The 105,135-nt window shown below is 37.8% G+C and overlaps 9 protein-coding genes and 1 long non-coding RNA gene across 12 annotated transcripts; 6 read left to right on the top strand and 4 right to left on the bottom strand.

Annotated features, from left to right (window-relative positions):
• Positions 1–33,263: 33,263 nt before the first annotated feature.
• On the bottom strand, positions 33,264–40,534 carry psat1 (phosphoserine aminotransferase 1). Its single transcript, XM_055039427.1, has 10 exons — positions 40,452–40,534; positions 38,394–38,605; positions 36,833–36,893; positions 36,662–36,731; positions 36,356–36,561; positions 35,019–35,191; positions 34,722–34,891; positions 34,346–34,474; positions 33,888–34,025; positions 33,264–33,766 (listed from the first exon to the last, which is right to left on the bottom strand). The coding sequence occupies exons 2-10, from the start codon at positions 38,448–38,450 to the stop codon at positions 33,664–33,666; spliced, it is 1,107 nt and encodes a 368-aa protein (XP_054895402.1). The 5' UTR covers positions 38,451–38,605; positions 40,452–40,534; the 3' UTR covers positions 33,264–33,663.
• Positions 40,535–43,029: 2,495 nt separating this feature from the next.
• On the bottom strand, positions 43,030–48,390 carry isca1 (iron-sulfur cluster assembly 1). Its single transcript, XM_055039434.1, has 4 exons — positions 48,259–48,390; positions 45,272–45,325; positions 44,663–44,768; positions 43,030–44,022 (listed from the first exon to the last, which is right to left on the bottom strand). Exons 1-4 carry the CDS (start codon positions 48,358–48,360, stop codon positions 43,874–43,876), a joined length of 411 nt encoding a protein of 136 aa, XP_054895409.1. The 5' UTR covers positions 48,361–48,390; the 3' UTR covers positions 43,030–43,873.
• Positions 48,391–49,906: 1,516 nt separating this feature from the next.
• tut7 (terminal uridylyl transferase 7) lies at positions 49,907–65,020 on the bottom strand. Of its 2 annotated transcripts, none has more exons than XM_055039420.1 (29): positions 64,936–65,020; positions 63,474–63,897; positions 62,757–62,911; positions 62,554–62,670; positions 62,245–62,422; positions 62,029–62,117; positions 61,773–61,824; positions 61,556–61,625; positions 60,016–60,142; positions 59,793–59,909; positions 59,529–59,666; positions 59,088–59,265; positions 57,746–58,419; positions 57,516–57,666; positions 56,823–56,909; positions 55,907–56,007; positions 55,698–55,755; positions 55,102–55,205; positions 54,934–55,023; positions 54,737–54,850; positions 54,575–54,652; positions 53,840–54,017; positions 53,724–53,771; positions 53,520–53,611; positions 53,330–53,445; positions 53,045–53,235; positions 52,386–52,459; positions 52,242–52,305; positions 49,907–51,284 (listed from the first exon to the last, which is right to left on the bottom strand). In XM_055039420.1, the coding sequence occupies exons 2-29, from the start codon at positions 63,877–63,879 to the stop codon at positions 51,226–51,228; spliced, it is 3,906 nt and encodes a 1,301-aa protein (XP_054895395.1). In that variant the 5' UTR covers positions 63,880–63,897; positions 64,936–65,020; the 3' UTR covers positions 49,907–51,225. The 2 variants fall into 2 exon arrangements, with proteins under 2 accessions (XP_054895395.1, XP_054895394.1); XM_055039419.1 differs by lacking the exon at positions 64,936–65,020 and adding an exon at positions 64,729–64,903.
• Positions 65,021–65,910: 890 nt separating this feature from the next.
• Positions 65,911–67,958, top strand: LOC129365876 (cyclin-O protein B). Of its 2 annotated transcripts, XM_055039426.1 has the most exons (4): positions 65,911–65,971; positions 66,062–66,329; positions 66,960–67,145; positions 67,227–67,958. In XM_055039426.1, the coding sequence occupies exons 1-4, from the start codon at positions 65,955–65,957 to the stop codon at positions 67,827–67,829; spliced, it is 1,074 nt and encodes a 357-aa protein (XP_054895401.1). In that variant the 5' UTR covers positions 65,911–65,954; the 3' UTR covers positions 67,830–67,958. The 2 variants fall into 2 exon arrangements, with proteins under 2 accessions (XP_054895401.1, XP_054895400.1); XM_055039425.1 differs by lacking the exon at positions 65,911–65,971 and having other exon boundaries at positions 65,975–66,329.
• Positions 67,959–69,631: 1,673 nt separating this feature from the next.
• Positions 69,632–71,894, top strand: LOC129366022 (multicilin). Its single transcript, XM_055039613.1, is given in 8 exon segments — positions 69,632–69,769; positions 69,771–69,861; positions 69,936–70,015; positions 70,233–70,343; positions 70,421–70,481; positions 70,578–70,786; positions 71,005–71,115; positions 71,457–71,894. Coding segments are annotated over 8 exon segments (1,239 nt in total).
• A 2,556-nt stretch (positions 71,895–74,450) lies between these two features.
• On the top strand, positions 74,451–78,763 carry LOC129365885 (uncharacterized). Its single transcript, XR_008606564.1, has 3 exons — positions 74,451–74,530; positions 74,792–74,830; positions 78,481–78,763. It is a non-coding gene; the product is annotated as an uncharacterized LOC129365885 (long non-coding RNA).
• Positions 75,804–78,097, bottom strand: gpx8 (glutathione peroxidase 8 (putative)). The gene is made up of 3 exons (XM_055039431.1): positions 77,863–78,097; positions 77,434–77,695; positions 75,804–76,349 (listed from the first exon to the last, which is right to left on the bottom strand). Exons 1-3 carry the CDS (start codon positions 78,067–78,069, stop codon positions 76,186–76,188), a joined length of 633 nt encoding a protein of 210 aa, XP_054895406.1. The 5' UTR covers positions 78,070–78,097; the 3' UTR covers positions 75,804–76,185.
• A 6,621-nt stretch (positions 78,764–85,384) lies between the features above and the next one.
• On the top strand, positions 85,385–89,296 carry LOC129365879 (uncharacterized). Its single transcript, XM_055039428.1, has 5 exons — positions 85,385–85,548; positions 86,771–87,133; positions 87,714–88,022; positions 88,402–88,505; positions 88,588–89,296. The coding sequence occupies exons 1-5, from the start codon at positions 85,473–85,475 to the stop codon at positions 88,690–88,692; spliced, it is 957 nt and encodes a 318-aa protein (XP_054895403.1). The 5' UTR covers positions 85,385–85,472; the 3' UTR covers positions 88,693–89,296.
• Positions 89,297–92,134: 2,838 nt separating this feature from the next.
• LOC129366021 (uncharacterized) lies at positions 92,135–97,803 on the top strand. Its single transcript, XM_055039612.1, has 10 exons — positions 92,135–92,261; positions 92,373–92,514; positions 93,563–93,707; positions 93,787–94,062; positions 94,147–94,294; positions 96,154–96,207; positions 96,297–96,438; positions 96,788–96,932; positions 97,017–97,292; positions 97,376–97,803. The coding sequence occupies exons 1-10, from the start codon at positions 92,201–92,203 to the stop codon at positions 97,535–97,537; spliced, it is 1,551 nt and encodes a 516-aa protein (XP_054895587.1). The 5' UTR covers positions 92,135–92,200; the 3' UTR covers positions 97,538–97,803.
• A 1,519-nt stretch (positions 97,804–99,322) lies between these two features.
• LOC129366020 (coagulation factor IX-like) lies at positions 99,323–104,522 on the top strand. Its single transcript, XM_055039611.1, has 10 exons — positions 99,323–99,403; positions 99,484–99,625; positions 100,242–100,386; positions 100,719–100,994; positions 101,074–101,239; positions 102,274–102,342; positions 102,461–102,602; positions 103,602–103,746; positions 103,970–104,242; positions 104,330–104,522. The coding sequence occupies exons 1-10, from the start codon at positions 99,355–99,357 to the stop codon at positions 104,489–104,491; spliced, it is 1,569 nt and encodes a 522-aa protein (XP_054895586.1). The 5' UTR covers positions 99,323–99,354; the 3' UTR covers positions 104,492–104,522.
• The last annotated feature ends 613 nt before the right edge of the window (positions 104,523–105,135 follow it).

Below are 105,135 nucleotides of genomic sequence, written 5' to 3'. Positions count from 1 at the left end.
CTTGATTGGTATAAATCACGTAGAGCGCAGGTGGAAAAGAGGCTGTATTTACTGACATTCGAAGAATTATTGTTGCTGAAAGATGGCTTAAGGTTCCACGGAAATTATTTACAATACAGAAATGAAATCCAAGTGGTTGAAAGATATTAACATAAAATGTTATAGTTTGCTTTTAAAGATCATAATCTCTCTCTGCCATGCTCTAGAAGAAGATATGATCAATGAAGCAGCATATAGCTTGTAATAACATTTTAAACTCATGTGACATTGTGCAACAATAATTCAATTCTTTAAAAAAATAGTCACATTACAGCTACAAATGTCAATGTGTTTTGTTGAGATTTTATGCTTTATAAACCCAAACTGGTCAATACATAATGTGGGAGAATTTAAGTCTTAAAATCAAGGAATTGACAATCAAAGAAAAGTGTGGCTTTTTTTTTTAAGCCAGTCAAGCAGAACAACATTTTAAATCACAATACTCAGACTTCTCGGTTACCCCCTCCTAGCTTTCAAAGAGTGATGTGCCTCAGTGTTTAGACATCAGGTAGATATGAAGCCTTGAAGTCTCTAGTTGGATTCCCAACCATTAACTCTTTATGTTCTGTTTCACTCTCTCTCTTCTTCCAGTCAAGCTACTGATGAGTCAAAGCCAATAAATTTTAAGATATCTTTAAAATTGGAAGAAGCATAGCTATTCCCGCATGTGTTTTGTCACCGTTTGTGCAATGACATCCAAACAGCTCGACTTTACCCCCATCTAGCCATATAATAGTCCTCCAACATTTCACTACACAAATCATTTGCAGTAAACTGTAAACAAGCTTCAACATGCTTTTACTTCAGTAGTGGAGTTTTGTGCAGTGAGTGTGCATGGAGATCATTGAGATTGAGTTGGACTTCACCGGTGAAATGCTTACTCAATACAGCTTTTAGCAGGTTTCATAAATTCACAAACTAATTTCTTTTGAATTTGTATGCATTCATTATTCAGGTTTTTACTTATATCTGGTGTGAATTTTATGCACTTAGAAATAAAACTGAAATAAACTGACATGTTCGATATTTATTGAAAGAATATTTGTTTCAAAGTCCTTAGTTTTTGTACATCAAGATTTGTACATTTGTACTTGTGAATTGAAATGGTCTTTTAAAAATATATTCTATAAATACATTTGAGTCAACATTTGGATGCTACTGGTTAGACACATAAAACCACTTTCTAGTGAAGGGATTCAGCCATGATAATGTGTTTTCCTGATGCAGAAGAGTGGCCAAACATTGCAAGAGTGGTAAAATAAAATGATTTTTACTGTAGTGAGATTTAAAGAAAATGAGTTTCATGAGAATGTATAAGGATTTTTTGGCCAGAATAGCCTTTATTTGAGTTGACAGTAAAGTGGGTTATGAGAGAGAGGGAAGACATGTGACAAATGTCAACAGACTAAAACTTGTGATGGCCACAGAGAACTCAGATCTTCGCACACAAGTCACGGACTACCACTACGCCATCACTGTACTCAAATTGCCTCTGTGTTTTATTAAACTTAAAAGAATTATTAAATTCATGCTGCAATTTTGTAACAATTAGCTAAATGATGCTTTAATCGGGGCTTTGTCAAACCATCCAAGTGTTACTGTGCTGCATTAAATGGGTTTTTGTCAAAAGTCTGTGCAAGCTTAAAACATAATGAAATACGAGTTGGAGAAGGAATAAAAACACTTTACTGCACATTTTGCTGTGTTTTGCCTTCCGAGTGCTACAATCCAATTAGGGTTGCTGAGTGAGGTGAAATATTACAACCAGGACACTTACAGCTTCCTCATTCACTCACAGGAAGTGAGTGTATCTAGTAAGTCCGCTTGCATTTGTGGCTTTTACTTTATGCTCAGTGTGTAGAGATGAAGGACAGGACTGCTGGGTCAGCAACTTTGATAAATGCTGCAGTCAGTCATTTAGAAGAACTAAATAAGTGCAAACTTCAAATCTAAATCTTTTTTTGCATCGAACTTTAATTTCTTTCTCTGTATTAATTTCTTATGAAACAAGACCCCTGAAAATACTGCATGCTATATGTCTCTATTTTTTTCCTTGCATCCACACAAGCATACAAATGATAATCCACAATATGACTCCACATCAATCTTGCCTCTATCTCTCTGTCCTCTCTGTTGTCTCTGCCTTTCCCTCATACATACACAGCGTTGTACACACATCGCTGCAGCCATTCAAATACACATCTCTATCTACCACTCATACAAACTAATATCTCAGGTAAGCACAGGGCCTAAAGTGACCTGCTGTCGCGGTGCGTGAATCCACTAAGGCTGCGAAAAGGTAATATTGCGCCCTCCCTCATTCCCCTTCAAGGGCTGAGGCTTGATGTGGACGAGCAGAGGAGGTGCAGAGGTGAGGGAGGGGGCAGGTGAGGAGGAATAAACAGATTTATTTGCCTGCGCCCCACTCTGATTATTTTGCCCCTGCCTTTTGTTCCAGACCTTATGAAACCCAAATGTCAAGTGAGGCGAGGGCCTCATATCGAGTCCTGTCAATCACGGCCCTCTGTGCACCTGAAGCTCTGATGCTGGATTATTGGCTTCAACACGAGAGCTGCCGGAGCTGCCTGGCACGCAGACGATTCGACAGAGCCGAGTATTTTTTGTTTTGTTTTGGTTTTTTTTTCTAAAGAGGAACTTCATTTGGCAGCTGATGCGCAGGTGATTGCAAGGGAGCGGATTCTGCGGATAGATGGGAAGCGAGCTGGATGTGCGCGTGTGTTTGTAAGAGAAGTGCACAGTGCCTTATCAAGGGAGAAGGGGATTAAGAGGGAGGAACCACGCTTGACGTGGGTTTGGTGGAGAGCTGGTGATGAGGATTCAGAACCTGGACTTCTTGTTTAATGTCGGCTTCTGTATTTTTACTTGAATATTCACTTCAGTAACCTTCACAGAGGTCATTGTTAGCGGTATTGTCTATACGGTATATATTACTATATTGCCATTTATCATATTTATTTTATTTTAGCTACATAAATGTGCAAGTGTTGAGTTATTTATTTTCTGCCAAGTATCTGGTCTTTTGGGGGATTTCTTTTGGAGGTCTTGATTAAACATTTTCAAGACTTTCTAAAGGTGTTTCATGGTTTTCTTTGATCATTAGGACTCTTTTCCCACTAATTTTCAGAGCGATGTTAAATTGTTCATGAAAACCCCCACAGCACTGAATTTTTTCTTTCCCCATCTTCTGGTTTTTCTTTTCATGTCACAGAGAAATTATCGTCAAAATCAGTCTGTTGGCTGTTATTGTTGTCCACGATGGTAGCAGTTTCCAGAAATTGTTTTGTCATTAACAATGATATTTTAGCATCACTGTTTAGAAATTTTTGACCCCTCACTCAACTCTTTTTTGCAGAATTGTTTTAACTAAATCATATTGAAGGTTTAGGATTAACAGACTTTTGGGTCATGCCACATCATCTCGGGTGAACAAGACGGCCAGTCCAAACTTTGAGTAGGCCAATCTAATCTAGCCATCCAAAAGAGGGTTTTGCTAACTGAGTCAGGTCGTTGTCCTGCTGAATGACCCATTGGTTTGACCTACTTCATGTTATCAGACTCATGAAGTGATTTATTTGTATTCAAGTCAGGACTGGATGTAGCTGGGAACAGCTGTAAAATAAATCATATCAATTGATAGAATAACAGGAAAGTGAGATGTTTGCATGCATTTCCTGATTAATTTAAGATTGTTACTGCATTTTGGAAAACTTAAAATGTGTGGGACTTTGGTCCTGTCTAGTGCTTTTAAAAAAAAGCTGGATATTGTCTTTTCAAAAAGGGCCAGGACAAGTTTCCTGAAGCAAGAGTTTTCTTTCTCTGATGAAGTAAGTATGAGCAAGACTCATATCTCAGATCATGACCTAGAAAAGGTAAAAGATGTTTAGCAAATTTATCATGCAGGACGATAAACTCTCTAAAGCAGAAACCTTGGATTAAGAAACAGAAAGTAAACAATCATCAGTTGGTTTCCAGAGCAAAGTATTGCACCAAGAAATAGATCACAGCAAACCTAGATCTGTTGTGCTTCAACTGTAAAGTAGTATTAAACAGTTTACCCATTTACTCAGGTTTTGTTTCAACACTGACCTTTTGTGAAGGTAACTGTATACACAGGAAACCGGAGTCAATGACGTTACCGGGCACAGATCCTTCTGTGGAGGGGCAAGTAGCTTGGCATGATTCTTTTTGACCAACACACAACACAGGCAGGCAAAACAAAAAAAAAAAAAACAAGATCTGTAGTCCAGGTACATGAGGCAAGGTAAGATGAGTCACTCTAAACAGGCAAGGAGCAAGCAGAGGTCAAGCAGGAGCATAAATGACAGGACTATTCAATGCTGTGACAGGAATTACAACAGACAGTCTCATCCTGTGGCGAGGAACAGGTGCTTGAACAGGTAGAAGCACAGGTGAGCGCAATGAACCAATCAGCAGGAGCTTGGCAGAAAGCAGGTGAACAACATGAATATTTGCAAGGAACAGGAAATAGAAAACAAATGAATTGTGACAGACGTTAATATTTGTTTGATGCAACATGCTGTGTGACAGAACAAATTGGGCAAGGCAAATATTTCTGTAAAACTACTTCCATACTTTCATTTTGTAAGTCATGTGGTTCCATAAACACTCCTAAACTCAAGGGAAGAACCAGTGAGTCACACGGAACAAAATACTTCTCATCTTTATTTTGTTCAGTCTATAACACGTACTGGGCAACATCACAATTTAATAGAAAAAAATATCATATTTTACGATCAGAAAAATCTGTTTTATCAGTATTTTAGTTTATGTATGAATTAAAGATGTGAATTTATGACACTGTTCATCTGCGTCATGCATTTACTCACAAAACACTCTTTAATGTGTCATATTATTGGTCAGACATAATGGTTGTGTTGAAAATTAATCTGAATGTCCCAAGAAAAAAAAATGTTCAAAGATTTCACAAAACTAAAACCTACTGAGAAGACTGAGAACATCCAGTTCCTTCAACAAAAGTGGCTAACAACTTTTTCACATCACTAAATAAATACAAAAGATGCTTTTGAATCCTAATGTGCATCTGATGACAGTGTTACTACACATACATTAAGTAAATTCATAGCATTTGATTCATTTGTTATCCAAACACATCTCCAAAAACAAAATTCACACTGTCAGATCAGATTTTAAGTTTATTATGAATTTTCTGTTGTAGTTCACCACAAAGCATAATTCATCAGTTCTTATAAATTAAGTGTAATGAATTTAACAGTAAGCAAAAACAACAATATTGTTATTGTCATAATTATATTTCTACAATTAAAAATATGCATCTGTTATTTTTGTGTTGGGGTTTCAGTGTCGAGCTAATCTCACTTCAGTGAGCATTAACCATTGGATCGTGATGTTAAATCTCTCATCTTTACAGCAAGCTGCGTCTAAATCCCTCATGGTTGCCCCTTTAACACGTCATTAATCCCCAGTGGCCAGCTCTTTGAACGGTGGAGCTTGTGTGAGGGGATAACCAGGCCTCCTCAGACACAGAGACAGAAAGGAGGAGGTAGAGCCGAGCTGGATTTACACCGCAACCAGCAGGTTAATCCTGCCTCCACACTGAGACAGACCGTGAGGAAGCAGTGTGTGTGTGTGTGTGTGGGTGTGTGTTGGGAGGGTGTCTGTGTAGATGTGTGTGTGTGTTTTTATTGGAGACAGTTAAAGATTGCCTCTGTCTCACTAACGACTTGGGGGGGAACATCAGCATCTGGTGCTCAAAGTCATCCAGTCCCCCCTAAAGGAACGTACAAACTGCTGCCATTTCTTTATTATGGCATAAATGGAAAGATGCAAGAGCAGGGATGATTAAAAAAAAAAAAAAAGAAATTGCATGGAGCAAAAAGATGACAAACCAAGATGCTGAAAATAGAAAAAAACAAATTGATGGACTTTGATGAGGAGCAATTACTAGCGAAGCAGTGACAATGAAAGTCGAAATCTTGGCTAAACAATGAAAACAGCTTCTCAAAGCTGCACCAACCTGAAACATGTGTTTTACTGCAGGAGGAGAGACAGGGTTTCTGTATGTAATTTACTTAAAATGTTTAATTGTTGTTAAAATCAAACCATGTAACAATGAACGCCACTTTCTCTATTTGAAAGGTAAATGCATACATTTTTCCCCGCTTAGAAAAGCACTTCTCTTAAGAATGGTTCTCCAAAAAAAAGTTGAAACTTAACATTTACATGTAAAATAAAACAACTTTTCTCACTGTCGGGGTTTTGTGATGACCACTCCAAAACATCTTTGTTGTACTTCAGCTATGTTGTAACTAATTTGCTGCTATGTTGAGGACACCGTTCATTTGGAAGTTTAACTTCCTGTCTGACATCTTGTGTCATTTTGTCTGCAGAGAAGTATCTGTCTCCCCTTCTTGACACCTTGCCTAAGTCAAACTATTTCAACAGAGCTATGCTCCAGGTATGATTGGTCAGAAGTTGGTTGCCGTACTCTTTGCAGAAATGCAACTGGAGACCAGTGTTGATACTTTGCTTCCGCTATCAAGTTGTCGTTTATGCAGAAGACACGGATACTTTTGAGCAACATTTATCTGAACAGTGAGGAATTATGTACATTTATAGGATTCTTCACTAAATAACTAATAAGACAGAAATGGATGAAAACCCTTGGATGGAAATTGCAATATCCTTGTCCACTGAGAGTTTTTTTTTATATATAATGAGAATGAAATCATGATCATAATTATGTGATTCAAAATTGGATGAAACAATACCAGAAATTGAATCAAGAGGTGTAGCTTTGACTTGACACTAATATTTTGTAAAACTCAAATTTTCTGCTGAATTTGCTCCTTTCATTCAAATCACATTAATGGGTTTTTTTGGTGAAGAAACAGGGAGATTTCCAAAGTGGAGATTTTTAAAAGCAATGTGTAAGACGCAGGCATATTCAGAGATTATCAGAAACAATAACGTGGAGTCACATTTTGCACATGCCCATTATGAATTTCTTAGCAGGTTACTACAACAACAGTGGAACAATATTATTTTCCACATCTCTTTCTTCCTCCCTCTGTTTCCATTAAACCTCAGAACTAAGTACAAGAAGTTAATGACTAAGGACAAAGGAGAAAAACAGTGTTAAAAAAAGCCCACATGCTGCATCTGTTCTGAATGAATTTTTAGCTGATCCACTGCTTCAGCCATGGATGTATTTTATTATTTTTTTATTTCCATACTGGCACCATAAATGTTACTCCCTGCAACTAAAGCAGGGAGTAGTGTTTTGACTGGAGGCACAGAGATACATAATATCAGTTTATAAAATATCTGGAGAGGTGTAGTCTGGAACTTAGAACCTATTGCGAGGGATTGGCAGGACCAGAATCAATACTGCAAAAGAGACTCAAATACTGGAGAATTAAGCAGCAACCTGAAAGAACATAAAACACAGTAATTAACTAAATCCAAATAAAATAGCAACAGTATCACAATGGTCTTCCTAGTTAAAATTCAACTTGAATCCCTAAGACCACATGGAATTAAGATCAAGAAATGATTGTGCAGTTTAAAGTATCACATTCATACGGCTGCAGGGAGGCTGATAACTTTTCTTCCACATATAAAAGTCCTTGCTTTTGTCTGCTGCACCAAAGAGCCTCAGACAGGCGGATGGACTTTTAACATTCTGTCTCCTCTTCAGTCTAAAAGACTAATCAGGCACTCTGCAGGGCTCTGGATGCTAACCAGGACTAATTCTGCCTCCTGCTGGCTGGTGACACACACTGGGACAGCCATGATTGGCTGTTACACACTGGGGGGTACACCTCTGATTGTCTGCTTAGCATATTTTCTCCCCTTATTCTGATGGCACATACGTGCTCTTATCCTCATTGCAAATTGCAGTACAAAAGAAAGCACCCACGTTACGGGTGGTGTGCTTGTGTGGACACTGCACTGCACGCTGCGAGAATGAGTTGGAAAACAAAATCCAAGCTAAATGTCCTCCCTCCATTTTCTTTATTTCTTTCATTGTGGCTCCTCTCCTTTTTTCCCCGCATTTTTTCTCCCTCTTCCACAGCAGCACAGATTAGACAAAATGTCACCTCTACAAACTGCCGCGAGCTAATTAGCTGTTAGCCATGTTTGTGTTCTTGACTGATGACAGGATCATTTACTCTGGTCTCCAGCTGGCTCTGTTTGTCGGAGCCATCTCATTAACATGGCAAATTAGTCCCGCTCAGTCAGGGGCCCCTGCCTGCACCCAATGAGAAAGGACTGGAATTCAAATCAATCAGGAGGGCGGAGAAATGGAAACCACAAAGTGATGTTTGAGGAGAAGAATGAGAGATGATGTGCTAACTGAAAAAGGAAAACAAAACAAAAACCAAACAAAACAACAACAAAAAAATTTAAAGTCGACTTGTTTACTAAAATTGGAGGAAAGAGAAGCAAGTTGGAGCCACTTTGAAGAAGATGATGTGTTGCTCCAAACGTGATGTGGTAAGTGCCAGAAAATCAAATGTAAGTGGTTGAATCTTTGCTCTAAATTTGGGAGTTTGATTCCTCTAAAAGCTGAGCTTCATTTCCCATTTTGAAATCAGCTTTAATCAACAGCAGCTTTTAATCAAATCAGTGCAAGGTCAACCAAGTGCTGTACATCTCTGAATCAGAATACAAAAACAGCAATGATTAAACAAGATCTGACATGACAACAAGCAAGACTGCCCAGCTTATCATTCTGTTAATACAGTCACAATTCCAAACTTATACTTTACCATCAGTTTTTTTTTCTTTTTTTTCATTTCTAAAACAGCCACATTACTCTGGGAAAGTATTAATTCCCCTTAGACTCCTCTACATTATAACCACAAACATCAATGTATTACATCTGGGTTTACTAATGCATTTCTTGTTTCTAATTAAAAACATAGAGTTGCACTAATTTGAATTCAGCCCACTTTATTCTGACACCTCTAAATGAAATTCAAAACAACCAATTGCCTTCAAAGTCATGAGAGAATAAAGTTTATCTCTAAGTAATTCGGTATTGGTTTTTTATACAGTCTACAAAGGTTTCATAGTTTTGCTAGAGAAGATTATTGAACAAACAGTATCATGAAGAACAACAGTTCAGGGAGAAGTTGTTTAAGACAGGATTAGGTTATCAAACAAAGAAGATCTGTTCAATCCATTATTGTAAAAACGAAAAAGTTTCAAACAACCACAAAGCTGCCTGAAGCGACAGGCGGGGAAAAGGGAGCATTTATTGGAGAAAGAGATAAGAGTCCCATTGTAACTCTGGAGGAGTTGCAGAGCTCCACAGCTCAGGTGCAACACTGAGAACACAGGAGAACCATTAGTTTTGCAGCCCTAGTTTAGATCAAAGAATATGTAACAGTGGCCAGTCAAAATACAAAAACCTAATTTAGGATCCATATAAACTTAAAAATCAATATTCACAAATTCTATTCACCCAAATTTTGGTCTCTAGACATTCAAAAGTAGCAAAGAAAAAACCCACAACTTTTATACTGTGCTTGGGAAAAATTGCATTCACAAGTATTGATAAAAATGGATGCTATGCTACACTTTTCAGATTTTTATTTACCAATGCATCTTTGTCCTTCCACTTCACAATAGCATGCAGCTGTCTGTTGGCCAATAACATAAAATCACAACAAAAGACATCAGCGTTTGTGTTTGTAAAATGACAATACATGGAAAATTCAAAGGGTATGGCTGTATTAAAGCTCTGTACATTTTGGTAAAGCCTAGCTGTGCTTTTTGTCCAGCACAAAGCAGTAAAGGACTGAGCCACGGGAGTTTACATTGATGTTGTTTGAGGTGCAGAAGGTCTCTGTCTCACGCTGTCTTTTTTCTGTGTGTTTTACTCCTTCAAGTCAATCTCTGAACCTGCTGCTGTCTCTGGTTTCATTTGTCGACAGGCCTGGCAGCAAGGAGGGAGGGAGGCAAGGAGGAGGGAGCAGTAATGTAAGAAAATTGGAGGATTAGACGGCGAGCCCTCTTCCTGTCTGGTACAACCCACCCACCCCCTCAGCTCCACCACTGCCACTACCACCTCCTCCGCCTCCTTACAGTGCCTCCATCCAACCCTCAGACTATAATAACATAGCCTGCCAGACTGACAAGCAGCCCTCCTCCCGTCTCCTCTCTCCTTTATCCCTAACAGATCTGTCATACCTCTTCATTCTCCCAGACTTCATTTTCTACCCTTTTTCTCAGGTCTGAAACCAGGACTTCTTCTCTCTTAACTAAATCTTTTTTATTTAAAAGCAGGCGAACAGTCTTTTTCTGTTTCATTCCCCCTCACTCTATCAATTATTTTGCCTTCTTGCCATTATCTTCATCTTCTCTAATCTTGCTTTAAAGGCGTCTGAGACATATAGCGCTGACTACATTTGTAAGCAACCCTGGTAAAAATGTGTAAAAAGCATTGAAATGAGTTATTATTAACAGCAGCAGCACATTCTCATTCTGAATATTTGAAACATCTATTAATTTGAATACATGCATTTAAAATAATATTTTATTTCTAACAATATTATCTGTAGCAGAGATGTTAAGCCTTGTAAAATAAAAGTAACTGAACCATTTTCTTAAATTTATACTTTACTTTTAAAACATCTCATTTGTATTTTATGACTGGCAACAAGTAACATGTTGGGTTCTTTGTTGTTAGTTTATGTCTTTTATGTTTGTTGGTCTTTAACATTTTAGGGGTTTATTTTCCAGCATTTGTTTTCTTTATAAATAAAGTTGATTTATCTTCCCGCCATTCTGAGTGAGTAAATTGGTAAAGGAGGTGACAAAAAATCTCCAACACACACTGTTAGAGAGTAGCATCTTGGGGTCAACCATAAGATGCTTTCCACGAGCCAACCAGTGTGTGCAGGTACAAGTCTGTTCTGCCCAACCATAAGAAATTTAATCATGTGGAGTTTACTAAACTCTAGAGGAACCTTAAATGGTCCCATGTTCAAGGTTTTAGTACTCAATTCTGATTTTAAGTTCTAGGTTGTTGTTTTTTTTTTTGCAGAGTTGCTCAAATTATAACTTAATTGCAGCTGTCATCAGACTCCAGTGTCAACAAATCACAGCCACAGAGAACTGCAAGCCAAGAAGAAAACATCACATCACAGGCAGCAGGTTCAAAGCGTCAACACGGATGGTTGGAATGTTGTGAAATCGGAGCCAAAAGAATATGACTAACGCCATCTTTTCTGTCTGCCATGCTTATTTCCCTCATTTTTCACATTCAAACTTGCATTTGGTCATAAATTAAAGTCTGTCACAATTCATTGATGGAAATTCAGATGGAATTTAGACAGATGCTGATTTTGAAAAGTCAGATATTTTACATAGTATCACATATAAAAGAGCATTTGTGCTTTCTAGAATGTCATAAAAACCAGATACTGGTCAAAATTGGGTATGAGACAATCCATGAAATAAAATAGAAGAGAACTCATTATTCTGCATTTTGGAGGATCTGTAAAGTAGTGGGTTTGGCCTTGGAAATATTGTTTTGAGTCCATGACACCAAACTAGTTTTTGATTATTTATTATTTGATAGGATAAGATACAAAATAACATAGACAAACTGAGTGAAAAAGCACTGGCATGCCTGTTTCATGGTGCATAAGCTAATTTGCGCCACTTTTAATTGATTTAATAGGGCAATTTAAATATCAATCCTTTGACCTCAGCCAGAAATGCAACGATGATAAAATTACTAGTTTTTTCAGCTAAATAGCTGCCCAAGGAAATAACCCATTGGATTCACAAATACTTCACCAAAGACAATGACCGTGGCCATACCTGCTTCTAGTATGAACATATTTTGGTAAGCTGAGGAAGACAATCTCGGAAGCAGCAATGAATGGTCAAAAATCCCTTGGGTTGCGAGCACCAACTCCAAAATTAAAGATAGGATTTTTCACAATTTTACAGGAAGATTATGCCGATGTCATAAAACAATAATTTATTTTAATTGTTTTTATGCATATCTGCTCCGGCTGGCAACTAATCTGTCTGTGTGAGATTTTTGCTGCTGAGCAGCAGGTAAGGAGGTAGTGACGGCAGAAAGTGGAGGCTGAGCAATGAGAGAGAGAGTCGTAGAGTGTATGTACAGGGGTCTGAAAGGGCCTAAATGGATCTGCGATTGGACTCTCCGAGGTCGTCATCAGCCCAGATTGGAGGCCATTAGGGCCTATTTAAAAGAATTACTTCCAGGATGCAATCAAAAACCCTGATAGGTAATCAATGGCAACTAGATCAGGGCACAAAGGCAGTCCATGTGTCTCAATCAGCCACCATTCAGAGGGACAGGGAGATCAGTCCCCCGGCCGCATACAGCATTCAGCTGTAATGCATGCATGTGCAATCGAGTTGCCTGTAATATACAGCCAGGAGTAGCTCAAACACATGTATGCCTTCGTGCACATGGAAGCAGGAAACTAAGCAAGGTCTTTACGTAGAGCACCTACAAGCAGGCTGTAAGCTGATCTGCAGATGTTTCCCTGCTCTGCTCAGAGACAGTGATTTATCAGGAGGCATGTCATGCCTCCAACACCACCCCCCGAGCTTTAAAAGAAGAATTACAGGACATAAAGGAGAGAGGGATGAAGAGGGCGAGGGAGAAAGCGGGAGCAGAGGGATGAGTGGAGAGGAGGGAGGAGTAATGGGGGAATAAGTAAGAGCGAAGGAGGGGAGAAGGCTGTGGACAGACAGCTTGATTTATTAGACCTTCTAGTTAACAGGCCTTCTACACGGACACGTAGAGTACACACATGCATGCACACGCGCACACACGCAACCCTGAGAGAGTGATGAGATGGGAGAGGTCGGTAATGCTGCTCAATGATGCGTGCGCCGTTTAGTTCAGAATGAGCGCTCCCGTCTCTCCAACCATGCAGGCTCGCAATATGCCCCGGCAGGCGGAAAAAAAGGGAGATGAAGAGTGAAAAAAAAAAGAAAAAACAGAGAGAAAATGCACCAAGGCCACAAATTGGGTCAATATGCCTGCTTCATAAACAGAGCAGAACCCCCTTGAAGCAGGCCGGCATGCTGAGCGAGGGGAAATTAGCACCTGGATCCAAAAAACATGGAGGGACCTTTGGGTGCATGCAAACAAGCACACATACAGGTACAAACAGAGACAGATGCTGGAGAATGCGCAATAACTCGATTTATTAGTTTATATACACTGCCGCATATAAATGAAGAGACACATAAACCAATAGGAACAATAATAGTCCTGACATGATAAAACACCATCAAGAAGGGGATATGAAACACAGCGTGCTACCTTGCAATAAGATTACAGCCTATCAGTCCTCAGTAGATTTGCCAGCGGGAGTCCCCAAAATAATAAAATCAGATTAAAGGACAATCATATTTATTTCTAGTATATACAATATATCAAGGTTACTCAGTAGCTCTTATTATGATAGGCTGTGCGCAGGCAAGCCTCTGTGTACTCTCCTCCCTCTAAGTTGACATTAGGCTCTGTTTAATGAGCTTCAGGTGTCAAGGAGTTGGGAATGTAACAGGATGTGTTGGCAAGGCTTATTGATTTATTGTTTTTCAAAGAAGTTTTTCTACTTTTGTTATTGCCTTGCTGTCACCGGTAATGTCATTTCGAAATCATTTCAGGTGAATAAAAGTTGAGGGACGGAGCGTAAATGCGTCTGCAGCTGGAAAGGAAAAAAATATTGGAAAATAAGAAGACGGGGGAGAAGTTAATGACTTTAGACACAGAAGTCGCTGGCGTGTGAAGATATGGAAATATTCTATGTTGTGATAAAAATTGTTTTTTACCTCTTTCACTGCTACCACTCTTGCTAATAAAAATTCTCACATGTCTGAAGAATAACAAATCATAACTACTAAAGAAAAAAAACATCAGATTTCCGTAGTGTCATGAAGAATTAAGCAACCCTATTTACAGATTCCTCCTACATTTGCTTCCCATGTCCGGGGTAAATGTTTTGGATCATGACATACATTTTAATACCAGACTAAAACACCTTGAGTAATGTATTTATCAAATGATAAAACCAACAAATGGGAAAAAGTAAATTTCCTCTCTGCTGCATCCAGAATTAACTATGATTATCTCAATGTGTTCTGGTTTCAGTTTCAACATCGGCAACCAGTGTTGAATAGTACTAGATCTATAAAATCAAGAAACAGATTAAACTGAACCTGACTGTCAATATGAAGCAGGCTCTAAGGTAAAACCCCACACACTGCTTTCATTTCAGAAAAATCAAAACATGGAACAGTGAAGAATTTTTCCAGGTTTGGTGGGATGATCAAAATTACTCCAAGACCCCATCATCGACTCATCTAGGAAGTGCAGAGAAACCCTGAAAGATATCAATGGCAATGTAGAGTCGCTATGTTGAATTCAACAATTAGACAAAGATTAGAGAAATGGCCTCCATGGGAGAGTCACTACAAACCAAAATAATAATGAAAAAAACAATTAGCTCTTCCTAATTGCCAAAAAACATTTTTTTGATCACTAAAAAGTTTGGACTAACAGGACCAATGTGTAACAGGGTGGCAAGTGTGTGTTCTGTTACATCTGACTGAAAATTATCAAAGCATTTCAGGGGAATTGCATCATATCCAAAGTGGTGCTGTGAAGGTCTTGAACTGCTTTGGTTCTTCAGAATTGTAACAACCGGATGACTTATTGACAGCGGTGTAAGTTGTGCTCTTTAGCTTAGCATGTAGCCATCAGTTAGTTGTCATACTGATCCAGGCCACATGAGCTAGTCCTGGAAAAATAATCCGAAGAAGGAAGCAAATACTTTCTACAAAATAATGTATGCAGTTGGATACAGCTCATCAGTTTTTGTTGGTATACAATTTTAGCTGTGAAACAGGAATGGATTCATAAAATCACTGCAGGGTTTTTATGCTTTTCACAGTAAAATGAATTGTTAGGACGTTATGACATGTGAGAAATCTAAAACAGAAAAAGAACAGAATATTGAATGACTACACATACACTGAGTCTGTTTCCCACAATGACACGTGCTTCTGCACAAAAAAAAAAAAACAGTGTGAAACATCAACCAAGGATTTTTGGCTAAATTAGTAGAACAATATTTCTAAATATACTATAACTAAGAAGAGTTTGAACTGAATTGCACCCGGACACTTTGATACCTGATACCTGTCATCTGATTTCTGTCTCTTCATATACATTCTAGCTGAATGAAGCATTTCACCCATCTGCTCCCAGCTTGTTTTTTGTTTATGCAACCTGGTGTTTGTCTGCTTCTCCCATCCTGTCCAGGTAAAGCAACTGTCCAAACAATACTTGCATTACTGGATGAGGTATGCTGTTTTGATAGGTTGGTAATACAAAGAGATTTAAAAGCCCAATCGGATTAAACTCACTACTCCGGACAGACACTCAACTCCAGTGCAATGTTTAATGGCAGATTTAAAACGCAATGAGCTCCTTGAAGCTGAGGCTGTAAGGTTATCTTAAAGGAAAGAACACAGAGTTGCAAATGGATCGGTAATTTAAGTTTGATTCAAGTTGGTTTTGGAGGGTTTTTTTTTATCTGTTTATAATAAAATTTTAAACACTTAATCTTGGTTTATCTTTCAAATCCAAAAGGTTAATTTCACATTTGCAGAAATCTGCATCCTACAACTATTTGAGCGTTAGAAAATTGCAACAGCGCCTAATCATTATCAAACAACAGCGTCAGAGGTGTAAATGTGAAGCTCCAGCTTTTCGGTGGTCCTCTTGCCCACATGACTAGATGTCCCTTTTTCTCTGCTTAAATGCCAAACAATTATGAGAGGCTCCAGGTTTGGCAGGCCAAGATAGTTGGATGTTGTTGAGGAAGTGAGATTGCATGAGTGAGCACATAAGCATATATTGTGTGTGTCTGTGCATGCGTACGTTGTGTGAACAGAGAAGTCATCTTATTTACCCACCTTGGTGTAAGGGGTGGTGATTGCCCGCCCAGCTAAATGCCATGCAAATGCTGCCGCTGCCGTCAAGCTGCCAATCACGCCGGCCTTGGCATTCACGGCATGCCACCGGAGCATTTACAACGTCTGTGATCTTTACTAAATGAGAAATAACCCTACCCTGTCCAAGCCGGCCACGGCGTTTAAACAGCAAAATCCTCATATTCCCATTGGAAAAAAAAAAATTCTATGAAGTGAAGACATCGCATTGTGTCAGAGGAATGATAAAGAAAACAAAGCTGATGGAGGGGATGTGGTCGGATGCGTGGGTGGTAAAGGAGGTGTCACACTCCCATAGTACAGCCTCATTATGATGATGTGATTTGCAGGAATGGCAGCAGCGGCTCTCGTCACTAATACCAGCTCCCCTGAGCCACGAAACAGCGCTTTATTAAACTTTATGAAAGGCTTAGCTGGCCAATTTATGAGCCTGCCTGCTGTGGACATGAGCGTGAAGAGACAGAGGAAACACTGCGGCAGCACATCAGATGAGATTACACAGAACAAAAAGTTTTACCCCTGACAGTACTTTTCCCGTCACTTTAATCAGATATTCAAACACAAGCTGTTGTGTCAGGCAACTTTTTAACAAGGAAAGGCAAAAATGCTAAAAGCAAAAACAATCAAATCCAACACCACTAATAGGAAGCGTGTTTATGGATTAATTTATGGAAAACATGAATGTGATAACATTTTATTCTATTCTATTGTTGACAAAGTAACATTTAAAATTATTTTAGAAAACATGCAACTTGTGTTCTGGCAGTACTCGAAAAGAAAAGTTTTACATGTTCCAATTTTCAACTGTGTCAATATATATACATGTGTATATATATATATATATATATATATATATATATATATATATATATATATATATATATATATATATATATATAAATTTCTGGACATCTCAGTCCAGAAATGTGCAGTCCTTGGCACAGCCAAGATACTGCGCAGAACCCTCAAGCTCCCAGGCCTCTGGTAGAGGACCCGAGCTCAGAGGATAAGAACCACCCGCGGTGGGTGAGAAGGGAATTTTTTTTTATTTATTTTTTTATATATATATATATATATATATATATATATATATATTATATATATATATATATATATATATATATATATATATATATATAAAGCACGTATAAAACAAGAAAAACAGATTTAAGGTAAGTCATTCAAGAAGAAGAGCAGAGATATATTATATATATATATAATATATATATATTATATATATATGTTACTTTGTTACTTTGTTATATATATATATCTTTGCAACTATATACATATATATATATATCTTTGCAACTATATACATATATATATATATATATATTATATATTATTATTCCCTTCTCACCCACCGCGGGTGGTTCTTATCCTCTGAGCTCGGGTCCTCTACCAGAGGCCTGGGAGCTTGAGGGTTCTGCGCAGTATCTTGGCTGTGCCAAGGACTGCACATTTCTGGACTGAGATGTCTGATGTTGTTCCTGGGATCTGTTGTAGCCACTGCTCCAGTTTGGGGGTTACTGCCCCGAGGGCCCCGATGACCACAGGCACCACTGTGGTCTTCACCTTCCAGGCCCTCTCCAGTTCTTCCCTGAGGCCCTGGTATTTCTCTAGTTTCTCGTGCTCCTTTTTCCTGATGTTGCAATCACTTGGTATTGCTACATCTACCACAACGGCTTTCCTCTGATGTTTATCCACTACGACAATGTCTGGTTGGTTCGCCATTACCATTTTGTCTGTCTGGATCTGGAAGTCCCACAGGATCTTAGCTCTGGCGTTCCACCACCTTTGGGGGTGTTTCCCACTTTGATCTTGGGGTTTCCAGTCCATATTCTGCACAGATGTTTCTGTACACTATGCCTGCCACTTGATTATGTCTCTCCATGTACGCTTTCCCTGCCAGTATCTTGCACCCTGCTGTGATGTGCTGGACTGTCTCAGGGGCCTCCTTGCACAACCTACACCTTGGGTCTTGTCTGGTGTGGTAGATCTGGGCCTCTATTGCTCTGGTGTTTAGGGCCTGTTCCTGGGCTGCCAGGATGAGGGCCTCTGTGCTGTCCTTGAGTCCAGCTTTTTCCAGCCATTGGTAGGATTTACTGATATCAGCCACTTGGGTTATTTGCTGGTGGTACATCCCATGTAGGGGTTTGTCCTCCCATGATGGTATCTCTGGCACCTCAACCTCCGTTCCCTGTTGTCTGAGACATTCACTGAGCACATTGTCTGTTGAGGCTTTGTCCCTGATGTATTTATGGATCTTAGTTGTTTCGTCCTGGACAGTGGTTCTCACACTCACTAGTCCTCTGCCTCCGTCCTTGCGGCTCGTGTACAGTCTCAGCGTGCTGGATTTGGGATGGAACCCTCCATGCATGGTTAGTAGCTTTCTGGTCTTAATATCTGTGGCTTTTATCTCCTCCTTTGGCCAGCTAATTATTCCAGCAGGGTATCTGATTACTGGCAAGGCATAGCTGTTTATCGCACGGATTTTGTTCTTGCCATTGAGCTGGCTTCTCAGGACTTGCCTTATTCGTTGGAGGTATTTAGCTGTGGCTCCTTTCCTTGTGACCTCATCGAGGTTGCCATTTGCTTGTGGTATACCTAGGTACTTGTAACTGTCCTCTATGTCTGCTATTGTTCCTTCTGGGAGTGAGACCCCTTCTGTGTGGATGACCTTCCCCCTCTTTGTGACCAGCCGACCACATTTCTCTAGTCCGAATGACATCCCAATGTCCGTGCTGTAGATCCTGGTGGTGTGGATCAGTGAGTCGATGTCTCGCTCACTCTTGGCATACAGCTTGATGTCATCCATGTAGAGTAGGTGACTGATATTGGCCCCATTTTTGAGTCTGTATCCGTAGCCAGTCTTGTTGATAACTTGGCTGAGGGGGTTCAGGCCTATGCAGAACAGTAGCGGGGACAGAGCATCTCCTTGGTATATGCCACATTTGATGGACACTTGTGCAAGTGGTTTGCAGTTGGCTTCAAGGGTGGTTTTCCACAGCCTCATCGAGTTTGCAATGAAGGCTCTCAGAGTCCTGTTGATGTTATACATCTCTAAGCATTCAATGATCCAAGTATGCGGCATTGAGTCATAGGCTTTCTTGTAATCAATCCAAGCCATGCACAGGTTGGTGTGTCGGGTTTTGCAGTCTCGGGCAACTGTGCGGTCTACGAGGAGTTGGTGTTTGGCTCCTCTGGTATTTACACCGATACCCTTCTGTGCCGTGCTCATGTGTTTATCCATGTGTTTGCTTATCTTGGCCGCTATGATGCCTGACATGAGCTTCCAGGTTGTGGAGAGGCAGGTTATTGGTCGGTAGTTGGGTGGGACTGGACCCTTTGATGGATCCTTCTGGATTAGGATTGTCCGCCCTTCAGTTAACCATTCAGGGTGAGTCCCACTTTGTAGCAGCTGGTTCATTTGGGCTGCCATTCGCTCATGGAGAGCAGTGAGTTTCTTTAGCCAGTAGGCATGGATCATGTCAGGCCCTGGTGCTGTCCAGTTTTTCATACCTGAGACTCTTTCTTGGACATCTGTCACAGTGATGGTTACCGGGGCTTGCTCAGGGAGGTTGCTGTGGTCCTCTCGTAGAGAGATCAGCCACTGTGCATTGCTGTTGTGGGACGCCTCCCTTTCCCATATGCCTTTCCAGTATTGTTCCGTCTCCAGCCTTGGTGGGTCTGCTCTGTTATTGTTACCCTGCCATTGAGAGTACACCTTAGCTGGTTGAGTGGAGAAGAGGCGGTTAATCCTTCTGGATTCATTCTCCCTTGTGTATCTCTTTAGGCGGCTGGACAAGGCTTGGAGCCTCTGTTTGGCAGTCTCGAGTGCTTCAGGTATGGGCATCTGCCTGTACTTTCTGGGTACTGGTCTTTTCATTGCACCCTTGTGGAGCTCTGACAGTTGGCTCACTTCCCTCCTTGTTATCTTGATTTTAGCCTCTAACCGTCTTTTCCATGGTGGGTATTGGGTCTCATGGTTGCTCTTATAGCCAAGTATCTCAAGGATCACTGATGCTGAGTTGTAGATCAGCTCATTGGTTTCTGTTATGGTGTTGGTAGGGATCGTTCTCAATGCTGCATTCACATTCTCAATGAGACTTTCAGATGGTACTTCACTCAGCCGTTGTAATTGGCGCCGGGGAGGCCTGGTTGTCATTCGGGTCATGATTCTCTCTCTCAGGTCAGCAGCTGTCTCGTTCAGCTCTGTTTCGCTCATTGGGGCCGTGTATCCCCTCACTGGGTGGGGACTTGTAGTTAAGTCCCCACAGTTCTGACATCCGGGTTCCTCCCTTTTGCCGTAGCATTTGTGTTGTATCTCGTCAATCTCAAGTTGTGATAGCAGTTGCCGTTTGCGGATGTTGGAACACTGAGCTACTAGTTGTTTAGCGCTTAGTGTTGACTGGGGATGTCGAAGTAACCATTCCTTCCCCAGTCTTTGCATGTAACCTCTCTCACTAGGGTTACTTGAGTAGTAGCATTCCAACAGATCCACATTTTCATCTCTCGCCCATTTTCGTCTTGTTCCAGTAGCCCATTTGTCATCAAGGTGCTCTGGTTCCCCAACACCTGACGCAGACCTTGTTTGGCCGGGCGACGTCTGAGCCGGCATGTTATGCAACTTAGTATCTCTCATGGTATGAGGTAGGCAGTAGCTTGAAGGGTCTTGCCTAAGGACCCAGACTGGATTCGAACCCTGCCCTCTCGGGTGATATACTGATGCCTTATGTATTGAGCTATCCAGTCAGCTCAATGGCTGATATAATATATATATATATATATATATATATATATATATATATATATATATATATATATATATATATATATATATATATATATATATAAAATGTAGTTTGGGCTTTATGCATGGCATCTTTCATGGTTTCACTGAGTCTTTGCAACTGAATAATCCAACCTGAGTGTAAAATTCGTCAAAAGTGTTCATTACAATAGTACAAATAATCTATGCTTCTTATTGTGTATCCAACCCCAACAAATCATCAGGTGAGTTATTACTATAAGTAAATAAAAACCTGCTACAGCAGTATGTCTTTCCCAACAACCAAATCTTAACATGTCAACCCACCAAACTCTAAACGAACAGATTTATGTTTAGCGTTAGCACTTGTTCATGCTAACGCTGCAGAAGCAGTACATGTACGTAAACAAAATAAAAATACAAAAATCTGACTAACACTAAAAGCTTTCGATAGTGTTCCCTTTTCTTTGATATTTATTACTTACTGATCTCACATTGTTTCTTATCTGGCAAGAATGTTGTATCTTCAGATGAGTTGTTTTAAATTACTTTGAACTGAATGTTTAATGCTCTACATGCAGTCTATGACACCTCTCAATTGTCAAATAATCACTAGCTCAATTAATGACAAGGATTTACCAGAAGGAAGGTCTGAAAAGCCTATTCTGTCAATCAGTCCAATAATTCAGTCTGTTGATGTATGCTAAGCTTCACAGGAGAAAACAGAGCATCTGCATAGTGTAGCATGAGAATAAAAAGCAATACAGTCGTTGCAGAATGCATTAAATACAAGTGCTGTACAAAAGTATTTTTCCCATAAAAGCTTCTTCTGGTGATTTTTTTTTTTTTTGTCACACACAAATACTTCAGATTCTGAAACTAATTACAATATCAGACAACTTGACTAACTACAAAAAGCAGTATTTAAATTATGATTTAATTTGTAGTGAAAATGGAAAAATGCCAGCCAATACACATTATATTAACAATGAAATACAGTATGAAAATTTGACAAAAAAAACTCAAAAGAATTTAAAGTGACAGGACTTTTTCACAGCACCATATTTTGGAGCAGTGGCGTCTGTGCAGTATATAATGTAGTACATGCTTCAGTGATGAGGATCATGTAGCACAAAGTTTTGACGTCTCTAAAAACTCTAAGACAGTGCCAGAACCAGACGGCTTTAAAACACAAGCAAGAGGCAAGAAAATAGAAAAGTATGACAGGGATATTAAGCAAGTAGGAAACAGGTTTAAACAACATGACTCAGAGACTGGAAAATGTTTTAACTTTGAATCTTTTTCCTGCACACTGTTTTCTTCAGTGGCTAGATACATTTGTTTGGGTTTGATAAACATATGAAATTTAATTCAACTAACTTTGTTTTTGTTCAGCACTTAAATCTTATTATGTTATGATTTTCATTTATAAGATTAAAAAGATTCTTCTTTTGAATGGTCAATAACAAAATATTAATTTAATTAATGTTATTACAACCAAAATATTAAATGACTCTTAAGATATTCATAATTAAAGCAAGCTGAGTGCACAATTATCCTGAATAATTGCTAATTCCAGCAAGTAAATTGATTATTAGTTGATCTATCCGATAAGGTATTTTGGTATCTTTTTCAATACTGTGCACTGGTGCTGCACAAAATCCTCCTCACAGTCATAATTAAACACCAAAACACCAAACGTAGCAGTGTGCACCTTGTTCAATCCTCTCCTGGTGGCAAAAAAAAGCCTCATTAACTCCTCTGTCTTTGCTGACATTTTGTTATCGCACAGTGACAGCCACACACAGATAAACACATGCATTAAATATTCACAAAACTGTTTATATTGGCAGAGAGACAGCCAGGAAACACACTAAACACACACACTACACACACTTACCAGGACGCACACGTGAACACTGATCCCCAGGCAGCAATTAGTTGGGCCTCATAAGAGTTCCCTCCCTCATCTCACTGAGCTGTAGGTGCAAATTAAATTTGTCTTAGAGGCCTGTCACTGGTCTCTCAACATACATGAACATGTCAGGGTCACACGGAGACAAAGGCAGGTGCTCTCACACTCATATACAGACTCCACATCCAAATACAATTACAGATTTTTTTTTTCTTCTTGTTAGTTTAGCAGAGTGACTGAGTTCACTTCCAAATTTTGCTGTAACGAAAGGCTTATTATCCAAACAACATACACAAGTGACCAAGAAACTAAAGCTTATCTGGATCCACAGTAAAGTTTTATATTTTGTTCAAAAACGTGTCTTTGTCATGAGAAAATAAATTTCATATGAACAACAGTTTTAGTTTCAGTTTGTCCAGGGGAGGATAAGGACATGAATCATTAAAACTACAATCTAATCAATACTCAAATCTATAAAAACAACCTGATAGAGGATTAGTAATACATGTCAATGTTTGATTTACTCATAATCATCTATCCATCCATTTTTTATTTCTTCTTCATCTTTGCAAGTTTTATAGCTGGTAACATCCTCCATTAGTCAATAGGTGAGAGTCCAGGTGTATCTCAACAGGTAGCACCATCATCCCTCCATGTATCAAATATTTAGCTTAAGTTAATGAAGAGGAAACTTGTGTTAGTATACCAGACCCCTTGACCTTTCCTTCATAAAGTGCATCATTTGTTGTCAACCATTTATTCAAGAACAGGCTGAAGAATGAACTGGTTCAGACCAGAAACCCACACATTCCTAGAAGAACCCGAACTTTCTCCAGGTTCTTGTAGGGCCTGGACTGGGGGTTTCCAAGGAGTTCTTACCAGCTGATCAAAAGTTCAAACTCCCAGGCCTCCTCCCAGTTTTACATGACTGGAGCAACTCCAAGAAGTGTCGCCCAATCAAAAGTCCAAACTCCAAACTATCCCAAGTGACTCATCTTTTGCAGAAGACAAGAAGATCTCCTCCAAGTTTCCCCTGGTTAATAGATTTTTAGAAGCTACATCTGATACAAAACAACATTAGTAATTCTAAGATATCATTTCCTAAAATCTCACTCTGAAGCGTCTGTAATGCATTGGTGCATCAAAAAACATGTTTTATATCAGTCCAAATGTGAACCGAAGAACATTGTGAAATATCATCTCTTTCTGCATCTATAAAGAATATGCACCATCTAAGATACACAGCACATTTTGTAATAAGCATGTTGTAAAATTGGGTGTAAATTTTAGAATGTGGTGCTGGTCCTGGGTCAGGTTAAAGTTTTGGGAAGATTGACCTATCTTCTCTGCTTTGTGATCAATAGACCATTTTGGGCTGAGAGTTCAAAGCAGCATAGACAGCCTTGTTACATTTCTTGTTTACTGCTTTCTTTAGTTAGATTATTGTAGTATTTTTTTAATATATCTTCATTGGTAATTTATTGATAAGATAAGAAAAATAAAGTAGAAATAAACTACCACCCCAAACGTCCCATCATATTTAGGTTCAATTTTACCAGTCTAATTTCTGTGTGACCAGCAGAATCAAGAAATCATTCAAACCGATCGTAAACACAACATGAAGTAGTCTAAAAACACTGAAAAAAGCAGCCCATCATTCCCCAGTCCCAAAATATTTCAGTCTGGACTTAATTGTAGTTAATACGATGGGGTGACCTTCAATAGGCCGTTAAATTCTGCAGAGAGGAATGGCCCAAAATTTCTCCACACTGGCAGCAGTTACTGCAAACATTAGCTTGTAGTTTTTACTACAATTTTTTTGACAGAAAATCTGTTTGGTTCAGAGAACCTTTTTGCTTAGTAAATTAATTCAGCATTAGAAAACCACTTTTTACAGATAGATTTTTGTAAATTTATAACATTTGTTTGATCATTTGGAGAATGGAAGCTTAACCAAAAGGCTAAAACAGAAAACATCTCTAAAAGGTTAGATACCTTTTTCAATACGTTCTCATCTTCATTTTGCTTTGCTATCACTTAGTGTGTTGAGTAAATTTCTCTGCTGAATACAGAGTGCATAGTGAACATCCCTACTGCATGTAATTTCTTTAACTTTTTAAAGCAAATTAATCACCTTGTCCTGTCAGTGATTCAGCCAAATGCCCGGTGAGGCCATGCCATAACACCCTCATATGAATCAAAGCACAAGTGGTTCTGAGTGACTAAATGACAAAATGACAATGTACTCTGACACCTAAATGAATGGCACTTTGCTGCTAATGAATGACAAGGCTAATTGCAGGAACGGCTTGTTGCTCTTTGGTTTAGATAAATACTCCAACAAGAGGAGTGCTTTAATTATCTCCAGTGTGTTTGTGCCGGAGCACCGTCGCCGCTGCTTCACTGGAGATGCCTGCTGAACGAGACAAGCTAATTAAGAGCGATTTCCCTGCTCCCCACTCATTAATAACACAACAGCAATTAAGAGGAGCTAGCGGAACATGGTGCATTGGGTGCTAACAAGATTAGCCTCATGGAGCATTGAGTTTACGACGAATAGAGACACACACACTCACACACGCATGCACACGCCCGCCCTCGCACACTCACATACCCAAAGGAGGAGATGGGAAGCAGATTCATCTGGGAGAGAAATTTATTAAAAGGTGTTACAGGGAAGAAGAGACATGATGAGGATACAAGAAACTGAGAAGATAGTGAAGAGAAATGAGACTATAATTGGACAAGAGGAACAGAGGCTGAAGAATGACCGAAAGCAAACGAAGTTAAATGGGAAAAGAAGGATGTGGGAAGTGCAAACTAGAAAACAGAATATGATGGAAGACCAAATGTAAAAATGCAAAGAAAAAAAACTGTCCTTCTGCTTCAAGCTCTTTTTTCATTTTTCTGTATTTTTCTTCTCATCGCTGAGTGGCCTTTAAATGAACTCTTGCATAAAGGACACTCAGGTTTCCGAGGGCACAGAATAATAAAAGAGGCTGGGAAGACACTATTCAACTCTGATAGTAACATGGTTTAATGAGAATACTGACAGTAATTATAAATTCAGAAGCCAAAACAAAAAACACAAGAGTGTAAATATCACACTCAGCCACAAGTCTGGTGATATAACTAAGATGAAAGAATCAAGAAACCAATTAAACCAACCACAATGATTCACATGGCCAAGAAGAAAAGACTTAAAGGGATTTTTTTTTTACACAATTATATTGAAAAGTAAATTTGACCTTAGAGATTGAAGAAGAGGTTAAAACATCTTCCCAATTTCAAGGTTTGGATGTTGTTATATTACCTGACAAGAACTATATTCAGCCTTTTATTATGTTAGTATAAAATTACTTTTTTGGCATCTTAAGAAAAAATACAAGGTTCTTAATCTTCTGAATGCCGTAAAGATTTCATTGGATCATCAGATTTGAAAACGTCTATTAATCCTTTTTTCACCCTGTAATTTTAACTGTAGAAAATAATTTACTGGTTACATTCTGTACAGCACAGGAAGAAAGTTTTAATATCTCTTAGCCCGTTGTAATGTCTTCAAGGTCCTAATCAAGGCACTTCCAAAAAAAAGTTTTCCATCATTCTAAGCGTGAGGCACGCCTGCAGAGGGTGGTGAAACTTTTGATCCAGGGATGTGTTTTTGTAACCTTTCACTTGCATAAAGGTGCCAACATACCCCGGTGTATGCAATGTGTCTTTACTAAAGGCATAAATGTTTCACAATGAGCAGATTTTGCTTTAACACACTAAACAATCTGAGGAGTTGTAGCAGCACAGACGGATCACAAAGGTCCACCATTGTTTTGTTGTGCTGTGTACATTGTGAAAAGTGTGACTGACTGCACGAGCAAAAAATGACATGACCAACTTGATTCATATTGTGTTTCTTAAAAGTTTCGATATGGAGTTTATTGTCAAATCTTTACGCTTTACTGTCCTGGCATTTTCACGTAAAGAGGTCAAAGGTATTACAGGATCAAACATGGTATATAGTCCGCTTGTCTACAATAAATGGGTTTTCGCCAAAATTGCTTGTTGTTGACCTGCAAACTTTAGTGGCATTTTTAGAATTACACAGTACTGCGGTTCTATGAAGCACTGACATCTTCTTTCAGAGTAACAACTGATTATTTGGGTATGTCAGCCATCTTGGCTCAAGGTTAGTCCTTTGAAATGTTGGCTTTAGGTCAAGACAATATTTGTACTGTTGTCTTGTCCTGCTTTGTATCTGGCATTGCCAATTTTGCATTTATTGTGTTAAACTTTATAGCACCTGATTTAAATTTTACTAACATTTTTTTGTCCCACCACAAGTTTTTCTTGATTGGTTCAAAAGGAAAGGTATACAGTTAGGGCCAGAAATATTTGGACAGTGACACAAGTTTTGTTATTTTAGCTGTTGACAAAAATATGTTCAGAAATACAATTTATATATAGTATGGGCTGAAAGTGCACACTCCCAGCTGCAATATGAGAGTTTCCACATCCAAATCGGAGAAAGGGTTTAGGAATCATAGCTGTAATGCAGAGCCTCCTCTTTTTCAAGGGACCAAAAGTAATTGGACAATGGACTCTAAAGGCTGCAAGTAACTCAAAAGGCCTTTCCCTCGTTAACCTGTAATCAAGTAAGTAGTTAAAAGGTCTGGGGTTGTTTCCAGGTGTGTGGTTTTGCATTTGGAAGCTGTTGCTGTGACCAGACAACATGCGGTCAAAGGAGCTCTCAATTGAGGTGAAGCAGAACATCCTGAGGCTGAAAAAAAAGAAAAAATCCATCAGAGAGATAGCAGACATGCTTGGAGTAGCAAAATCAACAGTCGGGTACATTCTGAGGAAAAAGGAATTGACTGGTGAGCTTGGGAACTCAAAAAGGCCTGGGCGTCCACGGAAGACAACAGTGGTGGATGATCGTCGCACACTTTCTTGGTGAAGAAGGACCCGTTCACAACATCAACTGAGGTCCAGAACACTCTCAGAGAAGTAGGTGTATCTGTCTCTAAGTCAACAGTAAAGAGAAGACTCCATGAAAGCAAATACAAAGGGTTCACATGTAGATGCAAACCATTCATCAATTCCAAAAATAGACAGGCCAGAGTTAAATTTGCCCAAAAACACCTCAAGAAGCCAGCCCAGTTCTGGAAAAGTATTCTATGGACAGATGAGACAAAGATCAACCTGTACCAGAATGATGGGAAGAAAAAAGTTTGGAGAAGAAAGGGAACGGCACATGATCCAAGGCACACCACATCCTCTGTAAAACATGGTGGAGGCAACGTGATGGCATGGGCATGCATGGCTTTCAATGGCACTGGGTCACTTGTGTTTATTGATGACATAACAGCAGACAAGAGTAGCCGGATGAATTCTGAAGTGTACCGGGATATACTGTCAGCCCAGATTCAGCCAAATGCTGCAAAGTTGATCGGACGGCGCTTCACAGTACAGATGGATAATGACCCCAAGCATACAGCCAAAGCTACCCAGGAGTTCATGAGAGCAAAAAGGTGGAATATTCTGCAATGGCCAAGTCAATCACCAGATCTTAACCCAATTGAGCATGCATTTCACTTGCTCAAATCCAGACTTCAGACGGAAAGACCCACTAACAAGCAAGACCTGAAGGCTGCGGCTGTAAAGGCCTGGCAAAGCATTAAGAAGGAGGAAACCCAGCGTTTGGTGATGTCCATGGGTTCCAGACTTAAGGCAGTGATTGCCTCCAAAGGATTCGCAACAAAATATTGAGAAAAAACTTTTTTGTTTGGGTTATGTTTATATGTCCAATTACTTTTGAGCTCCTAAAATGTGGAGTGTTTGTAAACAAATGTGTACAATTCCTACATTTTCTATCAGATATTTTGTTCAACCCTTTAAATTAAACGTTACAATCTGCACTTGAATTCTGTTGTAGAGGTTTCATTTCAAATCCAATGCGGTGGCATGCAGAGCCCAACTCACAAAAATTGTGTTACTGTCCAAATATTTCTGGCCCTAACTGTACAAATATGTCACTTTGTTAATAAGACATGCAGCAATGTATTTCTATTCTGATAATTTTTTTGTCAGAATAGAAAATATCTAAACTAGTTAATACTTAATACAGAAGAGTGAATTTTGCTTTCATGTTCAGCATAAATCATGTCTGTTATCTGTCGTCACACGTAAGAAATTGTGACATTAAAAATAACTGACTATGTCCAAGATTACTCCTATCAGTGAAAAAAACGTTTATGTAAGTTGAAGGACAGAAAGACAGTCATTTCAAATTAAAAAGAAGTGCTGCACATTCATAAACTAGCAACCATATCTAATGGAAAGCCGTGACATCTTCTGAACACTTGAACAGAACAGGAAAACATCAGGACCAAGGGTACATTCAGAAATCTATGATGTTCCTTTCAAAAAGCTGCAGAATACTGTATCTATAGAAAACAGCTTCCAAGGTAGTGTGAGCTGAATCTGTGTGTGGGTCCCTGGCTGCATAAAGAATGTCAGTCACGGTAACTTTTGGTGCTGCATGCATGGAGCTCTTGACATGAGACTCAATCAGCAGCACTAAAGCCTGCCTCTGCCTCCGATGCCTCTGCCACCCTGCTTTGGAGTATACTAATCTCCACTGCAGGATGTAGAGGAGCCATTTGATATTGTCTTCCCCGGTGTTTTTCATTATCACAGTCTTACTGCTGCTCGCCGGTGGCATTACCTCGACATTAATGGGCTTGACGGGCCGAGAATCACCACACAATCCTGTCACAACCTCCCATCTCTGCTTTAACTCCCGCTCGCATTTCAAAGCCTCTCTGCTCCTTCTTATCTTTCATCTTCTTTTTTTCTTGCTTTGAGGTGGATCTGCAACAGCATCGTGAACAACATTCTGGGATTTTTCTTCCTTTTTTTTTTTTTTAGTAAGGTTCCTGGCAGAACTGAAAAGGCTGACATTAGAGTATGAAGAGAAGGTGACATAAACATAATAGCACATAGTTGCTTTGAAGGATTGGAAAGTATATTGCATGATATGCAAATGTTAAAGAGCTAGTGAAATTGCCTTTATGAAGGACTTTTTGAGTCAAAAACAGATATTTTTTCTGCAAATGACTGCCGAAAAAAGCATGGGTTCTTCTGCGTTTGCAGATATAACCGTTTTAATTACTGTTTGATTGCTATTGATCACTTTACTTCAAGCAGATCAATTTTTACTCTGCCTGTGATGTTACAGTTGTGAAAAAATAGGACACTCCATATTTAGTTATTATTAAATGTTCAAAACCCGATGCTTTTATTCACCTCAGGAAAAAAAACTGATTTATTTCACTTAAAGCAAAAATTTTATTATTTTACTCTCTAAGCAACAGATTTCACATAAATAGCCTTTTATTTGAAATGTTAGGAAATCTTCAGAGTACTGTAAGTGCTGAAATGTCCCCCACTTTTGCTGCAAGATATTTGTGGGGGTTCTTGTTCAAACATCCTGTTTTAAGTCACTCCAGAGCATTTCAGAGCGATGGAGATGACGGCTTGGACTTGGCCCAGGAATTTCCATTTGTTAATTCTCAGCCAGCCCTCGGTGGATTTATTGGTATCGTGTCATTATCGTGCTGCTTTGATTTCTTTTCTTTTTTTTTCTTTTTTCAGAACCAATATGTCACATTTTCTTTCCTCTGATACTGATTTTGGCCAGGTCCTGCTGTTCTGCTGTCCAAATAATTCGGTTTTCAGACTAATTTATCCAAAGAACATTATTCCAGCAGCATTCTCACAAACTTCATTCTGACCTCCAGGCAGGTTTTCTCTTTACAAATGTTTCCTGTTAAAAATTAAACTTGTACAGTTTGTTTCTGATTGCAGAGTCATCTGATATAGGTCATGTAAGGACAGCTTAGGAGATTTTCATTTTTAGCAATCCACTTTTAGGGTGTTGACAGTTTGCTTCACTTGTATTTCAAAACATCTAATAATCATATGCATGTCTTGTGGAATGCTATTTTGTGATTCTTTCCATTTCAAGTAGGATTAAAAGCGTTTGAGTCTTAATTCTTTATCAGAAAATACTTTTTTACTTCAGTGCAAGGTCTTTTCTACATCTTTCTAATTTTTTGTGCATGCTTTTTTGTATTGTTCAAGCTTGTATTAAATATATATGTTTCCAGGAACTAGAAAAGCAAACAACCCCTCATTGAGAGTTTATATTTTACACAATTACAGGTTAGTACGAATGATCTGTCTTTGCATCGAATTACATCTGGAAATTCTATGAATTTTCTCTTGTGCAGGTACCTGCACTCACATTACAATTGTTGATTTCATTTTAATTTAATTTTTTGTGTTTCAATTGAGTGTTCATTGCATGTTGTATCTTTTTTGATAAGCTTTCTGTGATTGTTAGGGGCATAACAGCATAAAAACCAGTTTTATTTCAAAAGAAAGATTGATTATTTTACAAAATTATTGTATTTTGCAGAACACCAACAAGCCAAAACTGTTCAGCCTGTAGTATTTTCTTTAATATTCAAAGAATTTTTATTATTATTATTATTATTTAGGGGCAAAGCCACTTTGAATTAAATGCTGTTTATAAAACGGAAATCTTTTTAGATGACATACTCAGTATGGTAACATCCTTAAAACCTACAAAGATCTGCCAGCAAATCATGAGTTCCCCGATGACCAAAACGAGCAAAATGAAAGAATGAGACTCACAAACACATTTCAGCATACAATCTGGGATAACTGTGACATAAGCTTCAGAATATTTTAGAAAACTAGGCTGCAGGATGTTTTTAACGCAAAGATTTCAGGCATTAAGCGATATGTGCCTGCAGTGGAACATGTCAGCCGTTCAGCACACAAAGCTTCACACAGCAGGACCAACATCTCTCTCCCTCATGATCCACAGTCAACAGCAGCAGCCAGCCTTTTCTCCCCTGCTTTTGGTATTGATATTTGCTAACAGCCAAAATTACTTTTTGGAAAGCATCATCTGGGATGTTATATAAAATAATAACTGCTGGATCAACTTTACCTTGTGTTTTATTACATCTTAAAATGAAAGTAAGAAAATGGAAACTTTTTTTCTTCTCACTTCTCCTCAGGTCACCAGCTGGAATCAGAGAGGAGACAATCTGCCTTCTTTTTTGTGCTTCATCATGGATTACAATCTCAATATTTTGTGCTGTGTTGTGTTATTTTATACAGTCCTTCCCAGTGTAAGAGCCTTTTAGTAAAAACAACAGATCCAACATATTTTACTGCCATTCATCAATTTGCACCAGCAGAAAAGCTGTAATTTACTGAGGAACTGTTTGCTTCTGAAAATGCACATCTCCTGGTATTGTCACAGAAACCTCTGTTAACAGCATGCTTCTGTGTGTGGAAAGTGGGTGTATTTGTGTACCAATAGATTGGGAGAAAGCTTTTAATTATTTTTTGATAAAACATTGTAAAGCAGGGAGCATATTTCCAGTGAAGGTAATAGTTTCCTTTTACAGTTTATTTTTTTGCCAGTGATTGTGAGATAAACTCTACAGTCTGTAAATCTGTCTTTTTGTTTGTTTTTGTTTTTTGCTGCATGTTGCCATGAAATAAAGAAATTCTACAAATAATTTTCAGAAAAATCTACATTCATATCAATATTCCAGGTAATATTTTTTTCCAATGAATCACCTGAACGTATAAATGGCTTTTTATACTAATACCTTGCTGCTGCTTTCATAGGTAATGTTTTTATATATAACATTATAAGATACAAAAGACAAAGTTTCTCATCTCGTCTGCAGTTTATGAAAATGTGTCTGGACTAATACTTCCACCTAGCGGTTGAGTAGTGCAAATACAACTGGTTTCAATCTGTCAGCAGCCAAAAATCCATGAGGTAAGAAATGTTTAATCTACTTGGTAGCCAGGTGATACGATTTAAATTGTTGAATGCACAAAAACACAATAAATACATTCTTTAAAAACTTGAGTAAAAATAAGAAGTATGTCAAGAGAAACATTAAAATGTAAATTTAACTAAAAAGCTAAGACATGATAGAAATGAAGTGACTAAAACAACATTTGACCTTTGTGGGTAAGTTGTTCTAACCAGTGGTAAATAACATCTAGGGCCTTCCATTAAGTCCATTTCCTACCCATAGGGGTAATGTATGTAAATGCTTGGTGGGTGGAAACCATTATAATGATCAATCCATGGTGTAAAATGGTCCTGCTGTTTCTTGGTGTTTATCAGAACAACCGGAGCAACATTTTGGATAAACTGTAGCTGTCTGCTTAATCCTCAGATACCTCTACAATAATCAAACACACAAAAAATGAAATTATTCTCGTTGTTTTGTTATGAGCGTGTGGATGTGTGTGTGAAAGGGTAAATGAATGAGTACAGGCCATTTAACATTTTTGTGTCTATTGATAAGAAAACCTTTTATGCTAACAATGTTTTAAGATAGCAGACTGGGTTAGTTAGGTATGAGCCAACGAGAATACCTAGGTTTTTGTGCATGCTTGATTTTTTTTCCAATGTCTTTATTATATTTCAAGAAGTATGGAAAAAACATTTTTATCAATCCTACCTAATGCAGCCTTAAGGATTTTGCAGCAATTACAATTAGAAAGTCAGCAAAGACAACTAATTTAGTCTTAAAGCCATGTAGTGAAGGGAATTCCCAAAACAAATTCATTAAAACATAAGTACAAGAATATTAGTCAACAAAAATAAAACAAACTGCTACCTAAAACATATACATTTAAGACTAATTTGGTACTAGTGGGCTTAATCCATTAGGAATAATTAATAACTGTTTTCAAAATATTTAATTTTCAATATGTACTTTGAAAATCTTCCGAAACCAAGTGACAGCTTGCGCTTTTAAACGCTGCTGGTTTACTGGTGTTCTTTGAGGAAACTTTTCATGTAGTCTGCAAGGGCTGCAGTGTCCTCCATAGTTACAGCGTTGTACAAGGACGCACGAATTCCACCCACTGACCTGCAGGGGGAGACAAACACTCCTGTTTATGTCAACAAAAAAGTCCCTTAGTCTTTCAGTTAGAGCACGATGGTAAAATGGAAACGTGGAACAATACAAGGTGCATGGTTGCGCAACGGACCTGTGTCCTTTCAGTGAAATCATTCCATGCTTGGCTGCACCCTCCAGAAACTTCTTCTCCAAAGACTCATCTCCTTCTTTTTTCCCAACACGAAAAGGCACGTTCATGCGGCTCCGACACGCAACGTCCACAGGACATCTGACCCAATGGATGACCACACAAATAGTGAGACTTCATTCTTTGTTAGAGAACTGTTGGTATAGTGTCACATATTTTGTGGCATGTGGCCGCTTTTTCCCGCTTAGATCACATGGAACCAAAGGAAAAGTACTTTGAAACCTGTCAGCAGAGTTATTGCACTGCAATGCGTTGTGTCTGAGGCCAGTGAAGTTAAACTTCTGTGCTAAATTTTACAACAGTTTAACAAATTCACTCTGAAAGTATTAGCCTGTCTCTTTCAGGGGTTTTTTTGCAACACGTAGTATTTTAAGTTACTTTCCTGAAGCTTTAGTACTCACACATAAAATCCATTTGAAGAGTTGATGATGTCATAAATCATGGAGGACTTCTGCTTGTTGAGCGATTCCATGGCAGCGCTACCTCCGTTATTCTTGATCCATTCCAGAACCAGACTCATGATGTAGATGCTGAAGCCAATAAACAGGATTTGAAACAAATAAAAAAAATCTACTCTTGCTCTACTGTTTATTGACAAAATGCTAAACATCTTAAAACATCTCTCACTCCATCTCCATTGTTCTCAATAAAGGTTTCTGACTGTGCGGCTAAAACATTTTGGCCCGTTCTCTTTTGTTTTAAGTTAGCTCCAGCTAAAATTGTGAGCAAATCTGTGTGAATGATACGTCCTCATGCCGTAAACAGAAAGGTATGTACCTGAAACATGGAGGAGTGTTGTAGAGGGAGTTCATTTCAGCCTGCATCTTGTAGTCCAGCACAATGGGGCACTCCTTCAGGGCATGGCCCAACAGATCTTCTCGCACAATGACCACTGTAACACCGGCACAACCTACGTTCTTCTGGGCGCCGGCATAAATGACCCCAAACTACACATTGGCAATATGAGGAGGATGTGTTAGATCACAACCATTTGAAACATGAGAAATATTTTCATCAATGTCTAAGAGGCGAGTGCGGAGAAGAAGAAACAAGTACAATTTATTTTGCTGTCACCTTTGATACATCTACGGGCCGCGACAGGAAGTTGGAGGACATGTCGCTGACGAGGACAACGCCGTTGGTTTCAGGCGTGAAGTTGAACTCGACACCGTGGACCGTCTCGTTGCAGCAGTAGTACACATACGATGCGGACGGGTTCAGGGTCCAGCTGCTGGGGTCGGGAATTTCTGGAAGAAGCATAAACAAAACATAATGAAAGCTAAAAGAATAATTATTCAAAGTAGAGGCTTATTCTTTAAATAGATGTGTCAGAAGAGAAACATTTTTAATAAATAAAAATAAACTAAAGCAAAAATGGTCCAAAACGGAAATGTGAAAATCTCAAACTCCAGGTGTATATATGATTTACTTCAATGAAATTTACCAAATAGAAAATTTTGTTCCATTAATCTTTTTCAATCTTATGAAACTTTTACCACCGTGTTGTACAAATGTGTAACCATTCTTATTCCAGACACTTGGCTTTTCTTTCACTTTCTATTCCAACTTTGTTAAAATGTTATATTAATCCATAAAGTGTCCACTATTTTCTAGAATTTGCACATATTTTTTAACTTATTGAGTTGAGCATCAATGTTTTATTTGGAGAACTCTGCTGACTCTTGTTATCTTGCTATATTTGTAAAATAAATTAATTTCACAATGCAAATGATTATACAGTTTTTTTTTTCTTAAACCTTGCAGAATAAACACATTTTAATTCATTAAAATAATTAGGTTTATTCATCTTCATTACTTTTTTAAATGATGTTTCATTTAATGTTTCTCAGTTTTTTTTTCCTTTCATACGTCTTGTGTTTCTGTGTCCTGATCAACTGAATCTGACAGTATCATGTTAGAAATTAGGTTAAATTACACTATGTGGAAGCAAATCGGATTAAAATCCTGGATCGTACCAGAATGAACAAGAAGAACTCAATTTGGACTGTATTGGACTCTGTATAACTTTGTAAACATGAATGTTTGATTTAAATAAATCAAACATTAATTTAATTCATTTGAAATGTATATTTCTGCTCACATAAGGATGCTTCAAAAGTACTTTTAAGGTTTTCAAGTACTACTGTACAAAAGGTCCCTGTGAGATCTCAAAAGAGGCACAAACATGCAGCTTCATTCCAGAGTCTTTCACTGGAATTTGGGTCTATTGTTGGTTACGCAATATGCTGGAAAAGCTGCCAGATTTTTCTGAGGCTCTTTCCTGATACAGCCTGAATGACAATGACTCACTTCTAAGATCAGGAGATTCTCTTTTTAAACTACTTTTTCTTGGGGAAAAAAAAAAAACATCAGCTTCTGTGCTCAGATGAAACATTGCCATGCACACGTACTCGTGTAACTGTCCAGTTTCGGGTGGATGATGTTGACTTTGCCATATTTCTCTGCTTCTTTTGCAGCTTTAGCTGACCACGTGCCGGTCACCAGGTAGTCGGCGCACCTGTCCTCCTTTAGACCTATCAGGTTGAGAGGAACGCCACTGAACTGTCCAGAGCCACCGCCCTGCAGAAACAACACCTTGTAGTTGATTGGGATATCTCTGTGGAGACAGAAGTCACCGTGTTTTACAAACTGAAAAATAGATGAATGGATGGACAGATGGACAGATCAATGGATGGAATACTAAAAATTTCACTTACAACAATTCTCGAAGCAGACTCTCTGTCTTGTTGATGATTTTGTTGAAATCTGCTGATCGATGGCTCATCTCTGATTTAAGAAATAAAACACAGCTCGTCAAATATTGTTTTCAATAATATTCACACCAGATTCCAGACCTACTTTGATCCCAAATCAGTTTTCCGACCCACCAAGAACGCTGATCCCAAGGCCACTGTAGCTAAGAAGCTCCTTCTGAGCTTGAAGCAGCACCTGCAACACATCACAAATAAAGCATCTCTTCATTACAAATGTTGATTAATGTTTTATTGATTTGAAAAATGTTTTGCAAGAATAATGTTTGAAGAGTTGGAAAAACAGTAGATGTAAATCTATACTCAGGAGGTTTGGTATTTATCAGAAAACAATCAGAATAGGTTGACTTCAATAAAAAATATTTGCCATGGGGGTTCAAATGAATCTTTACTGTGGGAAATAATTTTCATTAGGCTAAAAAATTGACAGGAATATAGCTAAAAGCAAATGTTGAAACTGATTTTATTTATCCAACATAAAACTCAACAAAATCAACTCTTGTTTCTTATTGGGTTTTTTCTGTTTCTTTTTTTTTAGCTAAAGGAAATATAATGTATTGGTTATTGGAGTGAAGTTTGAAACGATAGTTTTGACAGCATCATAGCTTTACAATCATTCGACATTTGTGTTAAAAATAATTAGCTTACTGTAAACTATACTTCCCGCTTTCCGTTAAACGAACATTTATAGATTTTAATGATACATGAATAAAAAAATTATCACCTTCAAATTTATGAGTGAGGGAAAATCTGAACCTGATGAAGATAAATGACAGACCGACTCCAACATGTTTCCCTTAATGCTGGATTTGAAACAGTGTTCACCTGTTTCCTGATGTTATTGTTTCACTCTACATTTAACACTACTCACCAAATGTTTAATTTAGCAGAAATAAATGTAATGATTTATTTAGCATCTATCTTACCAGCTCTAGCCCCATATACCTCTTTAAAGCTATCCCTCCAAATAGTTACATGTAGATCTTTGTCTATATGTGTATCTAATCATCCAGATTTATTTGTTTAGCTTTATCTATTAATCCATCTTGCGTGCATCAGGATGGATTGATTATGTAGTTCCAACAGACTGGGTGCATCAGCAAAACAAAACCATGGTCCACATCAATATACCCCTGTCTATGAATGTTTTTCTATATTGTAAACTGATTAGAAAACTGCAGCTGTTGGGAAAGCCTGTGCTGTGATTTCTTCTTCTTAAACGAACAAGCTGTGTTTTCTGCCACCTAGTGGTTGGATGTGGTAACTGCCAGGGAAGCACCATGGAAGAAGCAGATTTCCACATGAATGAATGAAGGCTGATGCAACTCAGCAAGCAGTTTTCAGGCTGATGAGCTGCCACCATCTGCTAGGCACCAAAGCCAACAGCCAGTTTTCACGCAAAACTGCTCAACGAAACGGGGGGGAGGGGGAAACGACGCGTTTCACATGGAAAAATAAAGTATCCAGAGTCAAGACGCGATTGAAAGACGAGGTTAAACGCTGCAACATGAAAAAAAAAAGTCTGCGAGGGTGCATCAGCAAAACAAAACCATGTTTCAGCACAGATAGTCAAAAAGATCTTTACGAACAAGGCAGATATCTATGCAAACTCGCTGGTGATTTTTGGCAGATTTTCGAGACGCGTTCACGCAAAGAAAACCAGCAGCTGCAAACTTACAGACTGAGGTAGTTTGGCAGGTCCAGCTCCAAAGTTGATGGTTTGTTTCCCCTCCATGATGTAGAGAAAGAAGCTTTTTCGTGCAGATGAGGGACGTTGCTTCAGTTGCTCTTCGCCGCGCTGTGAGTTGAGGAGCTTCTGACTGCCACCGCTTGAAGCTTGTGCAAAGTGAGGCGTTCAGGGGGATCCAGCAAAGTTCTAAACTGCATTTGCTACCCAGAGAAATCGTAAGACATTTAAAACCTGATGTTTTTACAAAGATACATCCGCTTTAAACTTATGATTATATATTTTCTTAATCTTCTACATGCCAGAACTAAATTTCACAGATGTTTTTGCAAGTTAAGCGCAAGAACAGTAAAAATCAAAACAGAACAAACAGAAGAAAAAAAAACACAACTACTTAAAGTACGGTTAGTAAGATGAAGTAGAGTTGGTAAAATAAAATCTGAACAAATTCTGATTTATATACTTGATTTGTGTTGGGTCTTTCTGAACTTTCAACATTCCCGAGCCAAATGAAGATCAGATGACACTTTTAATTAGTGGTGGGTTCAACCGCTGTTGTGAAATGAAACGAGTTCTTCTTGCAACATTTTACATAATCTTAACGATCAGTTATGTAACAGAAATCCAGTCTTGTGCAAAAACTATCACCTTGAAATTAACAAGTTGTATCAAAATAGTGATCAATGGCATGCAACACTTATCCAAATAAAGTAAGTCAAATATCAAAGAGAAGTTATTACACAAAAGTTATGTAAGGATGAGCCTTTTCCATCTTTTGATTCAGAGCTGCTTTTAGATTTTTTTTAATTATTCATAATACATTCATCTCTTGTTTGTGCTTGTTTCTATGTAAACCAAATAGTAAAAATACATTTAAGAGAAAAAGACGATTAATGGATGACGTTTGATTTGCGATTTTATAAAAGTCAAACAACAGTTTATATAGTTCTTCTCTCAGTTGTATGATCAGTTGAGAGGCCAAAACATTTTCCAAATTGGACATAAAATTACACTTTTGATGACTTTTTACAAATTTGACTACAACTGTTATTGGAGTTACTCATTGTAGTGCTATAGATCTTGGTATTCAGGCATGGAGCCTTTCAGAGTTTAGTATGTAACTTACTGTGGAAATTGAAATCTTAAGAAGCTTTAAAACCTTATTTTACCAAATACCACACGTTTAGACTTGAGTGACACAAAGTGTTAGAACGATGGAAACCATAACATTTTATACTTGATACAGAAAATGGGCCTCTGCCTTCCAATGACATGACACACACAACTAAACACAGCAGTTTGACCACATTTCATTTTCATACAGGTACTTCCAGTCTATACCAAAACCCTCTTAGAATCAGCAGAGTTCATGTGAGTTCATGTTTTACTCACCTGTCATAGTAAAAATGTTTTATTCTCCCTCACAATTGTCTTTAGACAGAAACCTATGGTTATTAAACTATTACATGTTCTATTTGGAAAAATTATTAGTCTGGTGGAACTACATAAATTGTTGTTTGACATTTTTGAAATTGCAAATCAAACATCATCCTTTAAACTAGCTGGAATTTTCTCCTTGCAAGAAAAACATGACAAACATTAGTGATTTCTCCAGCTCGTGAATCTCATGAGAGGCTATAAAGCAATTAACTCTTTCTGAACAGTCACATGACAAAGACGCTGAGCGCATTTGAGTTGAAACCTGCAACTGAAAATATAGTTCTCATCTCCAGAGTTAACTGGAGATGAGTTACCAGCTCAGATTATTTCTTTTTTTACTTTGTTGTCAAATTTGTTGTTTCAAATAAAGTAAGTCAAATATCAGACAAAAACAAAGTATAAAAAAAAAAATTTAAACATAAAATAAGCTATTCAAAGTTATTTAAACCAACCTCTCCCTATTATCCAGAAAATAATTACCAATGGTTGGTAAAAATGAGCTATGCTTACTGTGTTATGGCCACATGAGTAAATTAAAAACATTCTTATAATAGTGTCATAATTTTATTTGGCTAAAGTAATATTATTTTGAAGTGAAATAACACTTACCCTGGAACAGTTGTTGGCCTCTCATCCTGTCTCTGATCTCATAACTGAGAGAAGAACGACTGAAATTGAAACATGCAGCAGAAATACACACCTACAAGCTGCATTGTTCTAGTGTATGATTTTCTACCTGCTGAGTTTACCTTCCCTTTTAGAGTGCAAGTCAATATGCGGTACAGTACATCCTGTTTTCTCACTAGAAGCAGTTTGAACTGTTCAAACATACAGTACTTTACCATATGTAGGTATTTGTGTCAATAGTTTGATATTTTGAAAAGTGAGATGTGAAATTTGTGGTTCTAGTGCCTTAGTTTGTTGTTTTTGAAAAGATGATATCTATGTTGGTCAATTTTATTATTTTATCATTTGAAAATAACCGAATGTCCACAATTTTTTAATTGTCTGTCACTCATTAAAATACTTTTATGATATTTGTTCGTGGACATTTAAATATGAGTGTTCAATTTTTGCATGCAAGCACTCATTTAAAATTGGGTGATTTTAGTACTAACAAAGTGTTTAGTTTCCCATTGCGACCCTCCTCATGGAACAATGGCAGGAAAGGAATGTTTAAAGGCTTTTCTGCAACTATTCACCAAAAACATAAACCACTGGAGAAGTTCAAGTGAAATGACCCAGAATCGGATCTCTTTCAGGCGTCTGTATTTATTAAAGGGCATTTCAGAGGACGAATGTCCAAAGATTATTTAACACCTGTTTGATTCAGGTTTCAACACAAAAAGACGTAAAAACAAAAATAAAAAATCTAGTGTTTCACCGATTTGTATGGGGCTGATGGATGGAAGTAAAACATGTCAGATTAAACTGAATTCAGTGTCGCTCCTTCTTGGTGGGAGCATTTATTTCTCGCTCATGTTTTCTCAGTCAGCACTGCAGCAATATCCAGTCATACCGCAAATATTTCCCAGGTTTGCAGTTCAGTTTGTCTTTTGTCTGTCGTAATATTTGTTTAGATGTTAAGTGAAGCTATGCACCTTGGATTTCTCGAAACACCAGAATTACTCAAAGGCCTCAAAGAACTGCTGTCTCATCTCAGCAGTGGAGACTGATGTCGTTGGCAAACTGCCACTCCTGTGAGTGATGTTCAGTAATGAATCTCCTTCAGCTGTTATATAGATTTCCTTACTTTGACATTTCTGCAGGGGAGTTGTGCTGGAAGTTCACTAATTTGACTAATTTGATCTGGGTATACATTCAATGTTTTACTATTGAATGTGATTTGTTTTTTAGTTTGTTTGTTTTTATGCCACAATCATCGTTTGGCAATAAAATGTGTGGCAAATCTGTGTCCTTCATTCAAATACCCTAAAAAAAAAAAAGCATTTGCTCAAGCAGTGTCTTTTACTTCTCTTATACCACCGCAAAAAGGACAGGCTACAAGTTCCTCCTCCTGAGTAGATGCCTTGACAGTGAAGGGATTAGATATTGAATCTGGAAAAGTTTCTACCAGATAATTTTTCCTCTTAAAGTGATTGTTGGATAGGTTTATGATGTTCTCAGGCAGAATGGCTCTGGATCGTAGATCAGCGCTTCTCCCTGTTTGGTTCAGGATGGACATGGTGCTGCTGATGTTTCTGGTGTCAAACTGTGAGATGTCACAAAGTGGCGGTCTCCTCTGAGCCAAAGCAATCAATAGATCTGACACCTGAGAAGAGAAGTATAAGACAGAAACCAAATTTGACTATAAACTGGAAATCATGTTTTTCAGACTGTAGGAAATGGCAAATACTTTCATTCTCTGAAAGAAGTTACACTTTTTATCTTGAAAGTATTTCATAAATTTTCTGTCAATCTTAACTGAAAAAACAAAAGACCACCACAAAACCAGCACACAAAAATTAGCATTTTTTTTTGTGCTGGTTGCCTTGTAAAGCTAAAAACACCCAAATAGGATGTACCAAGAGCCTTTAGAAAGAAAACTTATCTGTCAGTGCATCATATGAATTTGAAATCTGCAAAATGTGACCATGACTCAAAAAATAGAAAAAAGTGACTTGATCATTTTTAAGATAACTGCTTTTGTTGTTTTCAAACGAACCTGGATGGAAACGTTAGCAGAGGTCACAAAGTGCTGGTCTCGAAAATCAACATTACAGATAACAGACGGCTCAATTTTTGTTTGGTCAAAAAACATTCATTTGAGCAAACTCAAAATTGCATCTTATTTTAAATAACTTTTTTACCTCAGTTACCTTAATCCCATTAAACTTTCTGCTTTCAGGATCGCCATGCTTGTGTAGATCATCCATGACTCAACAATCTCAAAAAATAAAAAATAAAAATCAGGCTGTCCTTCAGCAATTCAGACAGCTTATTGCTGAGGAATTTTCTGAATTCAGCAAGTTGAAATTTAAATGATCATAGCAACATGTGCTTTTTTGCTTTTCTTTTCCATAGAAAGTACACATGACTAAATATGTCTGGATTTCTTCCCAAACCTGTTCATGCAATAAAAACAGAAAGGAGTTATACAATTAAATTAAATTGAATAAAATTAAGCTAAATAAGCATTAAAATCTATTAAAAGTCATAAAAGCAAACTGTAGATGAAACAGAAGACTCCATTTTGCTTTTTTATTCTTCAGATGTACACAGACATATTGCACAGGTTAATGATTTTAAGAGCATACAGTCAACACAAATAATCTTGGCTCTGATTGAGCTAAAACAAAATACCAGAAACCTTGTGTACTCTTACATAAGGATACATGTTTTGTGCGTTTCCTTTGTGCGTATTTGTTGAATTTACATGTTTTTTTCTATTTACACGTAGATAAATACATACATAGCAATGTTACAAGCTGAAAAAACAGCTTCAAGACACTCAAGCTCCTCCAGTGATCTCATAGATTAGGCTGAAGAACAGGACACTGCGGTGCAGCGCTTTTATCAAACAGCTGATGTTGGTTTGCCTTAACATCTGGACTTCAGTGGAAACTGGATATTTATTACCATCCTAAACCCTAACAGTTTTAAGGACCAAAACCACTCCAGCTCTCTGATTTCATCAACACACCTTCTTGCACCATCTTCTGCTGCATTTACCAATGGATCTGACTGAAAAAAAAAAGATTGTAGACTAAAAACAACAACTAGCTTCTGAGGTTCAGATGTTTTCTCAAACACAGAACTGAGAACAGTGAAACACAGGAGGAACTTTAACCTAAATTAATTTCTGGCTTTGACTACAGATTGTTTTGGAGCCTTATCTAGGGGAAATTAAAATGCATAGTTGGACTGAAATGGTGTATGAATGGTTTGCAGGAAGAGCCGGGGCAGGAACTGAGTGGTGTCCACATTCTGTTGATTTCCTCACACCCAACTTCCTCGTCGGCCGTCTCTCGGTCTTGAGAGGAAAAGCTGGGGTTCTGAACCAGGGAGGGGTGGCAGCAGCTCAGCGATGCTCAGATGTTGAAGCTTTCCCCACAGCCACATGTGCCCTTGATGTTTGGGTTGTTGAAGATAAATTCACTGGACAGCTTTGACTCTATAAAGTCCATCTCAGTTCCTAAAAGGGTGAGCTGAGCCTTCTTCTCAATAAACACTCTCACACCTGAAGGAAAACACAACAAATCACTTTTCATTCAAACTAAATAAAAAGTTTAATATACTAAAAATATTCAAATGACATTTTTTTAAAGCTTTAACATGTAGAGAAACTTTATTCTAACTTTGTATTTTTGCTTTCTTATAGCTGTAAATATACTCAGTCATAAGAAAATTTGAAGTAACATTTTACATATAAGGCTGCACAATATATCACTATTATAATATCTATATGCACCACATGGACGCTACAATTTAATATATGTTAACTGTTATATTCCAGATATGATAAATGTGCTAAAACTGTTAAATGGAGTCTCGCTGCAGCTGATACAACCAACAGTTGGTTATGTTTGCTAAAGGTCACAGAGAGTTTCACATTTCATAATAATGACAGATCAGAACCAGAAATGAGGAAAACAGAGACCTAACGGGCAATAATGTAATACTATGCCATCAAAATTATTTATTATAAGTATGTTTGTGCATTATTCATAAGCAAATACATTTTTGGGAGTTGCTGTTTGACAGTCTTCTTGTTTCCAGGCCATCTTAAAATGTTGATTCCAGTGTGAAAAATTAAACCTTTCTGAGTTTCTCTCTGTAGCCTGAATTCTGACTGTTTTATGATTAATAAAAACACTTACCATCCTGGAGCACTTCCTCATCTGATTTCTCTTTCTCCTTTGTGTAATCCAGAGTGTAAGTCAGGCCATTACAGCCACGTGTTCTCACTCCCACTTTCAAACCAATCTGTTGATGATGCAGCAAACATATATCAACACACAGGAACTAATAACCAAACAAGAACAGGTGTATTTTCCAACAGACAGTTTAGTAAAACAGTCAACTCAAAACCTCTTGGTTTTAAGTTAATTATTATACTTAATGGGAAAAAAAATGCACATTTCAGAATCTCAGTTTATACACAGTGAGGCTAAGAATTGATGCTCTTCTTGTCTCAGTGCTTCTGTAAACACGAGACGTTGAGCAAAAATCCAATAATCAATCTGTAGAGCTACTATAGTCTCCTTCAGAAGACGTGTCTAAGGGTTTTTGTATTTTCAAAAAACAGAAATAACTTCAAGACAATTTTATGTCAATTAGAGAAACCTGTTTGTTTTAGCAGTATAAAAATAAGCTACTCATCAAACCAAAATCCGTTTATCAGACAACCTGACAGAGCACAGAAAAAATAAACTGTCTCTGGAAGGAAAAAATAAAAAACATTACAGTGAATCATTTTGTATACTCACATATTCTGGTTTGCCCTGCAACAACAATTTGATTTTGTTCACAGCTTCAGGAGTCTATAGAAAAGAAACGTAAAAAAACAGAACATAAAGCGTAAATCACAGAGCTAAAGAACACGTTGGAACTCTACAAAACATTCTTAGAAAAAAACAGCAATGGATACACAAAAAAATATGCATCATCATTTTTTTTCTGTTATTTGACACCTTTCATTTGACTTAGACATAACAAACATACAAGAGCTTGTCTGAAATTCCAGCCTGTACTTGCAGGGTAACAAAATAACCTGAGCCATCACATGAAGGGATTTGGGAGTCAGAATTGAAACACTTGGGCCACAAGGTGCTAATCCCTTAAAGCACTTAAAGTGTGACCATCAGTATGTGCTTCTGTTTTTAAATACACATAGGTACTAGAGCTGTGTGCTGATTTACAGTGATGATCGCAACATCATCAAGTGCAAGAAAGCAAAGGATTACATGGATGTAGTAACTGGTTAGCTATGCATTTCAGGTGTTCTTTGTTTATTACCTGTTTATTGATGCCAGCACCTAAAAAAATGCACAGACTGAGATCTTATATTTTGAAGCGGTAATAGAAACCAAAATGTGCCACAACTTGCAGTTGATTCATTACACTGAACAGTTTAAAAGGAATTTGATTGCCTGCTGTCAGAACAAGCCAAGACCATTATGTACAACTGTTAGCCTCACTAGATCTTCATCAAATATGTAACATATGATTATAAAGATCCTAGTTATTCCTTGTGGGTTAAGTAACATCGTCCTCCTGTAGAAGATCTGTTGTTGTTGTTGGCTGTGTCTCTTGTCATGACGTAGCATTTACTTAAGGCTTTATCTCCAGAGGACAAACACATTATCTTGCTACCGCACTGTGAGCAGAGACACTCAGCTGATCGGCTCCATCAGCAACGTTTTAACCCGCCCATTTCAAACAAACCGTGATCACACTGACTGCTTGCTTTTCGCTCCATTTCATTTACGACACCACCGGGGGTCTGTTTGGTCACACAACCAGATAATTTACATCAATAGAACACTTTAGATAAAACACTCTGATTTTTAAAATTATTTTGTGTTAGGATAATTATTTTGACATAAGATATAACAGAAGCCACAAATTATATGAACTTTATTGGGAATATTGTCAAACATTCACACAAGGATTTTTAAAAAATTGATCATTTGTGCCCAATTGAGTTCAAATACAGCTAGGAACGTCACACTTAATCATATGAGATTAAATATAAATAATGAACATGTTTTTTTTTGTCTGTAATGCATTAACAAGTTATGCTTTAAAGATGGTGGACTGTTGTTTAACAAATACTTATAGTAACACAAACGCTAATACTTAAAAATGTTTAATTGCAGCAATATGACTAATCACAATAGATCAGCTACTTTCATTCTGAACAGCTATTGCAATGACTGCCAAGTGTTCATGGGAAATGGATGCAAACTTTATTTTCTTCAAGTGGAATAGAGTGAAATGAGCTAACAACCAGTCAGTCACTTTATGCTTCTCAGGGTTTTGTTTGGAAGTGTGGCTAGAAATTGCGGGCTAATCGGTGTGTTTGGTGTAGCATTTGCAGCAATGAGGACACTGCACCTTGTTAGTTGTGCTGAACAGAGCTGAGTCAAAAGATGAAGCTTTTAATTTACCAGATGACCTGCATTCCTAACCTTCTGCCCATGCAGCCACTAATGACGAAAAGAATGAGTCCAAGCAGCTGGATAGAGCTGCTCCACTGGGTGGGATCAGGGATCAGGAGCTCAAAGGAAAACAGGGAGCTCATCTACATCAGAAAGAGTCAGTAGTGCCAGTTTGGGGATTTGATAGTAGATGTGTTACTGTGGGTCATATTTTTGCTCCATTTCCTGGATTCATAAAAATCAGAACCGATTTTATTTCATATTACAAGTTGAAGTTTTAGTGATTTCCATTTTAGAAATCATCACCAAATGTGTGAAATGGTGAGAAGAATACATGTATACATTATGTTGATATTATCTAAGAGAAATAAAAGAATGTCTCTGGGTAGAGACAGGATTTGACAGATTATACAGCAGGGCCAGGAAGGGAAATGCCTCAGACTGATGAGCTTCAGGGTGTAGCTTGAAAGAAGAAAGTCAGGGCTCTATGTCTGACCTGGTCTCAGATAAAGAGTAGAATAGGGTATCTGCAGTTTTGTTGCTACTTGTCAGAAATATGTGACCCAGTTGCCTTTAAGATCCTTTGAAATCTGTGGCCCACACTTTTTTTTTTAAAACATTAGGCTATTCTCTTGAGAAGGTTTTGTTTACTGTGGCATGTGCATGCTTTCAATTCCTTTTGCTATCTTGCTAGACATCCTGTCTCTGCAAGACTAAGTGAAATATAAACGAACAAAAACTAATGAAACGTATCAGTCTCAAAGATAAAAGCAAAATCGGACCTCCATACAATAGTTCCTGTTTTTCTTTAAAATAACCAGATTTGGCCATTGATATCAGCAGGTGGACAAAACTCTGTTAGGGTTTCAGCCAAACGTAATACAACATTTTTAGCGCTTAAATGGATAGCTCCACTCAGTATGTCACAATTATTTGGAAATTAATGTAAATTGAGGACCGTTGTCTAAGTCAAGGTTTGGTGGTGTAACATGCGTATCAACAGTCGGCTACGAAGTTGATTTTATTGTCGAGTTAAGTTTCACTTTAAAAACATAGAACATGGACGCGCATAAATGGATCAGCTATGATAAAGCGGTTTATCAATAACTGAAATAATGACAATTCGTTAACAGAGCCAACAGCAGGACATCGATTCACTGATAGCTAGCTACTGCTAAGTTAGCCAACTTACACAACTGACACCGCATTAACGGCCGCTGGGGTCGAACGCCGCACTTTTCGAGAACCGCACTTACCAAACGGACACAAGACGCGTTTCCGTTTCAATTTTACAAACTAAATGTTTGACTCACCAGCGTTAACGCGGCTCTTGTGGGTACAATTTTTCTTTTTTTGACCGCCCGGACGGTCGCTCGCATCAAGGAGGCAGACATGTTGATACTGTTAGAATTCATAACATTGGTTTGCGCAAGCGTGTAAACACATTAGAAAACGCCCCTGGCAAGAAATGCAGACAAATGATTGGCTAAGATTTTGACAGGCGGCCGAATAGCCAATGAGAAAAGGGGGTGAGGTCCAGTACTGTAGGCGTAATTTTCAGTTATGTAACCTCTTTCTAATACATCCCATACGCTCTGGAACATCCTATTTTTTATGTTTACTTGATCATGTGCTGCAATACTTTGTTGAGAATAAATTTATTTAATTCTTTGTGTTCATAGAGATTATCCTGGTTATTATCTCAAAGGTACACCACGGTGAACGCCATTTATTCAAGCTGTTGCTTTTGGATTCCATGTGGAAAACATAATAGATCGGAACGTTGTGTACCCGTCACGATCTAATTATGTCCCAGCACCGCCCACTTCCTAACAACAAGGGGAACATAAAGAAAGTGCGATGACTGTTCGACATATCCAGTTTCAAAACTTTATAAATTCTACAATAAAATGTTGATCGTAATAATTAATCTACATATTCACTGTAATATTTCATTTATGAAAGTTGCAGATGGTTTGTTAGTTTATGTTTTTATCTTGTTTTCAGTGTCCTGGAGTACTTTGAAACGCGCTTTAAATAAAACGTATTATTAATAGCAACAAGTATTTGTCCTAAAGGATGGAATCATTTGGAGATTCTGATTAACGAACCAAAGTCACTGAGAAAAGTTGCAGTTTTTCTGTTAAATGGGCTACTTGCCATTTGGAAATGCCTACAAATAAATCCACTATCACCAAATTTTAACAACTAATGAGGAACAGCATATCTCCATTGCCTTTGCACATTAAAGTTAAGAACTGAATCTGTAAATGTACTGCATCTTTTTTATTTTTATTATACCTGCATAAAATTCTTTACATAATTTACATATGTTAGGCTATCCTAGCAAATACTATTTATAGAACTGGACTGCACTGCAATACAATGAGCAGCAACTAGTGTTTAAGTCCAAACTTCCTTTCTGCAGTTTGCATTTTGTGTATTGACTTCTTGCCAAATGATTCCTGCAGATGAGCACCAGCCACCATGCAAGGATAAGTAGGTGTAGCTGATGATTGAACTGTTAGCCAAGTTAATAAAATAGAGCTTTATTACTTTCAAAATACAACTTGAAAGCAATTCATTTTTGCCTCGCAATTAAATGTTCAATTGAAGCTAGGAGCATAGGCATATTGGGGGAAACAAATGAGTGAATGACATGTGAATACCAACAATGAACAATAACTTTAGTATTTCACTATGTTGGAGGTGATGGTGCACAATAATAAAATGGAGATTCTTTTGAACATGAATTGTGCCAGAGTGTACTTTTTACCCTGCTAAAGTGGCAAAATGAATTACCACACAATTTTGAGCAGTAGGTTTTAGTCTCAATTTAAGATTTATTAGTTCAAATCTGAGCAATGATTGCAAGTTTTAGGTAGTGTATATATTTATATAAATGTTTCATAGAAGTGCACATCAGGCAGTATTTGACAACAAAAAGGAAAGACTCCCCACTGGATTGTAAATTACTGTATAATTGTTTTTTTCCCCAGACAAAATGGATTGAAAGCCAGCCTTTCATGCCTGGATCAGGATTCCTTAATTACATATGAAAGCTTTGATCATTTGAGTCCATAAAACAAATTTAAGAAGGCTGACAATAAAATCTATTGTGACATTAGAACTGACCACAAAACCAAAAACTTTTTTTTGTAGAAAATTTAACAATAAAGGCAGAATTTCCATAATTAACAATGAATTAAATCTTTTGAGACAAATTTAAGCAGCAAAAGAAAACTGAAGGCTGTGGACCTTCACAGTGCAGCTACCAATCTGTGGCACTAACAACAAAAGGAAACGATTTATAATTTCATGTGTGTCGAGTTTGCAGCAGGAAATACAGACAACTGGAACAGCTGGTGTTTTTTTCAATCCCAACCAGTGCAGGTATGAAACATCGTCTACAAACTGTGTTGCTGCACCGACATCATGTTTCCAGGCATGTGTGAAGAAACGGCAGAGAACGATCAACTTCTGTCCTTTGATGATCACATGCAGGCAGATGAGAAGCAGCACAGCAGCGAAATTGTGACAGGAAATTGCAGTTTTGCAACAAAATGCATTTTTACCTTGTCTTCAAACCAGACTTAATGGAGTATTCTGAGGGATTTGGACAGAAATTAGTAGGTCTCAGTGCAGAACAAAAAACAGAGAAGGTTTAAAATATATAGTTAGGAAACAAAAAGAAGAACGGTACAGGAGAAAAACCCACTGTCATTAAAATGTTCATTAAGTTCTTACATCCCAATAAAAATCTAATCTCTCAAAAACAAAAACCACGTAAACTGAGCAACTTTTTCAGGACATGGTGATTTTAGTTTGAAACAGTGTTTTTTGAATCCAACTGAGTAGATCATCAATATTCTTCATATTAATCTGAGCAGAAACAACGCTTCAGTATTTGTGTAACCCACCATCTTTGAGGGCATTTGGGAGAGGGATCTGAAATTACTATTATTGGACTGCAGTGTAAAGAAAAAAAAAAAAAAAAAAAAAAAAAAAAAAAAAAAAAAAACAACCTTGAATGCAAACAGAGACAATGGACATGCATAATGGCTTCTCTTGATAAACAAAAGCTTTAAAAGCTCCTCTGAGGAGGAAACAGGCATAAAAAGGCCCTATTTGGCTTCAAGTCTTGATGTCCAGGCTTTGGCTTTTTAATGGGCACCCAATGGCCCAGTACCATTCAGACTTAAGGATTTCCTCCGAATCTGGGATGCAGTCTCCGGCGATAACAGCAGAAATCCTGTGGTCTGAGTGTCCAGTGGCCCTTTTCACTCCTCTGGGTTTTTCCTTGGACCAGAACGACCTAAATTTCGACGAGCTAAGCTACCTAAGACAACACCAGAAAGCAGATGTTAAGGTTTGTGCAAGTATAATTTTATCCAGACAAGATTAAACGAAAAAAAAAAAAAAAATACAAGACTGATGCACACACACACACACCATTCAAATAGATTCACAAAGGGTTTATTTTTACTACTAAATCCAACAAAAATGAACTAGCAAAACATGTTCTTTAAACATGAAGAAAACAAATAGGAGGAGGACAAAGACGCAAAAATTTAGCCAAAGTAAAAGCAAGACTGTATCCCACAGTCTAGAGGAACATGGTGGAATCTGGGAATGGTACAAATATGCAATGTTCTTATTCTCTTCTCTCACCAACCCTAAAGACAATCACCCAGAATATAAAAAAAGCTATGTTAATTGCCTTTTTCAAAGAACATCTACTGGTGACAGAAGTGAATGGACCACAGAGCTGAAACATCATAAATGAGCATGCTACATTAATTTTTGCTGGTTTATTATGTCTGAAAAAAAGATGAGTCTCCTTTATGAGGTCAGCTAAAGGTCAAAGCAGCTAAGCATCTAATGGCAGTGCTAAGAATCCTCTGATTTAACTGGGATTTTACTGGGATAGTTCAGGTCATTTTAAGTAAAATCTGTAAAGCAGAAATATCTGTAATAGTTATATCAAATCCTAAGGATTTTTGTTGTTGTTGTCTGTCTGGCTCTGGTAGAGAGGAACTGGCAAATTCTTTCTTACGTTTTGTCCTAAGTTTACATCTTTATCAACATAAGAGAAATTAGCTGTTTGTGGATAAGATAACATACATTGGGCCGAGAACAGAATACCTTTACAACCAAATGGGAAAAACTACATTTCTACAGACAAATTTCTCTCAAACATAGTCAAAATAATAAATTAAGGTACATCTTATGTAAAATTAGCAATGCAGTCGGAATAAATGTGTGGCACACGTGAAGACACTGGAAACTCAAATACCTGCTTGTGGACTTAGAATTACATTCTGGTGCTTCCTTCTCCTCTCTTCTTGTGCAGCTAAGCCCTAAAAAACAACTACAATATTATACAGCAGATCATGAGAGAAAATCACTATGATTTTGGATTTAGTTCAAGAAAACAAACCTGTTTCTCCTTCTCTCTCATATTTTTAAGGTGGCTTGATGAGGAGGACATAACGTTCTCCATTTTCACATTACCTGCAAAATGACAAACTTAGATGAAGAATGCAAGATACATCTCCAATTTATTCATCAATATGTTGTGTAGATCTCTAATGGTTAAGAACTTTAACAAAACCAATATTTTAATAAACTGTTATGTTTGAAGAAAATAAAGAAGCTAATATATTCAATTTCATCTTGTCTAATGCATAAAAGCCTACAACTGATCCAACTTTTGGCTGCATTTACTTTCTGTTCTAACACAATGAGCAAGTTGATTTGTCTAACTATGAGGTTTGACATCTGGAACTGTCTTCATCCTAAAAGAAGATGCTTCTCTTTTTTCCCCTGTTCCATCACACTTTACATAGGACTCTTTACTTTCTTTCATTGTCATTCCCAAAGACACTGACGTCTCAATTCAACTCTTATCTGAGAACAATTTTCCAAAATACTTTGGAGTAAAACATCGAGTTAGAAACTCCAGGTGATATTCCAAAACTTCTACAGAAATTACCAAAATTAAATGTTTTCAGGTTATAGACTGAACTCATAATAGCAAGATTTTTTTTAAATTTAATAATAAATATCTTTGAGGAAAAAAAAAATCCATCCAAGAACCTGCAGGGCTTCTGTAAAGGTGGCAGTCCTTCTTTATGTGGGTGCTTGATCCACACAGGAAGCAGCAGCGCATGTCCAGTGCATCTCGTTTCTTCCAGTGTTCATTCCTATACCTGATTGGATCCATGAACTCCTCTGTTGAATCATGAAAGTGCTCTAGCCTGTTCTCCGATTCCCGCCTGTGTTTGGGCCTAGGACAAAACATGCAGTGCATCACATAACGTCCCAAACATTTGAGTTGGAAACACGAATCAATTTAAAGAAACGGGTTTTGATTATACCCACTTGTTGCGCATGGGGCAGTCTTTCAAAAAGTGCCCGATCTTTCCACAGACGCGGCAGCAGCGATCGTTTGGTGCAACTTCTCCCTCAGTCAGAACTTCAGGGTCAAAGAAATACTCCTGCACACAAGATTTAGAATAGCAGTGATAAAAAATAAATCTAAAACTATGGGGTCTAGATTTTCAAAACTCACCATTTCGCTGGGATACTCTGGTGGTAAACCTTTCATGGGTGTGCCAAACACTCTTCTTCCATTGATGAATGCCTTCATGATGAAGTTTGTCACTGTTTAGATGACAAAAAAAAAATCATGAAATGGGGTATCACATAAGAATACATATATAAAATACTGACACCATAAATATATGGATGTCAAATAAAGGAACAGAAATCATACTTCTCCTGGAGAGACCAGCACCCAAATTATGATTCAGGTCAAAAGGATCTGGAATGAGAAAAGAGAGAATTTGGGAAACCATCCGACAGAAAACTTTGATTGTCGGTAAAACTGACCTTCAATGACAATGTATTTGGATGTCCACTGTTTGTTGAACGTGGTGAGGCGGGTATGCTGTCGGATACAAACGACATGCTCTCTGAAGTCAAAGTCCTCGGTGTAGAAGCGGAGCAGACCGAGCCAGAGCTCCCCCACAGACTCAGTGTTCTGTCCATACAGTGGCCAGTGGCAAGGCTGCAGGTGGAAGATAATAACATTTGATCCACACAGGAACTTTACTGCTTTACATGAGCACAAATAGTGCCTTGCTTAAGTAGTTATGGTGACCAACAAATGATTGTGTGAAGCTGAAAGAGAAATTGATAGAAGTTTTTTAAGATGATTCAGAATAAAAATCTGTAAAGTGTTGTATAGATTTGAGGGCTTTTTCATTGTATCCTTAAAGACTTGCATAGTCATTTTAGAAACCAACATCTAAAAGCCTATGCACTGTTCAAGCTTTTATCCGTAAGAAGAAAAAATGTTTAAAATAACATTTGTTTCATTTTTTCTTCTTCACAATGATGCCCAACATTGCTGTAGTAAATCATCTAAGGCCTTGTACACACATAACCGGGTCCTTTAAAAAAACAAATATCTCCACCACATTATTTAATGAAATTATATTGTACACACGGGATCAATTTCACAAATGCTTTCGTCGACATGAACCCACACAAGCATTGTTTTAAAAATACAATATAAAATAGGTCCCGTATTCCTTTGCAAGGCACTTTAAGTAACATTCTCACCAGTGTTTTTAAATCGTCAAAGAAATAGACGTTCCAGCCATCAACAAGAACTTCCGGCTTCGTTTTTCCACCATAAATCTGAAAAACAACAACACGTGGATAAATGAAAGATTCTAGCTCAAAAAGGTCAGCTTGGACATTTTAACGGTATGTTGTTTGTACCTCTTGCAGCACAGGGATGACTGGTGGGTTTCTCTGCTGAAGGAAGAACAGCACCATGAGAGTGTAGGCGTAGGATGAGAGGCTGCCACGGGAAGCATCTCCAATATCGCACATCTTTAGAGGGAAAGCAGAAAATAAGATACTGCAGAAACAAACCAAAAAAAGATGCTTTAGTCAAGTACATTAAGCGCGTTCACCTTTGCAAAAACCTTCATAATATAACAGAGGATCTTCACTCTTCTGTCTATTGCAGCATATGATGCTAGCAGGCGTGTGTTATGCAGGGCCTGGGGGGGAAAAAACAGCATCTTTCAATGGCCTGCCAATAATAATAAATAAAGCAAAGGACAGGAGTTGATTCCTACCAGTGTGTTGTAGAGGCTGATGTCTCCCTCTAATCCAGTGCGAAGATGGTAAAACTTAACAATGGGTACTTTAGCTGTGGTGATGGGCAGAATATTCCTGAGACCTGGCAACAGAATACAAGAGAAGTATTATTTATTTTCCCACAGTGGGGAAATTCACATATTTTAATATAAACAGTGTTAATTAATGTTCCTTAAACAGCAGCTTCAACTTTACAAAATCAGACAAAAAAGTCAACCCTTGATTTAAACTGAAAAAAAAATTGATATTACTAGAATATTTTTACTGCAAGATTAATTAATCTAATCTAAAAAAATAAAAACAAAAATAAGTTGTACAACAACATAGATAGATCAATCTCTAATCCAGGGGTCCTCAAATCCAGGCCTCCAATCCTAGTGTAATGTAACTTTTTAGCTGTGTCTCTGGTTCAGCACATTTCAATCAAACATCTGAATGACCTCCTCAGTACGGCCGAGCTCTCCAAAGTGTGTTGACGCAGAAACACATCTAAAACCTGCAGGACGCCGGCCCTGGAGGCCTGGATTGGAGGATTTCTTATCTAGTCCATTTAATCACTGCTGCTCTGTCATACCTGGGTGTTTCTTCAGCTGTCTTGCCAGGCCTTTAATGATATTAATGCAGTCAACATCCTGTCAGAGAAAAGTGTATTCTTATGCTTCCTTCTTCAGAAAAAGAAGTTCATTTTGTGATCAAACTTTAATTAGTGTGACATAAAATGTTTACAATAATTGCCATCAAATAAACAAGTAAAGAAATCCGACAAACGGATAAATAACTTACATCCATGGATTCCTTTCCCTCCAAAACCATGCAGATATCAAGATCACTCTGCCTGAAGCCAAAACCATTTTTGGATGAGCCGAACAATTGTAGTCGAGCCCCTGCGCAGAAAAAATGGACCAAAAAGAACCAACAATATTATGCAATGCCAAGTTGAGCAACTCTATTGTCTTGCACCGGAAAAATTAAGGGAACACTTCTTGAAGCTGCATGGAGATGGGGAAAAGTAAAAAAGTATTTTGTGGATTCAAAACAACAAATAACCAAATTAAATTTCAAATTTAAAAAAAATTTAAGTTATTAAAAAATGTTAAATTATTTTTAAACTCCACATTTGTTTTTAATTAGTAAAATAGCAACAACAAAAAAAATTTGGGGGACGAGCGGGCTGAAATTCTTTTATGAGCCCAAAATATTTTTGGGGTGCCAGAAAAAAGTAATACCGTAATTTGTAGTGAGTTCATGCACTGTGTTGGTTTTGTTCTTTGAGCAAGGTGATGTTCATGCATGGCTCATTTTGTGCACCAGTAAAAAAACAAAGCATATTCCTATGTCTTGAATTTGGAAAAAAATATATATTTTATTTATCACTAAAGAAGGGTTCAGTGAATGCACATATGAAACTGGTGGGTTCTGTACCTCAAAAAAAGTTAAGAACCACTGCTTTAATTCTAGGACCAGTGTTAACACACCGTTAACACACACAAATATGTTCCAGATAAGCAAACTGACAAATATTCTGATTTCATCAAACTTGCTAAACTTCCTGATGATCAAATACTATAAGTAGAAGCACCAGGCAGCTGCTTCGCCTATTATGGAAAAATTTTTTCCCTTGACTGAAAGGTCAAAAAGCTAGTTTTGATATAAAAAAAACTAAACCAAATAATATGATGAAGAACATGATTCACTTTACCAGCAAACTGTCGTCTAACAAAGCTCTCCAAGTCTTGAAGGATGAGCTCTCTTACACCATTTTCCAGGTCATCAGGGGCAAAATCAGCTAAAAAAAACAAATAAAAATTAGAACACAAACCACTTTGTGGTAACTTGGACATAACAGTGAAGTCATCACATTTAAAAGCCACCAAGAGTCATCGTAAATGTATTTAACCACCACCTCCCTCAAGGTGTTCCTTCTTTGACTGAAACAAGCACTAAATTAATTCAATGGAAGTAGATGTAACATGAATATATTAAGAATATTCAATGTAGCCTGAAACAAATACGACAGATTTGTAGTGTGTCTGGATATTATTTATGCTTATCGTTAAATCTTCTAGCTCATAGGGCATGCATCAAACAACACAACTACTGAATAGAAAACTTCAATAATCCTTTTAAGATGTTGCACACACTGGACGATTTTTGAAAAACACATGGAGTGGTGCAAAACTGTATTTGCCCTCTTACATTTTTGTCTGTTTTCGGTTGTTTTGGTCAGATTTAAAATGTTTCAGATAATGAAATGACTTTCAATAAAGAAAGAGGTTTTTAATTTTAAGTCACATTTATTTATTAAAGAGATTAGTTCTCTCAACTTTTCGTTTGCTGCAAGAAAAGTACAGGACAGCTCCCCAAAGTGAATAAACTGAATGCCAGTACTTACTGTAGCATTGCTCGCAGACTCTGTTAAGGACACTGAGGAAGTCTGGCGTTAGCGGAGGCAGCGGATCCAGCTCCACCTTCTTAAAATCCTCCGGGCAGTCTTTCTTTAGATGCCCATCACGTTTGCACAAGCTGCACACCACCATGTGTGACTACAAAAGTATTATAGTGAGCTTAATTCGGATGATTAAGATTTTAGATGCTAAAAGTAAAAAATGGCGCCAAACTTACCTTTCCTTTGGTAAAAGCTTGCTTGGTGAACTCATAAGCACATTGGCTTTGCTGTTGGTTTTGATTTTTGGTGCTTTCATTTTTAGCTTTACTCACTGAAGGTGAAAGCCTGACATGTGCCAGCTCCTCTTCCTCTTCTTCATCCAGAGAACCAGGTGTGTCCAAATCCTGAGGCTCTTCGTCAGAGAGAAGTTCCTCTCCTGAGATCTCATCCACAGAGAAAATGTCCTCGTCCTCTGTTGTAAAGCTGTCCAAGTGCTGTCGATCATGCGGCTGATTATCAACATCAAGATCCTCATCCTGGTCTTCCTCATCCTCCTCATCCTCTGAGAAGCTACTCTTGCCCAGGTCGGCCTTTTCCTTCTCCTGTTCTTCGTCGGAGTCGCTACATTCCTCAACTTCTTCCTCTTCTTCAATAATGCAGTCAGAGTCATCAGGGCCATCATCTGCACCCTGAGTCTGACTGGGGGAATCAAGGGAGAGCTGACTGAAAACAGACAGACCACCGGCTCCTTCTTTCAGGCCCTGCTTGGCTTCATCTTTGTGGTTAGCAACAGACGTACTGAGCGGAAGAGCAAAGTACTTGTATGTAGTTTTGAGGCAGTGGAGGATGTAATCAAACATTTGCTGGCTGTTCACAGAGCGGGCCACGTTTCTCTTTACAGCAAACGGGTCTGAAAAACAGCACATTTTCTCAGTGTTAAGGCATGTTTTCACAAGTAATTACTCCAGTCCTTCCACTGCCTACCTGCAGCTCAGAGAATAGACTTTAAAATTATTTTGAGAGTTTAGAAATCACTGAACAGCTTATTATCATAAGACATTAAAGAACTGCTGTTGTTATATAAGCCTTCGAGACCACTTTGGTCTTCTGGTTCCTGTTTTTTATGATGCAGTTGTCATAGAAAATGGGGAAGAGCCAGGAATGGGCAAGCGGCATTGAAAACTGTCCATCTATGCAGGACAAGTAAACTGGAATTTAGAATGAATGAATAAAATTAATAAAAAGTGAGCCACCTGATCCCATGTCCTAACCCCTTGGTGCATCACTGTCCAAACAAAATGTAAATTAATTTAAAAACTTAACCGACTAAAGATATGTATTCAGCCTTCAGAGCTTTCAGGTGCCACCAAATATCAAGGTAGTCGAGTAAAAATCTAAATTAATGTGCAAAAGTAAAACAAATTTCTTGAAGCAAAAAATTTGAATGAGTTGTGTCCTGATATGTTGAAAATAAAGTTAATAAAGTTTATGGTTTTAAAGTGAAAAACTTTCAAAAGGTATGAACACTATATAGTGTATTTTACAAATGAGAACAGTTAACTACAAAGAGCTTCTGACCCTCGATAGCAATGCGTTTCTTCGGCCAGTCTTTCATCTCTCGAGAGAGGACCGTGTTGGTTCGCACACTGATCACGTTGTCGGCCATGCTGAACTCCAGTGAGTAGAAGCGAAGCATTTCTATCCAGAGGAGACCAACCTCCACTGGTAGACGGGGACTCTGGAACACCAGTGGTACCTGAAAGTCACACCCAACTTGCATGAGTTAAATTAATACCTCTGAAATGTTTGAAGCAAAACATGTTCAGTTTTTTCACAATAAACATAAACTCAATTTATATTTATTTAGATGTTTTGATTGTGTTTTACTGATTTTGTTTCCATGCTTCTTGTTAAGTTTTGCAGATCTGTTATAGACGAAACATCTTACTCTGATGATGGTAAACTTTACTCATCTTAAAAACTATTTAAAATTAGCTAATTGTTTTTTTTTATGATTACCTTCCCCTTCATGGTGGAGCTCTCTGCTGGCTGGGAGGATTCTTTGGAGGAAGGGACGTTGTAGGTCCAGTGAATATATACTTCATCAGTATGTGTGAGGTTGAAGGCTGAAAGCCTACTCATTGAAAACACCTTAATCTAAATACAATAAAATCCCAAGATTAGTTCCTACAGAAAGCAAATGGACAGAGCTAAACATCGGTTTCAGATTGTATTTATTTCTCAAATGTAAAAAAAACAAAACAAAACAAAAAAACACACCACCTGGTTCAGATAAGTTGGCAAGAGAGGCTCTTTACGCTTCTGTAAGAAGAAGATAACCATGAGGGCAAACACATATGGAGGCAGCCCTCCTTCCTCTGGACGGTCGATTTCACAGATCTACATAAAAGCAGAAAATCAAGGTAAGTTTTATCAACATGAAAATATGCATGGTGCATCAGCTTTACAAACAGCCTGGTTAGTCTGGGATAAATAGGAGACATACCTGTGCCCAATGTCTGAGGCCCAAGACCAGAGGAAGGAGAAGATGTTCCATGTTGGCAAGAGCAGACAAGTAGGAAGTGGTCTGGAAAGCATTTTCATTCCCAGCGCTCACTTTGCAGATGAAGCCACTGTTGATTTAAGTTATATTTTTCTGTCATGAAAACTTCACAAGTTTTGTACCCACAGATACATAAAATATATTGTAAACTTATCTATTCCCAGTTGGCTCTTTTTGTTTTGTTGAATGCATCTAGAATTTAGATGCAGCCAAAAAACAACCATAAAATTGCGCTAATTGCAATTACAAAAATAAATTTGCTTGTTGGAAAAACACCAGCTTAAAATAAAATTACGCTTTTCAATTAAAAGCAATGTTCACAAAATGGTGATTCCGTTGCAAAACTGCAATGGATTCACTTGCTTTGCATTATTCCAGTTTGTATACAACAATAAAGTGCTTATTTGAAGGCATTAGCCTCCTTTTACAATGGGCGGCCGTTTTCAGACGCCTCACAGCATAACACTGCTCATTAAATGTTGAGTTTGTCATGCTGAATCCATAGCTGTTCTGTAAAATTGCCAGCTACAACTACAATTTCCACAAAAAGCCATATGATATACGTAACCGCTCCCAAGTGTGAGAAGTTTGACCAAAATCTCAATAAGACATCGCAATTGCAAAACTGTGTTTTTTCGACATTCACAGAATATTGAAAAGGTTTTGCACATATTAAGAGAAACACAGTTTGTGATGCATAATTAAACATCAGTTGTTTCATCAACAAAGTTAAGAAAGAAGCCAATGACTATTTTAAAAGTTCAGTAGAATGTGATAAAGACTACAATCTTTGTCAAGAGGAAACATTCAGAAATTATCTGGTGTGATTGTCTTCCACCTCACGGTATTTTAACAAAGAAGTTGTGTTATAAATATAGCATTACTTTCATCTATTTCAATGTTTGTGTAAAGTTTTTCAATTGTTGCTATATTCAACTGCAGATGTGCCTGTAAAACTGAAACCTTTCTGCTCTTGCAGCATCAGTTTCACTGTGGGGCAACCTTTAAAAAAAAGACTGAAAGACAGACCGGCTTTCCAGTCTGTCTCCCAGTCTGGCAGCAACGCCAACGTCCTTGTTGAAGTTGCGCTCAACAAGGACTGCAAAGCTACTAGACACAGGAATTCAGCTTTGAACTGCGTAACAGTGATATTTATAAAAGTGGAAAAAATACATCAAAAAATAAACACTGAAAAGAAAAAGATCTAATGTAAAACCCGATATCTTGAAAGGAAAACCCTTTCAAGATTGGGAGAGCTATTCCTTGAGACAATTCTCAGTAAATGATCTCATAGTTTGGCTTTTAGTGTGAAGAAAATAAGGTGTTTCAACTTCTTTGCACATGAAGAAAATAGGGCAACTGACAAATATAAAGAAAACTTCAACAAGGTATCAACATGGGCTCCTGCTTTGCTTAATTAAGCCAAGCAATACTCCTAATTTTAAAATATATTTTCACCCAGAGTCTAATCATTGGCACTGACCTCTTTCTTTCTTTACAGATTACCACAGGCACCCTGGCATGAAAGTCTGCTTCCACATTAAGAAAAAAAGCTGAAAAGAATTAAATAAATAAATAAATAAAAAATAAATAAAACAGAAGACATGAAATCAGATAATGCACATTAGTAGCGTGACAGTTTTTATTGTTATGGTGTGATTTTTCCGTTAGGGGACGGTTTGAAGAATAAGGTGACTTACGACTCACAGAGACGGCCTCCTTAACCACCAACAAGACATCTGGCTGATGCATCTGTGAATAAATTCCAATAAAGGCCCTTACACATCAATAAGAAATGAGATGAATGTGGGAAAATCTACAACCCAAAATAAGAATACATTTTCATGTGGCAAGATTAAAAAACAATTTACAAGACTAATGTGAAAATTATTCCATGTGTCACACATAGTGATAAAAAATGCATTTAAACTGTCAAATTCACAAACTCTAACTTACGTGAGGTGGGTACTGAACGTCAATGTTGACATCAGAGTCTTTAAATCCAAACTTTGTGCAAGATGAGCCATAAAGCCTGAGCCGTATTTCTGCAAGACGAGAAGATTTAAAAAAAAGACTCCAATAGAACTGTCACAAATTAGTCAATAGATTTAAATAGTGTGACCCGACAATCTGTGACATACAGGTCATTAGATAAAAAAATTTAGATTTCACCTGGGAGGACGGACAGTAGAACATCTTGCATGACAGAAACAACACTCTCTCTCTTCAAAACATCCTCGTCATTCATCCCATGCTCCTGGACAACTGCCTTTAGAGCTGCAGTCACTGCACTGATGTGCTCTGGACCAGGAGGCATGATCTCTGTTAGCATCAGCTGCTCCTGTTTCTCCTGTGAACACAAATAAAAACATACACAATGGTTTTCCAAAGGATTCAAACTCCTTTAACTTTATCACATTTTGTCAAACTACAGCCCCAAATATTATTAAAATTGCAAAATAATTCAAAATAATTTCTTACCCGAGCCCTCTTCTTATGCCGTTTGTCTCTGACGTGCTTGAAAGCATGAGATATAGATTCCAACGGAATATCACACAAAGCGCAGGTGTAAACTGCACCAGGATTGCCATGGGAATTCTGAAAAAAACCCAAGAGTCACTAGTACAATATTTTTGAACTCAACATATAAATAGTTTAAATATTGTGTATTTAACAGTTGGTACCTTCCTTAGTAAGTATATCTCTTCTCTCTTTAGTCTTTTCTCTGCTTGGCGTGCGTTTTGGAGGTCTTGAACTGAGACTCTGGCTTCCTCCATTTCAAGGCCTTTACTCTCTTCAGCAAAGCCTTTCTTCTTGTTTCTGTTTCTCCGTCTTCTTCCTTCAGAATAAGAAATTAAAGTCATTAATCCTTGATGTGTAAACATATCAGGAATGGTATGCAGGGAACTCTAACAGATTTAATATATAACCCCAATCCCAACAAAGTTGGCATGTTGTGTAAAACACAAATAAAAACAGAGCCTTTATTCCCTATTATGACACTCCCATGTTTTGAATGAACCTGTTCACTTCTGGAATGTTCCAAACAAATGTTTGCGTATTCCTTAACTTTTCAAATGTTTTGTTGCTTCTGTTCTGACTTTTTGGGAACATATTGCAGGGATCAAATTCCAAATGAGTTACTATTTTAAAAACCACAAAGTTTTCCGCTTGAATGTTTTAGGAACATTAAACAATGTTCCTAAAACATTTTAGGAAAATCTTGTGTTTGCAGGAATTGAATATAAGTAAAAAGATTTGCATATCACTGTATTTTGTTTTTATTATGCTTCACCAAACATCACAACTTCATTGGAACAATGTGATTACCACGTTTGAACAAATTTTAGTTTTAGTTTGTATTCTTCTTTTGTCACACATAATTTTTCAAAAGATCTCACCAGGTTTATGAGCGATGTCATCTGTGTACTCTCTCATTCCGCACTCATTTGAACTTTCTCCCTCGTTTCTCCTCCTCCAGTCGTGCTGCTGTGACTGTCCTCTCCAAATTTCCTCTTGACTGAAATCATTGTTCACTGAACTCCATCGGAGGTCGTCTCTCTGAGAGGGGCTCTGACCACCTCTGAATCCACCAGGCGAGTAGCCCAGGGGTCCCAGGCCTCCCTTCTTGGGACTTGCATTGTAGGGACCACCCTGGCTCTTCTTGCCGTGCTGACCTTCCTCCGATCGTGAGCTATGTCCACGAATCTGGTCCTGCATTTTCCAATTTTCTCCCTTGTCTGATGCTGTAGTTCCCTTCTCCCTGTTTTTTTGTTTAGACCTATAGGGTTTGCTTGAGTTTTCCATGATTTACTTTTGCTGTAACTGCAGGATGACATGTAATTGTAATTTAGAATTGTTTTTTTGAATTGTCCAAGGTGTAAAGAATGTAAGAATAAACAACAGCATTCAAATAAAAGCTGTACTATACAATTCTGGAACTCTTTTCAAATAAAACAGTGCAAAAAACACAACAGAACAAAAATAACACAGACAATTCAAATGACCCACATGAATTGTGTTAGTAGTCCAGCAGTAGCTATGGAAACTTGTAACTATTTTGTTTTTAGCAATTTTAGTCATTTTGAGAGATTGTTTTGCAACAGTATTTCTGTAATAAAAAAAGTTAAATAAAAGCTTTTCAACCATATTCAAACCCTCCGACTTTTAATGCAAATTCTTTCTGAGGAAAACAAATAATTTAAAACGAAACAACCAGCATTAATAGTTCTTCAGTCAGAATCCACACGACTAAAACTATATATATCCGCTTCAAATCGGTGTTTGTACTCTTATCAGCTTGTTTTCTGACTTTTAACCTCTACCTTTTATTGTTAGATATTGACAAGAGTAGACATTTTATTCGACGGGAAGAATGTCGAAAACAAAATTAACGGAGACATAAAACTATAAGAGTAAAACATAGAACCAACAAACATTAAGGCTGCTATTTTCGGATGGACTTCTATTAGGCAACACGGCTCAATGTACGTGGCTAACTGAGTCATTTACCAATGACTGCCAGGTTTTTTTTTTAGCTAAAGTTAGCAGCATCTGTAGCATGAATTCCCGCTCCCACGTCCACGAGTTAAACCACACCAATTACGAACGTCACCAACAAATAACATAAATGCTGGATAATCTGAGAGAGCTCACCGCCGCGTCGTAGCATAGCTAATGCTAGCTGCTAATATTTAGCTTGCCACTTAGGATAGCTGCACAGTTAGCCCAGATGCTAATGTTACGTTTTGTGGTTGCGTTTTCTTTCCGTCGGTAGCTGTGGTCTATGAAGCCTTTTGTTACGAGACAGATACAAGAGAACACGTTGTTAAAATGCGTTATATTCGTGGACATGATACATACTTGTCGGGTTGTTCATGTTGTCTTACTGTTGAGTTTGAAAGATGACGTAAAGGACGAGGACAGGCTTTTTTTATGAGCATTAAAGTCACACAGTTCCAAATAAAATATTCATGTCTTGAAAGATAAATGGCCCCCAATATACTATAAAATAAAACAAAAGATGAACGCTGCAATAAAAATGGGAAATAAATATGACGACATTGATTAAAACACATTAAATTAGGTAAATCATGACATAAAAAGAAGAGCAACAAAAGAACTTATTGCACATGTAAGATCATGAGCCGCAAGTTAAAACAGGTTTTCGTCAAAGAAATACATTTATTGTAACTTGAATTACATTGCAATAAAGAAGGAAGTCACTAGAGAAACAGTACAATGATAGTGCAAGTAAAATAAAGCAGAACCTGGAAGTACTAAAGAAGGATATATTTTTGCAGGAAATAAAACTATAAAATGAAAATTGAATGACTGTAATATTGAAACAAAATATCATACACAGTAAGAATAATGCTGATAAATAAAATATAACAGAAAAATTATGGAAGACAACAATAACAGCAGTGCAATATCGAAAATTTAGAACCAGCAATTAGTCAAGCCATTAATTAAATTAAATACAATTAAAATTCTTAAAACTGGACACTATTATATTCTGCTTGGCCTTTACTCAGTTGTTCAGTCCTCAAAAGTTGATTATTTCACATTTTCAAATGAGTAACCAACGTGCGATGGCAGTTTTAGGTGAAACTCCTGTTAAATATACACATTTACACTTTATGAAATGAACTTTGTTCTTCATGTGACCTGTGAATAAGTATATTTTTATTGTCTATTTGTTTTGTCTTGCAGAATAAGTCTAAAAGCAACAGCTGCTCTAGAATTGCCACATGGTAAAGGTTTGTTAATTATGGGATGGTGAGACTGAGCTCCCGTTGCCTTAGCAACGGAAGAAAGCCCAGACCCAAGAGCGGGGACTACCCCGGGAAAAGTGACGTCACTACGCGGCACCACTCTCCATGGAGCATCGAGCTCGGTGAGAAGTTTATACGCAAAAGCATACACAGGTAGACATGGTGTCATTTAGAAAGGACGATTCAGTTTGCGACATGTTTTGTGAAAGAAGACTCACGCCGCCCCAGCAGACTGCTCGGCACAGAAAGCAGAGACTTTTGTCCAAACTGGGAGACTCTGGATTCGAGGACGATCTGGTTTCCTCTCCCATTCCGCCCCGTTGTCGGACGGATGCATCCCAACTGGAGTCAGAAGAACCAGAGTCCGGCGATGGACAGCTGTCCCACTGGTACCTTCAGTACGGAGACGTCGGTTTCAGGATCCAGAGGGAGAAAGAGGCGCAGTTTCATCCCTGCCAAAGCCTGGCACGTCAACCACAAGTAGGCCAACAGAAATTCAGCCTATTTACAGTAGATCACTCAGGATCAAAAATACATAACTGACTAGTTTGAACACATGCAGGAATATGCATTAGCTTTATAATGTCAAACCCGCTCACAGAATATGTAGCATCTATGTTTCAAGGTAAACATGGATTTCTGATGGTTTGTCTTTAGATTTTAATTTCACTTTGACACCCAAACAGAAATATAAATGTTCCAAATAGAACGTATAGCTAAAACATCTCATAAACAAATACAGCTTTTCAAAGTCAGACATTTTGCTGGATGATAACTTTTTCCAGAAGATATTGCAATAAATGATAATATTGTTGTTTTGAGACAATTTTCAAGTAAAATTGTGGTACTGGAAAAATGATAATTCATTAGCACATTTCTATTTATTGCAAACTCTAAATGGCATTTAACACTGGTGAGCGTGGTACAATCAGTTTTTAGATTTAAAAGGCATTTAGTGCTTTGGAATCTACAGAATCAGATTGACTTAGATTATTTTTTCCCTGAAACGTGTGAAAAATGAACAACAACAAAAAATTCATAAGGGGAAAATATTTTTTCATACAGTATGACTTGGGTCAGCTTTCTGATGATTCTTTACTCTGCCTGCAGCTGACTGCAGATGCACGCTGTAAGCTGGTGAGCTGGCTCATCCCCGTCCATAAACTCTTCCGTCTGTCCTTTGAGTGCTGCTGCCTGACAGTGAACATCATGGACAGGTTCCTGGCGTCCACTCCAGTGGCCACAGACTGCTTCCAGCTCCTGGGTGTCACTGCTCTCCTCTTAGCCAGTAAACAGGTCAGTCTTTAGTGAAATCTTTCAGAGGCAGATCCCTCTGACTCCATTCAGATGTTCCCCATCTCTTTTTTGTCTCTACAGGTGGAGGTACGCTCGCCATCGGTCAGCTATCTCTTGTCTCTGTGCTGTGATGCTTTCACCAAGGAGCAGTTCTGCAACCTGGAGTGCCTCGTCCTGCTTCGCCTTAACTTTCGCCTCGCCTCGCCCACCCTGGCCTTCTTCCTGGATTACTTCAGCAATCTTGTCAAGGCTGCCAAGTTTGTGATTAAGAACAATATCAGTGACGGCTTCTCAGCAGTGAGTTCAGAGATAGCAAAGATCAGAAAGTGCCGTGAGCTTGCAGAAAACGTATGTGAGTTGACTCTAGCAGACTATGCTTTCAATAAATACCCACCATCTCTGATTGCTTGCTGTGCCTTGAGACTTGCATGTGAATTATTGAGAACCGAACACTGCTTTGCAGACCAGGCAGCCGTAGAGTTGGTGGAAAACCAATGGGAATGTTTCAGTGGAGATCCATATATGCAGCCAGTTTGTATCCAGTCATGTGAAAGCTCTACCTTTAGTCCAGGTTTGACAGTGGAGGCGACTTCAGATCAGGACTGCAGTCTGGTGCAGGAATGCAAAGACAACCTAAAGATGTTGGTGTCACTGAATCAGGAGACTTTAAAAGTGATGCCATGAAAATAAAACATCAAAAAGCTGGTTTAATTTTTTTTCTTAGTTTATTATGATGTGTGTGAGAAGCAGTGCATGATGATGATATGTTTTTGTAGACGTGAGCTGCATAAATCCTTCATGAACAGTCATATGTTTGCAACCACTAAAGGTTAACTTAGTATTATATTTTATTTATTTGTCTTTCTACTTACACATTTCTGTAATCTCTTTAGGGTTTTGAAACATTGTATCTTATTTATTAATTGTTTTAAGTAATAAAGTGTATGAAAAAATTGTTGACTTTTACTTTATTGTGATGCAGCAATCGTACAAAGTATTGATTTAGAGTTGCTGAACATATAAGAACTGGACATTTAAAAAAATAAATAAATGAAAAATCCTTCAATTTTATCATTTCTAGGTAGCTCATAAATTCACCATCAAATACATTTAAGTTGATTGTAATATTTGAAAAAAGCTAATGGGGTTATTTATACATTTATCTTGTGCACTTTTCATAAAAAATCTCATACTTGTCACACATTCACATTCTGTTGAAGTTAAGAATAAGACATAACTTCTGCCAATCGCTGCTATTTCCACTGACCACTGCGCTGAAAGAAAGCAGAAAACCAAAACTATAGAAATGGATCCAATCACCGCCAGTCGATGACATGTCAGGAAAACACCACAGATCAATTAAAATGTGTCAATCTGATACAGAATAAAATCATTAATCTATTCCACACGGACACACATCTCCTGAAAGCCAATGAACATGAGACAGGGGACCTTTCGATCCATCTCAATAGCATGGCACGCACTGCCAGAAGAGAACCACCCCGTATGATCCTCCATGTGACTTTGCTGATAGGGTTGCAAGGAATCAAATACTATATAAATTGGAGCTGAAAGAAAATTAAAACTAGTGAAAAGGACCATAATCATCTCTCTTTCAACCAGATTGCGCATGACAAGACTAACACAAATCTTACAAGGGTCATGTAATAATGGTTGGGTCTTACCTGGAGTGACCAACACAGAAAATAAACACTTTTCTAAAAGTAGTGATTCCTGAGGCTATTGTTCCCTGAAGGTCAACACTTCATCGTTTTTGTTAGCAGCAGTATTTAGAGACAAACTATGCCAACACAGCCCAGGCAATTTCGCGGCTTTATCTGCTAATCCATTACGCGTGGCAGCTCGGCCACACAGGTGCATAAAGACCAGTTGACATCCCCCTGTTTGTTTACTAATTGAGGCATTTGTCACAAGTGTTTACTGAACTCTCTACTCCGAGAGATTTTTTTTCCTTTTCCACTTTTCTTTTCGAGGGCAGCGAGCTTTGGTGTTAATAAAAGATATTTTACGCAAATGGATTGAAATTACGCATGTTACGCAAATTAAGCATGTTATTAAAATAAATATGTACGGACGCCACATGTTCATCTTTTGTTCAGCCTATACACAATCTCTATAAAATGTATTGACTCTTACAGTAAATATTCACTATGCGTTTGTGTGTGTAATTTGCATAATTACAATGAGACCTGATTGCTTCGGGATGTTGCTGCGGTGCGCACCTGCTGGCGCTGCGATGGCGCCGTTCTGCGCGGCACCGTTTCCCAGTTTTAAACAGAAAACCCCATACTGCACTAATTTCATCTCCGAGGACGCCGACACTCCCTAGAGACCGAACTAGTGAATTTGATTGGGCCAGGAAAGGGAAACCGCGGCACACAGAGACACAAACCGGGAGAAAGTCGACTATATCAGCTCCAAATCTGAATCATGTCCCTGTCAGTTTCTGATGGATGGAGCTGATGATGGAGACGCAAAAAGAAGGGAACGCTTTCGGTGCTGCTTGGCCCAACAGACTGGGACAGGGCAGGGGGAAAGCAATTGTAAGCAAGTTCTCTCTCTCTCTGCAAAGTGCAATGTGCAAATGAATGAAAACTTTCATGACAGGCGCTGTTCCTGCAGGATAAACTCCAGGTTCCAAGATGCAGCAGTCCTGTTAGTGTTTATGTTGAATTTCCCCGCTTTGCTTGCAAAGGTAAACCACCAATATTGTGACTGAACTCCAAATACTAGGTTTAGGTTCTTTTTTACAATATCGTTATCTTTTAGGTTTTGCAACAATTGATTGGGGGGATTTGGAGGACTGTACATCTGCTGTGGAGCAGGAGAGAAACTCATTCGTCTGTCAGGTGAGAATAAAATCATCTTAAACAACAAAATCACAGGAATTGTGTTTGATCTGGTTGCAATGCTGACTCTTGGTTTAGTTTCACAATTGATACAAAACCAACACCGATATTTATTTGGTAAGACAGTCTGAGCCCCCCTCTGTTAATGTTTGACTTTGGGAATCCTTCTCAAATGGGATTGTAGTTTACACATGACAGGCAGGCTACTAAACACTAGCACCACCTGAAGTTTCCTTCCACACACTGCCTCTCTGCACAACATTACACATCTGAAATGACCACCAAGATTCACTCCTGGAGCTCTACTTTGATTTGGTGGGATTATCAGGTACAGTTGTCATGGTTTCTTTGTGGTTTTAGTTACCAAAACACATCATGTTGATAATCAGCTTTATCTCGTCACAGGTGAACGAGTCTGATATAGACGAGCAGCATTATGGAGATTATGCAATGGATTTCATCACAGGTGAGGGAGCTAACTTCTGGGAAAGAAATGACTTCTACTCACCCTTCCTCCAAACTCCTGCTCATTATTTCCTTGGTGATCTTTCTCTTCTCTCAGATTCCACTGCTGCAGGAGACAGTTGTCTGTCTGAACTTCTCCCATTTCAGGGATGTGTTATACCCCCTCTAACTCCTCAGAGGGATTTCTCTCCAGAGGACAGCATGGTTCAATCCTCCACAGAAAAAACAGAGGATGGAGATTCATGGAGGAGTGTTGCAGAGCACCAGGGGAGGGCTCTTGGAGACTCAATGGCCATCAACAAACAGGTAAAACATAATCTTAGGATTGTTTGTGTCCCTGCAGATTTGACTCAACTTTATGTGATGCAAATGACAAAGCAAAATTTGTGTCCATCATATTATTTAGTGGGGCAAAATATTGAATATTTCAGCATACATTTTTAAATATGTTTTTAAAACACAGTATAGAGGACATCCAAAAGCAGACAGCATAACTGAAAACATCTTGTAACTTCTGTCTGCAGCTCCAGGAGAGTCTTCACAAGCGACAACAAGAACTGAATTCTCTTCAGGAAAGAAACCTGTACCTCAAGCAACTGGCGAGTCGAGCAAAACACCTCGCCTCAGTCCTTGAAGTGAGTAAACAAGCTCAAAATTCATCTTTTTATTTTCAGGAACCAGGGTAGTTTTTATGGGTCATCCCCCCACCCCCCTGGCATTTCCAATGCAGGAACCAACAACAAATCAGATAAATGCAGGTAAAAATCTGTCCTAAAAAAACATTCCTAGTATGAAGGAAAGACCTTTCAGATTGACCCTGAGGAAGAGGTGGAGCTTTATAAGGGTCCTGAATAGTTCATAGAGTTGAATAGTTACAGCATTTTGTCTCAGTCATGTTTATATGGAATGCAAAGTATTATATAAAAAAATAAAAAAATGCATATTTATATAGTTGATGAGTGTGAACTTCTTTTAGAGACTCATGACAGTCAGAGATTCTCATGCTGGAGAACCGAAGGTACCAACCTCTGAAAACACATCTCTGAGTCCCTGCAAGAGGCAGCGTCTGGATGAAGGTTATGAAACAGAGTCCTCTGACTCGGTGGAGGACATGCTGAGGGACATCAGCACACGTTGCAATGCTGTGCTGCTCAACAGCGCTGCAGGATCACCACAGGAGTCCGAGACGATACGCATGTATGGCGCATTCTCAAGTTTGCATATGTCCACTCCTAATAACAGCAGCACTGTGAATGTTGATGCACCAGAGGCTGCAGAAGATGTCTCATCCTTCAGGACCTCCGTCAGAGAACACTGCACCATTCGGACTCAGGTGTTTCCTCATGGGCATGCGTTTACATCAAGGACCCTGCAGGGGGGGTACCGTTTCCGCTGGGTTCCTAACCGCAGCTGAAATGAGAGACTGCCACTGGGGCTCTTGTGATGAAGGTGCCATAAATCTGAGAGAAGTGGGTGGGCTGCAGCGGTTAATGCTTAACTTCTAGTCTATTGTGGTATCTGTGAATTATTAAATGATATCTTCCTCAGGTAGCTTGTGAGCTAATCAGACAAAAGTGGTGCTTTAAGGAAATAAGACCTCCCTCTCTGCTGTTCACATTCTGTTTTTGTTTACATGCCTAAAGATATGAGGAATTTTGAATTCATTGCATTTTTTGTTGGAAAATATATATTTTACAAGCCTTGAAGTAAACTTCTTTTTGCTTCAACTTTGGAGAAAAACTTGCATTTTTTTTTCCACACTTGAGCACATATAAAAATGTGAAATACAACAAATGTTTAATCAGTTACGAGAAACCTTTTACTGTAAAATCCTCTTGTTTGAGCAAAGAAACAAATTAAACCTTATGACCTGCCTTAATATGCAGAGGCTTCCTTGATTTTTGTCTGAATCTGATTGCATGAGAAAAGGCCCTGAGCCCTGGTCCTTTACAGCCATCTTCCTTGACTATTGCCTTGAAATATGAACAGGTTTTGTTTTTACCGTTTATATGCTCAATAAGGCTGTTACTTCAACTTGCTAAATGCTGTATTGGAGGAGAAGTCCCCAAACCTCTTCTATATTTAAACATTCATAAAAATAAATGACAATGGAAAATGGAAAATAAAATCAGCATAGCAGTAAAGCTGAAAAGAGAACGTTGAGCCCAGGCAAGATACTCCGGACAGTGGACATTGTTTTTGGTTCGGTGCTCTGCACAAGGCATGGGTGGAGTGTCTTTCTACCATACATTTTCCTTCCACTCAACTTTCTAATAATAAGCTTGGATGGAGCATATTGTACAGCCATTGCTTGTTGGGGCTTATGTCACATTAGAGGTTATTGAACAATTGTCAAGTCTAAATTTGGTTTTGGGCTTTCATCCTATGTAAGGAATTATAAAATGTAACTATGGAGACGTTTCAAATGTATGACTCTTTGTGTGAATCGATTTTATGACATGAGCTTTGCTTTCGCATTTAATTACTTGAATAAATTAACCTTCAGTGATATTCTAAAGAGCTGAAAAGTCATGAAGCTCGCTGTGAAACCAATGACTGCCACCGAATAAAAAGGCATCCGGGGAGCAAGCATTGTTTGAGCCGATTGGAGCAAATTTGACCGGTTCAGCGGCCGCCAAACTGAAGAAGAAAAAAAAAATCTGAGAGGCAGAGTGGGTTTCTTAGGTGAATAAAGGGAGGAGGCTGCAAATGAAAGTCGCGGGAAAGAGGATTGGAGAAAAAAAACCAAAACTGTTCCTTAGGTGTTCAAGACTCAGGGTCAAAATGAAAGATTGTCTTTTAAAAAGTGTTCGGGAAGCATGCCTGCAAAAAAAAATTTATAAAAAGAGAAATAAATAAACATAACAGAATAGAGATTTCAACCAATCAGTTAGAGAACAAGTAGTGACTTTAATTAAAGTGTCAGATTGTCGAATCAAAAAGCAAAGGTGTGTTAAACTGGAGCTGCAGACGCAACATCCCGCCTCCCCGCCCACCTGTCGCGCTCTTCCAGGCTCGAGCTCGCGCTGTTTAAGGCCCATATGGAGGCAGCAGGTGGCGAGAACGTGCGCATCGCTCGCGCCGTTCAGCTCACTTAGCGCCACAACAGCAGCTCGTTACCAAACGCTGTGAACCGCGCGACAGTTATGTTTTCTAGCTGCCTGCCAGGCAGCCAGATTTATTTCAATCAGGTCAAATTTTCTGCCAGGAATATTAATAGTTTTATTAATAGTTTTGCAGAGATCGTGCAAAACAGAAAAAGTAGTGATTGCACTTCAAGATATTTATATTCAGTAGTTCTTTAAAAAAAAAAAAAAGAAATATATGTAAATAAAAAAATATGTAAATAAAGCTATTATTTAAGGATATTGCAAACATTTTCAAAGCGATTCCTTCCTCTACATTTCTTGTCTTATGCCAGTGTACTGAAAATAATAACAATCTAAAAATATGTGTGGTTTTTCTGTTTTTATACAAAAAAAGAGCATTTTGACGCACAACTAATCACCACTGAATCTACACTAACACAACTCTAACACGCACAACTGGACTTAACGACTCTGCTCGCTTGTTCAGTTGTAACAAAAGAAAACAAATATTAAATTAGAAAATAGTCAAATGATTCCCAGATCCTTTTTGGTAAATGATATCAAATTAAGATAGCAAATCCAGGTGTGTAGCCTAATTCATTTTCAGGTTTAGAGTCTTTATGTTGGGCCAACAGCCCGCTGCCACCTCATCTTTTAAAGCTTTACCGCGTTGCTGTTTTGCTTTACTTTGTCTACTTAGTTGTTGCACTGGAAACAAGGATGCAAAACTCATCACTAGACAAGCCACTTAAAGTAAAAAAAAAAAAAAAAAAACAGGAGCAGGCCTCCAATGGCAGAGCAGAAGACGCAGATTCCCGCTCTGCTGTCCGCCCTGCAGGAGTATTTAGGAGGGGAGTCCGAGCAGGAGAGGCACGTATGGCCCGGGTCTCAGCGGTGGTCAGGGGCTAAAAATGATCTCTGTAGATGGGGGGACAATTCACATAGACGTTCAAATAAGTAGGTAAGTAGATCAAATTATGGTGGTGGTGTTGCCCGTCTGTGTATTTCTTTGTTTAATCTGTTGTTGCTGCTGTTGCTCCAAGGCAACACATGCAAACTTTCCACAAATCACAGTCCATTCCTGGTTCTTCTGCATTAGACACTTTTCAATTCTTTTCTCATTAGCTTTCAGTCTTGTTAGACCTTCTTACTGATCAACTTTGCAAAAACTCGTTTTGTTTTGAATTATGAGCTCAATTGTTTAATTTCTCCTCTTTATCAGGAGGATGCTTTAATGAGGATAAGATGACCTTCTCCCAAGGTAAGATGAAAACTCTTTGTCCAAATGAAATCAGAATCTCTCTGATTTCTGGATTAAAGATCTGAGATGCAGGTGACAGTGTGGCTATAGATTTGATTGTGTGCAGCTGCACCCCCCAACCCACTGATGCTATCAAGATAACCTTTAGAAATACCTGCTTCTGAAGCTGGGCTGCAAAATGTGTTTGGTGCAGAAGACCTTTTAGTTGTGACTGGTATGGAGGCAGTGTAATGTTAGCTGACGAGTTCTCTTTCAGCTCACAGCGCTCTGCTACCATAACGGTTATATTTACGCTCAACTTGTAAATGTTGGAGGACTTTTTGTATAAATATCTTAACGGAAAAGGATCTCTGGTGCTTCTTAGCTGGTTTGTAGGCAGTGTCTCGTAAGCTGGTGGGGTCGTCAGGTGCCAGCTTACCTGCTGCTGCACTCAAACTGTCAGAGAAATCCACAGCAGCTTGACCTTGTGAGATACTCAATACAGAGAAATCATTGCAATATAAAAAAAAGTATGAATATGAAGGTTGGTCCTCTTTCAGTTATTGGTTTCTAGGTGCTAAGAATTATGGTGTACAATAATCTAAGCATATTTATATACCTATACTGAAATGTACAAAAACCACACAGCACTCATTATTAATAAACATAATGTCAAAGTTGTGTGTAGAAGACAAAGTTGTTGCTCCTACTGCATTTGCAAAGTAGCTTCATCTCACTCTAGATGCTAAAGGCTTGTTTGCCTCTGTATAATAAAAACAGCATAAAGACATAATGTAGCATCTGAACCATAAGACTCATTAAAAAATGAGAAATGGACACTATCAACTTTAGAGAAAACATCAATTCATCCACCCACTTGTCTGTGCGCAGTGGGGCTTTCTATCCGCAGAGATCACTAAGCATGAGAACATGAAAACTCCATGTAGAAAAGCTGTAGGTGAGGATTTGAAAAGTCGTTGGAGAAAATAACTGATGATCTTGAGGTACATTATTTTATTGTTAAAAGGATGAGATACAGTTGAAAGGATGAGATCAGACACTAAAAGGTGAAAAGGCAGGCTTCATCTTAAAAACAAGATTGTAAACTTTAGAAAATTACTTTAAGAAGCACAACATAGAGATTTTTTTTTATTTATTTAAAAACCCAACACTGAGGGCTTTACAACCTTTTATCTTCAGTGGTTACTGTCCGATAAAATGGCCAACACTCAAATAAAACCCTTCCAACACTTCTTTCTGGAGCAACAGATCTCTCACATGCCCTCTGCTGACACTTCAGTCATTCCAGGCTTTACCAGCACGGCTTCATTTGACACAAAGTGGCAAAATGTCCCATATCTACCAAGCATTTGCCATCATAGCTCCCCACGTTTCCTTATGATGATTTCTCGCACCAGTGCTGTGACCTCTTTTCGGACGCTCTCCATGGATTCGTCTGTTCTCCAGAACCGGATCACTTTTCCTTCCTGATTCACGAGAAACTTCCAGAAATTCCACTTTGGTATTTTCTGAACAGAATCTAAAAAGAAAGGAAAAAAATTTAGTTTGATTGGATTATTTTTTGAAAATTATAATGACATCCCAAAACAGCAATACAACAAAAGAAAAATCAACATATAAATGTATTTACTATAAACAAATATAATTTTCTAACAATGTAACTATGCAAATACAAGAGCATTTCTATATTTGTGCATAGTTTTTTTTTTTTTTTTTTACATCGCTTTAAATGTGTGTTGAGCTTTTCTGGTGAAACAATACACACATGTTTACCTTTAAACACTTATAACTGATGAGAATGTCATTCACTTAAGATTGGATTATCATGATTTCATCCACTTTGTGAAACATGCTATTCTATTACCACTGGCAGCAAAAACATCATGATGATGCTTTCAATGCCATGTTCAAAAGTTTGTTCAGTGCTAACAAGGTATGAAAGTCTAATCTTAGCTTCTCCAAACATTGACCTTTGTTATTGTTTAGACATAGCTGGTTCTCCTACCACCATAATGTTTTTCTTTGAAAAACACGTGGAGCAATCAAAACTAGTTCTGACAGGTTCATAATAGCCTTCTTGGATTTTCTTCATATTAGCATTCACTTCAGTTTCAACCCTAAAGACTTCACTTAAGAGTCTGAGTCTCTGCCAGCAAACAAGTCAATAAAATTGACTTGCAGTGGTAAAACATCCAGTCAGAATTTTGCTGAAAGATTGTTGATGTCTAGAAAACAGTTATACTTTAAGCTAATATTTATCCAAATATTAGTGCTGCTGTCTATATCTTTCTGAATTCTTTTTATGTTTTAAAAATGACCCATTATAATAAAAAAATAACCAAAAACTGTCTTTTCTGGGTAAAACTCCATCAAGACCCTACAGAACCCTTTCATTATTTAAATGTCTGATTGATTTTATCCTACACAGATAAAATCATAGAAATGATTTTAGAAAGTTTTAGAAAGTTTAGAGAAATATCCACACTAAATTCAAGCATAATATTAATTATATAACCACTACCCCCTGAAAAAGTAATCAATTAAAGTCAGCAATTGTTGTCCGAAATTGTTAATATGCAACAGGACATTGTTTTCCTGCAGACCTGTGAGGAACCTGAAGGCAGGCTCAGCCTCCGTGCCCAGGATTTTGATCTTGCTGAAGAACGGGAACGTCACGCCGTAGGTGGACTTGGCGAAGGCCTCGATGTCGCGGCTGAACCCGGGCTCCGTGTCCCCGAACTGGCCGCAGGGGAAGGCCAGGACGTTGAAGTGAGACGTGCCCAGCTCCCGGTGCAGCTCCTGCAGAGACTTGTAGCTCGCCTCCGTGTGCTGGCAGTGACTCGCCACGTTTACAACCAGCGATGCCTGAACAGGACAGAAACCATGGAGCAATTATCACAACAAAATCCTGCACAGCATGGAATGACGAGAATGTAGGAAGTATAGAAGACAAACGTAATCTCTGTTTCCAAATGGAGACTTGCAGAGATTTACTGCCAAACTTAAGACGCCTGGTGATGATGTGGACGTACTTTTCCTCGGTACTTCTCCAGGGATACCGTCCTCCCCTTTGCGTCTTTCACCTCAAACGAATAAAAGTCCTTCTGTCTTCTGGGCTTCACCAGGTGCGTCTGCAGGAGGAATAAACACCCCATACCGACTGTCATGCTCACCAGGACCCTGAGCCTTTTTATTCTGGCTTTGGAGGACTTGGTGGGATAACCTCCGAGAGCCTCCATCTTGGAGGGGGGGAGTTAGGAATCCTGCAGAAAAGTCTGGGCGGACTCGAGGATGAAAGGGGGGGGGGGGGGGGGGGGAAATCCCTACAAACAGGAAACTCATTGCCTTAAAAATAAACAGCTTCTAAAGGCTGTGCTAAATTTAAAAAAATCACGGTTCTTAAACATTTCATACCATGTTATACCAGGTCAAAAGTTATAAAGAAATGTCTCACAAAATTTATTTTTAAATTCGCAGAGACACGAACATTTTATTGTGAAATTCCCAAGAGGAACTAACTTTCCAAAAGTTGATTCCAGGGCTTGATGTCAGCTTTGGGGTGACTATTATTTTTTGCCAAACTATAAAATTTATGAAATGTACAATTTCTCATGCCCAATGTTTTTTTTTGTTGTTGTTCTTCTTCACAGGCGACGCTGATGAAGTCGCATACAGACCCTTCAAGAGGCGGAGCATCAATGGAAGCAGCAGAGGAGGTCCAGCTGCCAGTACACCGCTGCCCTTCGGGGGGCGCTGTGACTCTCTTTTTGAGTTTTACACCTTCTGTCGGAGGCTGGAGCTCGCATTTTCACGAAAAAAAAAAACCCATGCAAGAACACAATGTCCTGCAATATGACATGCAAGAAACCTCTGTAACACCTTCTGATAAAGAGAATAAATAATCTTAAATGTGATCAGAAACTAAGATGTTACCAAAATTAGGATTAAAATTCCAGTTTGTGAAAATAATATCAAAATATAAACATTTATTATTCTCACTTGCACATGACAAGTTTTCTAACTGTTCTTATCATTCATTGGGTTGTAAGATATATTTAATTATTTCACTCACATTAAAGACACATACATGTTCATGTTTTTATTTGATATTATTCCAGTATAAAAATGCAAACAAACTAATAAAAACAATATGAATGTGCACTGCAGAGAAAATAAAGGATGCATTGCACTGTGCAACAAAAATGAAATAAATGTTTCACTGCGTTGTGCATCTTGCAGTATCGTTGCGATGCTCTTTTTACCCGCATTGAGGGTACCACTGAACATGTGAGACTCACACCATTGCACATCTGTGTTGCAATCACAAATTTGCACAGTTGTTAGAAACCTCATCTTGACATATGGTTTGAGTGTAGTTTCACTTCAGCTCCTTTCGACTTATAGGAATATGAACAGTTCCCCATGTCTTACGAGCAAGTTGGTAAATTGCTGTACTGATTAGGATTTTCTATGGCATTTGAAGCTGAGTCATCTCTGGTGGACAACTGCAGAAGATAATTGTGGCTTTAAACTCACCACAATGCTCTGTGAGATCCAGAAGATGGATGTAAGCAGAAACGCCAACAAATAATAAAGTTGTGCAAAAATGGCTTTTTCAGAGCCATTTTTGCTCTGAAAAAGCAAAAATGTTGAGTTAAAAAACAAAAAAAACAAAGTGGTGTACAACTTTAAATCTTTTATGAGAGCAAATTTTCAAGAATTTTTTCAATTGTTGTCAGCAGCTTGTACTTTCATTGTGCCAGGAAAAAAAATAATTACTGCCGCACAGTACCTATAATAAAGTATTCACACCCTTCGATGATTTTACAAATCAATGTAATTAGTTTTTTGGGGGGTATTTTTGACAAAACAAATTTACAAATAAAACCCCTTCATGTCAAAGTGAAAATAGATGTCTACAAAATAACGGCAAATAAATAAAAAATGTGTCAGATAGATTAATTGACTGCATAAGTATTTCCCTGCTTCAAGTCAGCATGTTTGTTAGCAACCACAGAACAGACTCTGTGGATAACTCTCAATATTTACTCTATTCTTACTTTGCAAACTGCTCAAGCTCTTAAAGGTTGCAGGAGAATTGGCTGTGAACAGCCAATTTCAAATCCAGCTACAAACTCTCCATGGGACTGAGGTGTGGGATTTGACTGGGCCACCCAAGAACATCAACCTTGTTGTACCATGTGTGAGTCTTTAGCTGGAAGCCTCTTGCTTTACAAGAAAGAAGCTGTAGTTCTCTTGCCTCATTCATTTTACCTTCTGCCTTTACCAGCTTTGAGGCCCTGCTGCAGTGAAGCATCCCCATAACATGACTCTGCCACCACTTTACTTCACAGGATGAATGGTGTCCACCAAAAATAGTGCCTTGACTGTTCAGTTTTAGACTAATCATAACTTTCTCCAACATGATAGGGATTTTCTCCCATATAGCTTTGACTGACAACAGTTGTATGCAGAGTCTCTCTCATCTCAGCTGCTGGAGCTTGTAGCTGTGCAGTCACTGATGGCTTCTATCACTAGACTCTCTGTACAGTCTCACATACATGTATGTAAGTGAGTTGAAGAATTTTGCCATTATGAGTTTCACGGGAAAGACACAATCCCTACTGAAAGACTACTGTAAGAAAATAATACTTTTTACAGAAGGGAAGGAAAGTTAAAAAAGATTGAACTTTTCCATTGTTCAAGATTAAATAAAAGCTTATCTTTCTTCTATTTTTCATTTGTGCTCAGTCACATGTAGATAATTTGAAGTCTAGGTAAAAGTTTTGCTTTGAGTCAGACCTTTCTGTTAAGGAAGTGAGGTTAGAAGTATAACCACACTTCTTGTCTACAGACCAGTAGAGAAAAACTATCCTTCAGTTGAAGACAGAAATCTCCTCTTGTAAAGATGATCAACTACAAACTATGTTCATTATGGTCAATATGACTCAGCTAACGCACAAAAGAAAACTTGCATGGAGTTGTTTGTGGCTCCAGGCAAGTAGGAAATAGGTCAAAATAAATCAAAATAGGTCATTTGTTAATGCACAACAACACAGATTGTTCATAAAACTCCTAGATGCACAGTACCATGCGTGCAGGAAAGAGAAAGTCATGCATACTAATCATAAAATGTAATGGCATGTTAAATTTATAAGGTAGGAATTCTCGAGGTCCATGATATGCAAGTAAAAAAAGAAATAAAATGTGCTTAATGTTGCAAGCATAAACAGTTTATTTGCACATTCTTGGTATGATATAACAGTAGCACAGTGTTTTTGTAAAATGTAAATATCTGAACATGCTCAATTTGAACTAAATAGGCTCAAAACACATTCTTTTTAGCATATGCAGCTGATTGCTAGTGTGGTCTCTGACCATAGTCTGATGGGTTTTTCTGGTGGTTTTGCTCAAAGAGGTTCTTATGTCAAAGCTCAAAAGCTTTGCAAATATGCATCATCATATTTTAGATTTTAAACATATAAAATAGTAACAATTATAATCACTCTTACTTTTGGTCCTAACTTGATAAGTATTTTTTAAAATGCACCTAACTGTAGCAAATAATGCTTTTCAGCCAGACTAACAGGTTAACTATTGCTGATGTTTATGAGCATACAGTTTATCATAAAAGAAAATGATTTCTTTCACCAATAATCAGCTGTAGCAGCATTAGAATTTTTCTTTATTTGACCAGGAGAAAGAGAGAACATTTGGCTGCAGATGCCACCCCAGTATTTCATCCTTCCCTTTCTTTCACTTTATATTTAGCTTAGAAATACTTCAAATGATGTGGAAAAAAATGACTCAGACTCATAGTTTGAGTGGTGTGACAGAGGACATCCTCAGAATAACCTTTTTACAGCTGCAGTGCGGTAGTGCAATCAAACCCTCATGAGTGAAACAGGACCTATTTTGTAGAGAAAAGTTAAACTTCCATAATCATTGTCTTATTATTGTGTTCAATATGTTTTATGGTGACACCATTGTTCAGCGAAACTGATTCATAGATCAATAGAGTTACTACATGTATTTTTACATTTTCTCACAAGTTATCTTTATCCACTTTGGCACTATAGGTAGAATTCGACTTGTAAAAATCTACTTGTAAATCCCGCAGTGAGGTGCCAGTTTGGTACGTCTACAAGCTCCTGATCTCGGATGTCATTCCTCCCCGTGGCTGGATAAATCACCATAGAGGTCTTTACTCTTTGCACATAAAATATAAGCCTGAACATAATTAAAAAGGAACAGTCGCAAAAATTTTACTTGGGTCTATTTAAAAAGTTAATTTAAAATAGATTGAAGCAATTTTGCCAAAAACTGACAAGGCTTTCGGAACATTTATTAATATTTAAAGCATAAATCTATGTAATTGAAAAATTACATAGATTGACAACATAGATTACATAGATGTCCATTAATGTTGTTAATCATCAACATCAGCAGCAGCAGCTTCATATCTTGGTTATACAGAACAGGGAAACTGACTTCTGGTATTCTGTATTAAAAAACAAAAAACAAAAAAACGTAGCCCATACAATTTTCTTTGTGAGTTTTTGATGAGCTGAGTTGATCAGCCTCTTTTAATCCAACTCTTCTTCTATCTTTTGACCTTTCGGACACCTATGTTCTCGATAGTGGCTGTGATGAATTTGCTGTTGCACAGGGTTTTGCCGTTTATCTTTGGATTCCTCTGGAACACTTTCAACCTAGTCCAGATTAAAGTCAACCTGTCTGAGCTGAAGTTGGGATCGTAGAGGTATCTGCACAGGGAGCAGATGATGAGAGACACAGGTAAGCTAAAAGCTATAAAACCATTTCACAAAAACGGTGGGGGTCTCTATGAGGAGAAATTTGAGACTTATTTGTACTAGAATGACAGTTTGTGGTGTCTCACTGTTTCTGTTTTACGTTAAGTTGTGGGATGTTGACCACAAGTGGAGCAGGTGGCGTGTTCAGTCACACTTGTCTCTCGTGTCAGCGCTTTCCTGGAAACAGCAGTTACTCAGCAGGTAATGGATGGTCATCTGTCATCAACAGAAAATTAGTTATTTAAAATTCTGACCTTGTTATTTTACTACTGGATTAGTGGTTTTTGATTTTTGTCCTGTGACTGTCGGCATTAGGATGGTCTTCATGGCTGAGAAAAGCGATTGCTACAGTAGGAAGGCAGAAAGATGAACAGCTAAGAATCTGAGACACAATCTGGATCTTGTTTGACTTCCCTCAATGCAAATTCACAGGTGGTGAAGTATTATATTTATAAAGATTTACTGTGAATGAACCTTTCATGATTTATTCCCAATAACTATGTCTACAGATCTGTTGTCTCAGATGACCTGGAAAGAGATGATGTTTGGTCTCAGGGCTTCCCCGTGAATTTCTCACCTGTTGGAGATGTTAGCCCCCCTCCCTCAGATGAATCCACCAACTCACATGTTAGAAGATTAACAAAGCAAATCAAACCTTCCACTTTTGAAACAGTCATAAATTTCTGTTTAACACATTTTCACCACCCTGATAGGACTGTGTGTATTACATCATTGTACTGCTGAGTAATAGAGCATATCTGTCATCTCGCACTGAGAAAGTTCATTTTTGAGACGGTTTTCACTGACTCATTATCGCTGGGGGTCTTCAGTGAAAACAAAACTATTAATGAATCATAGTAGTCATATAGGAGGTCTCAGTTTTCTGGCTCATGCAGTGGAAACATGGCGTGAGGAGGGGTGACCTCTGAGAACATCCTTTTTGAAACCTCACAAAGGCGAGGAACTGTTTGATCAAACGTTGGGGGTCCTCTTGGTCTAATGTTGTCATAATGTGAACGGCATGATGAAGAGGATGGTTTAAATGCTAATTCTCCTTAAACAAAAGCATTTAGGGATGCACCAATGCATCAGAAACTTGTCGTGGTTTTTGTGGTTGATCTTTTGAGAACAACATGTTACACAATGAGAACTGAAACCCTGAAGAGACACTTACAATTACATTCCTCTCTAAAGGTCATGATGCATTTTATATGCATTCTGAAATTTCATGCCAAATGCCTTATCTTTTGAGTAGTATATGTCGACTTGAATGTTTTGAAGTTTTGAAATTGTTTAATGTGATCTAACTTTTTATATCTCATCAACATAGCATTTCAACAGAGACATGTACACCTTTGAACGTCATAGCATATATTATCAATTCTGCATATTGGATATTACATCCTTCTCAGAAAAATGTGTTCTCGAAGAAGTAAATCTTCTGCATAACACAGACTTTACATCCAATAATACATTTAGGCATAAAAATGGTTTTATTTTAGGCTATAGTATAACAATGAAACATCCCTGACTGGTGTTTTTTTAAGGGTGTTATAAATGCAGAATGAGGAATATTTTGGTCTTAACATGATCTTTATTTATTTTTTTACTCTAGTGGCCTTTATTTGACAGTGAATCGACAGGAAAGTGAATTCTGAAAAGACGAGAAGACCGGTGGCAAAGTTCAACAGCTTATCAAACACTCACTTATATTTGTATTTGCAACAATAAAATTAGATCTGGGAAACGATCTGGTGTCACCACACACAACCAACGCTTCCTATTTTACTGCTGCTGTCATATTCAATAAATTACTTTAGTATTGAAAGGTTAATTTGTTTTAGTAACTCAGTTCACTAATTGCACTATGCTCTGTAGCTTGTTTTAAAATTGAGTTGTTTCTTCACTTTGACTTCCAGAAAGTGGGGTGAAGATCCTTGCAAATGATGCAACAACCCTAGTGCTGTTAAGACATGGTCAACTAAAACAATCTGTAATAAATGTAGCTTAGTATTGTTTACCTCATGTAGTGCAAAGCTAACACCAAATGTGCTTGTTACAGCATGTAGCATGTCTTTTAACTCATTATAGCTGATTCAAGATTCGGTCAAACTTGCAGAACATGTTTTGTTCATTTCATTTTTCTCCTTGCATGAAACTTTCAAGCTTTTTGATGTGCCCTGTTAGCTCAGATTAGAATTTCACATTTACAAAGTGCATTCAGATTAACCTTTGTTCTCACTGCCAGTTCCCAAAATAGACTGCTGGGTGGAGCTACCAGAAAGTATTTTTAGCAGCTCCCTTGAAAGCATGCCATCTCCATCTCCCTGCTATTCATTCACAACAGCATTGTTCAGATGACTCATGCAACTTTCCCTGCTAACAAACTTCTGATAAGAATCAATTGTTTCTTATCAGAAGGTTAGTGATCAAAATGAGGTAAACTGTTCTCCACTCCAGTCTCACCCTAAAATTTTCACTTGCCCCATCGAATAACTCCTATCAAAGTCTTCTGTGATCAGGGGGTAGAAATCAGGTCAGTAACACTAGTTTTGGGAATAGGAAACACAATAGTCTCTATTGAAGACATAAACAAAGCAACTAAGAAAACCTCCTGGAAGCAGTGATATGTTAACCAAGGACACTCCCTCTTTAGTCATAGTTCTTGCGTAATCCATCTCGTATGACCTATTTTTCTTGAATTCCCAAGCAGAGAGAGTTTTAGGCAGATGAGGAGGAGAGAGCATGACCAGAACTGATAGTGTATGTGGATTACTCGACACTTGTGGAGCTGTTGGGATTAGGAGGGAAGTGGCGCATATCAGTTTATGGGAAAGCATATGAATACAGCTGTATGTATGTTTCCCAATGAGATGCAGATACATCAACAGCTGGCTGTTCTGGGTAACAACAACTTTATTTACTTTGATCACTGTACTGTACTGTAATCCAGCCGACACAATATTTACCATTGTATTCACCAGGTGTAGTTAAAAACTTCTTTTTAAATGTATTTTATGCAGTGAGTCTGCCATTATCATTAAAGTTGTGCCATATTCATTGACTGATATAGTGCTTCAAAATGTGTTGCTCTTTGTAATGCAATTTCTGTGACTAGAATAGAGTAGAATAGAATAGAATAGAATAGAATAGAATAGAACTTTTGCATGCCTCCATCCATGAATGCATTACAAATGGACTATTCTGCATTACTGACTGTTCAAACAACAATCATGTCAACAAAGTCAAGATTTGTCAAATAGACTCATCAGTTGTTTGTGTGCATTGTCTGTAAAAGCAGCGACTTAGACTACAACTCAAGCAGAAAGAAAAGCTTACAGAATTAACATGGTTGGTGGTTGGTGATTAACCCAAATGCAAAAACGGAGCCGTGAAGCAGATGATGAAAAAATATTTTTAAAAATTAAATGAAAAAATTTACAAAACTTACAGGAGCCAGGGCAAAAGTCCAAATAATAAATCCAAAGAACATCCAGAAAGAGACAAGGAGAGTACAGTGAAACAAGAGACGTAACAGAAGAAACCATCAAGGAATGTCTGAGAAAGAGGTGCTTTAGTACTGGCAGGTTGAATGCTGAGACCATGGAAGTGGGCTGATTAGCCAATTATTGCAGCTGTGAGGAAAGGGAACAGAAGGCAGGTTTAGGGTAACAGAGGGAGAGACAGTGGCACAGGGGGCAAAATGGCACAGAGGACAAGAAAATAAATCTAAAACTGAAGAATAACTAGACCTAAGAAACAAAATAAAACTAGAGAGAATAGGAATAACCAGACACAAAAAAAACATAATTAACGAAGAAGGGACTGAACTAAATTAAAACTGATCAAGGAAACTGAACTAAGAAACACAAAAATGAACAAAAACCAACTCAGAAAACCCAAGACTTCACATTTTTGTGTTCAAAAGCTTTTGGTGCTATTCCACAGCTTATCTGAGTGCCTTCCTTGTAATTTTGCTTCTTTTTGTGACTGTTTATGTTTTTTCTTTGTTCAAATCCCTTCGCTTTTGCTTGGCTAGAGATTATTGTTTAACATAATGGAATTTAATGTGTAAGATATTGTGCGCATCAGAAAGTATTTTTTTCTGCTTTATCTTTTGTTTTAGTGGTATGCTGCAGTCTAGCAACAGGCCAGATATCCTCACGTTATATTTTCATCCAAGAACCCATGCCCTGGGCCAAAGGTCGTGAGTACTGTCAGAGCCACTTTGTGGACCTTGCTGTTTTGAGCACAGAGAAGGAATACTTTGCTCTCCTCAGTGCCATCCCCATGAACAATGCCAGCTTTTGGCTTGGCCTCCATAAGGAGAGCAGTGGCTGGAAGTGGACTAATGGGGAACAACTGAGACTCACTCACTGGTACAACTACAACCATGAGGGCCACTGTGTAAGCTTGGAGGCCATGTTTGAAGAAGATGACAAACTATTGGCCCGTTCTTGTAATGAGCAGCACAGCTTTGTTTGTCAGGGTAAGAAATGCTATTTTGAAGAATTTTTTATAATTCCTGCTCTATAATTTATTTATTTTTATTTTTTTTGCACAAAAAAATGCAAAATATTCTTGCATCATTGCAAGCAATTGTTGTGATATAATTTTTTTTTTCCCACAAAAAAAAATCATACAACAAAGATGCATTTTTATTCAGTTGACCTTTTTGGTGACACTTTATTTGAAGGGATGTGCAGGATGGTAGACTGACATGAGACATGAGTAAAAACATGACCTATCACAGGTCATCAAAAATGTTTACGACTGTTATCATTTGGTAAATAATGACACATTTAATGTAAATTTGACACTTTTAATTCAAGTTTTCATGGAGCTTTTCATTAAAAGTGGCTTTATTTACAAAGTGACACTTCAGTCCTAATCGTTTATGAAGAGTCATTCATGTTCATGACAGATGTTATGCCATGTTTATGACAGTTTTATATCAGTTTTATGCTCACCCCGTCAAATAAAGTGTTACCTAATTCATATATTTGTTTTTATAATATTATTTTTCTCATAATTAATGTAACTAATTTCCCACTAATTAAATCTTCCAGGACCCGTTTCCCCTCAGTCAGTGTCCGTGGACTTTGTGAACATCGATCACATGAAGCTAAGCTGGAACATATCTGCACTTATGCAGACGACTTCTCACTATTACAATGTGACAATATGCGGCTTCATTTGTGAGATGCTGTCCTACCCCTACAACAACAGCTCCTCCCTTATGAGCATCAGCATCTCCAACTTAAGTGCAGCCACAGAGTACTTCATATACGTTTCTGCTGTTGTTATTCATCTTGACCAGGAGACCAGCAGGAAATGGATTCTTCAAGCTAATCCTACCATGCTAAAAGCTAAAACAGGTGGGAAGAATTTTGAAGGAAATAATACAATACTGAGGCAAATCTGTAGCACATAGATAATTAAAAGTACAGTGCCTTGCAAAGTACTCATACTCCTTGAACATTTTCCCACATTACAATTAAACATTTCAATGCATAAAAAAAATTATCCTGCAACAGTGGCCCCTATGGGCAATCTAAGGTAAATGTTTGGGTAAATCCTGTTTCCTGTCATTGTTTGTGTACTAAAGCAGCACATTGATTTCAAAATGTTTGCTTTGAAAGATGTGCTTAGTAGTTGGAAAAGGCTTCAAAAGTAAATAAAATACATGAGAAATTAAGACACTGTACCTTGGATTAAAAGAAATTTGTTCTAATGAGCATCTTTTCTCTTCCCCAGTGACATCTAATAAGACTCACATAATCTTTTTCATCGTTCTGGACTTATTCAGTCTGGTTTTAATGGTCTCTTCATTTTGGTATATTTACCAAGTTGTGAAAAAGGCAAGTTTTGATTTCTCTGTCTATAAATATATATCTGAGTACTCACACGCTAATAACACACATTATTTGATCTCATCTCCAGAAATCCACAGAGAGGGTCGGTGGCAGATTGTCAGCAGGTTCAGCGATTGTTGAGCTGATCCCACACAGAATTGGGTTAGAAAAACTGGAAAATGTCATATTTTAGCAACCAAGAAAAAAGTTTTATTTTGACCCTTAAATTGTTTTTGTTCAAGCTGTGAAAAGTTTCACAGCTTATCCAGTGTACATTGTTGTGTACACTGGATAAATGCACATTATTAAAGTTCAGTTCTATATTTATATAATCGGTTTAGTTCACAGGCACTTACGTTTAAAAGACTGGCTGTCAGTCAAGCTCTGTGCATGAACAGATAAGCTACGTATCAGCTCAGATCATATATCTGAGGTTTCCTTACATAAACCCTCTGGGCTCATGATCTCACGATCAAATTCTCCATTTGTGTGTGTCTAAAGAAGCAAGAACTCATGGTCTCTGCAGACAGGCTATCTTGAAGAAGATAGGAGATCTTGTATTCACGAGAATTTCTTAAGCACAATGTTGAAACATTGATTCACTGTCGCTACTGTTTCGCAACACTAAACTTTGCTAACAAATTTCAGTTAAACATGCTAAATGTGTCATGATTTGGGTGACAGATGAGTTTTATGTTAAGGTTTTGTGATCATACCACAAACGAATACAGTGAATGTTGAAGAACGTTCATGTAATATTGTTATGATGTTACGTTAAAATTTTTCAAATATGTATATTTTTTTCTGCTAAATTTGTTTTGATTCACAGAACAAAATAAATTTCTATAATTTTCTAAGATAAATTAGTGTATATTTTTTCTCACAACACGATATGCATAAATTCCTTTATATTAATACAAGCTAATGTTTGAGGTTTGGTTGTGTAACTATGTTTCTACACTCAGCACTGCATAATATGGACTAAGATATTATTATCATAATTAATTTTCTTAATATTATCATTCAAAAGCATCCACAACCCACAGTTGGTCTCATTAGTTCTTTATGTATGTATGAGGGATTTTGTATTTTTTCTTTGTGTTTATCTTTTCGTTATTCTTTAGCTTCAGTCAGACAACAAGTGCATTGTATACATGTATTGGGTTTTTGTATATTTAATTTTGGACTCGGTATGTCATCTCTGGCATACACTGGATCTCGCACTGGAAAAGGGCTCCTAACTGGCTGTGTTTCTAGGAGACCAAAAGAAGTTAAAATTGTGCCAGCAAGGTCTGAACGCCACATGCTGTGACTTTTTTTGATGCGGGGTTTGGCAAAGGAATGAAAATTTTATGATCGCAGATTTTTTTAAACTTATTTAGGCATTTTAATGGTCAAACCACATCCTTTGAGATAACATATAAAAAGCAGGGTGAGCAGAGTGAAGGGCACCTTCATCTCCAGATCAAAGACACTGACAGCAAAAATGTTATATCTGACGGGGTTTGTTGCTTTCATCCTTGGTGCCTTTTCCTTTATTGCCAAATCCAGTGAGTGGTAACTTGCTAAATACTATAGCTTTTTCTATTAGTATATATATATATATATATATATATTTCTCGTGCTCCTTTTTCCTGATGTTGCAATCACTTGGTATTGCTACATCAGGAAAAAGGAGCACGAGAAACTGGAGAAATACCAGGGCCTCAGGGAAGAACTGGAGAGGGCCTGGAAGGTGAAGACCACAGTGGTGCCTGTGGTCATCGGGGCCCTCGGGGCAGTAACCCCAAACTGGAGCAGTGGCTACAACAGATCCCAGGAACAACATCAGACATCTCAGTCCAGAAATGTGCAGTCCTTGGCACAGCCAAGATACTGCGCAGAACCCTCAAGCTCCCAGGCCTCTGGTAGAGGACCCGAGCTCAGAGGATAAGAACCACCCGCGGTGGGTGAGAAGGGAATTTTTTTTTATATATATATATATATATATATATATTAATATATATATATATATATATATATATATATATATATATATATATATATATATATTTATTTTATTTATTTATTTATTTATTTATTTATTTTTTTTTTTTTTTTTTAAGTCAAGGGTTTATTTTAATGCTGTTGTGTGGAAAATCTTATCTGCATATCTTCCTGCGTTAGGTCATGATTCTGAGATTATCAATGGGAAAGAAGTGCAGCCACACTCCTTGCCTTTCATCGCTCTTCTTGAATCAAGTCGGTTCACTTTAATTGAAACTTTAATTGATTCCGAGTGGGTTCTAAGTGCTGTGCACTGTGAAGGGTAAGAACTATTTTTATTTTTCTTATTTATATGCTTTTGGCATGCATTCCAAGTACCATTGAAAATGGGGAATGCAACATGTTGTTACACTGACTGGTTTTGCCTTGCTTGCTCAACAAAGTTAAATATTATATTTCTGGCCCTGTACTAGCAGACTAGTCACTTACAAACACCTCTGAGCGTGGCGCTCTCTATGACAGCTGTAGCTGTACCGTCTCAAACAGACACAGACACATACTTCCAAAGTTGATGCCATTGCAAAGATCGGAAAATGATCTTCACGTGAGTCGATATAACATTTTGGTGGGTGGTTGTTTTAAGACAGGAGAAGATGACTTTGGTTTCAGTCTCAGTTTCACACGCTGTTATCTTAACTTTGTGGGCAAAACCATAACAGTTGAAGCAGCTGACTACTGAGAACAACCCCAAAGAATCAGACAACTTGAAAATGCAAACTACAACGCCCTTCAAAGTACTCTAAGGTCACAATTCTTCAAATTAAAGTGCAAAATAAGTTTATTAATTATTTTCCTTGTGCTTTTCTCCAACAACAAAGTCTACAGTAGTAATACCTGCTTTAATAAATTTTGCATAGTTTTAAAAATTATTTGTCCATTTCTGTGACAAAAATCAGAACTTTCCTCACATTATTGTTTATATGTACAGATAGGGACTGATCCCTTGCAGGGATATGGATGACAACAGACAGTCTTGTGCTGAATGAGTGCTGAGCAGAAGTTTATTTAGGTAGCAAAGATGGGAGGAATCAGCAATTAAGAGCCAGTAGAAGCTGGAGGAGCAGAGCAGAGGTGCAGCATAAAATGTGACAGGCAGGGGAACGTCAAGACACTTTCATAAATGACTTGGTGTTCCCAATTCTGTTTCCAATAAAAAGTTGCAATAGTTTTTCTCCATGAGGTTGGAGCCCCACATTGCAGTAACTTTCTTTCCAGGTACGTAATTATACTCTGATACAAAAAGTGTTTTTCCCTTCTCTAAATAAAACTTCATCATTAAGGCTAAATAGCTTTGTTTCTATGTTATAACAATAACGATACTATGTGTATTTTGCAAATAGAGGAGACACAAATTGTCTTCATGCTGTTTTCCAAGTTGACAGTATCTCTGAGAAATAATCATGCAAGGTCTGGAAATAGTTACCACGTGTCTATTCTCAGGGACTGTGTGATGTCAGTAAACTAAAAACCATGAGAAGTGCTAAACATGACCACTTCAGAAGTGGTAAGTCTGACCTCATTTCATGATCACACCTGTTTTGCCGATTCATGCATTTCCACGGTCCACCACATCCTTTGAGACGAAGACATAAAGAGCAGATTGAGCAATCTGATCGGCACATTCGTCTCCACATCAAACACCCTGATAGGAGGAAATGTTTTGTCTGAGGGATTTTATTGCTTTCATTCTCTGTGCCTTACTTCTTATCAAACTCAGTGAGTAGTACTTTAAGTATTGTCATTTTCTTACTAATGCAAATTTTCTCTTTAGTCAAGGGTTCAGCTTTCTTCTGTCACATCAAAAATTGTTTCTGGATGTAACGGCAGGTCATGGTTCTGAGATTATCAATGGGAGAGAAGTGGAGCCCCACTCGTTGCCCTACATGGCTCTCCTGGAGTTAAACCAACCAGCCTGTGGAGGAATACTAGTTGATCCGAAATGGGTTCTGACTGCTGCACACTGCATAAAGTAAGAGCAATAAAAGAAACTTCTTATTTTGAAGGATTTAGGTTGATCAGAAATAGAAAACACAATCTTTTGTTTCATTGGCTGTTTCTGTGCATATGTTGTTTTCTTTTGCACTTCCAACCAAATTAAACAATGTGGAGGTTTGTAACATGAAACTATCACTCTGCATTTTTGAATGTTGTGCTCCATGCAATTCAAGAGTCAATATTTCAAACTGAGTAGATGACCTGGGTAGATAGCAACAGAAAGCCATTTTTTCTTGCTTTGCGTGTGTGGAGTGCTTTTTGCTCTGTTTTTATAATCAGGAAAAAAGTAGACAAAAAAGGGATTTAGTTAAAAACTATGCACTACCAAAATTTATGATAGTATGTTTCTATGAATCAGACTAAGTAATGCCTGGCCAGGTCATAAGAATATCAAAAAATGTCTCAGTCTTTTGTGAAGTATGTGAAATAAAGTTTGCATGCATCACATGGTTGATGTGGCTTCAACATTTAAGGACTTAACATGTGAAGGAAGGAAAAGATGTCATATTTAGGTACAATTGTCACTCGCTTTAAGAAATCTCAAAAGCCACAAAGATTCAGAAAACTGTCATCCTCTATCAAACATTTTGTGTTTGAATTTTAAGTTTCATTTTCCGATTGAACAACACGTTTTGAGAGATTTAGCAGCATCTAAAACCAGGTCAGAGTCAGAATACTGATTATGACTCATTAAAATGTTCTTATTGTATGTTGTTGCTTCCTGTTTTATACATACATAAATATATATACATACAACTTTATTGCTGATTACTCAAACTTGAGAGCAAAGTCAAGGTTAAATTAAGCTTCTCTTCTCCAGTCATAAGACAAAATATCAAGGAGAATCTGTAATTCATAAATAAGTAATTCATCAGTCCTGGAAAATTAATAGACTTGTTTAGAAAGGAAAGGTTCTAAATAGTTGAAACCAGATGTTTACATGCCTTTAATAAAAAGATTTCTCTATTCTCTATTCTGTCAGATATTACATTTAACCATACTGTGCTTTTGTTCTGTCCCAGGATAAAGACTGTGTTGCTGGGGGTTCACTCCATCAAAGAAAAGAAGAAGGAACAGAAGTGCAGGCAGATCCGTAAGGTGAAGAAAAGTATTCCTCATCCATGCTATGACAGCAAAGAAAGAAACAACGATCTCATGTTGCTCAAGGTAACTTAGCAAAATTTGTGATCTTATCTATGCTGACATTGTTTCTAATACAAAATAATAGTGATATTTTCTTTTCCAGCTGGACAAAGCAGTGAAGGAAACCCAATGGGTGAAAACTCTCAAGCTGAATAAAGTTGTCAAAGAGCCAGCAGCCGGTTCAGTCTGTAAGGTGGCAGGATGGGGAAAAACCGATAAGGATGCAACTACCATGTCAGATGTTTTGATGTCGACCAATGTGACAGTGATCAACAGAACGAAATGCAACTCAAAAGATTATTACAACCTTGATCCTTACATAACTAAGAACATGATATGTGCCGGGTGGAATGGAAAAATCAAAGCTGACACTTGTAAGGTAAGTGGGACCACCAGCCATTTACCCAAATTTAAATGTTGCTGTTTCCCTAAAATGCATTATATAAACTTCTTCTCTCTGCAGGGAGATTCAGGAGGGCCAATTTTGTGCAATGAAGGTCTAGTTGGGGTTACGTCTTTTGGGCGTGAGTGTGGAATTCAAAACAAACCTGGAGTGTACGCTTTCCTCACTGAAGACAACCTTAAACTGGGTCAAGAAGACAATGAAGACAAATGAATGAACCCTGCTTTTCATTTTTGCTGTTCAACTCTTTCAAGTACTTTCCGATTCTGTTTGAATTTAACTTGCATTATGTTGCTGAAGGATGCATGTGCAGACAACAAGTGAACAGACAACTGAGTTCAATCAAACCCTGAAACTGTTTCTGAAAACCTATTTTAAAAAAAACCCAATAAAATGTTATATTATATTAATATCATATTATATTTCTATTTTTATTATATTTCCTGTCAGATTAGCCAACACCAATGACTTTGTGTGTGTTTTCCTGCTCGGTCACTAGGTGATGTTCTCTGCTACAACTAAAACTGATTAAAACTGATTAGATCAAAGGAAAGTTGACTATTGTTTATGTGGTTTGACTTGAAGGTGACTGGAAACAAGTGAGACTATTCATATGGTCCACATTTCAGACAAATATCAAGATTGAAGATAAAACAATCGCAAATATATGTCGACATTTTCTTGAGCTGTTATTGGTACCAAACAGCAGATAAAATGGGTTTTCCATGTTTCTAATCATGGAACACAATGATAGGATTACAACGTTCAACAAAACAGTTTTTGATTTCATCTATAGCAATTAGTGGCTTGTTGTCAACATCTTAATTTGGTGAGCAAAATCAAATTCAGTGGATGACCGGTTTTGTGTTTTCAACATTCAGATAAACTGTTCTCCAAAATGACCTCAGACAAGAAGAAGACTTTTTACTGAAGCCATTTGCGGTAGGTTAAAATTGAGAAGTGAGAACATGCACATTTCAGAAACAATACACAGCAGAAAAGAATAGTTTGCATTTAAATGTACAATAAAGTTGCTCACGAGGTGATATTTAGCTAAAAACTAAAATTTCCTATGAAACAAACGCTGCCTTCTTACAAGCACCTGCATTATTCTTAGTCAACAGAAATATCAATTTCAAATTCCAGTGCTTTCAAAAACCAGCTCAAACTAAAAGAAGTTGCAATGCTACTGAGAAAAACCCCATACTTTCTATCTCCTGCATTGTCTCCTTTATGTGACATCATCAAACTATGGCAGACTGTGAAATGTAATACTTAATTCTGCCACTAGATGGAAACCATTATTACTGTAATAACCTGGTAAATGTCAATAAACTCACAACAAAATTCATGTTTGACAAAGAATTTTGCATATGCTGAACCGTGAATATATGAAGATCTTTTGTATCTTCAGGTAAAACGATGACTGAAAGAGAACAGTACCACAGAATGACACATTTCACAAATGTGTCATTTTTTAAATGTGCCATTCTGTGTGACCTCTGACCCAATAGGTTTTGTAAAAATACCTTGTTGACCATATTCATGGTACACTCTTTTAAATTACAATGCAAAAATCATTTGTACACGCTCAGGAATAACTCAAACAAGCAATACTTAAAGGGAACCAAGTAGGAAATAACTAATTATTTTATGCCTAAAAATGGGTCTCAAATGTTGGCCTCAATAGAAGAAAGGTGTACAGTTTCATGCCCAAAAAAGATATTATTTTTATTTAGAAAATCCTGATTGATTTGCTACTAGAGGTCATAACTCAGTGAATAAAATTTGAATACTTAAGTCTCCTCTGCTCATGACTGTCTTCCCACCTGTTTGTATTCTGAGCTGCATGTTGAGGAAATAAAATAAAAACCCTGTACCTCACAGCTGCTGAAGGGTTTTGGTTCTGATCTAGTGTTACCACAGACTTCAGCTTACCGGATCACTACGTGTGTTTTGCTGAATCATGCATTTCCATGGTCAGACCACATCCTTTGAGAAACATAGATAAGGGGTGAGGGTCAGCAACCAGAGGGCGCATTCATCTCCAGATCATCTCCAGATAAGACAAAATGTTCTCTCTGTGGGGCGTCATTGCCCTTTTCCTTACGATCAACTCAAGTGAGTAATATCTTAAGTGCTGCCATTTTATTTCAGAAGAAAGTTAATGTCACTTCACTGTGTTGTACCTTTTGAACTTTCTGTGTTAGGCCATGGTTCTGAAATTATCAATGGGAAAGAAGTGAAGCCGCACTCGTTGCCCTACATGGCTTTGCTGGAGTCAAGCCAACCAGTCTGTGGAGGAATATTAATTGATCCAAACTGGGTTCTGACTGCTGCACACTGTGAAGGGTAAAAACTGGAACTCTTTTTTTGCATTTCGTTTGCTTTATTGTGCACTGAGCAAATCACAAACCGATATTTCAAAGCAAGATGTTTTCAACTTTCATGTTTTATACTGAAAGTGTGTTTGTGTCAATACTGCCAGTTTTTTTGTTTTTCTTATTTTGATGGCAGTGACTAAAACCTCCAATCATTTTTAATGTTGACTTGAATATGATCATAACAAATAGACAACCCTTATGGCCTGCAATTTTACTACCCTTTTTATCTCTAAAATTGCTCTGCTATTTACCACACAGACTTAAATGTAATGTTTCTTTCTCCAGACCCATTTACTGTATTGTTGTTGCTCTTTCAGTGTTAAGACTGTGTTGCTGGGGGTTCACTCCATCAAGGAGAAGAAGAATGAACAGCAGTACAGGCAGATCCTTAAGGTATCAAGAAGTGTTCCTCATCCGTGCTTTGATAGCAAGGAAAAAAACAACGATCTCATGTTACTCAAGGTAACCGTACTTTGCAAAATTAGTGATCTTAACTGTACTGACATAATTCATGGTATAAAATAATAGTGATATTATATTTTCCAGCTGGACAAGGCAGTGAAGCATACCGAATCGGTGAGCTCTTTGAAACTGAATGACGTTGTCAAAGAGCCAGCAGCAGGTTCAGTCTGTATGGTGGCTGGATGGGGACAAACCAAAAAAGGTGGAGCTGCTTTGTCAGATGTTCTGATGTCAGCCAATGTGACAGTGATCGACAGAATGAAATGCAACTCAAAGAAATATTACCAACTTCGTCCATATATAACTAAGAACATGATATGTGCTGGGGCCAGTGGTAAAATCAAAGGTGACACTTGTCAGGTAAGAGATCCTCATGGTAATTTACACTAAGATAAATGCTATTGTTCCCGTAAAATGCCGGTTTTCTTTTCTTCTCTGTGTAGGGAGATTCAGGAGGGCCAATACTGTGCAATGGAGCTGTAGTTGGTGTCGCATCTTTTGGTTACAAGTGTGGAATCAAAAACAAACCTGGAGTGTACGCTTTCCTTACCGAAGATCACCTCAAGTGGATCAAAAAGACAATGAAGACTCCTGCAAATGAATGAAGGTTGTTCTTGAGTTGCTGTTTTGCTCTTTCAGTTATTGTTTTGCTGTCTGTTGTAATTTAGCCTGCATTACGTTAGAAAAAAGCTTCGGTAAAAACACCCAATGAACAAATAAAACTCTGAGTTTTTACTTCTCACAGCAAGGCTTGAGCTATTTCTGATAACCACTTTAAACAAATAAAGAGTAAAATATTTCTTTTCTTGCTCTGTATCGGATTAGCTGATATCTGAGTCGATCCTTTTCAGCAGCAAAAAATGTAAAAATATTTTAAGGAAGAAATGTGCCCAAGTTTGTTTTTAAGTCAATAGTTGAAGTATTTTTGCCATCATATTTGCTATGATGATAAAATAAAAGCAAAAATAAAATGTTTGTGTGTCATTTCCCTCTTTCCTCCTCTGAATGTGTGACTGCTGAACTCATCAGGAGTAATCAGAAGGAGCATTGAGAGGAGGATTTTCGTACCACCACATCATGCATTATCAAATAGTTATACTGCAATGATTTTGAAGACTTTCGTTTCTTCTGCTTCTGGCTCTATGTTCCCACTGATCTTCAAATGTGAGCTGCACCACAGTGGTAAAAATAAACAAACAAAACCTCCGCTTCACAGCTGCAGAATGACATTGGTTCTGGAGGCACTAAGTGGCTCAGATGGCAGAGCAGATGAACGATGTGTTGCCTGTGATGTGAAGCAGTTGTCCTGGGCTTGATTCCTGGTCGAAGGACGTCTGCCGTGTTACTCTCTCAGCCCTCTTCTAGTCCTAAAAAAAATAAACTGATTCTGATCTGGGGAATGTCACCACACATTTCAGATTGATAGTGTTCATCAGAAAACTTCATGTGTTTTGCTGATCATGCATTTCCATGCATGATCCATGCATGAAAAAATTTGTTTTTTTTTCTCAAAAAAACCACATTCTTTGAGAAACACACATAAAGGAGGAGGGTGAGCACCATGAGGGTCGCATTCATCCCCAGAACAAAGTCTGAGAAAAAAAGGAAATGTTCTCACCGACGGGTTGCACTACTTTCATCTTTTGTGCACTTTTTCTTATCATGAGCTCACGTGCGTAATATCTCAAATGTTTGCATGGAAATGCCCACAACTGGTAGGAACATGCTATCAACATTTTTGCATACATAAATATCAATTTTAACACCATACTGTGGTTTTGCTTTTGCAGCATTAAGTCTGTGTTACTGGGGGTGCACTCCATCAAAAAAAAAAAAAGAAAATAGAAAAGAAGTTCTGGTAGGTCTGTAAGGATTTTCACATATTTCTTCTTTCTCGTCGGGTGATTATGGAGGACCAATATTGTGTAATGGTGTTCTAGTTGGAGTCAAATACTTTTTTCTTTTAGTGATGAACAGAACTGTTTTGTTTGTTGTTGTTTTTTAGAAAACCCTTGCTTGATGAAAGCTTGCTCCCATGTCAGATTTTAAGATAAACGTTTTTTATCATTATCATTCCCATTGAGTCGAATGACGCCCAACAGGAGCAAAAACCATTACCCAGCTTTTCCACAGTAACCATTACCTGCATTCACTACATATATTGATGTTCTCAATGCCACAAAATATTTCCATTCTTGATTTGCAACTAGAGGTCATAACTCAGTGCATGAAATTTGCTGCTGAAGGGTTTTGGTTCTGATCTAGTGTTACCACAGACTTCAGCTAACCGGATCACTACGTGTGTTTTGCTGAATCATGCATTTCCATGGTCAGACCACATCCTTTGAGAAACATAGATAAGGGGTGAGGGTCAGCAACCTGAGGGCGCATTCATCTCCAGATCATCTCCAGATAAGACAAAATGTTCTCTCTGTGGGGGATCATTGCCCTTTTCCTTACAATCAACTCAAGTGAGTAATATCTTAAGTTTACTTGAGAAAAACATTGATATCACTTATCTGTGTTGTACCTTTTGAACTTTCTGTGTTAGGCCATGGTTCTGAAATTATCAATGGGAAAGAAGTGAAGCCGCACTCGTTGCCCTACATGGCTTTGCTGGAGTCAAGCCAACCAGTCTGTGGAGGAATATTAATTGATCCAAACTGGGTTCTGACTGCTGCACACTGTGAAGGGTAAAAACTGGAACTCTTTTATTTTTTGTGCATTTACTTTGCTTTTAGGTCTGTAAAGGCAAACCGTCAGTCTGCACCTTTGGGTGTTGTGCACCGTGCAAATTAAACAGCAATAGACAGCAACAGGAAGCCATTTTTTTTCTTGCTCTGAATGTAAGTAGAGTTTGTTTCTGCTTTTACTCACAGGAGAAAAGGTTAAGAAGGAACAGATTTGTTTTTAGGTAAATCTGATTTGTTTTAAAGGTAAAGTAATCCCAATACAATATATTAAAATTTCCGGCTAAAATCTATTTATGTCAAATATATTTTTAATTGATAATACTTTGTGCATCTTTCATATTAAATAATCATCACAATGAATCAACTCTCATCATAAAAATATCTACTGCTCTCTTTACAGACCTTCAACTTACTGACCTATTGCAAGAAAATAAAGCTGTACAATTATAGCATTCTTAAGATAATGTGCAATAAATAAATCCTAAAATATGTTCCATGTCAAATTGATCATAATTCTCTTGAAATAAATAACAGGAGATTGATAAAATTTTTATAGTGTACTAACTTTGGACATGCCCCATAAATCTAACACCATACTGTGGTTTTGTTCTTGCAGCATTAAGACTGTGTTACTGGGGGTGCACTCCATCAAAAACAAGAAAAAAGAAAAGAAGTACCGGCAGGTCCGTAAGGTGGAGACAAGTGTACCTTATCTTAAATTTGACCCTCAAACAAAAGTCAATGATCTCATCTTGCTCAAGGTAAGATAAGATTTTACAATAAGAGGAAATTTACGCATAGATAGGTTTTGGAAAAATACTCAAGAAAAACTATAAAACATGATTACAAGTTGGTTTTGATTTAGTCATTGACAAAATACAGTTTATTTGCTTCTTGACTCAAACAGTGATCTTCAATCATATCTATGATTTTGTCTTTAAGTTCGTCAACTAAAATAATTGTTTGAACAAGATTTAAGATTCAAACTCTTTCAGATCTGGTTTCAGTTTTTTAATTTTGTGAACAATTTCAACTTTTAAATTAATAGTTTCATGTTAGAGTGATCTCTCCCTTACCCCTCACCCCCTTTCAGCTGGATGAACCAGTAAAGGAAACCAATTGGGTCAAAGTTCACCAGCTGAGCAATGTTGTCAAAGACCCAACAGAAGGCTCTTCCTGTTTGGTGGCTGGATGGGGAAAATCCAACAAAAATAAACCTATGTCAGATGTTTTGATGTCTGCTAAAGTTACTGTGATTAACAGAAAGAAGTGCAACTCTCCAGACTATTATAATAATACGCCATATATTACCAAGGACATGATATGTGCGGGGCCAAGTGGGAAAAAAAGAGATGCAGACACCTGTAAGGTAAATGAGACTTTTAGCCAAAGTTTAAAACATTCTTATTACTTTAAAATGATTTTCACGTGTTTCTTCTTTCTGTTAGGGGGATTCAGGAGGACCAATATTTTGTAATGGAGTTCTAGTTGGGGTCACGTCTTTCGGGGGATCCGAGCTTGAGCCCTGCGGGTCAGTGAAGAGGCCTGGGGTTTACACTTTCCTATCAAAATACCATCTTAACTGGATCAGGAAGACACTGAACAAAACCGAATAAGTCTTCTGACTAATACAGTCATGTTTCTCTAACCTCTATTTTTGTTGTTCAGTTTGTATTCAATTTGCATTTTATTACTAAAATTGGATGTATAGATAAAACACAATAAAAACACATAAACAAATATCTTTGGTGGTCTTCTACTGTAATCATGTCAGCATATCAATTACGTGTGTGTGTGTGTGTGTGTGTGTGTGTGTGTGTGTGTGTGTGTGTGTGTGTGGGGGGGGGGGGGGGGGGGGGGGGGGTGTGTGTGTGTGTGTGTGTGTGTGTGATCCTGTATGTCTCTGTGATGGAATGGTGACTTGTTCAGGATGTATTCTGCCTCTCACCAAAAGAGTGCTGCAAGCTGAAGATAGGTGCTACCTTCTGCATGATGCTGCAAGGACAACAGCAGGCATAGAAAATGGGTGGAATAAATAGTGGTTCGGTGTTGCTGTGGCACTTAATAAAAACCTGAAAGAGGTAAATATGTGATTTGAATCGGGACACCTACAACCTGGTGGCTTATGCCATATTCAAATGTTAGCTAAACTTCTGTCATGACACATTACTTCATTTAAGAGTTTTCTATTTTCAGACGAATGAATGTCAAACACAAGAACACAACAGTAAAAACAATGTAAAATAAAATCTTATGCAAAATATTAGACTTTATAAACAGATCCTTTCCCAAATCGTCAAAATGTGTGCAGCCTTTGCATGCGTCAGTCGGCACCTTATTTTTGAAAAGAGAACTTTGCAAAGCCTTAAGACCCTCCCCCTGATCTTAGCAGTTTGTTCCCATGTCTGCACTCACCCACTCTCTGATGTGCATGATGTTAAAAACCCACATCATGCTGACTAACTTGGTTCTGATCAGTACTGGTAAATTTGACCACAGGCTTCAGGTTGACGGTGTGCTGCAGATCATTTTATCCATTTTGCTGACTCGTTCATTTCCATGGTCAGACCACATCCTTTGAGAAAAACACATAAAGGGCAGATTGTCTCCAGAGGCCCATTCACCACCAGATCAAAGACAGAAATAAGATGAAATGTTGTCTCTGAGGGATTTCGTTGCTTTCATCTCCTGGGTCTTCTTCTTTTCTTTCAATTCAAGTGAGTAATAAATTATTAAATGCAATAATTGCTATATATATCAGTTACTTTTGTTTTAGAATTATTCTTTTTTTGTTTTTTTGTGAAAAAATCTTATTTGGTTATCTTCCTGTGGTAGGTTATGGTTCTGAGATTATTGATGGGAATGAAGTGGAGCCCCACTCGTTGCCCTACATGGCTCTGCTGGAGTCAAACGTACCGATCTGTGGAGGAATATTAATTGATCCCAACTGGGTCCTGACAGCAGCACACTGCAAAGAGTAGGAACTATGACGTTTATAATTTGCTTTTAATTTGCAATAATAATACCTAGTTAATTAACAAATAACCTGTTCTGTGTAGTTTTTGTTCATCTTTCTTTTCTAAAGAATTAAAAACTGTTGTCACCGGAGGCATTTTTTAAATTTACCCTGCTGATTGTGTGCAGGGTAAAGAATGAGTATGCATGCTGAGTCACTGGAACCATCATTTCTTTGTTGCATCAACAGATTTTTTAACCAATGCTTTAAAATGTGAAAGCACCAAATAGCTAATAGAGAGCTAATGTAATTTTTAATCAAACGCTTTACAAACATACATAATGTTTGCATACCTTCTTTAAAACAACTTTCATTTGCTTCTGTAAAAAAAAAAAAATTACATTCAGCTCCTTCGTCTTGCAAGGGGTGTCATGATGCATTTCAAAAGTGCATCCTGCATGCTGAAGGTATCACGTTTCATCTCAGACACTGAGTCTAAGCACATGATCGTTTCTGCTTTGTACACACAGAAAGGAACAAATGTCAGTCATTGAAAGAAAACACAGAAACCACAAGGCGCCTTTTCTGAGACACATTTCAGCATTTCAAACTCGCGACTGATTTTGCATGAGAAAAATAAATGCACATAAAGGTCTAATTAATTATTAAATATCAGTGGCATGCAAAAGTTAAAAGTCGGCTTTGCATTCTGGTGAAATGAACAGAAACTTATGAGGCAACATTATCTTCTGCACCGACTAAAGTGGATCATGAAGTGTGTGTGTCAGGATGGTCAAAGTGCAATGGACTTAGACAATAAAAAGACACTTCTTCAAACACCTAGAATCTCAGCGCAAACAATATATTTTCTTAAAGCGTAATATTTCTGGTATACTATTTCACCATTTAAGACTTACCCTAATTATTATTATTTTTCAATCATGTAAGCTGTTTAACCAAACTATTACTGTTCTCACTTTGTGCTGTTGTGAATAATGACGTATTTTTCTGCTCTTGCAGTGTTAAGACTGTACAGCTGGGGGTGCACTCTATCAAAGAAAAGGAAAAGGAAAAACAATACAGGCAGGTCCGAAGTGTGTCAAAACACATCATCCATCCCTGCTATGATGAGGCTGAAAAACGCAACGACCTCATGTTGATCAAGGTAAGACTTTAACATGCTAAGTAAAGAAATATTTTACATCTGTCTAACTATAAATCAGAAATGGTGGAAACTATGCTCTTAGTTGTTAGTGCCTGCATTTTTGCAAAATCCCCAAAAGTTTTTGCCTAAAATGATTGTTCAATCAAACTAAAATGGTCCCATATTATAAATGTATATATTTTAACAACAAATCATCTGCATCTGTTGTGCCACACTTTTTTAGATGAACAAGCCAGCGAAGAGAACCAAATGGGTTCAAAGTCTCAAGCTGCAAACTGCTGTAAAAGAGCCAGCAACCGGGTCCGTCTGCATGGTGGCTGGATGGGGGAAAACAAACAACCGTGGCAAAATGTCTGACGTCCTGATGTCCACCAATGTGACAGTAATCGACAGAGAGAAGTGCAACTCTCCAGATTATTACAACCTTAAGCCGTATATTAACAAGAACATGCTTTGTGCCGGGTCAGATGGAGAAAACAATGCCGACACTTGTCAGGTAAAATAGGTCCAAAAGCCTTTTATGCCTTAGTTAAAGGTTGATATATTCTGAAAACAATCATCGCATGTTTCTTCTCTCTCTCAGGGGGATTCTGGAGGACCAATACTGTGCAAAAAAGTTCTGGTTGGAGTCACATCATTTGGGAAGTTATGTGGCTTAAAAAAGAAACCTGGAGTTTACTCTTTCCTGTCAGAAAGGCATCTTAACTGGATCAAGAAGACAATGAAGACACCTAAAACTGAATAACTCATATCTATATTGTACTGTTAAATTCTCACAATCCCTTTTCTGTATTCTGTATTTATTATTTGTTTTTTTAACTTTTAAATATTTTATACAAATAGAAAACATATCCAGTTTTGACTCATTACGAAACTGTGATGAATGAATAAAACTTTAAAGGAGAAGAAGAACCACAAACATTTTACTTCAAACTCATTCAGAAAACATACAATCAGTTTTTCTTTGAATACATCTGTCATCTACATTGGCTGAATTCAGTGTTGGGGGGGGAAACGTCCCAAAATACACAGGGAACATGTGCAAACTCCAGTCAGAAACATTTCAGTTCCATCAGACTTGAAGAACAGAACCTCAAATATGAAGCTGTTTTAAATCGTCAATGTCTACATTGTGGAGTGCACCAATTACTTGTGTGCATCAGAGAACAAACGTTTTCTAACCAGGGCAGAAAGTGGAATTCCAGTGACTAGAAAAATTGTTTTGTAAAGTAAAGAACTTTATTCAAATCAAACCTCTAAAAACAAGCAAACTTCAAGAGAGCTATTAACAGCTCAAGCTACTTTGACCTGCTTGTTTAAGCATAATGAGCAGGTCCTTTATGATTGCACATGTATTGACAGGGGTTGTCTGAGTTGTCCACAATGCCT

Source organism: Poeciliopsis prolifica, unplaced genomic scaffold (genome assembly GCF_027474105.1).
Source record: "Poeciliopsis prolifica strain line A6 unplaced genomic scaffold, Auburn_PproV2 SCAFFOLD014, whole genome shotgun sequence".
In the NCBI taxonomy this organism is placed as follows: domain Eukaryota; kingdom Metazoa; phylum Chordata; class Actinopteri; order Cyprinodontiformes; family Poeciliidae; genus Poeciliopsis; species Poeciliopsis prolifica.
The sequence above is the reverse complement of the archived record's forward strand: the minus strand, read 5'-3'. Positions and strand labels throughout refer to the sequence as shown.

Excerpts from the sequence above, each read along its gene's own strand:
- psat1 (XM_055039427.1), bottom strand. The coding sequence starts at position 38,450 with ATGGAGGGGAAACAAACCATCAACTTTGGAGCTGGACCTGCCAAACTA. Across the intron at positions 36,732-36,832 it reads CCTTGGGATCAGCGTTCTTG|AGATGAGCCATCGATCAGCA; the intron begins GTGGGTCGGAAA and ends TTCTTAAATCAG. Across the intron at positions 34,475-34,721 it reads AACACTCCTCCATGTTTCAG|CATCTACATCATGAGTCTGG; the intron begins GTACATACCTTT and ends TATTGGCTTCAG.
- isca1 (XM_055039434.1), bottom strand. The coding sequence starts at position 48,360 with ATGAATTCTAACAGTATCAACATGTCTGCCTCCTTGATGCGAGCGACC. Across the intron at positions 44,769-45,271 it reads TGCAGGGCAAACCAGAATAT|ATTGGTTTGAAAGTGGGAGT; the intron begins GTGAGTATACAA and ends CATCATCAACAG. Across the intron at positions 44,023-44,662 it reads TGAGGAAGTGCTCCAGGATG|GTGTGAGAGTGTTTATTGAG; the intron begins GTAAGTGTTTTT and ends GTTTTCCTTCAG.
- tut7 (XM_055039420.1), bottom strand. The coding sequence starts at position 63,879 with ATGGAAAACTCAAGCAAACCCTATAGGTCTAAACAAAAAAACAGGGAG. Across the intron at positions 55,024-55,101 it reads TCAGCCTCTACAACACACTG|GCCCTGCATAACACACGCCT; the intron begins GTAGGAATCAAC and ends TTTCCCCCCCAG. Across the intron at positions 53,446-53,519 it reads CAGAGTATCCCAGCGAAATG|GAGTATTTCTTTGACCCTGA; the intron begins GTGAGTTTTGAA and ends TCTTGTGTGCAG.
- LOC129365876 (XM_055039425.1), top strand. The coding sequence starts at position 66,009 with ATGGTGTCATTTAGAAAGGACGATTCAGTTTGCGACATGTTTTGTGAA. Across the intron at positions 66,330-66,959 it reads GCCTGGCACGTCAACCACAA|CTGACTGCAGATGCACGCTG; the intron begins GTAGGCCAACAG and ends CTCTGCCTGCAG. Across the intron at positions 67,146-67,226 it reads TCCTCTTAGCCAGTAAACAG|GTGGAGGTACGCTCGCCATC; the intron begins GTCAGTCTTTAG and ends TTGTCTCTACAG.
- gpx8 (XM_055039431.1), bottom strand. The coding sequence starts at position 78,069 with ATGGAGGCTCTCGGAGGTTATCCCACCAAGTCCTCCAAAGCCAGAATA. Across the intron at positions 77,696-77,862 it reads TGGAGAAGTACCGAGGAAAA|GCATCGCTGGTTGTAAACGT; the intron begins GTACGTCCACAT and ends TGTCCTGTTCAG. Across the intron at positions 76,350-77,433 it reads TGCCTTCAGGTTCCTCACAG|ATTCTGTTCAGAAAATACCA; the intron begins GTCTGCAGGAAA and ends CTTTCTTTTTAG.
- LOC129365879 (XM_055039428.1), top strand. The coding sequence starts at position 85,473 with ATGGGAAAGCATATGAATACAGCTGTATGTATGTTTCCCAATGAGATG. Across the intron at positions 87,134-87,713 it reads GCACAGCTTTGTTTGTCAGG|GACCCGTTTCCCCTCAGTCA; the intron begins GTAAGAAATGCT and ends TAAATCTTCCAG. Across the intron at positions 88,506-88,587 it reads TTTACCAAGTTGTGAAAAAG|AAATCCACAGAGAGGGTCGG; the intron begins GCAAGTTTTGAT and ends TCTCATCTCCAG.
- LOC129366021 (XM_055039612.1), top strand. The coding sequence starts at position 92,201 with ATGTTTTGTCTGAGGGATTTTATTGCTTTCATTCTCTGTGCCTTACTT. Across the intron at positions 92,262-92,372 it reads CTTACTTCTTATCAAACTCA|GTCATGGTTCTGAGATTATC; the intron begins GTGAGTAGTACT and ends ATGTAACGGCAG. Across the intron at positions 96,439-96,787 it reads ACTGCTGCACACTGTGAAGG|TGTTAAGACTGTGTTGCTGG; the intron begins GTAAAAACTGGA and ends TTGCTCTTTCAG.
- LOC129366020 (XM_055039611.1), top strand. The coding sequence starts at position 99,355 with ATGTTCTCTCTGTGGGGGATCATTGCCCTTTTCCTTACAATCAACTCA. Across the intron at positions 102,603-103,601 it reads ACAGCAGCACACTGCAAAGA|TGTTAAGACTGTACAGCTGG; the intron begins GTAGGAACTATG and ends CTGCTCTTGCAG. Across the intron at positions 104,243-104,329 it reads ACAATGCCGACACTTGTCAG|GGGGATTCTGGAGGACCAAT; the intron begins GTAAAATAGGTC and ends TCTCTCTCTCAG.